The following is a 104484-nucleotide window of genomic DNA, read 5'->3' as shown; positions in this document are numbered from 1 at the left end:
CCCTTTAAGTCGACAAAAATGGCTTTGTCGTGTGGACGGGTGCAGGGTTAAATCGATCTAATGCTGCTAAATTCGACCTAAATTCTTAGTGTAGACTAGGGCTAAGAAGCCACAAGTACTCCTGTTCTTTTTACATCTCCTATGACTCATAGCGCCCTTTAACTACAGCTCCCGTGGTGCTCCGCGTCCAGTTCGACCTGTTCAAAATGACTGCCCGGCGCTCTAGCGCTACCCTTCCCAGAAGGCAACACGCCGGTCCGCAGACACGACGCGGACTACAGCACCCAGGGTGCCTTGCCAGAGAGGCCGGGCGGCAATTGGGACTTGGGCGCTGATTGGCGGCGATACTGACCAATGGGAGGGTTGCAGACGGCTGGGCCCCTGGTCGCGCTCGGGCGGTTCCGAGTAGCTGCTGCTGGTGTCGGCTGGAGGGAGGTGAGAGAGGTGTATGGGATGTGGTGACGGTGTAGCTAGGAGGAGGGTAGAGCTATGTGGGGGGAAGCGGCCGGGCGTAGGGGGCGTATGGGGAACGTGGGATGGGTGGGGTTGGAGCTATGGGGGGGAGTTCGGGGGGTGTAGGGGGTGCGGAGGTGTATGGAATGTGGGAGTGTTGCCGGTAGGAGGGGGTGGAGATGTGTGGGGTAGCTTGGAGGGGTGGAGGGAAGTGTAAGGGGTGTATGGGGAACGTGGGGTGGGTGGGGTTGGAGATGGGGGGGGTCCTATGGAGGGAGAGTTCGGGGGTGGGGAAAGTGGGGTGGGTGGGGCTGGAGATCAGGGTGGAGCTATGTGGGGGGCAGAGTGGGGGTGGGGAGGTGAGATATGTGTGGGGTAGCTCGGAGGGGTGTGTGGGGGGAAGCGTGGGGGTTGATGGGGAATGTGGGGTGGGTAGGTTGGGGTAGAACTATGCGGGGGGAGAGTTGGGGCTGTGGAAATGGAAGGAATGTAGAGGATGGGGTGGGTCTGTGGGATACGTGGGGGTAGGGTTGAGAGGTATATGGTGGGGGGGTGAAGATACCTGTGGAGAAGAGTATGGGGTGTGTGGTGGTGATACCGGGGCTGGGCCTGGCCCGTAGGAGAGTGGGGTAGGTGCAGTGTGGGGGGGTGTATGGTACTGGGCTCTTGCCTGGTCTGCACTGGTGTGTACGGGGTTGTGTGCGCGTGGTGGGCTGGGCCTGGTCTGCATTGGGTGGGGGATGCAGGCCTGTGGCAGTAGGTTGGCAGGGTAGTGGGGGGGCTGCGTGTGGGCTGGGAAGGGCAGGGCTTCTGACTGCCTCTCACTGCCCCCAGAGCACCCAATGGAACTGTGCTTGAAGTTCAGAATCCAACTGTTTCCCAGCATGGCCTGCCCCAGGTACTATCTTGTCCCCGAGTGGCCCAGAAACTGGCCAGTAGCACCTGGGCATTACTGCCTCTAGCTGGCATTTGGCTTTGTCAAAGCAGAGTGGTCTGGAAATCGAGCAGGTGCTGTCCCCCGCTGCAAACTTGGCTGGTTCTGATTTTGCCACTACGTTTGGTAGATTGATGGCTCGCGGTTTCCAGCCCACCATCCCCAAGGAAATGGACCCAGAACGGAAAAAGCTACTGCAGCCAACAACAGGGAGACAAAAGCCCTGAAATTCTGGATTGTCCCCTTTCTAGAGGCTGTCAGTTTGGCTGGCTGCAGACGTGAAGATGGTGCAGGTTTTGTGCAGCGTCCTGAGGCGGAAAAGCGTCTGTGAAGTGCTGCTCCATTTCTCCCTCTGCCCTAGGGGGGCTTTCGGGCTAGCACGTTTCCCCTTCGGTCTGTCAGCTGGAGCTGTGAGTGCAGCTGGAGAACTTGGTTTGTTGTGCTATGCACTTGGCCCATTTCAGCCCATTATATCAGCGAGCTTAGCTACAAAGAGCAGGGAAATGACCCTGGTTTCTCTCTGTGTGGCTTTGCCCTACGGCTAGAAAAACAGGCCAAGCAAAAGCTCTGCACCGGATTGCGTTGGGCAGTCGGTCCCTTCGTTGCTGCTGTTTTGGGTTCCTGTTGCACTGAGCGCTCCAGTTCTCTTTACAAGCTGGTTGGTGACTTATTTTGGACTCCTGAGGGCCAATAGAGCTGGTGGTGGTGGTTGTTGAAAAATCTGGCAACCTGATTCAGCATGGAAAGGGTCAGGACTCCTGGGTTCTATTTCCCTCCACCCCATCCCCCTTCTGAGCCAGGATAGAACCCAGGAGTTCTGACTCCCAATGCCCCCTGTCTGTAACCCACCAGACCCCATCCTGCTCTCCATGGCTGTGTCCCCGTAGCACGTTCTCTGACCCCCGGTGTCTCTCTCTCTGCAGGGTTCCCGGCCCTAGGTCACCATGCTACCTACGAAGGTGGAATTCGAGAAGCAGGGTAGGTTCCGTAAGTCTGTGGATCTGCCTGAAGAACCCTGGTGGTACCAGATGGCAGGGTGGGCACCCCCAGACACCTAGTCTGGGATTCCAGCTGCCCCCCAGCCAGGCACTGAAAGACTTTCCCACCCCCACAGCTGCTCTGTGCGGCTGATCCATTCTAAGGAGGCCACAGAACCTACACCCCCAGGGGGAGGGTGGTCATGGGGGAAGTTGGGATTACATGCCTGTCTCTGCATGGGCTCTATCCACCCTGGGCATGTTGTGATCCTCAAAATACTTTGGTGAGTGGAGGGTCCCAGTCGCTTGCCATCCAGGATCTTCGGGGCGCAGACCCAGGCATCCACAGCCATTCAAAGGGACAAGTTTTGTGACAGTCTGGTCAGGGTTCAGGGTGCAATCCAGCCCAGTGAGGGGTTGTCTCCACTTGCCCTGTAGCCTGGGGTGCCTTCCAGTGCTTTGGCTACGAGCATCCAGTAGCAATCTACCAGCATGCAGGTCACACCTTGTGTGTGCGCTAGACAGCCCTGGACCAGCAGCCTGTCTGCAGCCCCACCAGCAAGCTGACCCTAATGTGTTCCAAGTCCCGAATTTCCCCCAGAGTATGCTCTGCCACGTCCAGCCCTCTCCTAGCCAGTTCAGAGAAGTAATGTGGTTCCTTTGCTCCTCGAAAGACACCCACCCATCACAGCTTATTAACCTCACCGGAGTGAATGCACCCGCCATTTAAACACCGCGCTGAGTTGGCTTGTAGTAAGAATAAGACCCATTTATGAACAATAGGACATAAGTGATGCTAAGTAAAAACAATCAAGTTAGAAAGGGGTACAGGTAAAACACAAGTGAAAACATATGTCTAAAACAATCTATCAAGGTGGTGGTCAAGATGGTCTGTCTGCCCGCTTGCTCTTCCCAGCCTCAATCAGGTCACAAAACACAACACGCTGGCTTCCTTGGTCCTTTTAGGTGCAAGAACTTTACCTAAGCAGATTTCTCACCTGTATTCAGTTCCAGAAATTTCAAGCCCCCTGTGGTGGAAAGACCTGTTTTTCTTAGCTTGCAAGAGCTCTGATCTCTTGTGTCTAGTGACGGGTGCCAGAGGTGGCTTCTGTCCTTGCCTTATTCCTTCAGAGAACTTGTTCTAAGCAGCAGGTTGTTTGTTTCCCATGGGCTTCCCATCCCCTGTATGGTCTGTGTAAATAGGCCTGTCTGTTGGTTGTGATCACACCTTGCTTAATCTCCTGGAAGGGAGGGAGCTGCCTGGCTGGAGTGAGCTGTTTCTCCCTGTGTGTGGACACAGGCTGTAAAACATAACCTCACTAAGTGTCAGTATTTCCCCCGTAGCACTAAAACAGACATCTCCCCAGGATATTCATCACCAAGCGTGTCATTAGCTTTCAGAAAAGACCTCACTTGATACCCTCTGATAATACGTAATATCGTATGCAGCCTGTTGAGTCAATTGCTTATCATTGAGGTTCAGCGCCTGTGGGGTGCGGCCCCCCCCCATCTTTATAGCACAATCAACCTTTGCAATGTTTGCTTTGGACAGTAGAACCCTGACCCAGCTTCTCTGGGCATGTGGGTTCAGTGACATTGTAGTTGCAATCGCAGATGTGTGTAGAAAGCCAGACAACGTTGTGTGGTCGAAGGCAGGTCGAGGGCTGATAAGGGACAGAAAATCTTGGCTGAGAAGCCTGTTTTGGCTAGTCCAGACTTGAGCTGTGCACAGACACCTCACTTGCTGGGTTAGGAGCTGCACTAATGCAATCAGGGGACAGTAATAACCCCCCCCCCCCCACATACACACACACACACCTGCTTTCTGAAGCAAGAATCTGACACCCGCTGAACAGAATCTTTCTGTCATAGAAAGAGAATGCCGGGCCGGAGCGTGGGCAGTGCAACAGAAATTCTGGGGCCTAACCGATCACTCTGCATTAGCATGATGGCTCCAGTCCCAAACCGCTCTGATGGAGCGTGACGCTCCAAGGATATGAGATGGAAATTGTACATAGAAAGGGAACAGATCCTGGTCCAGGAAACGGGGCCTTTGGCTTCAGCCAGCGGGTAACCCTCCTGCAGCGTTGTAAGGGGGGCAGGGGACCTGAAGCATGCCTGGATTCACACCCTTTGTACAAAATATGCCTTGGGAAGTGCCAACGGAAAGCTCGTGACTCACTGGGTATTAATATCATCGTGCAGTGTGGCTGCAGGCAACTGGTGCAAAGTTATGGATGGAAACTGAAATGATAATTGGCAAGTGGTTGCCAGCCGAGCAGGAGCTACCCCACTGTAGCCAGAAGGGTGAGTTTTCCACTCCTGCAGTACTCTGAAAGACCATGAGAATGTCATGTAAACAGGCCCACCACACTCACAAAGGGGGGAGGCAAATGGCACACTACCATGGTGGGGGGGGGAGGGAGATAGCCAAGCACATGTCTCGTGCATTTGGTTACACCAGCAGAGGCAGGATTAAATTATTTCCATCTTGGCAGACAACTCCAGTGGGGTGGTAGTGGGACAGACCCCACGGTGCCATCTCACAGCTGAAATAGGCTTTTGTCGTTGACATTTCTGAGGGGCCAGGTGATCTGGCTGGCCCCTAAGACGACAAAGTATCTAGCCCCCTTTGACTTTGGGGGATTGATCCAGCCCTTGGGGTTCAGTCAGCCAGTTTGGTGGAGACGTGGGGAGGTTTTTACCTTCCACCACGTCTGCCTTGTTAAGTTTCAGTCACTAGACCCTTTCTCTTGTAACTGTTCCTGCCACTTGAACTCATTGCAAAGCTCTCTTTGGAATTACATGAACGTTATTTATGTTGAATCTTGACCCATCCCGGGCTGTGTTTGAACTCAGCTGTTGGGGAACTTCAGTTCAAGTAACAAACAGTGGGCTATTGACTCTGTAAGGAAGCAGCAGACCCAAACCTCCCTCTGATTGTCCCAGGACAGGGCTGGACATCTCGGAACATACAGTTTGGGGAGATTCCGGGCTGGATACTGCATGGACTCACCTGACCCATTGGTAACCAAGGCTGGGTATCACAGGTTGGCTCCTGGAGCAAAAGTGTTGGATGAGGGCTGCCCAATACCTGGCCATAGAGCGCATGCTTGGTCCTGACCGGGGGCATCCCAGGCAGGCAGCTACAGTAGCAAGGTGTTGTGAGACATGTTGCGGTAAGGGAAGACACAACTCTTCCCCCCCTCTGGATTGCCCCCCACAACGTGACAGATTCTGTTTTGCCTCCCTGTGTTCAGGTTTCTTCAATTCCTGTCCCAAAGCAGTCTTTGGACCTCCTGTGTTCTGTCCTGGCTTGGGGAAGGGAGTGGGGTTTAGTGGCAAGGGGGGGGAGGGCTTGGAGTCAGGACTCCTGGGTTCTATTCTAACCTTACAAGAGCCCCAAGAGACAAGGTGCTAACCCCTTTGCTCTGGCCAGTTGTAGCTTGTGTGTTTAGCTCTTCCCTAGCTGCCCCGCCCCAGAGATGGCTGCATTCCAGCGCTGCGCAAGCCATCCCTGTGCGTGGAGCCCTTTGGGATGTGCAGAGCCTGGAGGGGCTGGCCATGTGGGAAGGCGCAGGCTCCTCTCCTACCATCGCGCTCAGGGCTCCATGTGTCTATTATACTTCCCACCGCAGATCTGGAGACGACCAACGCCCGGAGCCGCCTTGATGCTGTGCTGCAGTGTCTGCTGGAGAAAAGCGATGTGGACCGGTGGGTGGAGACGCACGCAGATTGGTGGGGGTGTGAGAGCATAGGCTGGGAGTTGGGCTTAGAACAGAGCTGGGGGCATATGGGGCCTTTCACCTCTAGGGGTCACCAGTTCTAATCCACCCCAACGACAGGAGTCTAACAGACTGCCTTGGGGCAGCTGGGAAAGGGACACGGGGCCTTTCCCTTTTAGGGGAACCCCTGGGCGGGGGACTGGCTGGCTCAGGGGCGGGGGGAATGGCAATGGGGCCTTTCCCCTCTTGGGAGTGCTGGGTCCCTCCAGCCCCACGGCAGTGGGTCAGCTGGCTCAGGGGCTGGGCTCCCAGGGTCGCATGCCATTGGGAACGGGATTGGGCTGGCTCTGATTTGGACTGACACGCTCCTTGCAGGGAGCAGCTGGATGAGGACGCCGGGAAGACATCCAGCGACCCGCTCAGCAAGTAAGGAGCCTCCGGCCAGGAGCTATTGGGGGGGCTGGGTGGGGGGAGCCTTTTTCTTGGGGCCACTTGAGAAAGCAAGTCAGAGCTTGGAGGGCCCGTAACGTTCCAGCGCTGAGCTGTGGGGGTGTCTGGATTGTCCCCTTCACGCAGCGCTGTGTTACTCCAGCCAGGTTCAGCTCTTCCCCCCCCCCCCCCGCCCCCTCAGCTGGGCAGATTCTACCCCATTGACCTCCACCCTGCTCCTCAGACCCCGTTCCTCCTCCCGGGTCAGGGGTGTGGGCAGGATTGGAGCAGGGGGCACCATGTGTAGCAGCTGGGGCCTGCTGCCCCTGAGAAGGGTGGGGGGCCTTGCACCTCGGGCCTCACCTCCCCTCTCCTCTTGTCTTTGCAGGGACTCCTCCCCCTCCACGGCTGGGAAGAGGTGGGTACCTCCAGCGGCATGGTGCCTCACTGAGCGCCATAGGGCTGCCAGGCCCAGACACCACCCTGACGGGAGACGGACGAGCAGATGGGGGCCTGGGGTCTAGTGGGTTAGAGCAGGGGGGCTGGGAACCAGGATGCCTGGGTTCTCTCTCAGCTGTGGGCAGGGAGTGGGGTCTGGTGGGTTGGGAGGGAGGCAGAGTCAGGACTCCTGGGTTCTCTCCCTCTTTAGCCATTTGACCTGATGCAGTCTCTTTGCAATCAGCACCTCAATTCTGTCTGTGAAGTGGAGGTGACACCCCCAGCTCTTGGAAGGGCATTATGAGGCTGAAGTTGTTTGTTGTTAAAGGGCTTAGAGATTCTCAGGCAATAGTCACTGTGTGGCTGTTCCCCAGCTGCCCCACCCCAGAGCTGGCTGCATTTCAGCACTGGGTGAGTCTTTTGTGGGGTGTGGGGGTGGCAGGACGGTGCTGGGATGGGGATATCTGTGTGGGGAAGGGCTGGGTCCTCTCTCATGATCATGCCCAAGGCTCCATATGTCTGGGCCCCCATTTGGCCCTATGGCGGGGAGTCCCTTCTATGGCCTGGCCTCTGGAGGTGTCGGGGCTTGGCCGTCCACCATTGATTTGCCCCCCCACACACACTCCCCCCCGGCAGGCCCTCAGCACGGTTCTCCCATCACCGGCGCAAGAAGAGGAAAGAGACAGATGATGGATTGACTGAGAGTGGCCAGCAGAGACAGAGTAAGTGGGTGTGGGGCATGGGGCCTTCCCCTCTAGGAGGTGCTGGCTCCTATTTCGCCCCAGGGCAGGGGAGTGGCTGGTTCGGGGGAGGGGGGAGGACTGGAACACGGCTGGGTTGGGGGGGGCAGGGAATGGGGCATGGGGCCATACGCCGCGCTCCCCCTCCCCTCCAGGGGGTGCAGGCTCAGATCCTGGGCGGTGGGCTGGCTAGAGGGGGTTCCCATCTGACGATTTTGCTGTCCTGACCCCCCAGACACCTACATCATCAAGCTGTTTGACCGGAGTGTGGACCTGGCGCAGTTTGCAGAGAGCACCCCACTGTACCCCATCTGCCGGGCCTGGATGAGGAACAGTCCCACCGTACGCGAGAGGGAGCGCTCGCCCAGCCCCCCGCTGCCCGCTCTGCCTGAGGATGAGGAGGTGGGGGATGTGGGGGGAGGGGCTGTGTGGGGTCCCATCCCCCCCATGGGGCATGGGCTGTGTGGGGTGTCCCCTACCCCCGCTCTATGTTCCCAGGGGGCTGAGGGGCAGGAATGGGGGAGGGGCTGTGTGGGGTTCCCCCACTTCTTTCCGTGACCTGCTCTGCGTTCCCAGGGGGCTGAGGGGCTGAACGGGAAGAGCCAGAATGTGTACAAGCTGCCCCCGCCGTGTGCTGGCCTGGAGAATGCAGGCGGGGAGTCTGTGAGCGCCAGGATACCCTCCCCACTGCCGCCTGAGGATGGGGAGGCGCTCCCTGACACGGTGAGGAAGGGGCCCCGGGCGGCTATGTCCACCCCCTGCCCTGCCCAGGGCCTCGTGCCAGCTGAGCTTTGGCCTTTCCCTCCCCCATCTGCAGGGGGTGCTGCAGCCCCCCTCAATCTGCCCCCCATCCACCACGCTGCTCTCACAGCCTAGACTGCTGCCCCGCCACTCTCCATGGGTTCCGTGGGGCCCCCGATACTGGGTTCCAGCCTTGCAGGCTGCCTGCCTCCTATCTCCCACCTGGTTCTCTCTACCCCCGCCCCGACACTCTTTCTACCCGCTTCTCCTGGGGCCCACCCCCCAACTACCCATCTCCCCCCCACACACTATGTGCCAACCATGACACTGCCCCTCCCCCCCGGGGTGTCCACCTCCTGCAGGCTTCTCTCCCAGGTTCCCCCCCCTGACCTGACATGTTCTCTCTCCACCCCGTAGACCCCTGATGCACGGCCCTCGATGTCTTCTCTCATCTATAAGAACATGGAGCGCTGGAAGAAGATCCGCCAGCGGTGGGTGTGCCAGAGGGGTGGGGGGTGGAGGGAGGGTGTTCTTCCCCGGGGTGGAGTGTGGGTTGGGGGTGCTTCAGCCTCGGGGAGGGAATTTGAGGGGGGGAGGGTTCTTGACCCTCCTGCCCCATCTCTGCTCCCCTCACAGGTGGAAGGAGGCATCACACCGGAACCAGCTACGCTACACTGAGAGCATGAAGATCCTCAAGGAGATGTACGAGCGGCAGTGATGGACCCCACACCCTGCCCAGGCCCCCCTCTGGGGGTGGGGCTGTGCTGAGGCCCAGCCACTGGGAGTGGAGCCACTTGGGTGCCCCGCCTCCGGGGGGGGGGGCACTCCTAGTAGAAAGTAGCCTCATACCCTGGGCTTGGTGCTGGGGAGAGTGGTCTAGCTCGGGGCTACCCCTCACACCCCCCCTTCTGTCCCCTGGCTGGGCTCTGTGTGGGGTAGGGCTGCCCCCTAGTGGAGGGCAGCGGCTAGTGCATGTAAGGGGACCTAGTCTCCCATCCCACCATCTCTCTTCTCCCTCCCCCCTCCCCCTTCCAACATAGCCAATAAATGGAATCCCTGGCGCCTGCCTCACCTGTGTCATAGGGGGACAACACCCCGGAGTAGCCCAGGGTGAAGCCCCCTTTGGGGGGAATTCACAGCTGGAGGCAATGCAGCAGGGGCAGGGAGATGGGATGGCTGAGAAGTGGGGTCCTGCCTCACTACTGTGGGTAAAGGGGCTCAGGTGTTTACCCCTGTAAACCCCACCTGAGCTGTTGCACAAAGGGTTAATCAGCCTTGAGTATCCTCCTCCCTTCAAGAACAGAGGGGTGTGTCTCAGTGATGTCATGCTGCTGCACTGGTGCAAAGGGGCGGAGCAGGGCATTTGCATTGACCATACCCTGGTGGCCCGGCAAGCCAGTGTCTGGCAGCTTATCTAGCATGGGTGCTCGGGTGGGTGTCAGGGTGGGACAGGGCACCGGGGCTCTAGTGAGGGGGTGCAGTGTGTGTGGGGCCTGGGGGGAGCATGAGGTGAGAGAGCGGAGTGGGGGGTGTTACTGTAATCCCTGCCCCTGTGAGTATGGTTACGTGTGTATTTCTTGCAGTGCCCCCACCCCACATATGCAGCCATAGGTACACCCACATATGGCCTAGGGCCACCCTGGCTATCTTTCTCAGCCCCAGGCAACAGGTGCGCCCTAACAGTGCTAGAAAACAAGCACACCTCACAGCTCCAAACCCCTGTTATGCTCTGACATACAACTCCAAACTGCTGCCTGCCATGCACAGCCCTGGGCAACAGGCGCCCGTACCCGCCACGCACAGCCCTGGGCAACAGGCGCATTCTGCTGTATAATCTTAAACAGGTGCACCCTGACACATCCTCTCTGCTACGCACTACCTGCCCCCACTGCCAAACAACCCCAGCCAGGTTCATCCTGACCACCACTCCTGTCCCCCAACAGATACAGATCAACCACCGCACACAATTCCTACCATGCACCCCTGTGACTTATCACCACTGCTCCCTGCCCTTCTCCCAGGCAGCACCCCTGGGTGAAATCCAATCCCACCCCACCCCCAGCAGTGTCCCTCAAAAACAACCACAGGGAGGCACCAGTCCAGCAGGTGAGTGGAGTTTATTGGCCGAGCTCCCGGCTTCATACAGCACCAGCCATAGATAAGAAAAGACCCTGCAAAACGGGGGGGGGGGGGGGGGGGGGAGAGGGGCAGGAGCAAATCCCAGATCTCTGCTCCCCTGGGCCTGGAAAGGGGGAGCCCCTGAAATTCTGCTGTCCCAAGGGGCTGGGGGAGTGTGATGCCCACAGGGGTGGGGGTGTCCCTAATGGGGACAGGGGGACCCCCTGACTCCTATGGGGGGGTAGAGGCGGATCCTTGCGCCCCCCCCCCTATTTCCCAGTGACGGCGGGGCTCTGCTGGTGGGTGATGGGGACGGTGCGCTCCTGGGCCTTGCCCTCGGGTTTGGTGGGCGCTGTGATGGAGAGGATGCCGTCGGGTGAGAGGGACGAAGTGATGGTGGCGGGGTCCACACCCCGGGGTAGCCCATAGCGCCGGTGGAACTCGCGGGAGATGTAGCCGTGCTCGTCCTGGGGGCAAGAGAGAAGGCATTAGTGTGGGGGGGAGGAGGAGAGCTGGGGGGGACACCCTGGGCTGGGGGGGGGCCATACCGGACGCTCCTCATGTTTGGCGTGCACCTCCACGTAGTCACCCACCACCTTCACGCTCAGCTCCTCAGGCGAGAAATGCTTCACATCCAGCAGCACCGAGAACCGGTCCTTGTCTAGCGTCATCTGCAGGGGCAGACCAGCGGGTGAGGGCACTGCCAGGACTAAACTCACTGGGGCTGGGCACTGTCAGAGGGAAGCTCACAGGCCAGGGCTGGGCACTGACCAGGGGCAACTTGCAGCGCTGTGGGTTGGGACTGCACACTACTGGAGGGAAGCTTGCAAGTCCTGGGCTGGGCACTGCCGGAGGAAAGCTCTCAGCACCTAGGGCTGGATACTGCAGCGGGGGTGGGTGGGGAGGGAGCTCGGTAGGGGCTGGGGCTGAGCACTGTCGGGGAAGCTCACAGAGCTGGGGAGGGGGAGATGCTCCCAGGGCTGGGCACTGCTGGAGGGAAGCTTTCAGCGCCTGGGGATGGACACTGCAGGGGGGTAGCTCAGGGGGGGCTGGGCACTGCAGGGGCTGGCCAGCTCGCAGCCCGGGGGAGGGGGAAGACACTCACAGGGCTGGGGGGCAGAGCTGGGCACTGCCGAAGGGAAGCTTGCAGTGCCTAGGGCTGGGCACTGTCAGGGGGAAGCTCACAGTGCTGGGGCCAGGCATGGGCACTACTGGGGGAAGCTTGCAGTGCTGGAGTTCCACCCCTCCAGCTGAGCGCTGGCCCTGCAGATGCTGGTGCGGTGAGGGATGCAGAGCTTGGGGGAGGATGGAATAACAGGGTCCAGAATTGGGGGGGAGAGATAGCTGCTCCCCCTCCACACCCCTGGCCGGCAGCCCGAGCAGCTGGCAGCAGGTGCCGCACGGCACAGGAATGTTACCATAATAGGGCAGCCTCTGCTTCTGCCCTGTCACCCCTCTCCTGCTCGCTGGGGCTCCAAGGGGTGGGAGGCACCTGCACCCCAATATGCCTGTGTACAGCAGCACCCCCCACAGTCCCCCTGCTCCCACCACAGCCCTGGGGGAGCTCGTACCCCTGACTGGGGTGAGGCTCTGGTATTTGGGGTATGGGCCTGGCAGAGCAGAATTTGGGGGTGCAGAGTGGATGCAGGCCATGCATGGATCTGGGGGTACAGTGAGCACATGAAACACCTGGATTTGGGGTTGCAGAGAGCAGAGGCTAGCCCTGGATTTAGGGGTGCGGGGGGGGGACAGAAGGGGTGTGGATTATAGGATGCAGCAAGGGGACATGGCCAGAATTGGGGGTGCAGGGTGGAAGCTATAATGGAGTTAGGGGTGCAGAGAGAGTGGGGGACATTCATGGGTGGGTGAGGGCCCATGTGGCTCCGGGGGGCCAGCAGCGGGTGGGGTTGGTGCGGCTGCACAGGAAGGGTGGAGACCACGCACAGAGGTGAGGCCAGGGGGTGAGGCAAGGGGGATCAGGATGTGGTGATGCAGAGATTTTGGGGGCAGTCAGGGGTGCAGAGATTGGGGGGGTATAGGGATTGGGGAGAGTGAGGGTAAGGGGCAGGAGTATTGGGGTGCAGTGAGGGTGGGGCAAGGATTGGGGGAAGGGATTGGTGCAGCAAGGGAGTGTGGAGATTCAGTGGGCAGTGAGGGGGTGCAGGAATTTGGGGGGAGCGAGGGTGAAGCAGGTTTTTGGGGTGCAGCAAGGGAGTGCAGGGCTTTGGGTGGGGGGTGCAGGGATTTGGGGTGCAGCGAGGGATGCAGGGATTGGGGCAGTGGAGGTGCAGTGAGGGAATGCAGTGATTTGGGGCAGTGGGGGGTGCAGGAGTTTGGGGGTGCAGGGAGCGGGGGCAGCAAGGGGAGCAGGGATAGGGGGCAATGAGGGGCGCTTGCCCCACCCCTGACCCACCTCGGAGAGGCCGGTGTCGGGCAGAGCCACGCCAGGGGGGCGGGCATAGAGGGGGCCGAGGCCGGCGGCAGGGCAGAGGGCCGCCAGGTCGCTCTCCAGCAGCCCCTCACCGAAGCGCTGGTCGAAGAGGCGGTTGGCGAGGAAGGGGCCGAAGCCGGGGCCCAGGGGCCGGCGCAGCCACGGGTGCTGGATGGTGACGTCCATGGCAGCTGGGTCGGGGCGTCCGTCTGCACTCGCCCTGCGTCAGGGCCTTATATCCCACGGGCGTGGAAGGCGCTAGAAGCCTGGGCGAGGAGGGATGGTTGGGCATCGAGCCAAGGGGAGGGCCGGGCTGCCTGCCAGGCCTGCGGGGCCAGGCAGGACCAGCACAGACAGACAGACAGACCTGCACTGATGCGGACAGACACACAGGGTGGGCAACGCCCCCCCATCCCCAGCCGCCTGTCACCAGAGACAGGCTGAGTCTGGGGGAGGTCGCAGGCCTGGGGGAGGAGTGGGGAGTCCCTCCTGGCCAGGGGTCTGGGAAGCTGTGAGCGCAGACAGACAGCTCTGCCCCTTCAGCTGGGGGAATGGACAGACAGACATCCCCATGGTTCAGCCCCTCCAGCAGGGACAGACAGACAGACACGCCCCTCCCGCCCCCCCAGAGCTCAGCCCCTCCAGCTGGGGGACGGACACCCCCCCCCGTGTATGTGTGTCTGTCCGAGCCCTATTCTGTGCACCCCCACCCCCATGAGAGCCCCTCGGGGAGGCTGGCTGCCAGACACAACAGACTGTGCCCCTCACCCCCGGCCCCCACCCCACCAGGACCCGGCTCCGCTCCCCCTCCTCCCAGCTTTGTGAGCACCCACCCCACACGTTTGTGGGCCACTGCCCAGGGAGAGCGCTGCATGCGGTGTGTGCTGGGGAGGGGCAGGGGAATGGGCTGGGGTGGGTATCCAGCACCTGCACCCTGTCCCAGTCCCAGGCACATGGGCACATTTGTTTCCCAACCTCCCCCAATCCCATTTGGGGAGCTGCGCCCCAGACACAGAGCCTGGCTGGGCACAGGAGGGGCTTGGGCATGGAATAAAGGAGCATTGTCCAGGAGATTGCGTTACCAGGGTCCTGCCTGGCTAGATGCTGCTGCAGGGAAGCTCACAGTGCCCAGGTCCTGTTGGGACGGACACTGCTGCAGGGAAGCTCACAGCAGCAGTGTCCCTAGCTGGCTTGAATAAGCAAAAACATTGTGTGTAGTGCTTAGAGGATTGGGGGGGGAGGGAGGGGGGGTTGGGAGCCAGGACTCCTAGGTCCTTTCCCCAGCTCTGAGAGGGCAGTGGGGGCTGGGGGGTTAAAACAAGGGGTCTCTTTAAGGCTCTCTGTCCTAGGAACCACCCAGCAAGATTCTGTGCCCAAAGCCTGAGGCCAAATGTGCTCATGTTACTATATCAGGGATTAGCCCATGTGTCAGGCATCCGCCAAGGGACTGTGGCTAAAGTGCATGCCGCACATGGGGGGCTGGAGGGACTGGCTGGCTCAAGGGGATGGGGAATGGGGCACGGGACCTTTTCCTTCTAGGGGATGCCAGCTCAATCCAGCCCCGCGGCATGGAATGGGGCCTTTCCCCTCTAGGGGGCGCCAGCTCTGGTCCGTGCCCAGCTGGTAGTCTCTGTGTAACTGAGTGTTGTGGGTGTGAGCATGGGCACACTGCGACGAATCCCGCACACTGCCCGATGTCCCTGGCATGACACCTGCCAAAGATACGAACCCAGCTACAGAGCCACAGCTGGACACGCATGCCACCTGGCTCGCAGCCCCAGACACGGCTAGAGAATCCCAAACACCGTCCCAGCTGCAGCCTGAGCCCCACAACAGCTGCAAACACAGACACAAACACATGCATAGCTGCAAACACAGACACAGCCAGACACACAACCATACCCACAGCCAGACACACACAGAGCTAGCCACAAACACGAGATAGAACTGCCACAGCCCACAGATGCAGCCAGACACCCCCACCCAGAAATGCACAGCCACAAACACATGCACAGCCACAAACACACACAGCTGCAAACACAAGACACAGAACAGCCACAGCCCATGCCCCACAACAGACGCAGACACATCCAGACACACACAGCCACAAAGACAGTGAGACACAGTACAGCCACAGCCGGAGCCCTGAAACAGCTGCAAACCCAGACAGCCAGATACACACACAGCCCAGCCACACGCAAGGAGTCACCGCAGAACTGAAAACACCAGCCACAGCTACCCCCCAGCCCAGCCTCCGGATCCCCACAGGCCTGGGTGGTTTTGTCTCCCCCTGGGCCACTGCAGCCAGCCCCCCATAGCAGCGCAATAACCACCAAAAAGCTCCATCCTACTGCCTCGCTCCCTGGTTGTGGGCACAGGGGGTGTCAGTGGCTGACACACAAAGGCCCTTCAGTGATAGGCTGATCCTACAAGCAGGGAGAGAGTGCAGGCAGGGCACGGGAGACGAGAGCCAGAGAGAGAACCCAGGCGTCCTGGCTCCCAACCCCCGCTGCTCTAACCCACCAGACCCCACTCCCCTCCCAGAGCCAGAGAGAGAACCCAGGCGTCCTAGCTCCCAGCCCCCCCTGCTCTAACCCACCAGACCCCACTCCCCTCCCGGAGCCAGAGAGAGAACCCAGGCGTCCTGGCTTCCAGCCCCTGCTGCTCTAACCCACCAGACCCCACTCCCCTCCCAGAGCCAGATAGAGAACCCAGGTGTCCTAGCTCCCAGCCCCCGCTGCTCTAACCCACCAGACCCCACTCCCCTCCCAGAGCCAGAGAGAGAACCCAAGCGTCCTGGCTCCCCCTTTCTAGCATTACATTCTGGCAAGGAAAGGGTGTTTATCTCCCTGATGCAAAACAGCTGAACTAACTCAGCTCAAACCTGGACCATAAAAATTGACCTGGGGGCTGGGAAGTTTCACTTACAAAATCAGTGTTGCAATGTTTGTCTCACGGGGTTTAACACCTACAGAACAAGGGCCTGGTGCTCAGATGCAGACACCTGTAGGTGGGGTGGGAGGGGAACAGCTGTACATAATGCCACATGGGGATGGCTCACCAGGCGATGCAGCCACCTCTGGGCCAGGGCAGCTGGGGAACAGCTACATAGCAACACTGCACAGGGACAGCTCAATGGGTGCTGAGATGGAGCTACCTCTGGGCTGGGGCAGTTGGGGAACAGCCGCACATAATACTGCATGGGGACAGCTCACCCAGCGCTGAGCCACCGCCCGCTGTAGGCAGAGCAGCTGGGACTCAGCCGTGCTGGCTGTGTAGGGCAGAGAACTCTGGCCCAAGGAGCAGTGAGACCCACGGCAGGATGTTACACTGCTTTCCCACTTTGATGTGCCAGGGCTGGGCCGATTGTCTCACCTGTTCTGAACGCAGGAGCTGGTGGGGCCCTGTAATTAGTGCCGGCCTGATGCCCGGGACTTGTCTGAGCAGCCAGGCCTGGGGAGCAGGCTCGGTCCTGGTGCCTCCCGCCCCAGAGACACCCCACCTGCTGCGTCCCCTGGGGCCAGGGCTTGGTCTCTAGACTAGGCCCCTCTGGGTGCTAGCCCCAGCTCTGGGAGGGGAGTGGGGTCTAATGGTTAGAGTGGGGGAGGCTGCAAGCCAGGACTCCTGGGTTCTATCCCTGGCTCAGGGGGTAGGGGCTAGTGGTTAGAGCAGGGGGGTTGGGAGCCAGGATTCCTGCGTTCTATCACTACTGAGTGACCCTGCAAGGGTCCTGTTGCCAGGCTGTACTTGAACTCTCCAGTACAGGGAGTACCGGGGGCCTTAGCCTGGGCCTGTGCAGCCCTGTGTCTGGGAGCTGGGCGAGGCCCCTGGAAGGGGCTTTGGGGACGTCAGCAGGTAAACTGGGGCCCGTGACTCAGCGCTGGCTGCAGGCCATGTCAGCCTGGCTGCTGCCTGGCATAGTGGCTGCGGAATGCGCTCGCTGCAGACTGGGGTGACCCGCAGCAGACAGGGCGCAGCAGGGAGTGGCCTAGCTCACAGCCCACTCCCTGGAGTGTGTGTGTGGGGGGTCTTTTCTGGGCTGGGGGTGGAGAAGGGGGAATATCCTGAGCCCCCATGTGGCTGGCTGGTTCCAAGCAGGGAGCTGAGGCTGAGCCAAGGCTGGGCTCCCAGCTGGGCACTCCCAGCGCCCAAAATAGATGAGTGGAAATTGACGACTGCCACTGGATCCATGCATGTGTGCTGGGCACGTGTGTGTGCATCAGCCAGAGGGTGTGTGTGTTTGCATGGAGATGTGTGCATATTGATGGGTGTGCGTGTGTATTGTGTGTGTAATGTCTGTGTGTATGGGGGGGAAAGTGCTATCGGGGAACGTGTGGGTGGGTTGTTGCCATGCACACGTGTGCATTGTGGGGGGAGAAATCTGTGTGTGCACTGGGGGAGGGAGGGTGTCTGCTTATGCATCTGTCTTTTGGGGCACACACCTGGGCGTATGCTTGTGAGTGCGTGTGTGTGTCTGTGTCCTCTGGCTCCTGGCGCTAGAGGCCCCCCTGGGCTCTGACCCAGGACGTCAGTGCAGCTGGGTCTGTGGGCTGAGGCTCAGCCAGGGTGCCCGGGTGCAGGGCTGGCAGGGTGGGGACACTAAGCAAGGCTGGGCCTAGCTAGCAGAGGGAGGGGAAGTTAGGAGGGTGACGAAGTGGGGATTTTCCCTTGTTATGTTGTGAGAGTCTTACTGTTCTGCATGAATGCTGTGTGCGCCTCAGTTTCCCTGTGTATTGCACCAGTGTCTAGGTGGTGGGAATAAGGGTGTGTGACTTTTGTGGGGGCTGTACTAGCTGCCTGCATGAATGCTATGGCTGCCCCCTTTGTAACCTGAGACCCAGGAGGGGGATACGACTAGGTGACTCTTGGCCCGGGAAGCGAGACAAAGGCTGGAGGAGGAGCAATGGGCAGGGCAGGGGCCAGGCAGCTGGAAGTCAGTCTCATCTGGGTTGGCTTGGGGCACAGGGGGAGGACCAGAGCCCTGACTCTGGGCTCCCCCCCCCCCCAAGATGGACTTGGCTGAAAGTCACGGATTTCTGTGCTAACAAGTTCTGTTCTATGCTCTGTTCCCATCGACTAATAAACCTTCTGTGTCACACGCTGGCTGAGAGTCATGTCTGACTGTGAAGTTGGGGTGCAGGACACTCTGGCTTCCCCAGGAGCCCCGCCCAGGCGGACTCATTGTGGGAAGCGCATGGTGTGGAAGGGGATGCTGAATGCTCCGAGGTCAGACCCAGGAAGGTGGAAGCTGTGTAAGCTTCTTGCCCTGGAGACAGTCTGCTCCGAGAGAGGAGGCTCCCCCAGAGTCCTGACTGGCTTCGTAGGGAGTAGTTCCAGAGCATCGCCCGGTGACTCTGTGACAGGCAGTTCTTCAGGTGCCAGGGCTCATGGAAAATGCTGCCCCCAGTAACCATTCCCCCCCCTTTTGGTCCCCAGAGGCTGGGGGTTGGGGCCATGGCTCTGATCCAGGCCAGGTTCCTGGGGGGTGGAGGGATGGTACCCTGAGCCACATGGGAGGGGGGTGGACTTCAGGGCCCTGTCCCCAGGGGCACTCACCAGCCACCTGACACAGCTGCCCTCTCCTGTGCTGTGGCCTAGTGGGTGCGTGGGAGGAGGCCTGGCCTGGGCGGGCGCTAAGCCTGGGGGGCCATGCAGGCCCTGGCTTGCTGGGCACAGAGGGGAGGGGTTCCTCTGCCCACATGGTGGCTGCCTCCCACTGCATGGCAGGATCCGCAGCCTGCAGTGCAGGGAGCCTTGGGCAGCCTGGAACAGGCGGGGAAGGGGTGGGTGGAGCAATATGGGGCAGGGAGTGGGTGCCAGCTCAGCCCACATCGAGGACCTCCTCCCCCCAATTGCGCTGGGCTGGTGGGGGACTGGTGAGGAGGAAGAATCCAGCAGAGGTGGGGACAGGGCAGGAGGCTGAGCTAGAGGGATAGAAGGGAGCAGGGATTTGGGTACAGTCCTGAGCGTGGGAGGGGTCATACTGCTCCGACAGTCCAAAATGAGGGTTGAGCTCCCCACTCCCAACAGGGTAGTGGGGGCAGGGGTAGCCAGGGACACAAACAGACTAGGAAACTTCACTGGGTATGGTGTGGGAAGTGGGGGGGCTGGGAGCCAGGATTCCTGGGTTCTGTCCTCCGGTCTGGGAGGGGAGTGGGGCTAATGGTTAGAGTGAGGTGGGGGGCAGTAAGGTGGGAAGAAATCTCCATTCTGACTGGCCATAATGACAATCTCTCCCTCCGCCCACAACTCTCTGCCCCAGGTTCTAGGGGAAGCAGCAGCTGTCCCAGGAGGAGAGGGGTAGTGAAGCCGGTGACTGGAGTGGACCAGAGACCCTGCCCCAAGGACGGAGCAACGGCGTCCGAAGTATGTCCTGAAACACGCATCGGGGGGGGGGGGGGGGGCTCAGCAGGGGGCACTGGAGTGCAGGGAGCAGGGCAGGGGCTCAGTAGCGGTTGCTGTGCTGTGGGGAGCAGGCGGGGGGCTCAGTAGGGGGTGCTGTGCTGCAGGGAGTAGGACAGGGGTCAGCAGGGGGCGCTGTGCTGCGGAGAGCATGGCAGGAGGGCTCAGTAGGGGTTGCTGTGCTGCAGGGAGCAGGGTGGGGGCCCAACAGGGGGCAATGGGCTGCAGGGGGTGGGGGCTCAGCAGGGGGCGCTGTGCTGCATGGAGCGGTATGGGGAGTTTTGTGTCAGCCATGGCAGCAACTCCCTGGCGCCCCCTACAGCATTTCTAGGCCAGTACAGCCTTTCTCAGCCTGCTTTGTGCCCAGTCGAACAAGCCACATGAGATGGACTCTCTGCGCCTGGGCTCAGCCCCTCGCTGTACCGGGTCTAGTGTGAACCCCCATGTCCGGAATGTGGGGAAACAGCACAGAGCTGGACCCCTCCAGCTGGGCTCTGAGCTGCCCCTTGGCCAGCGGCGCGAACCCGTCTCTACCACTGCTGGAAGTGCCGCGCCTGATGCGCGCTGGCTGTTGGCACGGTGCCCGTTCCCTCTGACTGACAAGCCCCCGTCTATCCTACCAGAGGCCCTACGCCACACCTTTGCTTTTTCACGCTGTCACATCCCCTGTCTGTCCCTCCCATGGGCAAGGTCATCCAGGGCTCCCGGTTGCCCAATTCCCCCCCCACCCCGCATCAGCAGGTTTCACCCGCCCATGCTGGGTCAAGCTCATTAATGAAGAAATTAAATAAATGAGGCTCCAGCCAGAGCCATGGGGCATGACACCCCGCCCTTCTCAGCGTCAGGGCAACACCCCTGGTTGCCAACCTGCCACGCTTCCCTCGGGCAACTCGGTGTCTTTCACACAGCAGCTGGCAAGAGACCCCTGCCCCTCTAGAGTTACTAGCTCCGCGGAGCAGGGTGAGGGGCTCAGCAGGGGGCAGTGCTGCGCTCCCTAACCCAGAGCAGCACTGCCCCCTGCTTCCCCGGGGGCAGAACCGGGCTTGTCTGACTCGACTGGAGACAAGAGCGACGTTGCGTTTTACAGCATTTGCAGCGATGGGCACGGTCCCGGCTGTGCACAATTACAGCACTCAGCATCGTCTTTGCAAGGTGTATCCAGTGACGCTTTGAGCGTGGCAGGTAACTGTGGGGGTGGGGTGGATCAGACAACAGCCTGCAGAGTCAGCCAATAGTCAGTGACAGGCACTGTTGAGATTGGAAAGGCTAAAGCTGGTTAAAGCGTTAAACACAAACTGGTCTCATCCCCTGTCTAAAGAGACACGTAAGGAGCCTTCAGCTGCGGCACTGGTCCCAGGCTGTGGTCTGCTGGCGCTGCCAGGCAAGGGAGATCTTGACAGGTGGGCTCATGTGCATCCCGCACAAGTGATGTGTACCGATAAAACCCGGCTCCTTGCAAGCCCAGGTGCAGAGTCCTTCTCCCTCCGGCCCAATAGCTCCGTAACCAACACGGAGCAGGAAGGACTCGGGCCAGAATATTAGGGGTTCCCCTGGGAGGGGAAAGACAGGGGCCAAGCCCTGCTCCAAATCAGGCTAAGCAGTCACACCCCCAGCCCCTCTTTGCGGGGTTAGGTATTCTCTGGGTCTGGCTCAGGCCCACCTGGCCCCGACAGCCAGGGAACACCTGGTTTGTGAATCCCAGAGCTCCTCTCTATGGCATCAGGACTCGGGCAGGGATTGTGAGGATCTTGGGGGCCCCTGCGTGCAGGACTTGGGTGCCGAAGCCCCTTCATGGATCCAGCTGCCCAGGGGGTTTTGCTGAGGAAAACTGCTGGCTGCCACAGCCAGGAAATCCTGGGCCCTACTTGTTGTTAGAGGGATTCAGTCACCAGCCTGCCTGGGAATCACAGAGATGCGGGGCTGGGAGGGACCTCAGAGAGCAGCTAGTCCAGCCCCTGTGCTGAGGTGGGACTAAGTAACCCTAGAGCAGCCCTGACAGAGGTTTGTCCAGCCTGGGCTTAGAAACCTCCAGTGGCAGGGATCCCACAACCTCCCTTGGACGCCGAGTCCAGACTGAACTCCTCTGGGAGCTAGCAAGTGGTTCCTGATATCTCCCCGGCTGCAGGTTAAGCCCATTGCTGCTTGTCCTGCCTCCGGGCATGGAGAACAACTATCCCCGGCCTCTCTACGGCAGCCCTGCACGTGGCTGAAGACTGTTCTCAGGTCCCCGCTCAGTTGTCTTTTCTCAAGACTAAACATGCCCAGGTGTTTCTTTTCGTCCCAGGTCAGGTTTTCTAACCCTTGGATCAGTTTTGCTGCTGCTGTCTGGACTCACTGCAATGTGTCCCCATCTTTCCCAAAGTGCCACACCCAGAACTGGACCTAGGACTCCTGCCAAGGCCTCACCAGGGCCAAGCAGAGTGGGACAGCGACCTCCCGTGTCTCACATCCAACACACCCATTAACACAGCCCAGAACGAGCTGGACCTGCTTCGCAGCTGCATCCCACTGCTACCCCCCTTCCACTAGTGATGTGCTCCCCCTGCAGCCAGTTCCACAGTACGACCCCCTCGCCAGTTACTGCCTGGTTGGGAGTTGTGATTTCTCCTTCCTAAGTGAAGTACTTTGCACTTTATTCGCCAAGCTGTGCGTGGTGGGCTGGAGTCTCCCATAATGACATCATCCACAGATCCACAGACGTATTTCTAATATTAGAGATCTCAATCCACATAAATATTTGACCTGGGGGGGGGGGTCTATAGCAGACCCCTGACACTACCCTGCTAGACTATCTCTTGCGATCCTTCCCCAATGCGATCTCTGACCCACACTGCCTCTGTTTTATCCACAGTGCCACTTCTGACTCCTCTACGGCCTCCACATCACTGCTGTAAAACTACGCTTGGCAGGGTTCGATTATTATCGGTAAATGGGGGTGTAACTGCAGACACACCAACCTAAAATATTTCCATCCACAATAATCACAATTTACAGGCAGACTAGCCCCTGAATAGTGAAAACAGGTACAATTTGGAAATTTAAATTGATGAACATAAAGAGAATGGTGAAACCCCTAAGCTCATGCAACTGGGAAAATGTAAATCAAAAATCTAAATTAAAAAAAGCTTAAAAAGAAACTGATCATATCCATCAGAATCAGAAAAGAAAAATAAAATCCTGCCAAGTGCAGGTACAACGCTACCCCCCAACTCTTACCTTTCCTTCCATCACTTCTGAACACCATGTACCCTTCAACCCCTGCTCCGCCACGAGGCCTAGGCCCCGGGTTCTGCTGGTCCTAAGCAGGCCGGCAGAATCCGCTTTGATTTTTGATCATTTTGGCAGATAATATTAGGGTTTAGTTTTAAGCATTTTATTAATTTTTATCAACTTAAATTTTCACAGTGGCACAAAATTATGGGGTTTAAGCCTCCCCACCCATTTCTATTGTTTTAAATAGTCACCGTTGTTGGAAATTGGGAGGATGTCACACAATGGGAAGTTCAGTCTATTGTTTAATGAGAGCGCCAGCAAGATGCAAAAGGCTAAAGCTTTAACCCCATTCCAACACCCCAGGGAACATCCCCGGCCAAAACACACCTGTACATTGCCTGAGCTCCACTTGAGCCACTTCTCAGGCTGCATTTTCATTTCACTGCCGAGCTGTAGCAGGCAATTGTCAAGGATGGAGACACTCAGCTGCCGGCCGCAGTGAAATCCACATTTACCACTGACAGTCTAACCCCTGCCAGTCTATAACCAGCATCACGGCCTGCCCCAGTTCTCCCAGCTCCCTTCTGGGGCCCAGGCTCTAGCGTGGCATTAATGTGCCAACATCTCAGTTGTTTCTTCCCACCCGCCCGCCGTTTCCTGGCCACATCCTACCCTTGCTCTCTCGCCCTGCCCCATGCCCAGGGCTCCAAAGTACCATAAATAATAATTTTCCTCTTATTAAAGCCAGGCGTGGAGATGACAGGAGCATCTGCTGCCTCCTCTCCTAACTTACAGCCCTGCTCTTCATAAGAGGCTTGATGGTGGAGGGATCCCTCATTATCGTGAGCAAGCCGAGGGCTCCTTCCTGCCCTCTGCAGTTATAATTGTACAGCGTGCACTCAACTGCCTTTGGAATGTCACTGTGTGGCTGCTCCCCAGCTGCCCTACCCCAGTGGTGGCTGCATTTCAGCACGGGGTGAGCCATCCCCATGCAGCGTTACGTGTGGTTGTTCCCCAGCTGCCCCACCCGAGAGGTGGCTGCATCTTAGGGCTGGGCGAGCCATCCCTATGTGATGTTATGTGTGGCTGTTCCCCAGCTACCCTGCAGATGTGGCTGCATCTCAGTACTGAGGGAGCTGTCCCCATGTGGCGTTATGTGTGATTGTTCCACAGCTACCCTTCCCCAGAGGTGGCTGTGTCCCAGCACTCCCTGCCCCATTCCACCACACAGCTGTGCAGCCATGGCTCTGGCTCTCACCCAGGCGAAGTTACATGCCGCCTCTCTGGTCTCTACCCCCGCAGGGAATGTGCATGTCCCCCCAGGAAAGGCAGGAGCCAAGACTATTGTGGTGGGGACACCCCCTTTCCTCACATGCTGCCCTTCCCCACTTCAGGTGGCTTGAATCACTGAAGTGTCCTTGCCTGTCTCTGCTGCCTCTCTGGGCCCTACACACCTCTCCCCCAGGAACTCACACCCCAGCCGGTGCTCTCACACACAGCCGCAGAGCCAGTGGGACAGGGTGAAACGGGCCTCAGCTTTATTGATTCTCCTGGAGCAGGGGGTGCAGCCCAACTGGGATCACGGGGCAGAACCGGGCATGTGGAGGACTGGCAACCCCGGCCAGGAACAGCAGCTCTGGCAGGAACGTGACCCCCGCTGGTCCCAGCTGGAGGGCGCCCCCTGGATGCCCTCTGAGCGGGGTGCCATCAGGGGATGCCTAGCGGAATGGTGAAGGACAGGTAGTCGCCCAGCTCGCCCCAGCGGGCCCGGTGTGTCTGGAAGATGGTGACCCATGTGGTCAGCACGACCACCCAGAACAGCAGCCCCACGGCCGAACGCTGGACATCTGAAAGAGACGGGGAGCTGAGTGCGGTGCCCGTCACATGGCCCCTCCCTGCTGCCCCCAGGGCCCTGTCCCCTGCCCCAATGGCCCCTCCCTCCTGCCGCCCAGGACCCTGTCCCCTGCCCCAATGGCCCCCCCGGGCCCTGCCCCAGGGGCCCCTCCCTCCTGCCCCCTAGCTCAGCTCCCAATACCCTCTCCCAGTCCTCTGGGCACTGTCCTCCATACCTTAGGCCCTGCCCGATAGGTGCATTGGGGGTGCAGCTCTCTTGCCCCCATGGTCTACACCCAATACTCCCTTCTGCCCCCCCCCCACCGGGAACCACCTGCCATGCTCCTGGCCCCTGCCCCCAAGCTCAGTCCCGATCACCCCTTCCCTGCCCCCAATGCCCTTGGCACTGCTCCCAGCACAGAGCCATACCCAGCACTGTGCCCAGCGCCCCCCCCCCCCTTCAGCAGACTCTGCCCACTCACAACTCTTGATCTGCGGCTGCTCGGTGTAGGCGGGCGCCAGGAAGGCCTCGCGGCAGAACCACAGCACATTGACCAGCCAGAGGAAGGGCAGAAGGGCAAAGCCGCCTGGGGAGAGGGCAGCAGAGGGGGGTCAGACCCCCACCCCATACAGCTGTGGCAGGCTGCCAGCCAGGGCACTGCCACCAGGAGCTCACAGTACTCCAGGCACCAGCATAGGGGTCACAAGGCAGGCAGCCCCGAGGCTGGCAGAAAAACATGGCCCGCTGGGTGGCTGCCATCTACACCCGCTGCTCCCCAAGCCTACAAACCCTAGTCCAGCACCCGGGCACCTGCCACTCCCCCTCTCCTCCCCACCCTCCCTGCCCGGTGCCACCTCCTGCCCCCCACATCCCAGCACTCGGGCAACTGCACTTCCCCTCTCCTCCCCACCCTCCCTGCCCGGTGCCCTCTCCTCTCCTTCCCCTACAGCCTGGCGCCGGGGCCCCCGGACTCACCCAGGTAGTATTTCCGGCACAGGTTGAGCTTCTCCTCGTTGGGGACCCGCTCCAGATTCATGGCGGCCCCGGCCGCACGGGCAGCTGCGGGGAGGAGCAATGGGGTCAGCCTAGGGGCCCACACACCCCTCACCCTCCTGTGAAGCCCCCCGCACTGGGGACGGGGGGACCTGGCTGCCCCCACCGAGACACTTACCTAACTTCCGGAGCCCCGCTCAGCGCATGCGCCTGCCTCGCTGCATGCCGGGAGTTGTAGTCCCGGGATCGGCTCCGGCCGCGGTACACGTTGGGGGACATATTCCTCCTTCAGAATACAATAGGGCGGGCGGCCATCCTGCCGCGGTGCATGCTGGGAGCTGTAGTCCCGTTCTCTCGTGGGACTGGGCGGGGCTCGCTCCCCGCTGTCCCCCCTGGGCTCTTCAATCCCCTGGAGCGCGAGGCTCAGGAAGGTGCCAGGCGGGGATCCCGGGCAGGACCGGTTTTCGCCTACTGGGGTGGGGACTTCAACTCCCAGCATGCCCCGGGGCGGGGGTCAGGGCTGGACCGGTTTTCGCCTACTGGGGTGGGGACTCCAACTCCCAGCATGCCCCGGGGCGGGGGTCAGGGCTGGCAAGGGTGGGCTCCTGGGTTCCTTTCCCATCTTTTTTTTTTTTGATGGGGGGGTTAGTGGGTAGAGCAGGGCGGGCCTGGAAGCCTGGAGTCCTCGGTTCTATCCCCAGCTTGGGAGGGTCCATCTAGCAGGAAACAAAATCCACACCTAATTCCAAGTTAAGATCCCAGGCCCTGGTCAATTTCAGGCAGGTCCCAGCTGCCCTGTCCATTGGGATGGGGCTACTAACATTGCATTTAAAAATAGGGAATTGTTTTCTTTGCACCCTGCCCCACTCCCTCCAAATATTAGCATTGTTATTAACACGTTCACCCGGGAGATTCCGGGCTGCACTCAGCAGCTCCCGATCTTGTTGTACAGCGATGAAGAAACAAGGACGTCCCTTGTAAGAAGTGGCTGTTGGCAGGCCTAGTTGCAGGGCCCAGCCTGCGGGGAGGTGACACCTTTGCAAGCCAAAGGCTGTGTTACGCCAAGCCTGGAGTCTTTCTTTCCCTACCCAGAGCGATGCCCTGCATTTATCCCCATCCCCTCCTCCGATTCATCACAGAGCAATAGTCATGACCAAATTCCCCATTCCACGCTGGAGCAGGGAACGTGTCTCTCTGCCTATTAGCAACAACAAAGCTACTAATCTTATCACTGGACAGGCACTTCTCTGGTTTGCACTGCTTGTGCTTTCAGGGCCCTGTCCTCAAGTCAGGGACATCCCAAAAACACAGTAACAGGATCTTTAGCACACCAAGGAGGCTGCCTTTGAGCTCCTTCCTGAAAGGGTTATCAAAGGTCTTATCAACCACACTAACCACTAGGCCAACAAGTCAATTGCTTATATACAACCTGTTAAATGCACTTTGTCCTTTACCCTCTTCATCTAATCGCTGTTTCACGTACATACAACATCCTCTGGCAGTGAGTTCCACAAGTTGACTGTACATTGTGCAAACTACTTCCTTTGTTTTGTTTTAAATCTGCTGCCTGTTAATTTCATCAGGGGACCCCTAGTTCTTGTAATCTGTGAAGGGATAAATAACACTTCCATATTCACTTTCTCCACACCAGTCATCCTTTGTAGACCTCTATCATATTCCCCCTGAGTTGTCTCTTTTCTAAGCTGAACAGTCCCAATCTTTTTAATTTCACCTCCTATGGAAGCTGTTTCATCCCCCTCATCATTTTCATTGCCCTTCTCTGCACCTTTTCCAATTCTACTATAGCTTTGTTGAGACAGGGGAACCAGAACTGTGACCAGACTGCTTCCCGAGTCTTTCATCTTCTTTCTGTTGGCTCCCGGGTGCTTTCTTAGTCAGTGTTTGTGAAGCAGAATCAGGGTCCGAGGTGGATTTTGGAGCCGTTGAAATATTGCCTTTTACTTGGGTTGAAGGGCAAATCTTCCTGAAGGCGCTCCTACGGATACAAGGGACACGCCCAAGACACATTCTCTGCACACTGCACAGGGCTGGGCTCAAACTCATGCTATGCGAGTGCTGTTCAAGTTCAATGACCAAAGCGTGTCACCTTGAGCCACCCCATTGCGGACACAGCAGCCCCGCTGGTTTGCAAGAGAGCCCCAAGCACATGTCAGCCTCTTCGGCTCATCAGTTCGGCTCAACCCTTGCTGGAGAGCCAAACTTCATCCTGAACAGCTTTAACCATGAATAGACTAGACAGAAACCTCAGAATTGACCTCTCTAAGGGGTCTGATTATTACAATGGTGTATAGGGTGGGAATACTGGTCCCAGGGCTCCAGAAGTAGTTTTTGTTAAAAGTTTGGTGGTAACTTTTTCCAACATCATTTGACTCTCCTGGTTTTAAACCCAGCTGTTACCAAGACAAATGTTTGGTGTTTAGTCCCATGCATATACATATGGTCACCAAAATTCACCAGCAATGGCTGATTTGTCAACCGTGTGTGCGGGAACTTGTCAGCAAAATCAAAGTGTTTGGCGTAACTCCTGCTCAGTCTATTCAGACCAGAAATGAGAATTCACGCACCATGGTCTTAACACCTATTGCACCCTGATTGCAAGTTCTCACAGCGTTTAGTCATCTGCCTTTTGGAACATTCGAACTACGTTAATCATGACACAGAAAGAAGTTCTTTTTCCTGTAATATGTTAAATCATTTTCTCGCATGGCTTAGTATTTGTTTTATTGTACATGAAGCTTTGTAGTTAGACTAGCATTAACATAGATGTGATGGGGATAGAGTTAGATGAGGTGGTGGGTTACGCCACTTGGATTGGGTCCAGTTGTAGGTAAACCATGGAACCAGTTGTAAATCTCAAAAGAGCCGTGCCAGTTTCCTGCAGTCGCTGCATTATTTGCCATTATTTTACTTCTTGAGTAAAGAAGACGTGTTTAGCAGGGGAAGTAGGATTGCATAGATTAAGGAGGCAACAGCCAGTAGAAAGAAACTGCATGATGTCAAATGCAGGGACCATTGACAGAACAGAGTCCGTCTTTCATTCAGAACAGACAGTAGCAGTTGCGTGGCACAGAAATTGCTGTGCCCAACACGCTGACAAAGGCAAAACCCATTGATTATAGAAAGCAAGCGCGTCTGCAACTGATGGAGCACGTGTGACGAGTGCAGAGATCCCAGGAAAAGACACCAGTGTCTGCCCTAATAGACAGTATGGCTGGAGATGCTGTGTGGTTTTGCCCAGAAATGCTCCCTAAGCAGAGACATTCGGCACCTCCCCATGGCACAGGGATGGTCCTGTCCTCAGCACTGGGTTTACAGTGGTGCCGTTGTGTCAGCCCACACACAGAAAGGGTCCCGGTGCCAGGACTGTGGCCCTGCCCCCTGCTCCGCCTGTGTTCTGCCCCAAGCCCCCCACCCACTCCTCCCCACCCCTCCCCCCTGCTTGCTTCCCTCTGCCCCCTACACACCAGGCAAACGGTGGGTGGGGCCTCGGAGCAGAGCGCGGGCAGGGCCTGGGGGGGAAGAGGCTGGGCGGGACCTTGGTGTGGAGCACAAGGGAGCAGGGCCATGGTCCAGGCGCAGGAGCCCACAAAAGATTAATCTGGCGTAGCTTGTTCCGTGAGGACAGCGTCAGTTGCTTGGGAAGGTGGAAGCCGCCAGAGGGAAAGATTCACAGATTCCTTGTGATCATCTCGTTTGACAGGCCAGGGACCTCGTAACTGGACGAGAGCAGGGCTCTGAGAAGAATCCACCCCGGCTCGGGTTAAAAATGGCCAGTGATGGAGAATCCCTCACAAGCCTTGGGCAATTGTCCCCCTGGCTAATAAACCTCACTGGAAAAAACGCACCTTATTTTCCATCCGAATCTGTCTAGCTTCAATTTCCAACAACATCAGATGGTGTTCGACCGTCCCCTGTTGGCTGGAAGAGCCTGTTATTAAAGATCTGTTCCCCTGGTGCTGGTAGACGGGGATCAGACCACCCCTGAACTGTCTCTGTTTTACGCTAGGGTGAGCTCCTTGGTCTGTCCATCTCAGTCAGGTTTTCTAAGTCTTGAATCATTCTTGTGGCTCTTCCCTGACCCGGCTCTGATTTATCCACATCCTTCTTGGATGGAGAGCCCCAGAATAGGACCCAGGATCCCAGTTGTGGTAGCACCAGGGCCAAATCCAGAGGTCAAATCACCTCTGCTCCGCACTAGCTCTTTGGCCCGCAGCGTCGCACTGGGAGCTCGTGTGCAGCTGATTCTCCACTACAACCCACATCTCTTCGAGAGTTGTGGCTCCCCAGGAGAGCGTCTCCAATCCCATAACTCCGGCCAATGTCCCAGACGGATACATTGACCTTTAGCCATCTTAAAACATGTATCGTTCGCTTGTGCCAGGATTGCTCTGTGTCAGTGCCCTGCCCTCTTCAATATTTCCCACTCCCCCAAATTTGTGTCAACTGCAAACTGTCTAGGTCACTGCTAAAAGCATGACACATCAGGGCCCAGAACCTCTCCCTACACACCCACTCAGTGACGATTCTCCAGTTACAGTTTTATCTTGACACCCATCCGCTAGTTTCTAATCCATTTACTGTGGACCACGTTAATTGTGCATCATTCTAGCTTCTCAATCAAAATGCTGTGCGGCACCAAGGCACTGTTAAAGTTCCCACCCTTCAGCACTCTGGTCTTTATCAGCCAAACTCGGACTCTCCGGCAAAGAAGGTATCCAATCCGCTAGGCAAGATTCATTTCATCATCCCCTTAGCTCTGGAGAGCCCAGGCCTGTGTTGGCCATCCCATTACTCTGCTGGGATCAGTGTCAGACTGGCTGGCCTAGAATTACCCCAGGGTCCCGTTTACCCTTCTGAGACATTGGCACAAGATTCGCTTCCGTCCTGTCCTTGCCCGCTGTGCCAAGAGTTATTGACAGTCTGTGGTCGTGGTCCAGATAGACCCTTCCCCCGCTGCCAGAGCCTGAGAAAGACAAAACCCAGGGGCTGGCAGTAGGAACCGCAGTGCCAGGGCCGGCTCTAGGTTTTTTGCTGTCCCAAGGAAAAAAAATTTTTGGCTGCCCCCCCATCCCAGCCCTGGGCTTCCCCCCACACTCCCCTGCTGCCCCAGCCCTGAGTCACTGGTAACTCGCTCCCAGGGCGGGTCATTCAGCAGGAATTTTGGATGTGCACAGAACACAGACAGGATTGGTTCCCAGCTGGTTACAAAACTGCAGTAAAGTGGAACAATTTTTAGCTTGTGTGATGGGAGGATATCTGGATGCATATTATAAGACTGTCCTACATAAATGAGGAAAAGTTGAGGTGCCTTTATTATTCTTTTGTTCCACTCTTTCTTTCTTTCTATGGGGAATTTGCCAATGCAATATCACTGTCTTCCTTTTAAACAAATAAAACTAAAAGGCAATGGCTGTTGAAAATAGCAATTCCAGTCCTAAAAACCACTGGGAAGCATTTCTTGCTCAGTTTTATCCTACTTTTTCTACAGCAAGTTACAGTGGATCAGTATATTTGATTTGGGAGAAATGAAGTAACAGCTGCCCAAATTGAGCTTGAGCACTCCTGAATTTTGAGGCTGTTCAAATCTGGAAGGCAGGTGCTAGATTCCCTTTCTGAATATTAGCTATATCTGGAAAGGAAAAGTCAATTTCTGCTTCCATGGCTCAGAAATGGAAATCCTCCTAAGTGCCTGGTACTGTATCTAAAGCTGCCCAGGTCCAGAGCCTCCCCTCCCTTACTTTTCATTTTAAAGTCTAGTGGGATCCACGTACCTCCCTTGCTAGGCTTCAGATAGAGAGGGGCACTGTCCATTTAGTCCACCCAATTCCTTCTTTGGGGGCTGCAAGGTGAGGTCACACCAGTATCCCTAATCCAGTCTGGGGAAGTCTTCTGAAGGGGATATCTGGGGCAAAGCCTTCTACTCCTTGGGCTGGGCACACTTGTCCCCCACTCACAGTGCCACCCCGTTCTAGCAGCCAGCTCTCCATTCACAGCAAGCTGCAGCATGGCTCAGCTACCTCAACTCCCTCCCCCTCCCTTTCCTGTTGATAGCTGCCAAGGGATTGCTGGGAAATGTAGTTCTTTCCCTGCTCCAGGGCTGGCTCTCTAGGCAGGGAGCTAGGCAAGGAACTACAGCTCCCAGGGTCCTGTGGGTTCTCAGCTCCCATGCTGGATCCCCAGCTGCTCCGTGGCGCCGCTTCTGCAGGGTTGTGAGAGGGGAGGAAGTGAGTAAAAAAAAAAAAAGGATGGCCCGAATGCCGCCCTCTGCAAATGTGCCGCCCCAAGCACCTGCTTGTTTTGCTGGTGCCTAGAGCCTGCCCTGCGCAGGGCTGTCCAACAGTTGCAGCCCCACAGGGAACGGTGGTGCTCAGCCAGCCTGGGACAGGGAAATGTACCGGCCACAGCCTGCACTGCTGGGCAACACCGGGAATGGCCTCTGGTCCTCTGGAGGGAGCTCGCCAAGTGTAATGAAGCAGGGGGTTTCTTGTTGTTTTCAATGGTTTGCATGCAGAGGGGGCGGGACTCAGTTTCCCTGTGTGTTACTTGTTTAACAAGGTGGTGGGAGAGGGAGTCCGTTGTTACAGAGGGCCAGCGAACGGCCTGGAGAATGGATACTCCAGCGACCTGGTGACTGGGAGGCCCAGCTAGGGAGTCACAGCGGTTCTGGCCAGGGGGAGGACAATAGGCTGCAGAGAGAGGACCCCGGTGACCTGACCAGCCGATTCCAGCCAGAGGGGAAACAAAGGACCCATGAGAGGAGAGGCTGAGAGGAGAGGAGGCCCAGGCGGCCTGTTTACCTGGAACAGAAGAGGAAGGACAGAGGCAGGACTTGGGGGACAGTGATCTCAGATGCCCAGCTGGAAGGAGGGGAGGAGGAGAAAGCAGGGGCTGGCAGGAGAGAGCAGGCAGAGCCCACCTGAAGGCTGGGGAGACCTAGATGTGCTGGGCCCTGAGAGTTTCCTGTGCTGTGTTCAGATGCTCAATAAACCTTCCTGTTTTACGCTGGCTGAGAGTCACTGCAGGCTAGAGAACAGGGGGCATTATTCCTTCTAGGAGTGGAGGCCTCTGGGGTCCCGAGCGAGTGGACTCTGTGAGGGGGCCCATGGCGAGAGATGTGCTGAGGGCTCAGAGGGGTGCGGTCCCAGAAGGCGGAGGGGCCTATGGCTTACCCCCCAAGAGAGAGCAGACCCCCGAGAAGGGCTGTCACACTGAAGAGGGTTCCTCTCAGGGACCATACGGAGCCGAGAGAGAGCACGAGTCCTGTGAGTCAGTGACACCAAGGTCAAGGGTGGCTCCCACATCTGGGGGCAAATGGCTCTAGGGCTGGGACATGGCAGAGAGAGGGGGAGGAGGGGAAATGGTTGTCCCGGAGACCCCCCACCCCGGGAGCAGGATTCCTGGGGGATCAGACTCCGGCCCCAGTGTGCTGCAGAAGGAGATTAAAACAAAAGCTCAGGGGCGGGCGCAGGGCCAGGCCCAGAAGGGATCCAGGGCTGGAAGAACCGTGCCCGGCAGCGTGAGGAAACCTGACCTCGTTCCTCCAAAGGAACAAGGAGGGGGACTCGGGGGAAAAAGGCAGCCAAGAACCGTGGGCTGGTGACTGCCAGGTACAAACAGGCACCAGGCGGGCGTTGAGCTGGGGCAGTAAGGTGCTGGAGGGGCCAGCCCAGCTGGCTGTCGGGAGGAGCACAGCACAGGCCACAGCCAGGCCTCGGGGATGGGGCTCCGTGCTGGGCAGGGGCTCTGCTGGGCCAGAAGGGGGCGCGCTGGGCCTGGCTGGGGTCTGAGTCCGCATCTGGGTGGGTGCATTTAACAAGGCAGCTGGAGCTGACTGTGGTTCCCAAGCACGTCCACAAGGGGGAGCCAGGGCTCCAGCGCCGCAGCATCGGCCCTGTCCAAAGGGAGCGAGTATCTCATCCCGCAGCCAGGCCGGTGTCCCGCACTCTCGAGCTGCAGCCCACCCCTGGGCTCCCCACCCCCAGTTTTGCTGATGTCCCACACTCCTGACCCACAGCCCCTGCTAACCCAGCGCTGGGCTCCCCCCACATGGCTCTGTCATTGCCCCTCACTTCCGACCCTCAGCCCCTGCTAGCCCAGCCCTGGGCTCCCCCCACATGGCTCTGTCATTGCCGCTCACTCCGGACTCGCAGCCCCTGCTAGCCCAGCCCTGGGCTCCCCCCACATGGCTCTGTCATTGCCTCTCACTCCGGACTCGCAGCCCTTGCTAGCCCAGCCCTGGGCTCCCCCCACATGGCTCTGTCATTGCCCCTCACTCCTGACCCTCAGCCCCCTGCTAGCCCAGCCCTGGGCTCCCCCCACATGGCTCTGTCATTGCCCCTCACTCCTGACCCTCAGCCCCCTGCTAGCCCAGCCCTGGGCTCCCCCCACATGGCTCTCTCATTGCCCCTCACTCCTGACCCTCAGCCCCCTGCTAGCCCAGCCCTGGGTTCCCCCCACATGGCTCTCTCATTGCCCCTCACTCCGGACTCGCAGCCCCCATGCTTCTGCTGACACGCTGCGTTTGGTGCCCATGCAGTGAGGTGAATCACGGCGGATGGGGCATTTCCAGGAGCTGGTGAGGCCGGGCACTGTCATCACCAAGGCCCAGGCAGCATTTCCTGCCCCCGCTTTGGCGCTCGGCCCCACTGACAGGCTGAATCATCGGCCAGGCAGAGGGGCCATTTCCAGGAAACGAAACCCCATGAGAACCATTTCGCTGACCTGGCTCCCCCTCCCCCGCTAATCTCAGACACACCCTCAGCTGCGCCTCCCACCCCCTGGGGCCAGATCAGAATTTTTTAGTGGTCCTCAAATTAAAAAAGGTTGGAATCCCCTGGGCTGGGACAGAGGGATCCCTGGGCAAAAAATGTGGGAGCAAAGCACCCCCTAGTGCTGCAGTGCAGTATTGGCACTGACTGTGTGGGGAGAGCGACCCCTATTCACAGCCTGCCCCAGTCCCTGCAGCACAGCACCCCCTGCTGAGCCCCCTCTCCCTCCCTGGATCACAGCCCCTCCTGCTGAGCCCCCGCCCTGCTCCCTGAAGCCCAGTGCCCCCTGCTGAGCCCCCGCCCTGCTCCCTGCAGCCCAGCACCCCCTGCTGAGCCCCCTCTCCCTCCCTGGATCACGATGCCCCCTGCTGAGCCCCCCAGTTTGTTGCTCAGTCTCCCATCCAGCCCCTGACCCCTCCTCTGTGTGGCTGCCCAGGACCCTTTGATGGGTCCAGTCCCAGGACAGCGGAGTGGGATGGGGGCTGTGCAGGAGCAGGGGGGTCCTTGTCACCATGGCGATGGCTCCGTGGCCACCTTTCTCGAAGCAACTGCAGCTAGAAACCCCCTTGCTGGGCAGGGAGGGGCTCAGTGGGGCAGGGAGGGGCTCAGTCCGAAGGGGCAGAGGGTGGTGAGGGTTTACCAGGAGGGGCTGATTGAGGGGATTGGGATAGGAGAGGGGTCGTAGCCCCAGGCCAAACCCAGTCCGAAATAGTCTTGACATCTAAGGCAGACAGGTTCAATTGCCCAGCCACCCAGCCCCATTCCCAGCCCCTGCCCTGGGGCCAGATGGGAGCCGGTGCTCCTTGGAGGGGAAATACCCCATGTCCCATTCCTCCCCTCTCCCCACAGCCAACCCTGCTGCTGGTCAGCCCCAACTGGGAACCCGAGGCCTGCAAGGGGGTTAGTGGCTGTACCAGGGTGCTGGGGGGAGTCCCTTCCCCAGAGAAAATTCACCAGGGGGGAATGCAGCAGGCTCCAGTCGCCCCCCCCCCCAGCCACGAGGCCCTGGGGCTCCCCCTACTTCAGGATGGGTACTGCGGGCGGCGGGGAGGGGGAAGATGGGTGGCAACGTCTGCTAGGCCCTGCAGTGACTCACCCAGCTCCTGCCCTCGGGACGGTCCCTAAACCACCCAGCCACAGGGGCTGAGTCAGCTGTGTGTGTGTGTGGGGGGGGCTATGGGACCAGACATGGGTCACAGCCAGCGCAGCACTGGTGAGGGGGGGAAGCCTTGCGTCACAGCCAGCCCTGCACCAGGACCGGGGGAGCCGTGGGTCAAAACCAGCTCAGCACCAGGATTGGGGGAGCTGTGGGTCACAGCCAGCCCAGCAGTGGCGAGGGGGGGAATCCTTGGGTCACAGCCAGCCCTGCAGCGGGATGGGGGGAGAAATCTGTGGGTCACAGCCAGCCCCACAGTGGCATGGGGGGAGCCGTGGGTCACAGCCAGCCCAGCATCAGGACGGGATGTGACGAAGTTGGGTATTTCTGTCGTGTTTTACATGACTAGTGTGTGTGCTCCTCAGTTTCCCTGTGTGCTGCATGTTTAACAAGGTGGTGGGAGTGGGTTTGTTGTTGCAGAGGACCAGGAGTGACCTCGCCTATCAGCCATGACCCCCGGACAATGGCCTGGAGATGGGGAACCCTAACAACTGGTGACCTAGACACTAAGAGGCCCATCCCAGCTTGGCAGTCAGCTGGTTCTGGACAGTGGGAGGACAAAGGGCTGAGGAGAGAGGACCCCGGTGACCTGACCAACCAGTTCCAGCCAGAGGGGAACAAAGGACTGAAGAGAGAGGGCCCCAGCGACCTGTTTACCTGAACAGAGGACAAAGGACAGGGAAGAGCTGTTGGGGCCGGAGAGAGAGAGCAGGCAGAGCCTACCTGGATGCAGGAGAGACTTAGATGTACTGTGCTGAGGGAGGCCAGGCCTGAGGGCCCTGAGAGTTTCCTGTGCTGTGTTCAGACGCTCAATAAACCCTCCTGTTTTATGCTGGCTGAAAGTCGCTCTGGTCTAGAGAACAGGGTTTCATTATTCCCTCTGGGAGTGGAGGCCCCGGTGGTCCTGAGCAAGTGGACTTCGTGAGGGGGCCCACAGTGCGAGACAGGCGTGCTAAGGCTCAGAGAGGTGCGGTTCCATGAGGCAGAGGGGTCTATGGCTTAACCCCCGAGAGAAAGTGGACCCCCAAGAAGGGCTGTCGCACTGAAGGGGGTTCCCCTAGGGACCGTACAGGCCAAGAGTGGGCACGACCTGTGAGGCTGTGACAACGTGGTAGCAGAGGATGGTTAGTGGATGCACCCTGTAGACAGTTGGGTGTGAGCGCAGGCGCTTTGCAGTGAGTGGCTGCCAGCGATAAAACGAGGGAATTGAAGGAACCAGTGCGGAAATGGCCTGTAACCAGCTCTGTAAGAGGGACCTGGCATGTCTGTGCAGGGAGAGAGGGCTGAGCATTGGGAGGCTCACCCAGGAGCAGCTGATTGCCTGGCTGGTAGAGTGTGACCAGTCAGAGGAGCAAGTTCCAGATCCCAGCAGGGTTTCTGGGATGCCCGGAGAGCCTGGGAGCAGGGCTGCCGATAGCGGGTTCGGACCCTGGTGAAAAATTTTTTGGGGGGCCCCCCAGCAAGGGCGGACCGACTAAACAGGGCTGACAAGAAGGGGGAGGGGGAAAGCCGGGCCCCGGGCCCCCTTCTGGAATTTTTTCGGGCCCCCCAGCAAGGGCGGACCAGCTAAATAGGGCTGACGGGAGGGGGGGGAAGCCAGGCCCCAGGCCCCCTTCCGGACCTCCAGACCCCAGTAATTTGTACCAGCTTCCCCCCTCTCGTCAGCCCTGCCTAGGAGTAGCAGGGGGCAGTTGGGGTAGTGGCAGGGTGTCCACCGGAACCAGTTCCCCAGCCAAGAGAGGGGCTTCCCACCTGGGTTCCCCCCAGTGGATGTGAGGAGATGGAAACTGGAGCTGAGAGTGAAGGAGCTGGAGCTGGAGGAGCAGAGTCTAGCTGACCACTCAGAGCAGTGAAAACATGAGCTGGAGTTGGAGGAGAAGCGGGCCAAGAGGGCCTGCTGGGCGTAAGTGGGGAAGAGCCCCGAGATGCCAGTTCTGCAGGGAATCTGGACACCAAACTGCTGCCCCAGTTTAAGGAGGCGGGTGATATTGATGCCTACCTCACAGCCTTTGAGAAGGCTTGTGATCTGAACCAGATTGACCCTGCAGACAGGCTCCGCTGTCTAACCCTCTGCTGGGTCCCAAGGCCACAGAGGCATTCAGCCAAATGGATGGTATTGAGACGGGGGACTATGACCTGTTCAAACAGGCTTGCTGCTGAAGTTTGAACCGACCCCCAAAGTGTATAGGAAAGGATTCCAGGGTGTAGGCAAGATCTCAGGTGTCACCTACAAGGAGGTCACTTGGGAGAATATCTCCACAAACGGGGGAAGGGCACAGGGGCAACTACCTTGAGGACGTGAAACTGGAAAAAACCCTGTTGAGAGTCTTTGAGTTTAGAGGCGAGAGCAACAAGCATAGGCACCGACTCCGTGGGTGCTCCGGGGCTGGAGCACCCACAGGGAAAAATTAGTGGGTGCTCTGCACCCACTGGCAACCAAGCTCCCCACCCTGCCCCGCCTCCTCCTCCCCCTGAGTGCGCCGCATCCCCGCTCCTCCGCCTGCCGCCGCCAAACAGCTGTAACAAGCTCTGGGAGGGAGGGGGGAGGAGCGGGAACATGGCACGCTCAGGGGAGGAGGTGGGGAAGAGGCGGGGCCGGGGCAGGGATTTGGAGGAGGAGGAGTCGGAATAGGGGCAGGGAGGGGGCGGAGACTTTGGGGAAGGGGTTGGAATGGGGGTGGGAGGGCACGGGGCCAGGGGCGGAGCAGGGTCGAGCACCCACCGGCGCCAGTAAAAGTCAGCACCTATGGCAACAAGGGTGATGTCGTGGTGGGCGTGTGCTATAGACCACCGGATCAGAAGGAAGAGGTAGACGAGGCTTTCTTTGAACAACTAACTGTTTCCAGATCATAGGCCCTGGTTCTAATGGGGGATTTCAATCACCCTGACATCTGCTGGGACAGCAATACACAGACAATCCAGGAAGTTTTTGGAGAGTGTTGGGGACAACTTCCTGGTACAAGTGCTGGAGAAACTGACTAGGGGTTGTGTGTGATGATGTATCCCATAATACTTTATTGGAATATGACATAACTGGAGTATGTTTTATGCTACATGTGCCATGTATCATATCTCTGTAAAGGTTATGGTTTACTGAATCTATTCATCCTATTTGTACACATATATCATTTTTGTACTTGAAGTTATGAATATTGGCTGTATACTTGCTTGATTTCTAAGTAAGCTTTGTAAGGTCAGCTTCTTTAGAAAGGAATTCGCAACGTTAGTGCCCAATCAAGAAGCACTTAAGGAACAATGCATCTTGGAATGCTCCAATCCACATAAGAAGTCTTCCTGGAGACATTCAAGATACAATGTGGGCAATGGCTTCTGCCTGTAAAAACTGAGAGTCATGCATGGACATGTGACTTGCCCAAGTGACTCCAGAACTCCATCTTGGAGCTGGACTTTGCATAGGAGAGAGGAGGGGGTCTCCACCGACAAGAGAAAGTCTATTTAAGCCCATGGGAGACCCCTCCATTTTGTCTTCAGCTCGCTAAAGAGAGCCTGCCCCCGCAAGGATACCTGAAAGAAACTGGAACAAAGGACAGTCCCTACAGGGGGTGTGAGTGATTGCTGGACCCAGACTAGCAGGAGACTAGTCTGTAAAAGGAAGCTTACTGGAACTGGTGAGGTGTTATTTGTAATTCAGTTTCTTAGACATAGACTTGCATGTTTTATTTTATTTTACTTGGTAATTCACTTTGTTCTGTCTGTTACTACTTGGAATCACTTAAATCCTACTTTCTGTATTTAATAAAATCACTTTTTACTTATTAATTAACCCAGAGTATATGTTAATACCTGGGGGGGACAAACAGCTGTGCATCTCTCTCTATCAGTGTTAGAGGGTGAACAATTTAGGAGTTTACCCTGTATAAGCTTTATACAGGGTAAAACAGATTTATTTGGGTTTAGGCCCCATTGGGAGTTGGGCATCTGAGTGTTAAAGACAAGAACACTCCTATAAGCTGCTTTCAGTCAAGCCTACAGCTGTTAGGGGATGTGGTTCAGACCTGGGTCTGGGTTTGCAGCAGGCTAGTGGGTCTGGATCAAACCAGGCAGGGCACTGAAGTCCTAAGCTGATAGGGCAGGAAAGCAGGGGCAGAAGTAGTCTTGGCACATAATTGGCAGCTCCCATGGTGGGTTCTGTGATCTAACCCGTCACTGTGCTCCTCTTGACCTGCTGCTCACAAACAGGGAAGAGTTGGTAGGGGAAGTAAAAGTGGGTGGCAACCTGGGCAGCAGTGACCATGAGATGGTTGAGTTCAAGATCCTGACAAAAGGAAGGAAGGAGAGTAGCAAAATACAGACCCTGGACTTCAGAAAAGCGGACTTAGACTCCCTTAGGGAACTGATGGGCAGGATCCCCTGGGAAGCTAATATGAGGGGGAAAGAAGTCCAGGAGAGCTGGCTGTATTTTAAAGAAGCCTTATTGAGGGCGCAGGAACAAACCATCCCGAAGTGCAGAAAGAATAGCAAATATGGCAGGCAACCAGCTTGGCTTAACAGTGAAATCTTTGGTGAGCTTAAACTCAAAAAGGAAGCTAACAAGTAGTGGAAATTTGGACAGATAACTGGGGAGGAGTATAAAAATATTGCTAGAGCATGCAGGGGTGTAATCAGGAAGGCCAAGGCACAACTGGAGTTGTACCCAGCAAGGAATGTGAAAGGTAACAAGAAGGGTTTCTACAGGTGTGTTAGCAACAAGAAGGTGGTCAGGGAAAGTGTGGGACCCTTACTGAATGGAGGAGGCAACCTAGTGACAAATGATGTGGAAAAAGCTGAAGTACTCAATGCTTTTTTTGCCTTGGTCTTCACAGACAAGGTCAGCTCCCAGACTGCTGCACTGGGCAACACAGAATGGGGAGAAGGTGAGCTGCCCTCAGTAGTGAAAGAGCAGGTTAAGGACTATTTAGAAAAGCTGGATGTGCACAAGTCCATGGGTCCAGATCTAATGCATCCAAGGGTGCTGAGGGAGTTAGCTGATGCAATTACAGAGACCTTGGCCATTGTCTTTGAAAATTCATGGTGAACGGGGGAGGTCCTGGACAATTGGAAAAAGGCAAATATAGTGCCCATATTTAAAAGAAGGGTACAGAGAACAGTCAAGTCCATCTTGGGGCCAGGGAGGCCGGAGGCCAGAGCCCCATCTGGCCCCTCTCCATTTCCCCAGCCAGCTCCAAACTGAAACTCTTTATCTCTTTCCCAGGCCAGGAGGTCACCTGATCTCTTTGTTCTCCAACACCTTCAGTTGGCACCTTTGCAGAGGAGGGCCCAGGCCATCAGTTGCCAGGAGACAGGGTGTCAGCCATTCTCTGTGCAGACAGCATCAACCTTACCTCTAGGGCTCTGCAACAATCACACACCCCTATCCCACCACCTAGATGCTGTGACAAGATGGCCAATGTCAGTATGGTGGGTCCTGCACTTTTCTTGGCAGGGCTAAGATGCCACCCCTTGCCCCTGCTCTTGGGGTGCCAAGGGCCCCAAAAGATGGTAAAGAAGGAAAGCAGGGGAGGGGTCTGGGTTTGCTCCTCACTCTGAGCCCCAGCCCCTCTCAACCCCTGCAGGTTCTTACTCTCTTCCCCCTTGGGTGGGGTACCTTCAGTCCTTAGACGCTGGGGGCAGGAGTCTCCTTCCCCTGCTAGGACAGGGTCTCCCTTACTTCAATTCTCTGATCTTTCAAGTCTCACAACACACCTCTAAGCTCCAGTTTTTTGTTCCTCCAGGTTGGGTTCTCCCCTCCCCTCTGACTGCCTGAAGCAGGGGGTTTTATTAGGTTCCTGACAGGGCCTTAATTGACTGCAGGTGCTCCAATTAACCTTAGCCACTCTCCCTAGTCCCCAGGGAACCACCCCTTAATTAGCCTTGGGATTATATATTTCCCATCTAGCACTCTACCACTGCTTCCTGGCCCTCCTCTATCACATATTCCTCCCTTTCAACACCATGGGGTTGGGCTACTTGGGATGAGAGACAGTGTTGTTGGGACAGGCTGTCCACGTTGCCATGTTGGCTTCCGGCTCTGTGCTGTATCCGGTAGTGGAAAGGTTGTAGGGATAGAAACCATCTAGTCACTCGTACATTCCTCTCCTTATTTGTGCGCATCCATTGGAGTGCGGGCATCCTCTGCAACCGCAGGCCCTGTCACCTCCCTCCACTGCACCCCACACTGCCTGCCTATGCCCCCCCCGCCAGCCCGAAGCTGCCTCCTCCCCGAGCCCTGGGCTGCCGCATCACTCCCTAGCCCGCTCCCTCCAGCTCTGGCAGTCCCGGACCCCCTGCTGCCCAAGGGCTGCCGACTGCAGATTGGAGCGGGTGATATCAGCCCGCCTGCAGCTGGCCCTATTGACAGCAATGCAGTAGTGGGAGGGGGGGTGGGGGAAAGGAAGAGGAGACCGTGGCCACTGGTCCACCTGTGGATCATGGCCCTGCCAGAGGATACAGGGTTAAAGAGCTGCAAAAGTGTAACCATCCTCAGCATGTGCCACCTTCCAAGGCTTCATCCCCATCCATCCCTGTAGCCTTGTGGAGCAGATAAATAGAGCCCCATTTTTGGGGAAACTGAGGCAGAGAACAGGGACGTGACTTGCCCAAGGTCACCCGGGGAGTCATTGTCGGAGTCCTGCTTTGAACACAGGAGATCGAGGCTCCTAGTTCTGCCCTGGCTCAGACCATTAGACCAGAGGCCTTCAAGCCCTGAGCTCTGCACCTGCCCACACAAGGTGTTAATCTGGGTTTCAGGTGCAGCACACTGCAAGTTTTCAATGAAGAAACATGGCTGTCTCAAGCCCTTATGGCTACAAGGAAAATCTTCCAAAGGTGATGGGCGTCTAGCCGACACAGTTCTGTCTGCCTGAGTCTGCAGCCAGCCTGGGACAACAGCCCTAGGAAATACGGCAGTAACTGTTAAGTCTAATTATGACACCGTCAGAGCCAGATTTTCATGTAACATGGGTGACCAGTTGCATGGTGCACAACCACTGCAAGAGTGTGAGCAACTCAGGTTAAGTGCAGCTGAACCCTGGGCAGGCTGCAGCACCCAAGAGATTTTTGTTCTCCCACTGAATGACAGCAGATGCACCAGTGACTTTACTAGGTAGAAGTTTAGTGACCACATTAGGGCCATATCCTCCCCACTCCCAGCACTGGGCCAGCTGCCCCTCATCATTCTCCTGATTGCTTGTATTGTTATTGATGGGAGATCTGCTGTGGATTGAGGGGTGTATATGGACCTGCCTTTGCAGGCTCAGTCCTGGCCCAGCATTCGAAATAAATTGCCCTGAGTTTCAGAAGTACTGAGAACCCTGGAGTTCCCACCGACATCGGGGGAACTACAGATGCTCAGCATCTCTGAAAATCAGGCCCAGAATGCCACTGACACCTCTGCCCTGGGCTCGAGCTCTCTAATTAAGGGGCTTCAGCAGCGATTGGCGTGGGGCAGAGTAAAGCAACCGGGACGGTCATGATGGAGGCTGGAACTCTGTCCTCGCCTCATGCCTGTGGGGAAGACAGGCCTTCAGACACCCTCTCCTGCCTGCATTGCACTTTCCAGCCCAGGAGCAAGGAACCATTTCACTCCTTAGCACTGGGGGGAGCTGAATCCCAGAACGGGGAAGTAACTTGCCTGAAGTCATCCAGTGAGTTGGTGTCAGGGTGGAGAATAGAAGCAAGATCCCGACTCCCAGCTCTGTGCTCTGATCCCCAAAACAGCCCTTTCCAGATCCATGGGGTGGGGGGAGGGGAGAGGAGGGCTGGAGGCACTCTAGCCACGTGCTGGAGACCCAAGGCCATTTATTTTCATTAAATATGTAGACTAAATAATGAAATAAATACATTTTCAAGCCGAACGTGTATTAATTCTAATGAACAATGCCACATTGTGCAGTATTCATTTTTGAAAGTTTATAATAAGCGATGCTCTATGGGGGGGGAGAGGGAGGGGAGGCACAAGGTGGAAGTTTTGCCTAGGGTGCAAAATATCCTTGCACCGGCCCTGCTCACTCCCTACTCCGCCACATCTCTCCCCCCTTCGAGACTGAACTGAGCGGGGTCACTCTAACCAGTGACCCGGGGAAGTTCAGGCCCCCCTCTTCGGGACAATGCATCAGCTATCACATTGGCACTCCCCTTCACATGGACCGGCTCCATATCATAATCCTGCAGGAGCAGGCTCCACCGCAGGAGCTTGGCAGTGGCTCCTTTCATCTGGTGTAGCCAGGTCAGGGGGGAGTGGTCAGTGTACACAGTGAAGTGTCGCCCAAATAGATATGGCTTTAGTTTCTTGAGGGCCCACATCATAGCCAGACATTCCTTCTCGATAGCTGCGTAGTTTTGCTCCTGAGGTAACAACTTCTTGCTCAAGTACACGATGGGATGTCTCTCCCCCTTTTCATTAGCCTGCATTAATACCACACCCAGCCCTGTGTCTGAGGGGTCAGTGAACACCATAAAGTCTGCCGTTACCAGAACTGGGCCACTGACCAGACCCTCCTTCAGCGCACAGAGAGCCCTCTGGCACTGCTCGGTCCAGACCACCTTGTTTGGCTTTCCCTTCTTGCATAGCTCAGTGATGTGGGCGGCTATGGAGATAAAGTGTGGCACAAATCTTGGATAATACCCCGCAATCCCAATAAAGGCTTGGATCTGCTTTTTGATTTGGGGAGCAGGCCAGTGTCTGATCGCCTCCACCTTGGCTGGTTCTAGTTTTAGGCAGTCGCTCACCACCCAGTGGCCCAGGTAAGAGCCATCCCCACCTTGCACTTCTCAGCTTTTATGGTCAGCCCAGCCTCTTGGAGTCGGTCCAGCACTTGTTTAACCTGGGACACATGGTCCTCCCAGGTCTGACTAAAGACACAGATGTCATCAATGTACACCAGGGCAAAACTCTCCATCCCCCTCAGTAGCTGATACACCAGGCGCTGGAAGGAAGCAGGCGCCCCCTTGAGGCCAAAAGGCAGGGCCAGGAACTCATAGAGCCCCAGAAGGGTGATAAAGTCAGATTTCAGCCTGGCATCTGCATCCAGTGGCACTTGCCAGTAGCCCTTTGTAAGATCCATGGTGGTAAAGTAGTGAGCTCCTCACAGCTTGTCTAGGAGCTTGTCAGACCTGGGCATGGGGTAGGCATCAGACATGGTGACGGCATTAAGCTTCCAATAGTCCACACAGAAATGGATCGACCCATCCTTTTTGGGAACCAGCACCACAGGCGAGGTCCAAGGGCTGGAAGATGGCTGGATCACCCCCAAAGCCAGCATGTCACTGACCTCTCTTTCTAGGTCCTGAGCAGTTTTCCCTGTGACTTGGAAGGGGGAGCATCTTATAGGTGGGTGTGATCCTGTTTCCACCCAGTGGACAGTCAGATTAGTGAGTCCTGGCTGGTTAGAAAACAGCTGTCGGTACAAATGCAGCACCCCTCTGATCTCAGCTTGCTGGGCAGGGGTTAGCTGATTAGAGAGGGGAATTGTTTCCAGGGAGGAGCCAGCTACTGTCTCAGGGAATAGATCTACTAAAAGGGTCATATCCCTGCTCCTCCCAATGTCCACACACAGCTAACACTGATGTGACGAAGTGGGACTGTTCTTAATGTTTCCTCTGAATACTGTGTGGGTGCCTCGGTTTCCCCTATGCATTTCTTAAGTCTCTAGGTGGTGGGGAAAGGCCAGTGTGCATAAATCACTGACACTCTGTCTCCCTGGCAACAAATGGCCAGGGCCCCTTCCCCCCCTGCAAGGAAATAGCTAAAGGTGAACAAAGAGATCAGGTGACCTCCTGGCCCAGGAAAGAGACAAAGCCGAGAGAAGGAGGGGCTGGAGGGGGTTTGAGAGTTGGAGCTACCTGGGGACTAGGAGTGAGGGCAGACATGGGTGTTTGGCTCTCTGAACCCCATAATGCTCCTGGCCGAGGGGTCCCGTTCGCCGCTGTACCTACAAGCTCTGTTTTAGACCGTGTTCCTGTCATCTAATAAACCTCTGTTTTACTGGCTGGCTGAGAGTCACGTCTGACTGCGAAGTGGGGGGTGCAGAACCCTTTGGCTTCCCCAGGACCCAGCCTGAGCGGACTCGCTGTGGGAAGCGCATGGAGGGGCATATGCTGAATGCTCCCAGGAGAGACCCAGGAGGTGAAGCCGTGTGAGCTTCTTGCCTTGAAGACAGTCTGCTCCAAGGGAGAGGAGGCTCCCCAAAGTCCTGACTGGCTTTGTGGGGAGCAGTTCCAGAGCATCGGCCGGGGACTCCGTGACAACTGGTGGCAGAAGTGGGATGTACGGCACCCCGTGAATGGCGCTTCTTGCAGTAAGTGACTGGGGAGCAGTAAAACAGAGGGGGGACGGTTTCAGGGGGCGATTAACCCCTAGGAGTGTGTGACCAGCGAGAAGGACTGTTGGAGTAACGGGGTCCCCCCGAGGACTGCAGCGAGCAGTCTCGGGACAGAGGAGCTTGCCGCTCGACCCTGGGAGAGAGAAGGACGTTTGCAGTAACAGGGTTCCCCTGGGGATTGCAGCGAGTGGTCCCAGGGGCGGAGGAGTCTGAAGCTCGACCGTGGCAAAGAGGTGGTGACCACAAGAAGGGCTGGCACACTAGGGGTTCTTCCTGGAAACCGTGGGGGAGCTGAGAGCACACGGGCCTCTGAGTCCAAAGCAACTTGGGAACAGTGAAGTGATGGCCTATCACCATCTCCTTAAGAAGGACATTGTAATCCTGTGCAAAAAGAGAGGGTTACACATTGGGAAGTTCACCAAGGCCCAGTTAATCGTCCAGCTGGAGGATGAGGACCACTCTAAAGAGCAGATTCCTGACCCAGATGGGGCTCCAAGAGGATCTGGGAGCAGCTGGAGCAGTAGCCAGGCATCCCCAAGAGTCTGGTCCCCAACCAGACGGGGGTCTTCATGATCGGGTTCCCCATCAGGGGATTGGAGACGGATGGGACTGGAGCTGAGTCCGAGAGAGCGAGAGCCCGAGGAAAAGCAACAGCAGCATGGACTGGCGATGGTGGAGCGGAGAGGCATAGGGGGCTCCCCAGGGGTGAGTGGGGATAGACCCCAGACTGCCAGTTCCGCAGGGAGCCTCGACACTAAATTGCTGCCCCTGGTTAAGGAGGGGGGGAATGTGGATGCCCACCACACGGCCTTCGAGCAGGCTGGCGATTTGAACCAGGGGGACCCTGCGGAAAAACCCCGGTATCTAGCCCCCTTGCTGGGTCCCAAGGCCATAGACGCTGTCAGCCAGATGGGTGGGGTGGTGGACAGGCTCCCAGTCCTGGCCCTGGCCTATATGTCTGCGTGGAGTCTCCTGGGCTCAGGCCCCTCAGACCCCCAGTGGGAGCGGAAGGTGGGGGTCAATGGGGAGACATGCCTGGGGTGGCGAGACCCTGGGACAGAGAGAACTGTTGTCAGGCCCCAGGTGGTGCAGCCTCAGATGCTGAGGGGCTGTGTGACCTGGGTGAAGGTCCCCAGGATGAAGGCCCTCGCCCTGTCTATGGCCCGGATCCCTGTGCAGACCCAGGAGGGGTCGGGCTGGCTGGCCATTGGGGTTCTCCAGGATATCGACTGTGAGGTCCTGTTGGGGGGTGACTGTGTCTCTTTGGGACAAGATCCAGGCCCTGCCCCTGTAACGGCCGAGGATTTGAATTTGAATCCCGCTAACCACTTGGCTAAGATGGAAATGGTCAGTGAAAATGCAAATGACCTGGCTAGCAGGAAGGAGGTGCTGCTGGGCTCAGAATACCTGCCTACCTGTAACCAGACCCCTGGGGCTGAGTGTGTCGGAGAATTACTCCCCGCCCCCCTGCACACTGGAGAGGGGGCTCATGCTGGCTCTGATGCTGTGACCAGAGCAGAGAGCTTGCTGCCTGCCCCCACTGGGACAACAAGGACAGTGCTGGGCATGGTGGGAGCTGAGACCCCAGCTGAGTGCGGGGACACACAGGCAGGGCAGGACGGCTGACAACAAGGTTTGCCTGGTCCAGACGTGCTGCTGGGAAGTGATTACACAGCAGGGAGGGAGCTACCAGGGACAGGGCTCAGAGGGGCTGTGACCCCAGGCCCAGCCAGCGAGAGGGAACAGATCCCACTCCCTTCCCCAGCAGCTGAATTCCAGACCGAGCTGCAGAAGGATCCCTCCTTGGAGAAGCTGAGGGAACTTGCTGGCCACAGAGCTGCAACCCCCCTTGGGGAAGACTGCAGGGACAGAGTCCTGTGGGAGAAGGGATTCCTGTACCAGGAATGGGCTTCCCAAGGGGAAGTAGAACTGTGGGGAATCCGGAGGCAGCTGGTGGTGCCCCAGGAATCCACAGGGTTCTTCCCTTTTGAGCTGCTGTATGGGAGGAAAAGGGGGAAGACCCCTGGGTGTATCTCTTCCCTGAGGTGGGAGCCAATCTCCCCATCAGGTATTCCCTGTTCAGAGTCACTGGGAAAGCAGCCCAGTACCTGGAGAGATTGGTCAAGGACATGCTGGATTTAGATGTGATCCAGCCGTTCAACAGCCCATGGGCCTCACCCGTGGGGCTGGTCCCCAAGGGAGACAGGATGATCTAGTTTTGTGGGGACTATCGGAAGCTTAAAGCCATCACTGTGTCCGATGCCTACCCCATGCCTAGGCCTGGGGAGATTCTAGACAAGCTGACAGGGATGGAGAACTTGGCCCTGGCGTACGTCGATGACATGTGTGTCTTTAGCCAGACCTGGGAGGAACAGGTGTCCCAGGTGAAGAGGGGGCTGGGCTGCCTCATGGAGGCAGGACTGACGGTAAGAGCCGAAAAGTGCAAGGTGGAGATGATCAGAGATTGGCCCATTCCCCAGACCAAGAAACAAGTCTAGGCCTTTATCAGGATGGCGGGGTGCTACCAGAGGTCTGTACCCCACGTTAGATTCCTAGCTGCCCCCATCCCTGAGCTATGTGAGAGGGGTAAGCCAGACGAGGTGGTCTGGACCAAGCAGGGCCAGAGGGCTCTCTGTATACTGAAGGAGGCTCTAATCCAGGGCCCAGTAAATCTGGTAAACCCAGACATTGCCAAGCTTTTTGCAGTGTTCACCAACGCCTCAGACGCAGGGCTGGGCGTGGTGCTAATGCAAGCCTATGCTAAGGGCGGGAGACACCACACCGGCAGGGCCGGCTCTGGCTTTTTTGCCGCCCTAGGCAAAAAAGCCACCTGCCACCCTCCCACCCCCCAGCACGGCAGGGGAGGGCGCCGAGCCCGGCCGCGGGCCCGCAATCCCTGACCAGCCGGAGCGCCGGGAGCAGGGCGGAGAGCGGAGACCCCCCCGGTGGTGTCTGGCTCTCTGAACCCCATAAGGGACCTGGCCGAGGGGTCCCGTTCGCCGCTGTACCTACAAGCTCTGTTTTAGACCGTGTTCCTGTCATCTAATAAACCTCTGTTTTACTGGCTGGCTGAGAGTCACGTCTGACTGCGAAGTGGGGGGTGCAGAACCCTTTGGCTTCCCCAGGACCCAGCCTGAGTGGACTCGCTGTGGGAAGCGCACGGAGGGGCATATGCTGAATGCTCCCAGGAGAGACCCAGGAGGTGAAGCCGTGTGAGCTTCTTGCCTTGAAGACAGTCTGCTCCAAGGGAGAGGAGGCTCCCCAAAGTCCTGACTGGCTTTGTGGGGAGCAGTTCCAGAGCATCGGCCGGGGACTCCGTGACAACTGGTGGCAGGGGTGGGATGTATGGCACCCCGTGAATGGCGCTGGACTCTTTCCAATTTTTCCACATCCTTCTTGTAGTGTGGGGCCCAAAACTGGACACAGTACTCCAGATGAGGCCTCACCAATGTTGAATAGAGGGGATCGATCACGTCCCTCGATCTGCTGGCAATGCCCCTACTTATACAGCCCAAAATGTCGTTAGCCTTCTTGGCAACAAGGGCACACTGTTGACTCATATCCAGCTTCTCATCCACTGTAACCCCTAGGTCCTTTTCTGCAGAACTGCTTCCTAACCATTCGGTCCCTAGTCTGTAACAGTGCATGGGATTCTTCCGTCCTAAGTGCAGGACTCTGCACTTGTCCTTGTTGAACCTCATCAGGTTTCTTTTGGCCCAACCCTCTAATTTGTCTAGGTCCCTCTGTATCCTATCCCTACCCTCCAGTGTATCTACCACTCCTCCCAGTTTAGTGTCATCTGCAAACTTGCTGAGAGTGCAGTCCACGCCATCCTCCAGATCATTAATGATGATATTGAACAAAACCAGCCCCAGGACTTACCCCTGGGGCACTCCAGTTGAAACCGGCTGCTAGCTAGACATGGAGCCGTTGAGCACTACACGTTGAGCCCGACAATCTAGCCAGCTTTCTATCCACCTTATAGTCCATTCATCCAGCCCATGCTTCTTTAACTTGGTGGCAAGAATACTGTGGGAGACCGTATCAAAAGCTTTGCTAAAGTCAAGGAATAACACATCCACTGCTTTCCCCATATCCACAGACCCAGTTATCTCCTCATAGAAGGCAATTAGGTTAGTCAGGCATGACTTGCCCTTGGTGAATCCATGCTGACTGTTCCTGATCACTTTCCTCTAAGTGCTTCAGAATTGATTCCTTGAGGACCTGCTCCATGATTTTTCCAGGGACTGAGGTGAGGCTGACTGGCCTGTAGTTCCCCGGATCCTCCTTCTTCCCTTCTTCCAGGGGCCCCCTTATCCTTCTTCCATATAACAGTTCAAAAGGCGAAAACCCAGTAGACTCCTGGGGCACTTCCCTGTATGTGAACAGCAGGTGAGGTAAGTACTTGTCCCAGTCCTGCGGGTGCTGGTTCATAAAGGTTTTCAGCATCATCTTTAGAGACCCATTGAACTTCTCCACCAGCCCATTGGACTGGGTGTGATATGCTGAGGCCCAGATGTGCCGGACCCCACATTTCTCCCACAAGCACCAGAGCAGGGCTGACATGAAGTTGGATCCTTGGTCTGTCAAGACTTCCTTGGGGAACCCCACTCGGCTGAAAATGGTCAGCAGTGCATCTGCCATGGTGTCTGCTTCGATAGATGACAAGGCCACTGTTACCTGAAATTGGACCAGCTAGTAAGCTTAGGGAGGACTAATGACCCACCAGAGATTGGCAGAAAGCAGCACGTTTATTATATCGATAGCTAAGCTCAAAAGAAGGGGCGGAGGGTCACACTCACACTCGCATACTCACGCTCCCAGGACAGGCACAGCACTGGAGATGTCAGGATCCTTTAAGGTAAGTGTCCCACAGCGCAGCGATGGATGGTGTAATGAAGTAAGTCTTCCCAAGGCACGATGGAATGCAACGCAGAGAACCACTGGCCAGGCGGTCCGGGCAAAGGGCTTCACGGGAGGTACAAGCATGTGAGTACACTGCTGAGCACATGGCCCCTTCCCCTTTTAAGGACCTGCTCCTCATGGCCTGTGACTAGAGATGACTTGGTTGCATCTGGTTGGTCACACTCCACCTCGGGCAGTGTCCATGCATTGGGTGTGTGATCGCTGCCTAATCAGTGGCATGGCCTGCGACTAGAGATGACTTGGCCGCATCCGGTTGGTCACACTCTACGTTGGGCAGTGTCCATGCACTGGGTGTGGGAGTGCTGCCTAATTAGAGTCCCAGACACCTTGTCTACCTGGGAGCTCTTCTGATCTTCCAGCTATTCAACCAGCCCATTTATCCCACAAGCGTTCCAGGAGGGAGGGAGGGGGAAAGCCACTTCACAGGTATTCAAAGAGGGAGAGGAGACAAAAGGCGGGGGAAGTGTAACAGACCTTTTGAGCATACAGGTTATACATAGCGTACAGATCACTGGTGCTCCTACAACAGCCACTGCCTCAGGGTAGCGGGTAGCGAAATCTACCACCATCAGAATGTATTTCTTTCCCGACTGGGTCTTCTTGCTGAGAGGCCCCACTATGTCCACAGCCATCTTCTGAAAAGGCTCCTCTATAATGGGCAGAGGTATCAAAGCCGCTTTCCCCTTGTCCTGGGCCTTCCCCATCCTCTGACAGGGGTCACAGGATCGGCAATACTGTTGGACAGTAGTAAAGACTCCAGGCCAGTAAAAATTCTGTAGCAGACTCTGCCTGGTGCACCGGATTCCCTGGTCTCCTGCGAGAGGGATGTCATGGGTCAGGTACAGGAGCTTGCGGTGATACTTCTGGGGAACCACCAGCTGCCTCTGGATCCCCCACGACTCCACTTCCCCTGGGGGAGCCCATTCTTGGTACAGGAATCCCTTCTCCCACAGGAACCTCTCCACATGGTCTGTACCACACTGAGGTCAGCCAGGTCCCTTAGCTTCCGCAAGGAGGGATCTTTCTGCAACTCGGCCTGGAACTCAGCAGCTGGGGAAGGGATGGGGGCCTGCTCCCTCTCGCCAGCTGGGTCTGAAGCCGCCGCCTCTCTGAGCCTTGTCCCTAGGCACTGCCTCACCACCATGGTAGGGTCCTGCACCTCCGGTGAGGTACCCTCCCCAATGTCAGGGTGTAGTGCCCCTCGCCGGCTCTGCCTACGGGTCACGACTAGGGTGTTCTGGGGGTTGCTTGGCCAATCCTCTAGGTCACCCCCATCAATACCTCAGTGGGCAAATGATGGTGCACCCCCACGTCCTTGGGGCCCTCCTTGGCCCCCCATTTCAGATGTACCCTCACCATGGGCACCTCGAATGGGGTCCCGCCCACACCCATCAGGGTCAGGGAGGTGTTGGGCACCACCCAATCTGGGGCCACCACCTTGGGCCGGGCCAGCGAGCCCATGTCCCAGTATCCACTGACCTGCCTCCCATCCACCTCTAGGGGAACAAGGCACTTGCTCTGCAGGGACAGCCCTGCGCCCACCCTGTAAACTGAGAACCTTGAGTCTGGAGCATCCAGTCCCCCGAGGAGCTGGTCTGAGAAACTCCTCCCTCCTGAGCAGTTGGTAAGCCGCCAGCCCCCCTGCCTGGGAAGCTTGCCCCTCCTCCAGCTGGGTCCCTACCCAGTTAACCCTGTGCGGGTTCAGTCTGCTCAGTCTGTCCTTGAGCTTGGGGCACTGGGTCCGTATGTGGCCTCTCTGGCCGCAGTAATAGCAGTTCATGTTCTGTTGATCCCCTCAAGCTGGGCGGTTGGTCCTGATGCCAGTTGTTCCCCTTGGGAGGGGGTTCTCCACATTCCCCCTTTGGGGGGTCCCAGGGGAACTCTCTCTCTGCATCATGGTGGGCTTATTCTTTTGGGACTCCTCCTTTCCACCCCCTGACCATCTGTCCACAAACTCGTCGGCCAGCTGCCCTGCGCTCTGCAGGTCCTCTGGCTTTTTGTCCACTAACCATATCCTGAGGTCGGATGGGCAATGTTCATACAGTTGCTCCAGTACAATCAGATTAACCATGTCCTCCTTAGTCTGGGCCCCGTCTGCCCACTTGTGGGCATATCCCTCCATTCGGAGGATCAGTTCCAGATATGTGTCCTCAGGGGTTTTACGCTGACTCCGGAACTTTTTCTGGTACACCTCGTGTCATAAACATACAGCTAAGGGTAGCACAAAATCCCTCCTTTACCTGACACCTCGGGAGTCATCCCAAACTTGCGTAGCAGGGCCTTTTTGAACAGTTCATAGTCCCCTGCCTCCACCCCTTCTATTCAGCTCTACTTCCCTACGGCTTTGGGGTCCAGTAAGGGGGTGAGAAACTGGAGCCTGTCTGCAGGGTCAATGCTGTGCAGCTCGCAGGCCTTCTCAACGGCCATCAGGAATTCATCTATGTCCTCCCCTTCCTTAAACTGGGACAGGATGCGCTTATCAAAGCTCCATGCAGTCCTGGATCCCCCCTCACTCACTGCAGCAGGGGGCTCTCTGCTCCTCAGCCTTCCCAACTCCAGTTCGTGCTGCCACTGTTTCTCCCCCTCCTATAGTTCATGCTCCCTCAGCTCCAGCTCTTTCAGTTTTATCTTCCTCTCCCATTCCAGCCGCCTCAGCTCCAGCGATGGGGAGCTCCACCGTGAGGATCCCCTGCTAGCCGCGGGGGTCACGGTGCCCTCGGTGTTCACCCGAGCTTCTTCCAGCCCCTCCCCAGCCATAGGTAGGAGGGTCCTCAGAATGCCCTCAGCAGCAGTCTGACCCCTCCCAGCTGGGACAGACACTGATGCCCGCGCTGCATCTGCTGGGCTGTTTCCCTCAGGGACAGGGATTGGCTCCTCTGAGCGATCCTCCTTTTCCAGCTGGGCAATCAGTTGTTCTTTGGTGAGCTTTCCAATGCGCAGCCCCCTCTGCTTGCACAACTCTACCAGGTCCCTCTTAGGGAGATGGTTATACATCTTTCCGCTGTTCCCAAGTTGCTGTGGACTCGCAGATCTGTGTGCTCTCACCTCCCCACAGTTTCCAGGAAGAACCCCTACTGTGCCAGCCCTTCTCCGGGTCACCACCTCTCTCCCAGGGTCAAGCCGCAGACTCCTCCGCCCCTGGAACCACTCACCGGGGGAGCCTGTTCCTGCAACAGTCCTCTCTCCCAGAGTGAAGCCGCAGACTCCTCCACCCCTGGAATTGCTCACCGCAGTCCCCAGGGGGACCCCGTTACTGCAACAGTCCTTCTTGCTGGTCACACACTCCCAGGGGTAAAGCACAGCTCCTCTGCCTCCTGAAACCACTCCTCTCTGAGCCTTCAGCATGCCTGGTTCTCGTTAGTCCCCCTTCGTTTTACTGCTCCCCAGTCACTTACTGCAGGAAGCGCCATCCATGCGGTGCAGTACATCCCACCTCTTGCCACCAGTTGTCACAGAATGTGGGGGAGTCAGGGACCTGCATCCCCCACTTCCTGAGAGTCACCATGACTCTCAGCCAGCTGTAAAACAGAAGGTTTATTAGACGACAGGAACACAGTCTAAAACAGAGCTTGTAGGTACAGAGTACAGGACCCCTCAGTCAGGTCCATCTTGGAGGATGGGGAGCCCAGACCCAGGTTCTGGGCCTCCCCGGCCCATCTCCCCAGCCAGCTCCAAACTGAAACCTCCTCCAGCACTCTCCCCCCAGCCACACCCCCTGGCTCCTCCTCCAGCCTTTGTCCAGTTTCCCAGGCAGAAGGTCTCACCTGGCTCCTAGTGTCAGGTTACGTGCTCATCCCTCAAGTGAAGTCACTCCCTGATATTCCACCACCATCCAGCACCAATGCAGACAGTAAACCAGTAAAACTCCCATGCAACAGTCCCAGGTCAATACCCCCCACTCCTGCTCCATCAGGGGGAGCTGTGGGTCACAGCAGCCCAGCAACAAGATGGGGGTCAGGAGCCGTGGGTCACAGCCAGCCCCATACCATGACATGGGGTGTGGGGGTTAGACGTGGTGACAGCCAGCTCCGCACCAGGACAGGGAGAGCCGTGGGTCATAGCAAGTCCCGCACCAGGATGGGGGGGAGCCATGGGTCACAGCCAGCCCAGCACCAGAATGGGGGGAGCCGGGGGTCACAACCAGCCTAGCACCAGGACGGAGGTGGGGAGCCATGGGTCACCACCAGCCCTGCACCAGAAAAGCGGGAGCCGTGAGTAAGAGCCAGGCCCGCACCAGTACGGGGGAAGCCCTGAGTCACAGCCAGCCCAGCACCAGGACGGGGGGAGCCATGGGTCACAGCCAGCTGGGAATCAGGACGCGGGAGCCGTGGGTCACACCCAGCTCAGTTACAGGATTGCGGGGAGGAATGGGTGTCACGGAGCCACCGGGCGATGCTCTGGAACTGATCCTTACAAAGCCAGCCAGGACTCTGGTGAAGTCTGCTCTCTGTGAGCAGACTGTCTTCAGGGCAAGAAACTCACACCGCTTCACCTTCCTTCTCCCACAGGAATCTATCCCTGCAGCCTTCCCCAAGGGGGTTTGCAGCGCTGTGGCCAGCAAGTTCCCTCAGCTTCTCCAAGGAGGGATCCTTCTGCGGCTCGGTCTGTAATTCAGCTGCTGGGGAAGGGAGTGGGACCTGTTCCCTCTCACTGGCTGGGCCTGGGCTCACAGCCCCCCGAGCCCTGTCCCTGGTAGCTCCCTCCCTGACGTGGATTAATTTCCCAGCAGCACATCTGGACCAGGCAAACCTGGTTGACAGCTGACCTGCCCTGCCTGGGTGTCCCCCCACTCAGTTGGGGTCTCAGCTCCCACTGTGCTCAGCGCTGCGCTTGCTGTCCCAATGGGGGCAGGCAGCGAATTCGCTGCTTTGGTCACAGAATCAGAGCCAGCGAGAGCCCCCTCTCCAGTGTGCAGGGGGGCAGGGAGCATCTCTCTGTCCCACTCAGCCCCAGGGCTCTGGTTACAGGCAGGCAGGTATCCTGAGCCCAGCAGCTCCTCCCCTCTGCCAGACAGGTCATTTGCATTTTCACTGACCATTTCCATCTTAGCCGATTGGTTCCCTGGATCCAAATTTAAATCCTCGGCCATTACAGGAGCAGGGCCTGGATCCTGTCCCACAAAGACACAGTCATCCCCCAACAGGACCTCACAGCCGATATCCTGGAGAACCCCAACTACCAGCCAGCCCAACCCCTCCTGTGTCTGCACATGAATCCGGGCCACAGGCAGGGCAAGGGGCTTCATCCCTGGGACCTTCACTGAGGTCACACAGCCCTGTAGCATCTGATCAGGCTGCACCACCCAGGGCCTGACAACAGTTCTCTCAGTCCCAGGGTCTCGCTACCCCAGAAACGTCTCCCCATTAACCACCACCTTCTGCTCCCACTGGGGGTCCGAGGGGCCTGAGCCCAGGAGCCTCCACGCAGACATATAGGCTGGGGCCAGGAGTGGGAATCTGTCCACCACCCCACTCATCCCTACGGCCTTGGGACCCAGCAAGGGAGCTAGATACCGGGTCCCACTGGTTCAAATCGCCAGCCTGCTCGAAGGCAGTGTGGTGGGCATCCACATCCCCTCCCTTCTTAACTAGGGGCAGCAATTTAGTATCCAGGTTCCCTGAGGAACTGGCAGCCCAGGGTCTATCCCCACTCACCCCTGGGAAGTCCCCTATGCCTCTCCGTTCATGCTGCTGCTTCTCCTGCAGCTCTTTCTCGGACTCTTGCTGTCTCTCATGGTCCTCTCGCTCTCTCGGACTCAGCTCCAATCCCATCCATCTCCAATCCCCTGATGGGGAACCCAATCGTGAAGACCCCCATCTGGTTGGTGACCAGACTCTTGGGATGCCTGGCTACCACTCCTGCTGCTCCCAGATCCTCTTGTAGCCCCATCTGGGTCAGGAATCTGCTCCTTAGAGTCGTCGTCGTCCTCCAGCTACACAATTAACTGTGCCTTGGTGAACTTCCCAATGCGTAACCCTCTCTTTTTGCACAGGATTACAATGTCCTTCTTGAGGAGATGGTGATAGGCCATCACTTCACTGTTCCCAAGTTGCTTTGGACTCACAGGCCTGTGTGCTCTTAGCTCCCCCATGGTTTCCAGGAAGAACCCCTAGTGTGCTAGCCCTTCTCGGGGTCACCACTTCTTTGCCAGGGTCAATCTGCAGACTCCTCTGCCCCTGGGACTGCTTGCTGCAATCCCCAAGGGAACCCTGTCACTGCAAAAGTCCTTCTCGCTGGTCACACATTCCCAGAGGTTAATCGCCCCCTGAAACCGTCCCTCTCTGAGCCTTCAGCACGCCTGGTCCTCGTTATCCCCCCTTTATTTTACTGCTCTCCAGTCACTTACTGCAGGAAGCGCCATCCACGGGGTGCCGTACATCCCACTACTGCCACCAGTTGTCACGGAGTCCCAGGGTGATGCTCTTGAACTGCTCCCTACAAAGCCAGTCAGGACTCTGGTGAAGTCTCCTCTCTGTGAGCAGACTGTCTTCAGGGCAAGAAGCTCACATGGCTTCACCTTCCTGGGTCTGACCTTGGATCATTCAGCATCCTCTGCCCCTCTGTACGCTTCCCACAGCGACTCCACCCAGGCGGGGTCCTGGGGAAGCCAGAGGGTCCTGCACCCCAACTTCGCAGTCAGATGTGACTCTTAGCCAGCCAGTAAAACAGAGGTTTATTAGATGACAGGAACACAATCTAAAACAGAGCTTGTAGGTACAGAGAACAGGACCCCTCAGCTGGGTCCATTTTCGGGGGCAGTGAGCCAGACACCCACGTCTACACCTCACTCCTCGTCCCCAGCTAGCTCCAAACTGACTCACCCTCCAGCCCCTCCTCCTCTGGGCTTTGTCCCTTTCCCGGGCCAGGAGGTCACCTGATTCCTTTGTTCTCCAACACCTTTAGCTGTCACCTTGCAGGGGGGAAGGGCCCAGGCCATTAGTTGCCAGGAGACAGAGTGTTGGCCATTTATGCGCACTGGCCCTTTGCTCTGCAACAATTACACCCCCTTATCCCACTACCTAGAGACTCAAGAAATGCATAGGGGAAACTGAGGCACCCCTACAGTATTCAGAAGAAACATTAAGAACAGTCCCACTTCGTCACAATGGGTCACAGCCAGCCCTGCACCAGGATGGGGAGAGCCATTGCTCACAGCCAGCCCAGCACCAAGACGGCAGGGGAGAAGGAGGGGAGCCACGGGTCACTGCCAGTCCCGTACTGGACGAGAGGGAGCCATGGGTCACAGCCAGTCCCGGACCTGGATGGGGAGAGCATGACGGCATGGGGTCTGGTTCCACCACCTCAATCTGGGTCTCTGGTAATACAGACTGGGCTCTTGTAGAAGGCGCAGGAACGGCGCTAGGTGTGAAGGCTTGCTTAGCCTGGCTGCGGGTGACCATTCCCACCCTCTTGGCTAGCTTCACATGGTTGGCCAAGTCTTCCCCCAGCAGCATGGGAATGGGATAATCATCATAGACTGCAAAAGTCCACATTCCTGACCAGCCCTTGTACTGGACAGGCAACTTGGCTGTAGGCAAGTTTAGAAAATTTGACATGAAGGGTTGAATCATCACTTGGGCCTCTGGGTTGATGAATTTGGGGTACAGTAAGGATTGGTGGATAGCTGACACTTGTGCTCCAGTGTCCCTCCACGCGATAACCTTCTTCCTGCCCACACTCACGGTTTCCCTTCGCTCTGAGGGTATCTGGGAGGCATCTGGGCCTGGGGACCTTTGGTGTGATTCTGATATAATGAATTGTTGGGGTTCTTGGGGCAGTTGGCCTTTATATGCCCCAGCTCATTATATTTAAAACATCGCCCAGCTGACTGGTCACTGGGGCGAGGTGGGTTGCTGGAGACTGGTGTGGTGGGACGATAAAGGGTTTGGGGTTTTCCTTGGGATGTAGGTGGGGCCTTGGGCTGCCCCCGGTGGTAGGGTTTTGTTTCAGGTTGCCCCTTCTGATATTCGCTTCAACTGCTACTAGTTTTTTTCTTTTCTGCCACCTCCACCCATTTGGTTCCAATCTCCCCCAATCTCCCCCGCCTCGATTACAGTTTTGAGTTTCCCATCTAGGATATACCTTTCTATTTCCTCAGGAACACCCTCTAAGAACTGCTCCATTTGCATTAGGAAAGACAGATCTTCCAGAGATGTAATGCTTGCTCCTGATATCCAGGCATCCCAATTTCTTACAATGTAGTGGGCGTGTCAGGAAAATGCCACGTCTGGTTTCCACTTCAGGGCTCTGAACCGCCAACAGGCATGCTCGGGTGTTAGCCCCATTCTAATTCTGGCCTTGTTTTTAAGAAGTTCGTAGCTGTTCATGTGTTTCTTAGGCATTTAAGCCGCCATCTCTGCTAAGGGTACACTGAGCTGCGGCCTCAGCTCCACCATATACTGGTCTGTAGCGATGCTGTACCCAAGGCAGGCCCTTTGGAAATTTTCTAAGAAGGCCTCAGTATCATTGCCTACCTTGTAGGTGGGGAACTTTCTGGGATGGGAAGCAGTACTTGGAGAAGGATTGCTAGGGTTGTCTGGTATATTCTGCTTAGCCCTCGCCATCTCTAACTCCAGTTCATGCTTCCTCTCTTTTTCTTTATCCTCCAGGGCTCTCTTGTGGGCAGCTTCTTCTGCCTCCACCCTGGCTTTTTCTGCCTCCATCTCCAAGATCCTTAAGGCCATCTGTCTATCATGTTCTTTTTGTCTCTCTTCAGCTTTGAATCTGGCTAATTCTAATTTCTTTTGGACTTCACTGTCCATCATCCTAGCCTTCCTGTGCTTAACTTAGCCTAATCCAAAAGCTAGAAAGAAAAAAAAACCACTTGTGAATTCCCTTTCAGGAAGTTAACTACCCTACCCTCAGGCAGAGAAAAAAAAAAACCTCCAGCTGTTCACAGCTTAAAAACAAACAAACAAACAAACAAACAAACAAACAAACAAACAAACAAACAAACAAACAAACAAACAAAAACCCCTCCCTGCTTTTCAAGCAGCCAAAAGGAAAAAAAATTGTCCTTTTAAAATCCTACTGTGCTTTTGGTTCAAAATGATTCCACCGCTCTGCCATCATGTCAGGGTTCCTTCCCCACTCTGGACTCTGGGGTACAGATGCGGGGACCCGCATGAAAGACCCCCTAAGCTTATTTTTACCAGCTTAGGTTAAAAACTTTCCCAAGGCACAAATTCAACCTTGTCCTTGAACAGTATGCTGCCACCACCAAGTGATTTAGACAAAGAATCAGGGAAAGGACCACTTGGAGTCCTATTCCCCCAAGCCCTACACCCCCTTTTGTGGGGAAGCTTGAGAATAATATTCTCACCAATTGGTACAGGTGAACACAGACCCAAACCCTTGGATCTTAAGAACAATGAAAAATCAATCAGGTTCTTAAAAGAAGAATTTATTTAAAAAAAGATAAAAGAATCACCTCTGTAAAATCAGGATGGAAGATAACTTTACAGGGTAACAAAAAGATTCAAAACACAGAGGATTTCCCCTCCAGGCAAAACTTTAAAGTTACGAAAACAGGGATAAACCTCCTCTTAGCACAGGGAAAATTCACAAGCTACAACAAAAGATAATCTAATGCATTTCCTTACTATTACTTACTATTTTTGCAATATTAGATGCTTAGTTCAGATATGGCTTAGAGAGATGTATTTTCCCTGCCCTGGTTCCTTGCTGACTCTGAGAGAACAAAGGAACACAAAACAAAAACCTTCCCCCACAGATTTGAAAGTATCTTCTCCCGTTATTGGTCCTTTTGGTCAGGTGCTAACCAGGTTATCTGAGCTTCTTAACCCTTTACAGGTAAGGAGGGATTTTATGCTACCCTTAGCTGTATGTTCATGACAGGATGTTATTCATTAAGGGGACCTAGACAAATTAGAGGATTGGGCCAAAAAAAACCTGATGAGGTTCAACAAGGACAAGTGCAGAGTCCTGCACTTAGGACGGAAGAATCCCATGCACTGCTACAGACTAGGGACCGAATGGCTAGGTAGCAGTTCTGCAGAAAAGGACGTAGGGGTCACAGTGGACGAGAAGCTGGATATGAGTCAACAGTGTGCTCTTGTTGCCAAGAAGGCTAACGGCATTTTGAGCTGTATAAGTAGGGGCATTGCCAGCAGATCGAGGAACGTGATCGTTCCCCTTTATTCGACATTGGTGAGGCCTCATCTGGAATACTGTGTCCAGTTTTGGGCCCCACACTACAAGAAGGATGTGGAGAAATTAGAAAGAGTCCAACGGAGGGCAACAAAAATGATTAGGGGTCTGGAGCACATGACTTATGAGGAGAGGCTGAGGGAACTGGGATTGTTTAGTCTCCAGAAGAGAAGAATGAGGGGGGATTTGATAGCAGCCTTCAACTACCTGAAGGGGGGTTCCAAAGAGGATGGAGCTCGGCTGTTCTCAGTGGTGGCAGATGACAGAACAAGGAGCAATGGTCTCAAGTTGCAGTGGCGAAGGTCCAGGTTGGCTATTAAGAAAAACTATTTCACTAGGAGGGTGGTGAAACACTGGAATGCGTTACCTAGGGAGGTGGTGGAGTCTCCTTCCTTGGAGGTTTTTAAGGCCCGGCTTGACAAAGCCCTGGCTGGGATGATTTAGTTGGGAATTGGTCCTGCTTTGAGCAGGGGGTTGGACTAGATGACCTCTTGAGGTCCCATCCAACCCTGATATTCTATGATTCTATGATTCTATGAAACACAACATAGTTAGAAACGTTAACAGTCTATTGCAGAATGGCGGGCCAATGCACTGAAAATTTTTGCATTTGTGATCTTAACAGCAAATCGAAAGGTACTCTGGGGTTGGTGGTTCTCCAAACACACGCAGAGGTATTGGTAAACACATGTGCTGCAGTGGGGGCGTATTCCAATGTCTTCCCTTCCCAACAGATGTGTTGACTCACCTTATAAAAGAGGCCTGGCACTGCTTTCTTTTTACACACCATTTGAGGAGGCTCCATAGGCCACAGCTGCCAAGTGTTGCCCTCAGCAATCCATATATGCTGATAGAAGATGTAGTCAGCACATCCACTTAGCCATGTCATTGGAGGGAGCCACCTCCCACACGTCACGATGGACCACTCAATCCCAGATCCCAGATAATACGTATTGCCACCTTCTTAGGATGCTAAGCCACAATTGTCTGCCCCCGCCAATGGATAACTGACCTTTTATTTTTACCATGGCCGATTCTGAACAGTGGTAAAATTAACAAAGAAGGACAAAAGCGTCGGACACATGAGGATGCCCATAGATATGTGCCACCATATATACATGATTTTGCCCTGACAAATTTTGCAGGCTTGAAGCAGCAAGAGCGGTCCCACCACTCCTGTTCGGGGTGTCCCTAGGCTCTCGCTATTACTGCTTTGTCCTGTTAACAAAGCAAGAGGGAAAGAAAAAGAACAACACAAATGCGCCTATTGGGGAAACTGAGGCACGGATGAAAACTCCCTAAATTATTAGTTGTCCATTACAGCCCTCCCTGGCTTTCATTATGGATGTTGTTTGCCTGGTTTAGGAGGTTACAATAACAATATTATGCCCCGAGATCAGTAATTGCTATTGCTTGCCAGAGGGCTTCCCATTTCACTTCCACTCCAGGCCAAACAGGAGGAACAGTCTCCCATGGATCCCATTGGGACAATGGGATCCATGGGAGACTCGGGGCCACCCACCAGGTATTTTGCTGTGGCCCTGCTGTGTCTATCCGGACTATGCACTGTCTCCAAGGCACCTCCCCTCCAGCCTTCCACCACACGATGGCTCGAGCCCCGTCAGCAGCTCGAGCCAGGGAGAGCCTTTGGAGGTATTCTCCCTTTTCAAAATTATCATTATCTAGATAATCCCATGGATAGCTAGAAACCCGGATGGTCCAGGCAGGTGGCTGGTCCACAACCGAGGCCCACGATGCCATGACTGGAAACCTAGGAAGAAACCTATGTTTTGAATTGATTGGCATGCGCTCATTTTAATTTGCCGGGTAGCGGAAGCTGATGCACTACCAGGGAGATGCAGTTCACAATGGAGTACAGACCCACCCACTTAACATCCAGGGTGTGGGCTGCTTTCCCCAGTTTTTGCAACATTACCTTGTCTTCAATTTGCCATCTCTGGATGTTTTTAATGACGATCCCCTTACACTTTTCCTTATTTAAAGCGGCCTCTACAACTTCATGGGTTTCACATAGCTCCTTCCTCAGCTGGGCAAAGCTGAGACTTTTTGGCTGTGGCAAAACAATAAATGTGATTATTGTTAAACACAGTAATTACATTTACATTTGTCTACTAGTGGGTTGCTAACATTACCATCCTCCCAAAACACTTTTCCCCAGGAATTAACACATAAACATTGCCCATTATACAGTAATTTGGTTTTATTATCCAATTCATCCCACATACAGGATTCTAGTGAAATGTCTTACTACAAGGCTTTGGCAAGGACAAGCACACCAACTTTTGAGGAGTCCACTCGGTACCACCTCTGGTGTCCATTCGCTTCCCTCCCTCCCCAGCCCACTGGCTCGAGGTCTGGGGTAGCCTGCCAGAAGGATCCCATGTGCAATATGGGGAGTGGGTTAATTTTCCATATCTTTGCTTCCAGAGCTTGTTGATGTGCGATTTTAACAACAATTTTCCCCAATTAAAAGGTCTGGTCTTACTGTGTTAGAAACATACTGCATCCATTTGTACTGATAAGTATCAAACAGTGATCTTTTTCTTTGCTTTAGCAAGTGTATTAAAACCTTAGTGTTTCCTAATATTACCCAAAATATTTTGTGTTCCAAGGTGGACAAAGCAAGTATCTGCATTTCAGTACATCCCATAGCTATAGCAGTATGGTTTTTCATTTCCATTTATTTCTGTACTAGGCTGTTTTGTAGCTGGGACAGAAAGCTTAATTTATTTTTAATTATCTCCAGGTCTACAGTATGTATAATCCCTGCTCCAAAACCAATTTCTCCCAATATGTTGTCTGCTACCTAAGGATGTTTCCCTGCAGCATTTATTACACAACAGTGCTAGCAACAAAACAAATGATACAAGACAAAACATGGAACACAAAACACAATTTCTATTGTGACAGTTGATTCATGGTATTTTGGGTTGCTTTTCAGCTGGTATCAGCTTCTTCTGATTTTCTGGAAGACAAAAAGAACATGTTTCTACCCCTTTGGGGGTGGCAGATTCTTGCTTAAAATATTCCTTTATTTTACAAATACCCTTGCTGATTGCAGGCAAAACAGAGGAATTAGCCCCATATTTTCCTGTGTTTGTTCTATAGGCAGGCCAGGTTTCAATGTGGCTTTACCTTTATTAATTAGGTAATTTGCATTAACACAGATGCTTTCTAGCTTGCGTTGGATTCAAAACTATCAGCAGCTCAGAGACTCTGTCTTAAAAGGGACACAATCAACTTTTACCAGAGTTCTGATTACTTTTAACTTTTAACTCCTGCTTCCAAAACACACAGTGATTTGAAAAAGAAAACACAACCCCTTTTGTGACTTCCTTTCGCAAAGTGACAGTTTGATTACAAAGAGCCACCTTAAGGCTTAGTGCTGGGCACGGTCTTTCTCTCTTTTACTACAGCTCTTATTTGCTATTTTGTTACCAAAAAACAGATTTAAAATCTTTTCCCATTTTCCTGGCTTTGACTGCCCTGCTGCAGCCACGACTTCGGTCTTTATTTAAAATAGTTTAAATTTTATAAAGCATTGAGTTACCTTAAGGGTTAAATGCTAAATACCAAAGTTAAACAACACTAGTTACCTGTGTCTGGCAGAAGTGTTTCTTGGTTTTGCAACTTAGAATAGAAGATTCAAATGGATTTTATTGGTATTATTTAAAACAACACCAATTCATCTTAAACCTGCAAATCACCAGGAGTGTTCTTTTAGCAGATTTGACTAACTTGTTCATAGTCAAAAGATTTCACTTTGATAACCTCTTTGCCTGGATTATTTACAGACATTCCGTTGGAAAAGGGCCCATTTTCCCTTCAGAATGGCTGCAAAGAAACCAAGAATTTTCTTTTCATCACACCTTTTCTTTTAACATTTTTACAAAGTTTCATTGCTTAATTCCCTCCAGCCTCTTCAGAGTTAACTTCTCACTTTCTCTTTTCCAATTTCTTTAACTGTTGCCTGCCTGCTTGTCTGGGCCCGATCCTGTTTTTCTTGCCGAACCGTTCCTTTCCGTGGGCACAGGCTTTGTTTCACTACCAATTCAGCAAGGAGGGTGGGCTCCTTAACTAGCCCCCACCCCTCCTGGTCCCTTTCCTTTTCATGATTACCCCCACAGGGTGCTCTCCTGGTAGTTGGGGGTACTGTACATACAACCTTCTCCCCCCCTTCACCCGCTGGACCTCTCCTCAGTCTTAATGAGGGCTGCTATAGGGGTGCAACAAGTTTCTGCCCCAAATTGAGGATTCTCACAAGCGTCACCCGAATCATCCCCCGTGAGGCTCGCCGCCTGGACCGAACGCACAGCCAATTTATGTTTTAACTGTTCCGTTTTCTTTTCATGGCATGTACACTGCCCTTGGGGCGTCTGCTGAGCCCAGATGGTCAAATCCTTGACAAGCCCCTGAAGCCAGTGCCAGTTCCGCTTTTTCCGCCTGGAAGTCCTGTCTCAAGGCCTGCAACTTGTCCTGGGCATAGGACTGAGTTGCTGCCTGGTTAGTGATCTGCGCTTTCAGTTGCTCAATTTCCCTCCCAGCTGCCGGGCACACACCTCTTCCCTTCTTCCCAACTCCTCTTTCTGTCCCAACAACATTTGATACCACATGGCTGCTGCAGTCCAAATTAATCCCACAGCTGCCCCTAGATTTTTGCCCTTCTGCTTTTCATACTCGGCATACAAGTCTAACAAATCCTGCCAAGAATGCATACTGCTCTGAAGCTCCGTCATGGAACCCCAGGGATTGTATCCCACCTTGGCGAGAGCAGCAGGGTCCCGTCCCTCTTTGCTGCCTCCCCCGTGGCTTGGGCATCAGGTCCCCCTGCCTCCCATGATGCCAGCTGACCAGGCAGCCGCACTACTGTGTCCGCACTCCTGAATGCCCGTACATCTAGGCTTGAACCCATCGCTGATGTCATTGCCCACTACTGCGGGACTCCCAAGTCCGCAGCTGTACCCTTCTGTTTCCCAAACATGATGTCACAATCCGTCAGTACAACTCTTAAGGTCTGTTAATCTCTTGAGATTTCACGTTGCTCACGGCAGCACTGGGGCTTCCAATGTTACCTCACTGGGCCAGAGGGAGAGACGTTAAGAGGGTCGGCCGGGGAGCTGGGTCGGCCGGGCCGGTGGGGAGCCGGGTCGGCCGGGCCGGCGGGGAGCCGGGCCGGCAGGGAGCCGGGTCGGCCAGGCCGGCGGGGAGCCGGTCAGCCGGGGAGCCGGGTCAGCCAGGCCCGCGGGGAGCCGGGCTCGCGGGGAGCCGGTCAGCCGGGGAGCCGGGTCGGCCGGGCCCGCGGGGAGCCGGGTCGGCCGGGCTGGCGGGGGGCCGGGCTGGCCGGGCCCGCGGGGAGCTGGGCCGGTGGGGAGCCGGGTTGGCCGGGCCGGCGGGGAGCCGGGCCGGCGGGGAGCCGGGTCAGCCGGGCCCGCGGGGAGCGGGGCCGGCGGGGAGCCGGGTCAGCCGGGCCGGCGGGGAGCCGGTCAGCCGGGGAGCCGGGTCGGCCGGGGAGCTGGGTCGGCCGGGCCGGCGGGGAGCCGGGTCGGCCGGGCCGGCGGGGAGCCGGGCCAGCGGGGAGCCGGGTCGGCCGGGCCCGCGGGGAGCCGGTCAGCCGGGGAGCCGGGTCAGCCGGGCCCGCGGGGAGCCGGGCTCGCGGGGAGCCGGTCAGCCGGGGAGCCGGGTCGGCCGGGCCCGCGGGGAGCCGGGTCGGCCGGGCCGGCGGGGAGCCGGGTCAGCCGGGCCCGCGGGGAGCCGGGCCGGCGGGGAGCCGGGTCAGCCGGGCCGGCGGGGAGCCGGTCAGCCGGGGAGCCGGGTCGGCCGGGGAGCTGGGTCGGCCGGGCCGGCGGGGAGCAGGGCCGGCGGGGAGCCGGGTCAGCCGGGCCGGCGGGGAGCCGGTCAGCCGGGGAGCCGGGTCGGCCGGGGAGCTGGGTCGGCCGGGCCGGCGGGGAGCCGGGTCGGCCGGGCCGGCGGGGAGCCGGGCCAGCGGGGAGCCGGGTCGGCCGGGCCCGCGGGGAGCCGGTCAGCCGGGGAGCCGGGTCAGCCGGGCCCGCGGGGAGCCGGGCTCGCGGGGAGCCGGTCAGCCGGGGAGCCGGGTCGGCCGGGCCCGCGGGGAGCCGGGTCGGCCGGGCCGGCGGGGAGCCGGGTCAGCCGGGCCGGCGGGGAGCCGGGTCAGCCGGGCCCGCGGGGAGCCGGGCCGGCGGGGAGCCGGGTCAGCCGGGCCGGCGGGGAGCCGGTCAGCCGGGGAGCCGGGTCGGCCGGGGAGCTGGGTCGGCCGGGCCGGCGGGGAGCAGGGCCGGCGGGGAGCCGGGCCGGCGGGGAGCCGGGTCAGCCGGGCCCGCGGGGAGCCGGGCCCGCGGGGAGCCGGGTCAGCCGGGCCCGCGGGGAGCCGGGCCGGCGGGGAGCCGGGTTGGCCGGGGAGCCAGGTCGGCCGGGCCGGCGGGGAGCCGGGTCGGCCGGGCCGGCGGGGAGCCGGTCAGCCGGGGAGCCGGGTCAGCCGGGCCCGCGGGGAGCCGGGCTCGCGGGGAGCCGGTCAGCCGGGGAGCCGGGTCGGCCGGGCCGGCGGGGAGCCGGGTCGGCCGGGCCGGCGGGGAGCCGGGTCAGCCGGGCTCGCGGGGAGCCGGGCCGGCGGGGAGCCGGTCAGCCGGGCCGGCGGGGAGCCGGTCAGCCGGGGAGCCGGGTCGGCCGGGGAGCTGGGTCGGCCGGGCCGGCGGGGAGCCGGGTCGGCCGGGCCCGCGGGGAGCCGGTCAGCCGGGGAGCCGGGTCGGTCGGGGAGAGGGTCGGCCGGGCCGGCGGGGAGCCGGGTCAGCCGGGCCCGCGGGGAGCCAGGCCGGCAGGGAGCCGGGTCAGCCGGGCCCGCGGGGAGCCGGGTCGGCCGGGCCGGCGGGGAGCCGGGTCAGCCGGGCCGGCGGGGAGCCGGGTCAGCCGGGCCCGCGGGGAGCCGGGCCGGCGGGGAGCCGGGTCAGCCGGGCCGGCGGGGAGCCGGTCAGCCGGGGAGCCGGGTCGGCCGGGGAGCTGGGTCGGCCGGGCCGGCGGGGAGCAGGGCCGGCGGGGAGCCGGGTCAGCCGGGCCGGCGGGGAGCCGGTCAGCCGGGGAGCCGGGTCGGCCGGGGAGCTGGGTCGGCCGGGCCGGCGGGGAGCCGGGTCGGCCGGGCCGGCGGGGAGCCGGGCCAGCGGGGAGCCGGGTCGGCCGGGCCCGCGGGGAGCCGGTCAGCCGGGGAGCCGGGTCAGCCGGGCCCGCGGGGAGCCGGGCTCGCGGGGAGCCGGTCAGCCGGGGAGCCGGGTCGGCCGGGCCCGCGGGGAGCCGGGTCGGCCGGGCCGGCGGGGAGCCGGGTCAGCCGGGCCGGCGGGGAGCCGGGTCAGCCGGGCCCGCGGGGAGCCGGGCCGGCGGGGAGCCGGGTCAGCCGGGCCGGCGGGGAGCCGGTCAGCCGGGGAGCCGGGTCGGCCGGGGAGCTGGGTCGGCCGGGCCGGCGGGGAGCAGGGCCGGCGGGGAGCCGGGCCGGCGGGGAGCCGGGTCAGCCGGGCCCGCGGGGAGCCGGGCCCGCGGGGAGCCGGGTCAGCCGGGCCCGCGGGGAGCCGGGCCGGCGGGGAGCCGGGTTGGCCGGGGAGCCAGGTCGGCCGGGCCGGCGGGGAGCCGGGTCGGCCGGGCCGGCGGGGAGCCGGTCAGCCGGGGAGCCGGGTCAGCCGGGCCCGCGGGGAGCCGGGCTCGCGGGGAGCCGGTCAGCCGGGGAGCCGGGTCGGCCGGGCCGGCGGGGAGCCGGGTCGGCCGGGCCGGCGGGGAGCCGGGTCAGCCGGGCTCGCGGGGAGCCGGGCCGGCGGGGAGCCGGTCAGCCGGGCCGGCGGGGAGCCGGTCAGCCGGGGAGCCGGGTCGGCCGGGGAGCTGGGTCGGCCGGGCCGGCGGGGAGCCGGGTCGGCCGGGCCCGCGGGGAGCCGGTCAGCCGGGGAGCCGGGTCGGTCGGGGAGAGGGTCGGCCGGGCCGGCGGGGAGCCGGGTCAGCCGGGCCCGCGGGGAGCCAGGCCGGCAGGGAGCCGGGTCAGCCGGGCCCGCGGGGAGCCGGGCCGGCGGGGAGCCGGGTCAGCCGGGCCCGCGGGGAGCCGGGCCGGCGGGGAGCCGGGTCAGCCGGGCCCGCGGGGAGCCGGGCCGGCGGGGAGCCGGGTCGGCCGGGCCCGCGGGGAGCCGGTCAGCCGGGGAGCCGGGTCGGCCGGGCCCGCGGGGAGCCGGGTCGGCCGGGCCGGCGGGGACCAGCAGTGCTAGGCGGGCCGGGGGTGGTCGGCTGGGGCTGGCACCCCAGGGCCCGAGCTGACCCAGGCTGGAAACGCCGGGGGGCCAGCCTGGGCCGCGCCTCCTCCCCCCACACTCCCCTTACCTGCTTCAGGCTTCCCGCGAATCAAATATTCGCGGGAAGCAGGGGAGAGGGCGGAGACTTTGGGGAGGGGGCGGGGTTGGGCGGGGGTGTAGGCAGGGCTGGGGGCGAGGCCGGGGGCCGTGGAGTGTCCTCCATTTGGAGGCACAAAATATGGTAACCCTAGCAAAACCCCTCCCAGAGGCAGAGCGAGAAACCCTAAGTTCTCCCCTTCCACTCAGCCCTTCTATGACTGGAGCGAGGATCTCTAAGTCCGCCTAGAACCCAGCACTTCTACGACCGGGGGTTGACCCACCAGCACCTTTCCCCCTCCGACCTTGGTGGAGAGTGGAACGCTAAACCCCTCTCCAGTTCTCAGCTATGATACAACTGAGGGTGGGGCACACCTGTAATATAAAATCCTCAACATGAAATACCAACAGTGCTGAGCGGAGCAAACATGAAATATCAAGGGCCCCCTCCGCAGTTCTCCACCAAAACTGTGACAGATTTTTGTTACCAATTTGCCTGAAGGTGTCAGTTGATCAGGCTGATGACTCAGGATCCTTTTAGGGAGGAGATGACGAAGCATGCCAAGGGTCTACATTTTAAAGCTTTATTGATAAAATAATAAAATAACAGCAGAGAGTGCTGGGAATGCTCCCATGTCACTCAGAGGAAGGAAGGAAGTGTTAATGCCCCAAGCCCTAACCCACTTTCATACTCACACACACACGACCTAGACTGGCCAAGTCTGGGTGTAACGTCAGAAGAAGGGGGAGGAAGGTGGATGGGAGTGCTGTCCTGGGCCCAGGCCGTCCAAGGATCTGCTGTGTTCTCCAAATTGCTCCAACTCTCAGGAGGGTTTTTAAGTCCTAGCTTCTTGTGGGGGTGGGAGGGGTGCTCCATTCGGGGACCTCTGGTCCTGGTGCCCTCTGTGCCAGTCCAAACCGGCCTTCCATAGTTTTTTTAGCTTTCCCAAAACACTCAGTTTCAGGGCCGTGAGACAGTTCTGTTTGTTCCTGGCTGGCCTTTGACTTTTTTTTTTTTCTGGCCCCTGCATTTTGTTTAACAACTCTCCTTTCTCATGGTTGGTCGAGGGGGTTGTCTTGGCAGGTAGCAGCTGGCCTTGGGCTGGAGTTAGCTTCTTATCTTCGGACTGAGCTTGATAGCTGCAGCGTTGAGTTAACCCATTCTCTGCTTTCTTCTTTCTTTCCTCCCTCTGCCTTTTGTACCTGCAAAGGAAACTTCCACTCCCCACTCAGACACCTTTGACCCTCCCCAAAATGCTTTGCAATGCTAGCAACAGCGTTAGCAATATACAGTGCTGATCTGCCTTCCCAGGGGACTCCCTGAGGGAGGTGGCCTTGGGGTGTGACAACAGCCAGCCCCACACCAGGATTGGGGGGAGTCATGGGTCACAGCCAGTCCCGCACCAGGACGGGGGGAGCCGTTGGTCACAGTGAGCCTGGCACCAGGATGGGGAGGGCCGGGGGTCATAGCCAGTGCCTCCCAGGATGGGGGGAGCCATGGGTCACAGTAAGGGCCGCACCAGGATCGAAGGAACCGTGGGTCACAGTCAGCCCTGCACCAGGACGAGAGGGAGCCATGGGTCACACCCATCCCAGCACTTGGACTGGGGGAGCCGTGGGTCACAGAGAGCCCCGCACCAGGAAGGGGGGGTAGCTGTGTGTCACAACCAGCCCCGCACCAGGACGGGGGAGCCGTGGGTCAAAGACAATCCATCACCTGGATGGGGGGGAACCGTGGGTCACAGACAGTCCAGCACCAGGACTGGGTGGAGCCATGGGTCACAGCCAGCCTAGCACCAGGACAGGGGCAACCATGGGTCAGAGCAGCCCAGCATCAAGATGGGGGTGGGGAGCCGTGGGTCACAGCTAGCCCCCTACTGAGACCAGGGGTGTGGGGGGGTTAGCCGTGGGTGACAGCCAGCTCCGCACCAGGACAGGGGGAGCCTTAGGTTACAGGAAGTCCTGCACCAGGACGGGGTGGGGGGAGCCATGGGTCACAGAGAGCCTTGCACCAGGAAGGGGTGGGGGTAGCTGTGGGTCACAACAAGCCCCACACCAGGAAAGGGGGAGCCTTGGGTCAAAGACAGTCCATCACCTGGACGGGGGGAGCCATTGGTCCCAGACAGCCCAGCTCCAGGATTGGATGGGGGAGGAGGGGGGAGCTGTGGGTCACAGCAAGTCCCCCATTTGGACGGGGGGGAGTCATGGGTCACAGAGAGCCCCGCACCAGGACGGGGGGAGCCCAGTTCCAGGATTGGGGGGAGTCATGGGTCACAGCCAGCCCTGCATCAGGACGGGAGGGGGGGAGCCGTGGGTCACAGCCATCCCAGCACCAGGATGGAGGGGATTAATAGGTCATAGCGTGCCCTGCACCAGGATGGAGGGAGCCGTGGGTCACAGCCAGCCCCGCACCAGGACAGTGGGGGAGAGCCATGGGTCACAGCCAGCCCCATACCAGGACCAGGGCTGTGTGTGTGTGCGAGGGGGGAGGGGGGGTTAGCCGTGGGTGACAGCCAGGTGCGCACCAGGACAGGGGGAGCCATGGGTCACAGCCAGCTCTGCACTAGGATGGGGGGTGTCGTGGGTCATAGCTAGCCCTGCACCAGGTTGGGGGGGAGCCGTGGGTCACAGCCAGCCCAGCACCAGGTTGGGCGGGAGCCGTGGGTCACAGCCAGCCTGGCACCAGGTTGGGGGGGAGCCATGGGTCACAGCCAGCCTGGCACCAGGTTGGGGGGGAGTCGTGGGTCACAGCCAGCCCGGCACCAGGTTGGGGGGAGCCGTGGGTCATAGCTAGCCCTGCACCAGGTTGGGGGGGAGCCGTGGGTCACAGCCAGCCTGGCACCAGATTGGGGGGGAGCCGTGGGTCACAGCCAGCCCGGCACCAGGTTGGGGGGAGGAATAGGTCATAGCTAGCCCTGCACCAGGATGGGGGGGAGCCGTGGGTCATGGCTAGCCCTGCACCAGGATAGGGGGAGCCGTGGATCATAGCCAGTGCAGCACGAAGATGGGTGGAGCCTTGGGTCACAGCCAGCCCTGCAGCAGGGTTGGGGGAGTCGTTGGTCACAGGCAGCCCAGTACCAAGACTGGGGGGCGGGGTAGCCATGGGTCACAGCCAGCCCAGCACCAGGATGGGGGGGGGAAAGCCATGGGTCACAGCCAGCGTACCACTAGGACAGGGGGAGCCATGCGTTACAGCCAGCCCCACACCAGGACAGGGGGAGCCGTGGGTCACAGCCAGCCCTGTACGAGGACAGGTGGGAGCTGTGGGTCAGAGCCAGCCCTGCACCAGGATCGGAGGGAGCCGTGGGTCAGAGCCAGCCCCGTGGTGGGTCGCTGAGTTTCTGGCTCACCCCCCATGTTTTCCCCTTCGCAGACAGTTACAGGCCCCGGCCCGTTCAATTTGCATCTTCCTTTCGCTATGAATCAGCCCGCGGAGTCTCTGGCCCTGCCCAGGGGCCCTGGAGCCCTCACCTCTGTGGGACTGGAAACCCCAGCGACCCAGGGGGTCATGCTGAGGGGCAGTGACTGCTCAGGATACCCTTCCCCCTCATCCTGCTCCCATCTGCCACAGCTTGCTCAGCGGAAACTGAGGCACAGCGAGGCAAGGCACTTCTCCAAGATCAGACAGCAGCGAAAGGAGCCAGGCATCCTGAGTTCCAGCCCTCCCTCCAACCACTAGATCCCACTCCACACCCAGAGCCAGGGAGAACCCAGGTGTTTGGGCTCCCACAAGATAATTCCCTCTGAACTGGTTTCACGCTGCGGTCAGCTATGTCCTGCTGCTCTAATGTCATCTCTGAAGTTGAATTTCAATGGCCAGAAATCACAATTGGGACCTGACAGTCCAGAAAAAAACCCACTTGTGGTTCTGAAGCCCCCCACCCTGCCATCCCAGTCCTGGGCTCCCCACCCAGCTCTGATGGTGCCCCTCGCTCCCGACTCACATCCCCCTGCTAACCCAGCCCTGGGCTCCCCCGGAGCGCTACCGGTGCCCCTCACTCCTGACCCAATCCCCCTGCTAACCCAGCCTTGGGCTCCCCTGGAGCACTACCAGTGCCCCTCACTCCCGACTCACATCCCCCTGCTAACCCAGCCTTGGGCTCCCCCGGAGCGCTACCGGTGCCCCTCACTTCTGACCCAATCCCCCTGCTAACCCAGCCTTGGGCTCCCCCGGAGCACTACCAGTGCCCCTCACTCCTGACTCACATCCCCCTGCTAACCCAGCCTTGGGCTCCCCCGGAGCACTAACAGTGCCCCTCACTCCCAACCCACATCCCCCTGCTAACCCAGCCTTGGGCTCCCCCGGAGCGCTACCGGTGCCCCTCACTTCTGACCCAATCCCCCTGCTAACCCAGCCTTGGGCTCCCCCGGAGCACTACCAGTGCCCCTCACTCCTGACTCACATCCCCCTGCTAACCCAGCCTTGGGCTCCCCCGGAGCACTAACAGTGCCCCTCACTCCCAACCCACATCCCCCTGCTAACCCAGCCTTGGGCTCCCCCGGAGCACTAACAGTGCCCCTCACTCCCAACCCACATCCCCCTGCTAACCCAGCCTTGGGCTCCCCCGGAGCACTAACAGTGCCCCTCACTCCCAACCCACATCCCCCTGCTAACCCAGCCTTGGGCTCCCCCGGAGTGCTACCGGTGCCCCTCACTTCTGACCCAATCCCCCTGCTAACCCAGCCTTGGGCTCCCCCGGAGCACTACCAGTGCCCCTCACTCCTGACTCACATCCCCCTGCTAACCCAGCCTTGGGCTCCCCCGGAGCACTAACAGTGCCCCTCACTCCCAACCCACATCCCCCTGCTAACCCAGCCTTGGGCTCCCCCGGAGCGCTACCGGTGCCCCTCACTCCCGACCCACATCTCCCTGCTAACCCAGCCTTGGGCTCCCCCCTCTAGTTCTCCCGGTGCCCCTCACTTCCGACCCACATCCCCCTGCTAGCCCAGCCTGGGCTCCCCCATCTAGCTGTTCCGGTGCCCCTCACTCCTGCCCCACCCCCTCTCTGTTGAAGCAGGGCTACTTGGCCCCCAGGGATGTATCAGCAGGCGCCTGCTCTGCCTGGTGGAAACTCACCCTGTCCCCGTTTCCCACAGCCCTGGGCGCTGAATCATCCCCAGGCCCCACAGAGCCCCCCTCCCCCTCCCGCCCCCCAGTGTCCCCTGCCCCCGCCCCCACCCTTCACTTTTGTTTCTCAGTAAAACGAAAACCAGCCCCTCTCGGTTATTTCTCAGGGGGCCAGAATCGCTGGCTTGGTCCCTGCCCCCCCCGGAGCCAGTCCATCCTCTGCCCTGGGACTGGCCCCCCCAAGAGGGGAAGCCAGGCAGAGGCATGTAAGGGCATGGCTGGGGTATGACAGGGAACACCGCCGGGGTGAGGGTGCCGATGTGAGGTGAGGGTGTGGATGGGTAGGGAGGGCGGGGCGGGGGGTCAGGGCACAATGTGTTTTGGGGGCAGCCTCCCCATACAGCAGATCCCCCCCAATACTGGCTGCAATGTGTGGGGCGTGAAGCTGTTGGGCATTGGCTCAGCCTGGCACCCCTGGGGGGGCAGCAATGGAACAATGCAGCCCGCTCCCGCCCCCACTGCCATGGGGCCCTGCTGAAGCTGGGGAAGGCTCAGGAGAAACTGGACCCTGAATTCTCATGACAGGATGGTACTGTCTGCCCCTCCCAGTCACTGGGGTGTGTGTGTCAGAGTCACATTCAGCCCCCCCTCCCCCGACCAGTCTGTTCCCCAGCTGCCCTACCCCAGAGATGGCTGAATCCCAGCACCAGGCGAGCTGTCCCCATGCGGTGTTATGTGTGGTTGTTCCCCAGCTGCCCTGCCCCAGAGCTGGCTGCATCTTAGCGCCAAAAAAATCAAGTTTCCCTTCAAAGAAAACATCATTTTTTTCTCCGAAAAGTCAAATCCCTCTGGGTGGTGCCAGATTGGTCCTCGCTGACAGCTCCCCTTGTCCAATGTAAGCTCACCAGACACCTCTCCCAGCCAATGGCAGGGCGTGGGTGGGTCCCCTGGCCCATCGACGGGACCCAAGACCTTGACACCTGATTGACAGGGACTGTCAGTGGAAGAGACGTCTGCTGCGGGTGAAGGATGGATGGGGCTGGCTTGGTGCCCCCGGGCGGGGTGAGTGGCAGGGTCTTAGCTCTGGGAGGGGGCGGGGGAGGATCCTGGGGACAATCTCTCAGGGAGGCGGCTGCCCGTTTCCACCGCACCTTGCATTTTCTCTTCCCTCCTCTCTAGGTTCTGTGCACGTCTGTTTCCTCATGTCACGGCACAGGATGTCCCACGCTCGCCGCCCTCCCCACCGCGGCGTGCGTAACCCTTTCCAACGGGGGCAGCCCCTCTGGGCCCCGGGGGGGAGGGGGAACCAGGGCACCAGGGACAGCAACAGTGCGAGCTGCTGGCCCCCTGCCGCCGTGCCCCAGGGAGACCCCCTGGCTGGTCCCCGCTCAGTCCCAGCTGCTGAGGGAACTGAGAACAAGGCAACTCATTTCTCCCAGGTCTGCAGCTGCTTGTGGGTTGTGCCACCGATGGAGGGGTTTGCATCCCCGGTCTGCACTGGGCCGGATCAGGGCCAGAGCCCCCTAGAGGGGAAAGGCCCCGTGACCCATTCCGCACCCCCTAAGCTAGACAGTCCCCCGCCCCGCGGCTGAATCGGGGCCAGTACCCCCTAGAGGGGACAGGCCCCTGCTCTATTCCCTGCCCCCTGAGCCAGCCCCTTATGTTTTCACAGCATCTAGGTCCCTGCGGATGGTCTCTACCCCTCATCACCTTCCCCATCCCCTAGCCCAGTTGCCCTGTGCCCCCTGGCTTCCGGCCATCAGCAAATCCATAGGGTGTCCTGCCAGCAGGGAGAGGAAATCGGGGCAAGGCCCCCTGTGGAATTAACCCAACCGGAGTACTTAACTCGCTGAGGCCCCTGCCCCCCGCATCACCCAGGTGCCAGCCGCGGGTTCCGATCTCAGGCCTCCATCGGCGTGTACCCTGCGCCGGCGCCCTCCCCCGCTAGCCCTGAGCCTGCCAGTCACTGACTCCTGGCCTGGCTGGGCCGTGGCCACCAGGCTCACTTTAAAATGCACCCCGATTCCTGTCCCCTCCCATGGGGCCGCGCTGGGGTTACCCCCCATCCCAGGGAGCTTTGTTAAATAGATAAATAGCCATTGTCAAGTTCAGTGTCCCTCTCCCAGCTGCAGTGTCATTATGGGGAGGATTCTCCGGTCCCCCAGCCCCTCACCCGGGAGCCCCAGCCCCAGCCCTGGGCCCCATTGTGCCAGGCACTGGACAGGCCAAACAATCAGGAATTTAGCGAGCTGTCAGCTGCCACAACTGCTGACAGATGCCGTGCAGAGGCCACGTGGCCAGGAGACTGGCCCTCCTGACGGTGCCCTGGAACATGGGAGAGTCGGGGGGAATGAGGGGCGCTGCCCTCTTTCCCTGGCACTTTCTGGTGGTGACTGGAGCTGGTATTTGGGGGGTCCTTGTTGCTTCGACACTGGAAATAGGCCTGGGTGCCCCAGCCCTGCCCTGTTTTCGCCTGGCAGTCTCTGCAGAGGATGGGACATGCATGTTTTGCTCCCAATGGTTTTGCAAGTGTCTGAGTTGGGGGGGAAGAGGGGCTTTGGTTCTTTGGGGGGTTGTTTTATTTTTTTAATTAATAATAACCAGAACGTGAGTTTGGGACTCACCCCACCTGGGCCCGATTCCCAGCTTTGCCACAGAGTTCCTGTGGGACCTTTGGGATGTCACCCAGGCCGTCGGAGCCTCAGTTTCCTCATGGAGTGCATAACCCTCTTTTCTGTCTACGTTGTCGATCTGAATTGTAAGCTCTTCAGTGGAGGGAATCGCTTGCTATATATCTGCAGTGCCTGGCACAATGGGGGGGCCCTGATCTCGGTCGGAGTCTGTGCAGCGCCTGGCACAATTGGAGGGGGAGAGGGGGAGGCCCTGATCTTGGTCGGGGTCTGTGCAGCACCTGGCAAAATGGGGCCCTGATCTTGGTCAGGGTCTTTGCAGCGCCTGGCATAGCAGGGCCCTGATCTCGGTTGGGGTCTGGGCAGCACCCGGCAGAATGGAGCCCTGATCTCAGTCGGGGTCTGGGCAGCACCCGGCACAATTGGAGGGGGAGGGGGGGGGGAGGGCCTGATCTTGGTCGGGGTCTGTGCAGCACCTGGCACAATCGGCAGGGGTGGGGGGCCCTGATCTCAGTGGAGGCCTCTGGGTTTTCAGCCGGCCAAGGAGGGCCACCCTGCTGCAGTGAGTTAGAAGCAGTTTGATGGGACTGGAAGAGTCCATCCGAACTTGGCCAGATCCCTCGGCCTCTGTAGAGTGTCCCTGCGAGAACAGCAGAGGGGCAGGAGGTGCCCCCACAAACCCAGGCATAGGGTGCGGGTGGAGCTGGCCACCAGTGTCCCTATAAAGTGCAGCGCCCATTACAGCTTTGCCCTGGAACGGCCCCATCTCACTCCCTTCTGCCCTGTCCCCTGCCCTATCTGGGGGGCACCTTTGGCCACTGCTTCTGAAAAGGGGCTAGTGCTTTTGGGGTGCCGGTGCCTGACACCCCAAAGAGGCTCTGTGTCCAGGAAGCGCCAAGCTCCCCTCTCCCCCCAAAAAAATCAGGGGTCTCATTAAAACATCTGGGCACCTGGAAACCTTGGATCAAATTCACGGGGACTGTGGGAGGAGAAGAGTAGCTCAGTGCATCTTTTAAAAAGCGTCTGTGCAGGGGCCCAGACTCCTGGGTTCTCTCCCTAGCCCTGGGAGGGGAGTGGGGTCTAGTGGTTAGAGTGCGGGGGGTGGGGTGGGGGGGGTGGGCTGGGAGCCAGGACTCCTGGGTTCTCTCCCTGGCACTGGGAGGGGAGCGGGGCCCGGTGCTTGCTCCATATGTGCAATGCTGCACTGAGCGCTCTCCTCTGCACACAGGAGTTTGAGGGGAGCTCTCCTGGGGGGGAGGTACTGGGGAGGGGGCTTAGGATGCACTGGAGGGAGGAGATCCCTGCGCTGGCTCCCAGTCAACCCCCAGTCCGGAGCACCCCGCTCCCCCCAGCGCTCTCTGGCGGGGCCGCCTCTTTCATGTACCGAACCCGCGCTGGCGTCGCTGCCTTTGTTGTGGGAGCAGAGCCAGGGGTTGGAGGGGTGGGGGGACAGACACTTTCTCATGCACTTGAGAGACCTGGGCGCTCACCCCCCCCATCCCCCCTCCAACTTCCTGCCTCGCAGACAACAAAGCGAAAACCCCAAACCCCACAGCGCTGCGCTGCGGAGGCCCTGCCCCCTGTGGCCCGGGCTCACGGCCTCCCCCAGCCAGTCCAGGCCCTGCCCCTCCAGCCGGCCCAAGCCCTGCTCCCCCATGAGATGGGCTCACAGCCCCCCCAGCTGGCCCAGGCCCTGCCCCCCGCCCCCCGACGGCCTAGGCCCTGCCCCCCATGAGCTAGGCTCACGGCCCCCTCAGCCGGCCCAGGCACTGCCCCCTGCGAGATGGGCTCACGGCCCCCTCAGCCGGCCCAGGCCCTGCCCCACGTGGGACAGGCTCATGGCCCCCCTCAGCCAGCCCAGGCCTGGCTCATGGCCCTCTCAGCCGGCCCAGTCCCTGCCCCCCAAGGGACAGGCTAACGCCCCCCTCCCAAGCTGGCCCAGGACCTGCCCCCCTTGGGAATGGCTCACGGCCCTGCCCGATCCCCCTAGCTGGCCCAGGCCCACCCCCACCCCGCACTGAGACCCTGCTCCTGCCAACCTCCCCGTTCCATCTGCCCCTCTGCCCTCCGCTCCCGCCATCTCCTCTCCCAACACACTCTTCCCAAACCCCCACTCCTGCTAGTCCCCTCATCTACACACCAATGCCCCCAACTCCTGCAAGGCCGCCACCTCTTCCACGCAACCCCCAGCAACCCTCTGCCCTCCCCCACAACCGTCCCCCCTCCATGCACCCCTCCTGCCAGCCCCTCCCTCCAGGCACAGTCCTGCCCAGAGCTGGCAAGAGGGGAGGGGAATGAGGGACAACTGTCTGTGTAACTAAAGTGAAATGGGAGGGGGTGGGGGTCCAAATTCCTCTCAACGGGCATGTTCCCGCCATCCCTGAGCATTGGGTCTGTGACCTCGGCGGCCATCATGTGCAGTCCCACCCCTCCGCCCCACACACACTCCCACCATCCCTGAGCATTGGGTCTGAGAGCCCACACACACTCCCACCATCCCTGAGCATTGGGTCTGAGAGCCCGGCAGCCATCTTTTGCAGCCCCCCTCCCCATGCACAGTCCCGCCATCCCTGAGCGTTGGGTCTGTGACCCTGGCGGCCATTTTCTACAGTCCCCCTACCCCCCACACGCTCCCGCTGTCCCTGAGCCTTGGGTCTGAGAGCCCGGCGGCCATCTTGTGCAGCCCCCCCTCTCCACGCATACTCCTACCATCCCTGTGCATTGGGTCTGAGAGCCTGGCGGCCATCTTGTGCAGCCCATCCCCACTGACAATCTCCCTCTCCCCTTGTCCCCAGGAGGAAGAGCCCTGCGGCTAATGGAGGAGCTGACCCCTGACCGGCAGCGCCCCTGAGCCCCGTGGCAGGGAGATGGCGCGGCGGGTCAGGCTGCACAGCCCCTCACACCCGGACCTGCTGCTGCACCGGGCCAGTGAGCTGAGGCATGCGCGGGCCCTGTGCGACGTGTTGGTGCGTGTGGGCCAGCGGGACTTCCCGGCCCACAGCTTGGTGCTGGCCTGCGCCAGCCGCACCCTGGCCCGGCTCCTCCTGCCACAGGGCCCCAGCAAGCTCTGCAGCCTGGACTTCCTTGCGCCTGCCACCTTCAAGCACGTCCTGGACTTTGCCTACACCGGCAGCCTTGAGGTGGCTCCTGAGGAGCTCACCAGCCTCTTGGCCACTGCCCGGGACCTGGAGATGGAGGAGCTGGAGCAGGTGTGCCTTAGGGCGCTGGGGACTAGAGACCCCGATGGGACTGGCATTGGCGACAGGGCTGGCGGCCATGATTCAGTTGGCGTTGGGGACAGGACTGGTGGCCATGATGGGCTTGCCATTGGCGACAAGACTGGTGGTCATGGTGGAGTTGGCCACAGGACTGGTGGCCATGACGGGGTTGACATTGGCGACAGGATTGGTGGCCATGACGGAGTTGCCATTGGCGACAGGGCTGATGGCCCTGACGAAGTGGGCATTGGCAACAGGACTGGCGGCCATGATGGAGTTGGCATTGGTGATTGGGCTGGTGGCCATGACAGGGTTGCCATTGGCGATGGTGCTGGTGACCATGATGGAGTTGTCATTGGTGACAGGGCTGGCAGCAATCACGGGGTTGGCGCCCAAGACGCGAAGAAGGAGACAGCGGATGGGATGTCCCAGATGAAGTCGCCAGGCAACCATGACCTAGTTTTATTAGCCAATGGGCCCTGCCTGGCCCTGGGTAGGCCAGACAGTAAGGGGAGCCAAATCCAAGATGGCAGCTTGGCACCCAGTTGGGTCCTGTTTGAACAGTCCTCCCTCAAGCCACGGGAAAGCGTCATCACAGCTACGGCCCGGCCACTGCCTCAGGAGCACCGCGCCCATCCCTGGCCGCCAGAGGCGCTCTGGGGGCCAGAGGGGGTGGTTGCTGGCTACCAGCCCTGCCCGCCATTGCTCAGCTACCAGCTGCAGTCGCTGCCTTCGCCTTTGGGCAACCTGGGGCCTGGGCACATGGCCCTCTCCGCATCGGTGGGTTTCCATGGCTACGTCCGACCCTTCCCCTGCGGGCTGGAGATGGGGAAGCCGGGCACCCCCAGTGGGATCACGGGCAGAGAGAAGCAACTGGAAGACCAGAGGTGAGCGGGGTGGGGGTGGGAGAGAAGCCATAGGTGATGGGAGTGGGTTGGGGGAGGCTGGGAGCAGGACTCCTGGGTTCTATCCCTGGCTGGCCCTGGGAGGGGAGTGGGGTCTAGTGGATTAGAGCAGGGGGAGCTGGGAGCCAGGACTCCTGGGTTCTATCCCTGTCCCTGGGAGGGAAGTGGGGTCTAGTGGGTTAGAGCAGGGGGAGCTGGGAGCCAGGACTCCTGGGTTCTATCCCTGTCCCTGGGCGGTAAGTGAGGTCTAGTGGGTTAGAGCAGGGGGAGCTGGGAGCTGGGACTCCTGGGTTCTATCCCTGTCCCTGGGTGGGAAGTAGGGTCTAGTGGGTTAGAGCAGGGGGGCTGCGAGCCCGGGGGGATGATTCAGGCCATGAGGCTGCTGCCCGCCCTCCCCCCGCGGCTCCGGGGCGCACTGGCTCTCGGCCGCAGGCCCTATTCTGTGGGAACTGGCCGCGTCACTCATTTCCTGCCTGGTCTCCTTGGGGCACCCTCCCCGTGAAGGCAGGCATGGCAGGTGCTGTTGCAGCTCTGAGCAGGGCACTGGGGACAGGCAGGGACCAGCCGCACATGCGCCTTGCCAAGCACCGCTGACTTTTCGCACCTGTGGCCAGAGGCCGCTCGTCCCTGGTGCCAGGCCAGCTGGATTAACCCTGGGGTAGGGGCATTGCAGCCCGGGGGCGCTGATGGGAGGGAAAGCATTGTCCATGGGGGGAGCTCCCGAGTACCTCAGCCCTGGCCTGGCGCTGTGGGGGGAAATCCCCCCGATCTCTCTGGTTTGCAGTTATGCCGGTCATGGCTCAGGGTCCCCCGTTCCCCCAGTGACGCACAGACCCTGAGCCCAGCAGGTTCCTGCCCCAGAGATTGGCGGAGCCCGAGATGAAACAGGTCCCATGGGAGGGGGTGGCCGGGTGACTCGCCCGTGGGGTTTCCCCCAGCCGGCCCCACACCCACACACCCGACTTCAAAGGGCCGAGTTGTTCCTAGATGACACATTCTTCCCCCCCCACCACCCCAGAGCCGTTCACATTTTCCTCTAAGCCAAATTACCTTAATTCGGAGGGTGGGGAAGTGAAGGGGTATCACGGGGCTGTAGGGGTGGATCGGGGGAAGGGGGGGACAGGGGTGTATGGGTGGATCTAGGTAGGGGCAGTGGGGATATGAGGTTTAGGGGTGGATCAGGGCAGGGGGCTAAGGGGAGTAGGGGTGGATCTGGGAGGATCAGAGGGGATATGGGGTGTAGGGGTGGATCTGGGTGGGGCCAGGGAGCTATGGGGTGTAGGGGTGGATCAGGGACAGGGGGGCTATGGGGTATAGGGTTGGATTGGGAGGGCAGGGGTGCTACTGTAGGGGTGGATCTGGGAGTAGCAGGGGGACATGGGGTGTAGGGTTGGTTTGGGGAGCAGGGGGGGACATGGGGTCTAGTGGTGGATTGGGGCAGGGGGCTATGGGGTGTAGGGGTGGATCTGGGTGGGGGGCAGTGGGAGATAAGGGGTGTAGGGGTGGATTGGGGAGCAGGGGGGATATGGGGTGTAGGGGTGGAGCTGGGTGGGGCAGTGGGAGATATGGGGTGTAGGGGTGGATTGGGGAGCAGGGGGGTATGGGGTATAGGGGTGGAGCTGGGGGGATATGGGGTATGGGGTGAATCTAGGTGGGGGAAGTGGGGGCAGTGGGAGAGATGGTGTGTAGGGGTGGATCGGGGAGCCAGGGGGATATGGGGTTTAGGGGTGGATCGGGGCAGGGGACTATGGGGGTAGGGGTGGATCTGGGTAGGAGCAGTGGGGGCAGTGGGAGATGTAGGGGTGGATCTGGGAGGAGCAGGGGGGATATGGGGTGTAGGGGTGGATCTAGGTGTGAGCAGTGAGGGGTATGGGTGTAGGGGTGGATTGGGGGCAGGGGGTTTATTGTTGTAGGGGTGGATTGGGGGGTGGGAGGATATGGGTTGTGGGGGTGGATCTTGGGGTGCATATGGGGGCTGGACATTGGGCAGCCCCAGTTCACAGCCTCCTAGACCCAGAGGCTGTAAGGTCAGAAGGACTCATTGTGATCATGCTCTGCCCTCCCATGCATCGCGGGTCCCAGAGCCTCGCCCTGCACCCGCCTGTACCTACCCACAGCCTCTGACTGAGCAGCTGCCGTGGTTTGAAGATGTGAACCTTTCACCCCGTGTGGGGCGCGCAGGGGGCCAGGGAGTGCACGGCGGCTCTTTCCTGTTCCCAGCCATGGGGCAGGATGCATGTACATTGCACACAGGGTACTGTGTGCCCTTCCCCCGCCCACCCCTGCCCCAGCCCCTCGCCGTGGGACCAGCCCCCTCGCCCCACACAGCGCCCCAGCCTGCACCCTAGTCACTTGGGCCGGGTCCCAAAGGGATGCCTGCTTTCTGGGCTGAATGGGTCTGGCTTCAGTTTCCAGCCTTCCATGGGGCAGATCTTCCTCTGACAACCCAATTATTAATGAGCTGTGCCCCTATCGTCATGCACAGACTGCAGCCAAGTCGCCCCTCAACCTGCCCTGTGTCCAGCTAAATTGATCCCATGCTTGGAGTCTCTTCTCTCGGGCTCTTCGACCCCTCTCCAATTTATCTACAGCCCTTCTGGAAGGCTCCCGGACTGGCCACAGGGTCCCAGCTGCACTCACACCAGGGCCAAGTACAGAAGTCAAATAACCTCTGGGCTTCTTCTCCAGATTCCCCTGTTTATAGACGCCAGGGTCGCCTCTTTTGGGGCTGTCCCCCATTGACATTCTGTGGTCCCAGCTGGATACATTGACATTTAGCTGTATTAAAACGCAGAGTGTTTGCTTGCACCCTGTTTACCAAGCCACCCCGCTCGCTCTGAATCAGTGACATGCCCTCTTCGATATTTCCCATTCTTCCAATTTTTGTGTCATCAGACACTTTATCAGGGATGATTTTATGTTTTCTTCCAGGTCATTGTTAAAGATGTTAAATAGCACAGGGCCAAGAGCATTTAGGATTTTTTTTTGTTCCCAATATACTTTAAAAACTCCTTCTCATTGTCCTTCTCTCTGTTGGCCACAGAGTGCATCTCGCATCCTTTTGCTTCCCTTATCCAGTTTCTACAATTCAGAGCTTCTGAGTGATAGTCATTGCTTTCCACTCCCCCTTTTTCCCATTTGCTATGTATTCCCTTTTTGTGTTTTAGGGCCACTTGCACTTCCCCTGTAAGCCAGGTTGGTTTCAGAACTGGTATGGCAGTTCTCTAGCTTGGCTTTCCTGGCACCTAGTAAAAATGTTCTCAAACAATTCCTAAGGGTCATTCACATTTTTCTGCTGGAATCCTGTCTCCTAGCCAAGATTTGTTGGTGCATGGAGCCCTCTAGTGCCCAGCTGGGGACGGGCACTGCATTGCTCAGCCCTGAGCTCAGAGCTGGGCACCAGCTGGGGTTGTGGGGGTGTCACGGATGTGCAGAATTGAGGCCATGCCCCCAGCTTTGGAACAGTTCCTTGGTGGAGCCCCTACGATGTGCCAGACCCCCAAAAGGGCTCACATCCTTCTGCCACATGGCCTCAGCGCCTCTAGGCTGCACCTCAGTCCCTTCTGCTTCACCCCATTCATGGCCAACGGAGCCCGACTTGCTGGAGGGCCTTGTCCACTCTGCCAGGACTGATGCCAGCTCCTGTGCCCCCCATCATGCACCTTCCCTGTTCTGAGGTCTCTGCCCAGCTCCCCTATGGTGAGGCGGGGAAATCCCAGCTCCTCTGGGTCATGGGCTGGCTGCGGGCTACGTCCTGGTGATCAGTTTTGCAGCTGTCTTCTTCAATTGCCCATTGACATGGGGTCGGTGAGTCCGTTTTCATGACCTCGTTAACGACCCATCGCAGCTCGGACGGCCAGGTGACATTTATAGCTTTGTCTCCCAGCCTGCCCTGAGAGCAAAAACAGACCTTTACCCCACACGGGCAGCCATGCATAGGGGAAACTGAGGCACACATAGGGGTCATTAAAATATTATGAAAATTGCCACGTTGTCACAGGGGAATGCTCCCCACATCTCTTCTTCTGCTGGGCAGTGCCCCTGGCCCGGCAGCCCCTCAGGGTTCGGCTGCCACGGTGCTGTGTGTCCTGCATTACCCAGACAGGTGGGAATGGGTGCCTCTCAGCCCTGGCCTCCAGGGCTCCAGCTATCTGCATCCTCCAAAACCAGCTGCAGCAAGGGTTCTAGAGCCCCAGTGAGACAAGCAGATGTAGAGGGCCAGGCAGCGGGGTGCAGGCAGTCTGGGTGTGGTGCCTTGTGGGATTCTAGATCATGCAGGAACCGCAGGGTTGCATTCTAGAGCACCACACGACTGGAGAGTGTTCTAGAGTAGACACAGGAGTGACTGGGTTCTAGATTGCTTCAGCATGTTGATGTCCCCATTCTGGAGGAAAATGCACGGCTGGGTGGGTTCTAGAGTGTCACAGACTCACAGATCGTGCCCACTCTTGGTCCCGTATGGTCCGTGGGGGGAACCCCCTTCAGTGTGACGGCCCTTCTCAGGGGTCCACTCTCTCTCGGGGGTTAAGCCCCTCCACCTCTCGGAGCCTTAGCACACCTGTTTCTCACCGTGGGCCCCCTCAGGGAGTCCACTCTCTCTGGACCCCCGGGCCCTCCACTCCCCAAAGGGAATAATGCCACCCTGTTCTCTAGACTGGAGTAACACTCAGCCAGTGTAAACCAGGACGATTTATTGAGTGTCTGAACACAGCATAGGAAACTCTCAGGGCTCTCGGGCCTGGCCTCCCTCAGCACAGCACATCCCAGTCACCCCTGCATCCAGGTGGGCTCTGCCTGCTCTCCCTCTCCAGCCCAGAGCCCCTCTGCTTCCCAGCTGGGCATCTGATATCACCTCCCACAAGCCCCGCCTCTGTCCATTGTCGTCTCTCCAGGTAAACAGGGTCACCGTGGCCTCCTCTCCTCTCTTCTGTCCTCTGGCACCCTCTGGCTGGAACCAGCTGGTTAGGTCACCGGGGTCCTCTCTTCACAGCCCATTGTCCTCCCACTGGCCAGAACTGGCTGCGACTTCTGAGCTGGGCTTCCAGGTCACGAGGTCACCAGTCGCTGGGGTATCCATTCTCCAGGTCATTGGCCGGCATCCCAAGTTCCCTCGCTGGTCCTCTGTAACAATAACTCCCTCTCCCATCACCTTGTTAAACCAGTAACACCCAGGGAAACTGAGTCCCACCTCCTCTGCATGCAAACCATTGTAAAAACAAGGAAAAAACAAGACAATCCCCCACTTCATCACATCGAGCCACTCTGATCATCTGCTGGGAGGTTCTAGAGTGTTCCCTGGTGGTATTGACAGATGGATTCTCATGTGGATGGTGGGGGGAGGGGTGTTGCCACATTCTAGAGCAATACATGCAGCCAAGTTCCAGAAGTGTGAGTGGTTATTAGCTTCACTCTAGAATAATAATTGGCGGTGCCTGGGTTGTGGAATGGCTTGTACAAGGCGTGGCCAGGTTCTGTGGCATATGGTGAGGGCAGTTGGGTTCCAAATCATTTGATGGGGGCTGCAAGATTCTAGGGGGATGCGATCTGCAGGGTGAACTCTGGGGGCCTTCCCACTGGCCAGAACCAGCTGATTGCCAAGCTGGGATGGGCCTCTTAGTAACCAGTTGTTAGGGTTCCCCATCTCCAGGCTGTTGTTCAGGGGTTCTGGCTGATAGGTGAGGTCACCCCTGGTCCTCTGCAACAACAAACTCTCTCCCACCACCTTGTTAAACATGCAGCATACAGGGAAACTGAGGAGCACACACACTATTAATGTAAAACGCTACAAAAATCCTCAACTTCGTCACAGGGGGGCTCCCTGGGTCCAGGATCTCTAGGGTGAACTGTGGAGAGCTTGCTGGGTTCTAGGGGGATGGGGTCCTGTAGGATGAACTGTCGAGGCTGCTAGGTTCTAGAGGGATGGGATCTGCAGGGTGAACTGTGAGGGGCTGCTGGGTTGTCGGGGGATGGGATCTGCAGGATGAACTGTGGGGGGCCTTTGGGTACTCAGGGATGGGGACCTGCAGGGTGAACTGTGTGGGGCTGCTGGGTTCTAGGGGGATGGGGACCTGCAGGGTGAACTGTGGGGGGCTGCTGGGTTTAAGGGGGGTGGGACCAGCAGGGTGAACTGTGTGGGGCTGCTGGGTTCTAGGGGATTGGGGTCCAGTGCAATGGGATCTACAGGGTGAACTGTGGGGGTGTCATGGACTCACAGGTTGTGCCCACTCTTGGCCCCGTATGGTTCGTGGGGGGAACCCCCTTCGGTGTGACAGCCCTTCTCGGGGGTGCACTCTCTCTCAGGGGTTAAGCATGGGGACCTGCAGGGGACAGTGCGCATTCGGGTTTTATATCTGGCACCCAGCTCCCTCCATGCTGCGAGCTGGGGTTTTCGAGCTCAGGGACACACCCACACCCCAGGGCAGCTGGTACATGTATATACAGCCCTGGAGCCGCCGCTCGGCTGCCCGCCAGCACGCACCAGCCGTAACCACGTGCTCCAGAGTGAGGGGTGGGAGCTCCCAGTGCTTGGCTGGAGCGAGACTGTCGCCTGTGGCTCAGGGCAGCGGTCGCGATGGGGCCATGGAGGGGGTCTTGGATACACGGGCTCGGTGCTGTGCCCCGGCTTTTAACCTGTCCCTTGGATGAACCCATCAGCATCCCAGCCCCCCTCGGGCGGTCCCTGCCCCAGGCCCAGCCCTGCCCCTAAGTCTGGGGCTTTGCCCCAGGCCGGTCCCCCCACCCCAACACCCCATGCTTAGCCCTGGGCCAGGGTCTCAGGGAGTCCTCTGGCTGTGGGGGTTTCCATTGCCTTCTCAGCTTGTCCATCACGACCCCACGGCATCTCCTGCCTGCTCCGAGTGCGGACTCAACCTTTCAGCCCCCGCTTGGGAGCAATGGGACACGCACTTTGTCACAGAGGGCCAGAGCGGTGGGAGGTTGGGGGGCGATAGGTGTCAGAGCAGTGGGGGGGCCGGGGGGTGATGGGGGTCAGAGCGGTGGGGGGTCGGGAGGAACAGGGCCTGGATCCTGTCCCAAAGAGACACTCATCCCCCCAACAGGAGGTCACAGCTGATATCTTGGAGAACCCCAACTACCAGCCAACTCTGAATCAATCGCTCCCTGGCCCCCCACTGCTCTGACCCCCATCGCTCCCCAACTCCTGCAAAAGTCATACACCCTTATTCCCACCATCTAGACATTGGTGCAATACACAGGGAAACTGAGGCACACACAGCATTCATGCAAAACTGTAAGACTCACATACATCATAACAATGGAAAATCCCCACTACATCCCATATTTCTCCACTTCGAGACCGAACTGAGCAGGGTCACTTTAGCCAGTGACCTGGGGAAGTTCAGGCCCTCCTCTCCGGGACAAAGCATCAGCTATAATATTTGCACTCCCCTTAATGTGGACCACCTCCATCTCATAATCCTGGAAGGACAGACTCCACCTGAGGAGCTTGGCATTGGCCCTTTCATCTGGTGCATGCATGGCAGGGCAACTGGTCTGGGCACACAGTGAAGCGCCGCCCAAATAGATCCGGCTGCAGCCCACTCCATGGCCAGGCATTCCTTCTCTATGGCTGCATAGCCCTGCTCCTGGGGCAGCAGCTTCCTGCTCAGGTACATGATGCGGTGTTTCTCCCCCTTTGCATTGGCCTGCCTCAGCACCACGCCCAGCCCTGTCTCTGGGGCATTGGTGAACACCATAAAGGGCTTGTCAAAGTCTGAATTTCCCGGCACCGGGCCCTTGACCAGATCCTCCTTCAGCGTGCAGAGCGCCCTCTGGCACTGCCCACTCCAGACCAGCTTGTCTGGCTTACCCTTCTTGCATAGCTCAGTGATGACAGCTGATACAGGACTAAAGTGGGATACAAACCTCTGGTAGTGCTCTGCCGTCCCAATAAAGGCCTGAGCCTGTTTCTTAGTCTAGGGAGCAGGGCAGTCTCTGATCGCCCCCACCTTGGCTGGCTCCAGCTTCAGGTGGCCGTTCCCCACCTTGTGGCCCAGGTACGACACCTCTGCCAATCCCACCTTGCACGTCCCAGCTTTTACAGTCAGCCTTGCATCCTGGAGGTGACTCAGTCCCCTCTTCACCTGGGACACATGGTCCTCCCAGGTCCGGCTAATGGCACAAATATCATCAATGTATGCTAGGGTAAAATTCTCCATCCCCCTCAGTAACTGATCCACCTGGCGCTAGTAGGTAACAGGCACCTCCTTGAGCCTGAAAGGTAGGACCAGGGACTTGTACAGCCCCAGAGGGGTGACAAAAGCAGGTTTCAACTTGGCATCTGGATCCAAAGGCACCTGCCAGTAGCCTTTGAGATATCTGGTCATGGGGTACTGAGTCCCTCCCAACTTGTCTAGGACCTCATGAGGCCTAGGCATGGGCAGGCACCAGACATGGTGATGGCATTGAGCTTCCGATAGGCCACACAGAATCAGATTGGCCCATCTTTCCTGGGGACCCACAGAATGGGAGAGGCCCCCGGGGCTGGTGGATGGCTGGATCACCCCGAAAGCCAGCATGTTTCTGACCTCTCCCTCCAGGGCCTGGGCTTTGTTCCCAGTTACTCTGAATAGGGCACACCTGATGGGAGGGCTGTCTCCACCGAGTGGATAGCTCGGTTAGTGAGCCCAGGACAGTTGGAAAACAGCTGTTGGTACGAATGCAGCATCTCTCTGATCTCTGCCTGCTGGGCAGGGGTTAGCAGGTCAGAGAGGTATATTGATTCCAGCAAGGGGCTGGCTCCTGTCTCAGGGAAGAGACCCACCAGGGGATCTTCCCCCTTCTCCAATTGGCCACACATGGCCAGTACCAGCCTCTCCCTGTTACTATACGGCTCCATCATGTTGACCTGGTACCTTGGGTGGCTGTGAGCCCGGTTGGGCAGTTCCACCACATCATTTTTCTCGTTCAGCTGCTGGATGACCTTGAAGGGCCCATTCCAGGCAGCTTGCAGCTTATTCTTCCTCACCGGCATGAGAACCCTCACCTCCCTGGTGCAATAGGTTGAGTGGTTGTACAAGACCTTCTGCCTCCCTTGGGCCCTGCCTAGGTTCTCCCTGGCCGGACCCATGAACTCAGCGAGCTTTTCCTAGAAAGTCAGTAAATACTCCACCACTGAATCTCCATCGGGGGAGCCTTCCCCTCCCATTCATCCCTCAACAAGACCAGGGCCACCTTCTGAAAAGGTTCCTCTATGACAAGTAGGTGTCTCCAGGCTGCTTTACCCTTGCCCCGGGATTTTTGCACCTCAGGACAAGGCAGGCCTGGTTGGTAGCTGTCCCGCCCTGGCTGTGGTTCCCCATACTCAGCTAGAATTCGTCCGGATTCTGCCGGACATGTCCGGCTTTTTTGAGTTAAAAATAGCGTCCGGGGGGGAATCTGTAAATGTCCGGATTTCCCCCCCATGCAGAGCGCGCGCGCTGACAGGGCAGCCGGCCGGATTGTGCCACTCACACGGGGCTCTAGAATCCCTCCTCCGCTTCCCCTTCCTCTCCCCTGCAACTTGAGATCACTCCCCTCCTCTTTCTCCCCCCGCCGCATTCGCAGATCGCCGGCCGGCCGTTCGCATCGGGCCTCTGGCAGTCTGGAGCTCCTCCCCCTGCCCCTGCTGCCCCTCCCCTGCTGCCCAGCACGCCGCTCCGCAGCACTCTGTTCTGAGCGGCACGGTAAGGGGGCCAGGGGGTCGGAGAAAGGGCAGGGAGGTTCTGGAGGGGGCAGTCAGGAGACAGGGAGCAGGGTTGGATGGGTCGGGAGTTCGGGGGGGGACATCTGGGGGTTGGGGATATAAGGTTTTGGGCAGTCAGGGTACAGATATGGGGTAAGGTCCTAGGGGGGCAGTTAGGGTGGGGTGGTCTCAGGAGGGGGCAGTTAGGGGACAAGGAACAGGGAGGCTTAGGTAGGGGGTGAGGTTTTGGAGGGCAGTTAGGAGCAGGGGTCCCAGGAGGGGGCAGGCAGGGGACAGGGAGCAGAGGGGTTTAGATGGGTCGGGAGTTCTGGGGGGTGGGGGGCTGTCAGTGGTGGGGAGTGGTTGGATGGGGCGTGGGAGTCCCTGGTGTCTGTCTGGGGGCGGGGGTGTGGATAAGGGTTGGGGCAGTCAGGGGACAGGTAGGGGATAGGGTCCTAGGGGGCCAGTTAGGATGGGGGGAAGGTCTCAGGAGGGGGCAGTCAGGGGACAAGGAGCAGGGAGGCTTAGGTAGGGGGTGGAGTCCTGGGGGGCAGTTAGGGACAGGGGTCCTAGGAGGGGGCAGTCAGGGGACAAGGAGTGGGGCGGAGGGTTGAGAGTTCTGAGGGGGGCGGGAAGTGGGAGAGAGTGGAAGGGGCAGGGGCAGGGCTAGGGCAGGATGGGGCGGGGCTAGGGCAGGATGGGGCGGGGCTAGGGCAGCGGTCCTCCCATCCTCTTTTTTTATTATTGAAATACGGTAACCCTAGGGGTCGCCGATCCCACTGGGTTTAGCTTCGCCCCTGCTGTCCCAGTGAGGGCAGGCAGTGAACCCTCTGCTTTGCTCACAGCATGAGAGCCAGCGTGAGCCACCTCCCCCTGTGCAGGGGAGTGGGAAGTATCTTTCTGTCCCACTCAGCTCCAGGGCTCTGGTTACAGGCAGGCAGGTATCCTGAGCCTAGCAGCTCCTCCTCCCTGCCAGCCAGGTCACTTGCATTTTTACTGACCACTTCAGTCTCAGCCGATTGGTTCCCTGGATTCAAATTCCAATCCTCGGCCGTTACAGGAGCAGGGCCTGGATCCTGTCCCAAAGAGACACAATCATCCCCCATAGGCAGGGTGAGGGGCTTCATCCCTGGGACCTTCACCAGGTCACACAGCCCCTCAGCATCTGGTGAGGCTGCACCACCTGGGGCCTGACAACAGTTCTCTCTGTCCCAGGGTCTCACCACCCCAGGAATGTCTCCCCATTGACCACCACCTTCCACTCCCACTGGGGGTCCGAGGGGCCTGAGTAGGGTGACCAGATCGCAAGAGTGAAATATCAGGACACATTGGGTGAGTGGGGAGGGGGAGACAGACAGACACAGGTGCACAGCCCCGACCGAAGCCAGAGGCACTCTGGTCCGCCTGGCTCTGTGCTACCAGCATGCCCCTTCCTGTTGGGGGTGGGCCCATGCTGCGCCACACAGCTCCCCTGCCCAGCGCCCCCTGGATCCACTATGCCCAGAGCCCCCTACAACCCTTCCACCACAAATGCACAGCACACACTCCCCGCCCAGCGTCCCCCTGCCCACAGCCCTACCACAGCTGCCCAGCACCCCCCACTTGGTAGTTTCCCAATACACACAGATTTTCCCTCCCTCCCTTCCTTCCTCCCAGTGCCCTTCCCCACAGACCCACACTGCCCAGTGCCCTGACACACACAGATCTCCCCCACTGCCAAGCACCTCCCAACAGGCCCCCACTGACTAGCACTCCAAAACACACAAACCTCCCCCACTGCCCAGCGCCCTCCACACCCTCACAGCCCAGCACCCCCCACACACCTCCCAGACACTCACTCCACCACACTCTGCCCCCTTCCCTGGCCGCACTCACCAGCCCTGCTGGGAGGTCTCTGGCTCCTAGGGTCAGAGCAGAGAGGGGAATCTCCAGACTCTCCACGTGCTGCGCCCGCCACAAGCGCGAGCTCCGTGGTTCCCATTGGCTGGGAAAAGCGCCAATGGGAGCTGCTGGAGCCGCGGAGTGGGGCTTGCAGGCACCAGCAGCACGCAGAGCCCCCCAACCTTAGGGACTGTCCCGGTAATATAGGGACATCTGGTCATAGATTCATAGATTCATAGATTATAGGACTGGAAGGGACCTCGAGAGGTCATCGAGTCCAGTCCCCTGCCCGCATGGCAGGACCAAATACTGTCTAGACCATCCCTGATAGACATTTATCTAACCTACTCTTAAATATCTCCAGAGACGGAGATTCCACAACCTCCCTAGGCAATTTGTTCCAGTGTTTAACCACCCTGACAGTTAGGAACTTTTTCCTAATGTCCAACCTAGACCTCCCTTGCTGCAGTTTAAACCCATTGTTTCTGGTTCTATCCTTAGAGGCTAAGGTGAACAAGTTCTCTCCCTCCTCCTTATGACACCCTTTTAGATACCTGAAAACTGCTATCATGTCCCCTCTCAGTCTTCTCTTCTCCAAACTAAACAAACCCAGTTCTTTCAGCCTTCCTTCATAGGTCATGTTCTCAAGACCTTTAATCATTCTTGTTGCTCTTCTTTGGACCCTTTCCAATTTCTCCACATCTTTTTTAAAATGCGGCGCCCAGAACTGGACACAATACTCCAGCTGAGGCCTAACCAGAGCAGAGTAGAGCGGAAGAATGACTTCTCGTGTCTTGCTCACAACACACCTGTTAATGCATCCCAGAATCATGTTTGCTTTTTTTGCAACAGCATCACACTGTTGACTCATATTTAGCTTGTGGTCCACTATAACCCCTAGATCCCTTTCTGCCGTACTCCTTCCTAGACAGTCTTTTCCCATTCTGTATGTGTGAAATTGATTTTTCCTTCCTAAGTGGAGCACTTTGCATTTGTCTTTGTTAAACTTCATCCTGTTTAACTCAGACCATTTCTCCAATTTGTCCAGATCATTTTGAATTATGACCCTGTCCTCCAAAGTAGCTGCAATCCCTCCCAGTTTGGTATCATCCGCAAACTTAATAAGCGTACTTTCTATGCCAATATCTAAGTCGTTGATGAAGATATTGAACAGAGCCGGTCCCAAAACAGACCCCTGCGGAACCCCACTCGTTACGTCTTTCCAGCAGGATTGGGAACCATTAATAACAACTCTCTGAGTACGGTTATCCAGCCAGTTATGCACCCACCTTATAGTAGCCCCATCTAATTTGTATTTGCCTAGTTTATCGATAAGAATATCATGCGAGACCGTATCAAATGCCTTACTAAAGTCTAGGTATACCACATCCACCGCTTCACCCTTATCCACAAGGCTCGTTATTCTATCAAAGAAAGCTATCAGATTGGTTTGACATGATTTGTTCTTCACAAATCCATGCTGGCTGTTCCCTATCACCTTACTACCTTCCAAGTGTTTGCAGATGATTTCCTTAATTACTTGCTCCATTATCTTCCCTGGCACAGAAGTTAAACTAACTGGTCTGTAGTTACCTGGGTTGTTTTTATTTCCCTTTTTATAGATTGGCACTATATTTGCCCTTTTCCAGTCTTCTGGAATCTCTCCCGTCTCCCATGACTTTCCAAAGATAATAGCTAGAGGCTCAGATACCTCCTCTATTAGCTCCTTGAGTATTCTAGGATGCATTTCATCAGGCCCGGGTGACTTGCAGGCATCTAACTTTTCTAAGTGATTTTTAACTTGTTCTTTTTTTATTTTATCTGCTAAACCTACCCCCTTCCCATTAGCATTCACTATGTTAGGCATTCCTTCAGACTTCTCGGTGAAGACCGAAACAAAGAAGTCATTAAGCATCTCTGCCATTTCCAAGTTTCCTGTTACTGTTTCTCCCTCTTCACTAAGCAGTGGGCCTACCCTGTCTTTGGTCTTCCTCTTGCTTCTAATGTATTGATAAAAAGTCTTCTTGTTTCCTTTTATTCCCGTAGCTAGTTTGAGCTCATTTTGTGCCTTTGCCTTTCTAATCTTGCCCCTGCATTCCTGTGTTGTTTGCCTATATTCATCCTTTGTAATCTGTCCTAGTTTCCATTTTTTATATGACTCCTTTTTATTTTTTAGATCGTGCAAGATCTCGTGGTTAAGCCAAGGTGGTCTTTTGCCACATTTTCTATCTTTTCTAACCAGCGGAATAGCTTGCTTTTGGGCCCTTAATAGTGTCCCTTTGAAAAACTGCCAACTCTCCTCAGTTGTTTTTCCCCTCAGTCTTGATTCCCATGGGACCTTACCTATCAGCTCTCTGAAAATCCATTGTCTCTATTTTGCTGTTCTCCCTTCTACCCTTCGTTAGAATTGCAAACTCTATGATTTCATGATCACTTTCACCCAGGCTGCCTTCTACTTTCACATTCTCAACGAGTTCCTCCCTATTTGTTAAAATCAAGTCTAGAACAGCTTCCCCCCTAGTAGTTTTTTCAACCTTCTGAAATAAAAAGTTGTCTCCAATGCAGTCCAAGAATTTGTTGGATAGTCTGTGCCCCGCTGTGTTATTTTCCCAACATATATCCGGATAGTTGAAGTCCCCCATCACCACCAAATCTTGGGCTTTGGATGATTTTCTTATCTTAGTTGCTTGAAAAAAGCCTCATCCACCTCTTCCACCTGGTTAGGTGGCCTGTAGTAGACTCCTAGCATGACATCTCCCTTGTTTTTTGCCCCTTTAAGCCTAACCCAGAGACTCTCAACACTTCCGTCTCCTATGTCCATCTCTACCTCAGTCCAAGTGTGTACATTTTTAATATATAAGGCAACACCTCCTCCCTTTTTCCCCTGTCTATCCTTCCTGAGCAAGCTGTACCCATCCACACCAACATTCCAATCATGTGTATTATCCCACCAAGTTTCAGTGATGGCAACAATGTCATAGTTGTATTTATTTATTAGCACTTCCAGTTCTTCCTGCTTATTCCCCATACTTCTCGCATTTGTATATAGGCATCTAAGATACTGGTTTGATCTTTCCTCCCAGTTTTGTCCTGACTCTCCTTTCTCTCTGCCAATATAGCCCACACTCCCTCTCGTTTCCGACCCATCTCCCCGGTCTCCATGTTCCCCACTTACCTGTGGGCTTTGCTCACCTGTCCCCGTCGAACCTAGTTTAAAGCCCTCCTCACTAGGTTAGCCAGTCTGTGTCCGAATAGGGTCTTTCCTCTCCTCGAAAGGTGAACGCCATCTCTACCTAGCAGTCCTTCCTCAAATAGCATCCCGTGGTCTAGGAAGCCAAAGCCCTCCTGGCGACACCATCTTCGCAGCCAGGCATTCACCTCCATGATGCATCTGTCTCTGCCCGGGCCCCTACCTTTGACAGGAAGAATTGAAGAGAATACCACCTGCGCTCCAAACTCCTTCACCCGTACTCCCAGAGCCCTGTAGTCACTCTTGATCCGCTCAGTGTCACACCGCGCAGTATCATTTGTGCCCACATGGATGAGTAGCATGGGGTAGTAGTCAGAGGGCTGGATAATCCTCGACAATGCCTCCGTAATGTCTCGGATACGGGCCCCCGGCAGGCAGCATACCTCCCGAGATGAAATGTCAGGGCGACAGATGGGCGCCTCCGTCCCCCTCAGCAGAGAGTCTCCGACCACCACTACCCTACGTTTCCTATTCGCAGTGGTGGCAGCAGACTTTCCAGCCTTAGGGGTACGAGGCTTCTCCTCCTTTACTGTAGGGAGTGATTCCTTCTTTCCTGTATCAAGAAGAGCATAACGGTTACCTATAACCACGGCAGGAGGGTTCGGAGCAAGGGTGGAGCACTGCCTGCTGCCAGAAGTAACCAGCTGCCAGTGTCCACCCTGAGCCATCTCCTCCTCCACCAGTGGTGTATCAGCAGTCCTGTGTACTGGGACAGCTACCTCAGCTGTCTCCACATGGACACTGTCGAGGAATTGCTCGTGGATACGGATGCTCCTCAACCTAGCCACCTTCTCCTGTAGCTCTCCCACCTGCTGCCTGAGAGATTCCACCAGCAGGCACCTCTCACATTGGATGGTCCCCCCAGCCTGGATATCAGTAAGTGGAAATTGCAAGTTACAGTCTTTGCAAAACCACACCAGGATCTGGGTAGAGGCATCCATGCTTAGGCACTCTGTCTGGCTACAGGCACAGGTGGAGGAGACAGTAGCCTAGGTCTGAGCCCAGGAGAGTCCATGCAGACATATATGCTGAGCCCAGGAGTGGGAGCCAGTTGGCCACCCCACCCATCTGGTTAAACAGCTCTATGGCCTTGAGACCCAGGAAGGGAGCAAGACACCGGAGCCTTTCTGCAGGGTCAGCCTGGTTCCAGTTGCCAACCTCCCAAAGACTGTGAGACGGGCATCTATACCTTCCCCCTCCTTAACCTGGGGCAGCAATTTAGCGTCGAGGTTCCCTGCAAAACTGGCACTTCAGGGTCCATCCCCCCTCACCCCTGGATGGGTCCTTCTGCCTCTCAGCTCAGCCATCACCAGCTCCTGCTGCCTGTCTCTCCTGCTGTTCTGCTTCATGCCTTCCCTGTCTATCATGATCCTCTTCGATCTCAGCTCCAATTCCATTCCACTCAGATCCTGGTGGAGACCCCCTGGTCGGGGACATGGGTCTCCGGAACACCTGGCTGCTCCCAGCCTCTCTCATGGCCCCAGCTGAGTCAGGAACTGGCTCCTTAGAGCGATCCCTCCTCTTCCAACTGAGCAATCAGCTGTGCCTTAGTGAGCTTTCCAAAGTGCAGCCCTCTCTCTCTCTGCACAGCTCTACAATCTCCTTCTTATGGAGATGGTTATAGGCCATCTTCGAGATGTTCCCAGGTGGTCACGGACTCACAGGCCTGGGCTCTCTCAGCTCCCATGATCCCTGAGAGGAACCCCTTCAGTGCGACAGCCCTTCTCGGGGGTCCACTCTCTCTCGGGATTTAAGGTGTAGCTCTTCTGTCTCCTGGAACCTCACCTCTTGGAGCCTTCAGCACACCTGTCTCTCGCTAATCCCCCTTCGTTTTACTACTCCCCAGTCACTTACTGCAGGATGCTCTGTCCACGGGGTGCAGTTTATCCCACCGCTACCACCAGTTGTCATGGAGTCACCGGGTCAGTGCTCTGGAAGCCAGTCAGGACTCTGGGGGAGCCTCCTCTCTCTGAGCAGACTGTCTCCAGGGCAAGAAGCTTACACAACGAGGGGGTCAGAGCGGTTGGGGGCAATGGGAGTCAGAGCAGGGGGACTAAGGGGTGATGGGTCAGAGCAATGGGGGGTTAGGGGGCAATGGGGGGTTGAGGGAGATGGGGGTCAGAGCAATGGGGAGGCCAGTGGGCAATGGGGTCAGAGCCGTGTGGGGCTAGGGGGCTGTGACATTCCCCTCTGGTGTTATCCGGACCAGTGATCTGCTAGGCCTCTCCAATCCTTGACTCTGGGAGCCAGCCTTTCCCTGCTCTGCTGTGAGAACCCCCACTCCTGGGCTGTTCATGCACAGCCTCTGGCATGTAAGCTGCTCCTTTGATAGTGCAACCGAATGACACTAGCCAATATCTCCGGTCCCAGACACAACCCTAGGAACCTCCATCTTGCAGTGTCCATTCATGCCCACTGGACGCTGCAAGCTTATATAATTAGTTTGTCAATTTAACAAAGAAATTGATATGTACCAGGCTTCTTATCCCAAGGAGAGTCTCTGACACACCTCAAATCAAACACACTGTTTATTCTACCTGAAGCAAACAGATTTATTAACTACAAAGATCGATTTTAAGTGATTATAAGTCAAAACATAACAAGTCAGATTTGGTCAAATGAAATAAAAGCAAAACGCATTCTAAGAGATCTTAACACTTTCAATGCCCTTACAAACTTAGCTGCTTCTTACCACAGGCTGGCTGGTTACTTTTCAGTCAGGCTCTCCCCTTTGATCAGCACTTCAGTCGCTTGGTGTAGTGTCTTTGGATGGGGGTGGAAAAGAGAGGAAAAGCCTGGCAAACATTCCTCCCTTTTATCATGTACTTTCTTCCCTCTTGCCTTCGTCCTCGTCCCCCCCCCCCCGCCCCCGAGTCAGGTGAGCATTACCTCATCACAGTCCCAAACAGGCCAAAGGAAGGGGGGTGACTCCCTTGAGAGTCCAACAGATCCTTTTGTTGCTGCCTAGCCAGTGTCCTTTGTTCCTGTGGGGCTGGGCTGGGTTTGTCCCATACATGCCCCGAGGAGGTGTGAACTGCCTCCCTGCTCTTGGAGACTTTTTGACTGGGCTTGCTCTAAGCCATGAGGACACATTGTCAGCCTTATAATTATATACATGAAATTATAACCTATAACCTCACTATAACATCACTGTAACAACTACTGTAACATCACTGTAACAACCATGCTCGGTGCATTATGAGCCTTCTGAAGACCCCCAACATGACAAACTTTGCATTAGATACCACGCAGTCATTTTATAAAGATAAACCTGGGGGTGTAGGGTGTTGCTCTGAGGTACAGAGCGTCACAGGAGCAATGGGGGTCAGAGCTATGGGGGGGGGGCTGGAGGGTGAGGGGGGCTTTGAATGGAGATTCTGCCTGGCCCCATCCTGATCCCTGTGGGTCATTTGCCGTTTAACACCTTGTTTTCCTCTGCTCAGGCTTCTGGCGCTTCCGGCCAAGAGCTCGGGGTACGACCTCTGCCCCCAGCGGGGCCCAGATGCCCAGCGCCTCCCACTGCTCTGCCACCCACGTAAGGAATCCCCTGTTCCCCCTGCCTGCCCCACTGTGCCACCCATGTACGGACCCCCCTGCCCCTGTTGTGCCACCCATGTACGGACCCCCCTGCCCCTGTTGTGCCACCCATGTATGGACCCTCCGCTGTGCCACCCACATAAGGAATCCCCTGTCCCCCCTGCCCGCCCCACTGTGCCACCCATATAAGGACCCCCCCACCCTGCCCCCCCACTGTGCCACCCATGTACGGACCTCCCCCGCCCCCCTGCTGTGCCACCCACATAAGGACCCCCCCATCCTGCACCCCCGCTGTGTCACCCATATACCGACCCCCCCATCCTGCACCCCCGCTGTGTCACCCATATACCGACCCCCCCCATCCTGCACCCCCGCTGTGCCACCCATATACGGACCCCCCATCCTGCATCCCCGCTGTGCCACCCATGTTTCGACCCCCCCGCTGTGCCACCCACATAAGGAATCCCCTGTCCCCCCTGCCCCGCCCCACTGTGCCACCCATATAAGGACCCCCCCACCCTGCCCCCCACTGTGCCACCCATGTACGGACCCCCCCCACCCTTCTGTGCCACCCACATACGGACCCCCCATCCTGCACCCCCGCTGTGCCACCTACATACGGCACCCCTTCTGTGCCACTCACATAAGGACTCCCCTGCTGCCCCACTGTGCCACTCCTGTACTGACCCCACACCCTGCCCCACTGTGCCGCTCATGCATGTACCCCTCTGCCCCCCCGTGCCACCCACATATGGACCCCCCACCTTACCCCCCACTCTGCCACCCATGTATGGACCACCCACCATCCGCTTCCCTCATTGTGCCACCCAGGTATGGACCCTGCCAACTGCCCCACCCTGCTACTCTCCTCCCAGTAGCAGCTCCTGCACCCCGACCCCAACGACCCACTGCTCCGTTACCTCACCCCGCCCTTCCCCCCACCTTGTCCCTCACTGGCTCCACCGGGCCCCCCGCAACCTCCCAGCCACCCTCCTGCCCTTGTCTCCTGAGTCCTCCAGCCCCTCCCCTTCAAGATCCTCGACCCCATTCCTCACTGCCCCTCCCCCAGCTCCCCTCCCTGTGACTTGCCCCTACCCCAGACCTCTCACCCCGTCTGCCCCACACCCCATCTGACAGTCGCTCCATCTTCCCAGGGCCCCAGTCGCTCCCACTCTCTTGTTTCCGGGCCCAGCGGAGCTGTGACAAGGACTTGCTGCCTCTGAGCACAGCGCCCCCTGGAGGTGAGGGGGCAGGAGGAGGGAGACCTGGGGGGCACTGACAGTGGGGGGTCCTTGAGAGGCTGTCAGTGGGGGAGAACCTAGGGGGCAGGGACAGTGGTAGGGGGACCCTGGGAGGCAGGGACAGCAGGGGCAGGGGGTGCCCCAGGGGCAGGGACAGTGGGGGGGCCAGGGAGGCAGTGCTCCGCCCTGGGCAGAGGCGAGGAGGTGGATATTTTGGTTGTTTCTACTGGGCACGTTGTTATTGTAGGGTCTCCTGAGAGCAGCGGGTCTGGAAAACCCGGGTTGGATGGGCCCATGAGTCTGATTGGGGGGTGGAGGGTGGGAGCCAGCTGGGCTCACTGGGGAGGGACTGGTGGGGAGGGCTGGGCCCAAGGCTGGCACAACCCATTAGATGACCTAGATGGTCGCCTAGGGCGCTAACATTTGGGGGGTGGCGATCGCAGCGGCCAGATCTTCGGCCGCCCCAGTCGTTGTCAGTATTTCGGGGGCGGGACCTTCCGCTGCCTCTGTCGGGGGCGGTATTTCGGGGGCAGGACCTTCCACCGCCTAGGGCGGCAAAAAAGCTGGCGGCGCTCCTGGCTGGGCCCATCTTTGAGCTGTGTCTCTCCTGCTCCTCCCCAGAGCCAGCCACAGCGGCGTCAACCACACTGTACTTGATGTACGGCCCACGGTGCCCCCCACGGGCCCTGCCGGCTGGCGCCTGGAGCTACATCTGCCAGCTGTGCCAGCGGCGGTTCCCCAGCCAGACGGCGCTGCGCAGACACAGCCGCAGCCACATGGGTATGGCCTGCGCCATGAGTGCTCCTGCCCCTCCCCCATCCAACTGGCGCCCCACTCCAGACCCATACACCTGCTCTCCCAGCCCTGCCCCCACACCTTGTCCCATCGGTGCCCCTCACTCCCAACTCACAGTCCCTGCCCCCTCAGCCCTGCCCTTCCCCCATCCCACCGGCGCCCCTCACTCCCAACCTGAAACCCCTGCTCCCCCAGTCCTGCCCCCGCCTCCCCACGTCCAGCTGGTGCCCCCCACTCCCAACCCGCAGCCCCTGCTCCCCCAGCCCTGCCCCCGCCTCCATATGTCCAGCCAGTGCCCCTCACTCCTGACCCGCAGCCCCTGCTCTCCCAGCCTCCCCCATCCAGCCGGCGGGCCCCTCACTCCTGACCCACAGCCCCTGCTCTCCCAGCACCCCCATCCAGCCGGCACCCTTCACTCTCGACCCGCAGGCCTGACCCGGTGCCATCCCTGCAGGCCAGCGGCTGTTGGAGCGGGAGTTCTGTGCCCGTGGGTTCCAGGCCGAGGCCAGGCTGCAGGGGCCCCGGCGGGCATCCCCAGGCGAGAAGCCCTACGAGTGCGGCGAGTGCAGCAAGCGCTTCACCCTCAAGCACCAGATGGAGACGCACTATCGGGTGCACACTGGTGAGTGGGACCCCCCTGCCACAGCGCCAGACCCCCCCCCCCGTGCGGGGTACCCCTCCCCCACTGGCATCAGTCCTCCCAGTGCCGTGTGCCCCTACCCAATGGATGTCAGCCCTCCTCAGTGCTGTGTGCCCCTCCCTCATGGGCATCATCTCCCCCCCGTCAGTGCCATGTGCCCCTCCCCCACTGGCATCAGCCCTCCCAGTGCCGTGTGCCCCTCCCGCAGGGCCCTCAGCCCCTGGTGCTCCACATACCTGCCTTGTGCCCCTGCAGGCTGGGGTGTTGCTCCCACACCGTCGCCCCCAGCCCTCCTCCCACTGGGAGTTGGGGGCACTCTGGTCTCCCCGTCTCCCTGGGTCCTGGGGGGGCAGCCCTAGCTTCTCCCGCCCCCAACCCTGCCATGGCTCTAATCCCTGTGCCCCAGGAAAGCGAAGCTGGGTCTGGGAGGGAGGGGCGGGATAGGGCTGGGGGAGGGGTGGGGAGCCAGGGCAGGAGAGGGTGCGGGAGGGGCTGGGGATACCCCTTCTCACAGCCCGTTGCCCCCTGCAGGCGAGAAGCCGTTCCAGTGCAAGCTCTGCCCCCAGCGCTCCCGCGACTACTCCGCCATGATCAAGCACCTGCGGACCCATGGTGGCGCCGCCCCTTATCGCTGCACCCTATGCTGCCAATTCTGCCCCAGCCTGGCCGCCATGCAGAAGCACATGAAGGGCCATTGTCCCGAGGAGCTGCCCTCGGACTGGACGATCGAGACCACCTATCTCTACTCCTCCTCCACCTCCTCCTGAGCCGCCTGTGCTAGTGCAGGCACCGGGGGACTCATGCGTGGCACGGGGAGGGCGCGGGGACCAGCGTCGGCGTGGCAGATGGATCTGCGATGGAGCGCGGCACGGGGAGGGCGCGGGGACCAGCGTTGGCGTGGCAGACGGATCTGCGATGGAGCGCGGCACGGGGAGGGCGCGGGGACCAGCGTTGGTGTGGCAGTGCCTGACATGGGGAGAGGGCACAGCTGGCCATGGCTGGACCCGCAGAACACAGATCTGTGGCTTGCTTTCCTGCCCGTCACACACAGCACGCCGGGAGCGCCGCCCGCTGGCTGGGAGTCATGCGTGTGGCACGGGCACCATGGCCAGCTAGGTACTAAGGGCATGAACCCTGCCACAGGCCAGAGATGAGAATTCACATGGAGTAGATCGGTCCCTGCTGTTTCCAGCTCACCCTGTAGGGGGTGCCGTATGTGTGGGGCCCCAACCTCTACCATCACCCTCAATGTGGGGATGGGGAGCCCCCAGTTATTGTGGGGCCTGGGGGGTGTTAGGTGAACCCAGATCTGCGGGGACTCCTGCTGCTCAGTAGCTAACTGGGGGAGGGGGCATCTGTCATTAGCTTGGCAGGATCCCCTGCTCTACTTGGGCTCCCTGCCCCACATGGCCAGCAGAGAGCTGAGACTGGAGGGGAGGGATTCTGCCAGCCCCGGGCTGCAATGTCCCGGAGTCACAAGTGGCTGGGGAAGGGCCTGCCTTGATCACCGTGGGTCACTCATTACCCGGCAGCGGAGTGGGACTCATTAGCCCGCAGGAATCCAGGCGACACTAAACTGTCCAGAGCCGCAAGCAGAGAACTGGGAAGCTCCCGGGCGGGGGGGGGGTGTGTGTGTAAGAACTGGCACCAGGGTCAGGGACTGGAGAACTGGGGGGCGGGGAGGAATAGCTGGGGTTCATACGGCAATGCCCCTTCTATTCTGCCCCCGCACCCCTTGCTCCCACACCCCCTTGGCCTGCTTTGACTCCCCTGTCCCTGTGGGTGCTGCACAGACCCCTCAACAAGACTGGGGTTCCCATTGCCCTGGGCGCTGCACAGACCCCCCCCATCACACTGGGCGCTGCACAAACACTGAGTCAGAGACGCTCCCTACCCCAAAGACCTTCCCGATCTGGACAGGCAGAGTATCCCATTACATGGCTGGGGAAACCGAGGCTCAACGAGCCACAGCAACCGGAGTGCCTCACCTGCCACTCCTTCATGTCCTGCCCTCGGCCTGGCTTTGCCAGCTGTGTTCCGGGGCTGATGGCCATCGCGTGTTGCGTCCCATCTCTTGCCCCTTTGTGGCCAGGCCCCACAAGCCGTGTGTGGGGTGGGGGCAGGGATCACATTTCCTATTAAACGTCTCAGGAATACTGAAGGTCTCTGTTATTATCTGTTGATCACAAAAGTTCTGTCCCACCCCTGCCTGCAGGACCCTCTGCGGCGGCACTTTGGACACGGGGCCTTTTCCCCCGGAAGCACCCAGCTCCAGGAGTCTCATGACTGCAGAGAATCTCACAAATCCATTCAGAGATCACTTCTCACCCACCAGGCAGTGGGGAATAGGAGCTGAGAAAGACGCCCCATGGGGTCTCTGCTGTGTTTGTCCAGCACCCCCCACAGGCTGGTTAAAAGGGGCATTTGTCATTTGTAGCGCATGACGTCTCCAGTAAAAG

At 58.2% G+C, this 104484-nt stretch overlaps 4 protein-coding genes across 11 annotated transcripts; 2 read left to right on the top strand and 2 right to left on the bottom strand.

The window, feature by feature from the left end:
- Positions 1–294: 294 nt before the first annotated feature.
- LIN37 (lin-37 DREAM MuvB core complex component) lies at positions 295–9498 on the top strand. 5 transcript variants are annotated; one of them, XM_065574497.1, is made up of 11 exons: positions 366–435; positions 1639–1797; positions 2311–2365; positions 6003–6078; positions 6465–6515; positions 6907–6936; positions 7593–7678; positions 7932–8098; positions 8273–8419; positions 8855–8928; positions 9074–9498. In XM_065574497.1, exons 3-11 carry the CDS (start codon positions 2332–2334, stop codon positions 9153–9155), a joined length of 747 nt encoding a protein of 248 aa, XP_065430569.1. In that variant the 5' UTR covers positions 366–435; positions 1639–1797; positions 2311–2331; the 3' UTR covers positions 9156–9498. The 5 variants fall into 5 exon arrangements, with proteins under 5 accessions (XP_005311588.2, XP_042708713.2, XP_065430569.1 ...); XM_005311531.4 differs by lacking the exon at positions 1639–1797 and having other exon boundaries at positions 295–435; XM_065574498.1 differs by lacking the exon at positions 6465–6515.
- Positions 9499–10535: 1037 nt separating this feature from the next.
- On the bottom strand, positions 10536–15926 carry HSPB6 (heat shock protein family B (small) member 6). 2 transcript variants are annotated; one of them, XM_005311535.5, is made up of 3 exons: positions 12969–15926; positions 11104–11226; positions 10536–11022 (listed from the first exon to the last, which is right to left on the bottom strand). In XM_005311535.5, the coding sequence occupies exons 1-3, from the start codon at positions 13170–13172 to the stop codon at positions 10825–10827; spliced, it is 525 nt and encodes a 174-aa protein (XP_005311592.1). In that variant the 5' UTR covers positions 13173–15926; the 3' UTR covers positions 10536–10824. The 2 variants fall into 2 exon arrangements, with proteins under 2 accessions (XP_005311592.1, XP_023967866.1); XM_024112098.3 differs by having other exon boundaries at positions 13079–13234.
- An 8189-nt stretch (positions 15927–24115) lies between these two features.
- Positions 24116–25744, bottom strand: PSENEN (presenilin enhancer, gamma-secretase subunit). 2 transcript variants are annotated; one of them, XM_005311537.4, is made up of 4 exons: positions 25607–25744; positions 25411–25494; positions 24917–25021; positions 24116–24448 (listed from the first exon to the last, which is right to left on the bottom strand). In XM_005311537.4, exons 2-4 carry the CDS (start codon positions 25469–25471, stop codon positions 24309–24311), a joined length of 306 nt encoding a protein of 101 aa, XP_005311594.1. In that variant the 5' UTR covers positions 25472–25494; positions 25607–25744; the 3' UTR covers positions 24116–24308. The 2 variants fall into 2 exon arrangements, with proteins under 2 accessions (XP_005311594.1, XP_005311593.1); XM_005311536.5 differs by lacking the exon at positions 25607–25744 and having other exon boundaries at positions 25411–25600.
- A 20529-nt stretch (positions 25745–46273) lies between these two features.
- On the top strand, positions 46274–104166 carry ZBTB32 (zinc finger and BTB domain containing 32). 2 transcript variants are annotated; one of them, XM_065573724.1, is made up of 7 exons: positions 46274–46397; positions 79672–80981; positions 99256–99347; positions 100504–100590; positions 101212–101370; positions 101840–102007; positions 102557–104166. In XM_065573724.1, the coding sequence occupies exons 2-7, from the start codon at positions 79744–79746 to the stop codon at positions 102790–102792; spliced, it is 1980 nt and encodes a 659-aa protein (XP_065429796.1). In that variant the 5' UTR covers positions 46274–46397; positions 79672–79743; the 3' UTR covers positions 102793–104166. The 2 variants fall into 2 exon arrangements, with proteins under 2 accessions (XP_065429796.1, XP_042708731.2); XM_042852797.2 differs by lacking the exon at positions 46274–46397 and adding an exon at positions 75251–75308.
- Positions 104167–104484: the final 318 nt, after the last annotated feature.

Source organism: Chrysemys picta, chromosome 20 (assembly GCF_011386835.1).
Source record: "Chrysemys picta bellii isolate R12L10 chromosome 20, ASM1138683v2, whole genome shotgun sequence".
Taxonomy (NCBI): Eukaryota; Metazoa; Chordata; order Testudines; family Emydidae; genus Chrysemys; species Chrysemys picta.
The sequence above is the reverse complement of the archived record's forward strand: the minus strand, read 5'-3'. Positions and strand labels throughout refer to the sequence as shown.

Coding starts and splice junctions, on each gene's coding strand:
- LIN37 (XM_005311531.4), top strand. CDS start 2,332: ATGCTACCTACGAAGGTGGAATTCGAGAAGCAGG. Junction 6,079..6,464: donor GAGAAAAGCGATGTGGACCG/GTGGGTGGAGAC, acceptor CGCTCCTTGCAG/GGAGCAGCTGGATGAGGACG. Junction 7,679..7,931: donor GAGTGGCCAGCAGAGACAGA/GTAAGTGGGTGT, acceptor CTGACCCCCCAG/ACACCTACATCATCAAGCTG.
- ZBTB32 (XM_065573724.1), top strand. CDS start 79,744: ATGGCGCGGCGGGTCAGGCTGCACAGCCCCTCACACCCGGACCTGCTG. Junction 100,591..101,211: donor GAGCACAGCGCCCCCTGGAG/GTGAGGGGGCAG, acceptor GCTCCTCCCCAG/AGCCAGCCACAGCGGCGTCA. Junction 102,008..102,556: donor GCACTATCGGGTGCACACTG/GTGAGTGGGACC, acceptor TGCCCCCTGCAG/GCGAGAAGCCGTTCCAGTGC.
- PSENEN (XM_005311537.4), bottom strand. CDS start 25,471: ATGAATCTGGAGCGGGTCCCCAACGAGGAGAAGCTCAACCTGTGCCGG. Junction 25,022..25,410: donor GTGCCGGAAATACTACCTGG/GTGAGTCCGGGG, acceptor CCCTCTCCCCAG/GCGGCTTTGCCCTTCTGCCC. Junction 24,449..24,916: donor GCAGCCGCAGATCAAGAGTT/GTGAGTGGGCAG, acceptor CGTCTCTTTCAG/ATGTCCAGCGTTCGGCCGTG.
- HSPB6 (XM_005311535.5), bottom strand. CDS start 13,172: ATGGACGTCACCATCCAGCACCCGTGGCTGCGCCGGCCCCTGGGCCCC. Junction 11,227..12,968: donor CCGACACCGGCCTCTCCGAG/GTGGGTCAGGGG, acceptor CTGCCCCTGCAG/ATGACGCTAGACAAGGACCG. Junction 11,023..11,103: donor CCAAACATGAGGAGCGTCCG/GTATGGCCCCCC, acceptor TCTTGCCCCCAG/GACGAGCACGGCTACATCTC.